This window comes from Panthera tigris, chromosome E2, assembly GCF_018350195.1.
Source record: "Panthera tigris isolate Pti1 chromosome E2, P.tigris_Pti1_mat1.1, whole genome shotgun sequence".
Taxonomy (NCBI): domain Eukaryota; kingdom Metazoa; phylum Chordata; class Mammalia; order Carnivora; family Felidae; genus Panthera; species Panthera tigris.
Genome location: NC_056674.1, coordinates 6308960 through 6438550, shown reverse-complemented (window position 1 = coordinate 6438550; position 129591 = coordinate 6308960). Strand labels below are relative to the sequence as shown.

Below are 129591 nucleotides of genomic sequence, written 5' to 3'. Positions count from 1 at the left end.
GGGAAGTTTTCCTTCCTCTTCTAGTTTAGAAATGTTTGAGAGGAATACATATTAACTCTTTTTTCAGTGATTATTGGAATTCACCCCTGAAACCATCTGGTTTTAGCCTTTTGTTTGTTAGGAGTTTTTTGATGAATGATTCCGTTTCTTTGCTGGTCATCAGTCTGTTCAAATTTTCTATTTCTGTTCCAGTTTTGATAGGTTACAGATTTCTCAGAATTTATCCATTCTTTCTAGGTTGTGCAGTTTGTTGTCCTATAATTTTTTATAATTTCTTATGGTCGTCTATATATCTGTTGTGTCGTTGTTATTTCTTCCTTTCATCTGTGATTTGTTTGTTCTCTCTCTCTCTCTCTTTCTCCTTTTTTTCCCTTTCTCTCTGTTTTCATGCATCTGGTTAGAGGTTTATGAATTTAATGATCTTTCCAAAAAATCAGCTCCCGGTTTCCTAGCTCTCTTTTATGTTTTTATTTTTTTAGTTTCTATTTTGTTTATTTCTGCTCTAGTCTTTATGATTTTTGTGCTTCTGCTGGTTTTAGGTTTTGCTTGTTGTTCTTTCTCTAGGTCCTTCAGGTGTTAAGGTTAGGTAGTTTACTTGAGATTTTTCTTGCTTCGTGAGGTAGGCTTGTATTGCTGTAAATTTCCCTCTGAGGACCTCTATTGCTGCATCCCAAAGGTTTTGGGCCATTGTGTATTTCTTTTTTTTTTTTTTTTTTTTTTTTTTTTTTTTTTTAATTTTTTTTTTTAACGTTTATTTTTGAGACAGAGAGAGACAAAGCATGAACAGGGGAGGGTCAGAGAGAGGGAGACACAGAATCTGAAACAGGCTCCAGGCTCTGAGCTGTCAGCACAGAGCCCGACGCGGGGCTCGAACTCACGACCGCGAGATCATGACCTGAGCCAAAGTCGGCCGCCCAACCGACTGAGCCACCCAGGTGCCCCTGTGTATTTCATTTTAATTTGTTTCCATGTGATTTTCTATTTCCTCTTTGATTTCTTGGTTGACCCATTCGTTGTTTGTGAGCATGTTCTTTAACTTCCATGTATTTGTGGTCTTTCCAGATTGTTCCTTGTGGTTGATTTGTAGTTTGATACCATTGTAGTCAGAAAGATGCATGGTATGACTTTGATCTTTTTGAATTTGTTCTTGATATTTCTTTTGTAGCCTAATATGTGATCAATTCTAGATAATGTTCCATGTGCATTTGAACGGCATGAGTGTTCAGCTATTTTAGGATGGAATTTTCTGAATATATCTGTTAAATCTCTCTGGTGCAGTGTGTCCTTCAAAGCTACCCTTACGTTGTTGATTTTTTTGGATGATCTTTCCATTGATTTAAATGGAGTGCTAAGTGTCATAGTATTGCTCTATCACTATGAATTAGATCTTTTATGTTTGCTATTAAGTGTTTAATATATTTGGGTGCTTTCTTGTTGGGTGCATATATATTTACAATTGGTATATCTTCTTGGGTTGTCCCCTTTATAATTATATGGTGTCCTTCTTTGTTTTTTTGTCATAGTCTTTGTTTTAAAGTTCTATTTTGTCCAAAGAAGTATTGCTGCCCAGGCTTTCTTTGGACATCCATGTGCATCGTAAATGTTTCTCCATCCCCTCACTTTCAATATGCAGGTGTCCTTAGGTCTGAAATGAGTCTCTTGTGGGCAGCATATAGATGAGTCTTGTTTTTTTATCCATTGCATACCGCTTTGTCTTTTGTTTGGAGCATTTAGTCCACTCACATTCTAAGTCATTACTGATAGATATGTATTTATTGTCATTTTGTTACTTATTTTGTTGTTCTTTTTGTAGTTCTTCTCTGATCCTTTCTTCTCTTGCTGTGTTCTCTTAATGGTTTTCTGGCTTTCTTTAGTGATCCAGTTGGATTCTTTCCTCTTTGTCATTTGTGTATCTATTACCCATTTTTGATTTGTAGTTTTCATTAAGTTTGTTGTAACATCTGCATATAGCGGTCTATATTAGGGTGATGGTCACTTATGTTTGACTCATTCTCTACATCTGTTATTCCCCCCCCTCGATTTAGGTATATGGAGTCCTACTTACATCCTTTTTTTTTTTTTCTGTGAGTGCCTTGACTGATTTTTACAGACATACTTCCATTTAGTGCTTTTGTGCTTGCTACTTTTTTTACTCTTACTTATGGTCTTTCCTTTCCACTCACAGAGTCCTTTCCTGCAACATTGGTTTAGAGGTCAGTTACTCTTATCTTTTGCTTGTGTGAGAAAGTACTTCTAAATTTATTTTTATTTTATCTTAATTGCAGTATAGTTAACATACAGTGTTACATTAGTTCAGGTGATTCAACAGTTTCATACATCATCCAGGGCTTTTCATGAGTGCACTCTTTAATCCCCATCACCTATTTCACCCATCCCCCATCCCCTCTCTTGTAACTATCAGTTCTGTAGTTAAGAGTCTCTTTTGTGGTCCATCTCTCTCTCTTTTTTTTTCTTCTCATTTGCTCATAGGTTTTGTTTTTTAAATTCCACATATGAGTGAGATCCTATGGTATTTGTCTTTCTCTGGATGACTTACTTTAGTGAGTACTATACTCTCTATCTCCATTTGTATCTTTGCTAATGGCAAGATTTGATTCTTTTTATGGCTGCATAGTATTCCATTGTATGTGTATAAACACACACACACACACATACACCACATCTTTATCCTTTCATCTATCCATGCACACTTGGGCTTCTTCAGTTATTTGGATAGTGCAGGTAATGCTGTTGCTAAACATAGGGGTGCACGTATCCCATCCCTTGGATGATTACTTTTGTATTTTGGCAGTAAATACCCAGTGGTATGATTACTGGATCGTATATTAGTTCTGTTTTTAACTGAGGAAACTCCATCCTCTTTTCCACAGTGGCTGGGCCACCTGGCATTTGTTTGGGAAACTCTTTGTCACTTCTAAGGAATGAACTTGGTTTTTAATGGAAGAACATCTCAGGAAATCAGGGATGCTGTGAGACACACAGCCTCACTGCCAGTCCCTTAAGTGTCTGACATCAGTATTTACTGCCTCTTCCCTGTGAGACCCTGTCTGCTATCAGGAATCATGAAAAAGTAAGAGCCTCTCCTAAAGCACACAGCAGTCATTTTGGAGATACTCACAAACTTTTAATTGGTTTTGGTAATTAGTACTGGGAGAAAATTTCAGAAATGTTGTCACCATTGAAGCCTGTTCTGTCTTTGCCATCACATGTGAAATGATAATAGCAGTTCTGAGGGGACAGGAGGTCACAGATCACAAACCCTTATCTGTGGTATGGCTGCCTCTGTCCCTCACACGTACTGGCTGCTGTGACCTTCACACTGCGCCCCCATCCTTCAATGTGACGAGTCCAGTGAGCATTCTCTGTTTCAGTCTGAGAGGCAGAGCCTGTAAGGAAGGACATGTAAGTAAATGTTCATGTCTGGAAAGGATTCTGAGGGTGAGTACAGATTGGGGGCAAAGCTAAAGAGGGAGGTGAAATAATGCCTTGGGTATGAGCTGAGCTGTACAGGATCCTCACCTCTCTGGACCCTGCACCCACACCTGATGGTTCCTGATGCAATTTAATGAAGTCCTCCCTGAGGACAATTACCAATGAAAATCCCAGTGACAAGGAAGAGTCATTTTGAAGGTGTGTGAGGACCGTAGATATTAAATCAAACTGCTGTTCAGATTACTTTGCGGGAACCATAGATTGAGTTTTCAGTGTTAGTGGAGGTGTGCTTACAATGCCTTGTGCTTATGATACAGAGAAGGGTAGAGCTCTAATAGTTTCTAATCCTCCACAGGGATCCTGTATATGAATTTGGTTCTAGAATTTTGTTGAAGCTTCTTTTTACCTAACACTCACTAAAGGTATTAATTGTGTCTCCACTGAAACCATTTGAGGTCTCTTGACTATGGCAAAATTCCTTTCTATGTTGAAGTTATACATTCTCTAGGCAGCATTTGATGAAAAGGTTAACAGTATATTTATGGTTTCAGAAAACACCTGTAAGACAAATGTATCATGTCTTATTCTCTCTTGTTCAGTAACATTTTAGCATCAATCTCAAGGTCACAACTCATTTCCCTGTGGTTTCAAGATATACATTACACAGGAGTCCATATTTTCCAGATTCTATTTTACATGTATCATGTATTTTCATATCTTTTACAATTCTCACCATATGGTGAATGGTTTGGTAAATATGTCAACATTTAAACCAAAATTATTAATAACTCTGACTCCATCTTGCAGAATTTTTCACATATTGGTATATCATAAATCATAGTTGAGGGAATTAGGTAATATTGTGCAGTAACTTATGTGATAGATGCCATGTATTTTTGTTCCTGGAATTACAGGAAGTGATTCCTTATACTGCCCAAGTATCATTTAGCAAATCTGTGAGGTTTTTTTTAAATGTCTATTTATTTTTGAGAGAGAGAAACAGAGACAGAGTGCAAGCGGGGGAGGGGCAGAGAGAGAGGGAGACAGAATCCAAAGCAGGCTCCAGGCTCTGAGCTGTCAGCACAGAGCCCAATGCAGGGCTTGAACACACAGACCATGAGATCATCACCTGAGCCAAAGTCGGACGCTTAACCGACTGAGCCACCTAGGCACCCCAGCAAATCTGTGTTTATTACATCTAATGTGGACATGGAAACTTTCCTGTAGGATTAGCTTCTAATTAGTACATCTACACTTCATTAGGATTCTAACGCTTTATTCCTAGATATCAATTGACCTGGAGATAATATCCTTAAAAACAGGAGAACATTGTACAACCAAAATTATAAAATAAAAATGGTATGAGATAAAATGGAAGAGTATGAAAGCAAAACTAAATCTACGTCTGGATTATCAGAAGGCACAGCTTACTTGGTCTGTTAGTGGAGCCCAAGGTTCGCAAAGTGTCATGGCTCCTGCCTGCCAGGTTACAATCACCACATGGGCCCTAAGCAGCCAGCGTGTGAACTTAGGTTGCTTAGCCCTTTGTGCCTAGTTGTCTTTATCTCTACAATGGAATTAATGTCAGTGCCTCATTCATGCAGGTAGGAAAATAAAAAAAGATTTTACACTTATGGCATGATAGCAGTGATTCATGCATTTTAAGTGGTATTTGAAGGCTATTTCCCCCCCCCCCGTGGGAAGCACCTTGACAAAGTCAAAATGAAGTAAATATGTTTCCGAGAGACAACAGGGTTCAGTTGATATGATACATGTTAGATCCTGAAAACCAGTATCAGTCACTGGGATCTGTCAGAATGGACTCCAGGAATTGCCAGTGGAAATGGTTCCCTCATCAGAGATGACGGTTGGAGTCCTGGGCATTTGCTCATTTCTTTACCACTGTTCTTCTTCTACAGGGATTGCAGCTTGAGGTCCGAAGATGTGATCCTTTAGGCACATGATTATGCTTGCTTCTTGGTCATTTCCCTTTACCGGTGTCCCCAAGGCAATGGTAGCTGTTAGTTGAAACATTCTTCAGTGCTTTTTGAGTGCACATCTGTTTTCTGCCCTCACAGAGCTGGCAGGGTGTGTCCATTGGCACCAGCTGCCTCTCCTGTGTCTCCAGCCATCACGAGCAGCCCCAGGACCTCCAGGTGGCTGGACATTGGCTAAAGCCTCCCTGGGATATTGCAATTTCCATTTTCCTCTGCTGGACCCTGTTTGAGCTGGTAAATATCCTTTCTCCTCTGGCAAATAGAGCAAGAAACCATCAGATAGAACACATTTAGGATACTGCTGTGCTGAATTTTTGGCACAATCTCAGACTCACTATAAGCAGCAGTGTTCTTATTCTGTGATATTTCGTTGTTGGGCTCAAATGTAGGCCTTAGGTCCATAAGTCTCTTTTGTACAGATTCAACCAGCAGGTGAAACACATTCACAGGATGAGCCTTCTCAGCTCCCTGCAATTTTTTTTTCTTGGATGATTTGTATTTAAAAAGTTAAAAGACATGGGGGCACCTGGGTGGCTCAGTTAGTTGAGCGTTTCACTCTTGATTTTGGCTCAGGTCATGATCTCATGGTTCATGGGATCGAGCCCTGTGTCATTTCATTTATTTTTTTAATATTTAAAAAATTAAACAAGAAAAAAGTAAACAATAAATCACTGGTATTTCACAAGTGACCACATTGGTGTATGCCGTTCCAAGATGAAGAAACAGAATGTTTCTAGATCCCCGGATATCCTCTTGTGCTCTCTCTCTCAGTCACTGTCCCCATGGGTGTAGTTTTCTTGGCTCTATTTGTAGGATTGTGATGTTTGGGAATAGGTTCATAACTCTCCAACATTTGAAAGATAAGACCACTTCTGCCCATTTTGTACTTGGTATAAATGGAGTCATACTGCCTGAAATGGGTAATGATGACTTCTTTCTCACTCCATATGACGTTTGAAAATTCATCCGTGTTGTTTCGTATTACTGTTGGCATTTTGGCTTTGCCAGATCAGACTCCATCGTGTGAATATGGAAAGATTCACTGATTGCCGGTCCTGTTAATGGGAAGTGGGTATTCCTGAGTTTGGGCAGTTATGAGTAATGAGCAATGCTTGCTTATACACTTTGTAACCAGTCTTGGGGATACCTGACAGATTTGTGTTGAGCATATTCGTGGGAGTATATATGTTGCAGCATAGTAGTATATCCACACCGCTAAAATACATACTACCACACATTTCCAAATGTTAGCACCAGTTTTCACCTCCTGCCAGCAGAGTTTGAGATTGTTGGTGACCCACATCTCTGCCAAGACTTGTTATCCTCAGTTTAGATTTCTGGGTAGTGTTTGATGGCACCAGTTAGTAGTGTCATATTTGAAATTTTTCTGACTACTGCATTGAACATTTTTACACATGTATTATCTATTGAGTAAACCCCTTTTTTGAAGTTTCTGTTGGAACGGTTTGTCCACTGTTTGTTGTGTAGTCTTCAGGAATTCTTTGTGCTGGTTACAAATGGAGTGTGTGGGGCATTTTGATGAGAACCACCTCTTAATATAAAATCATTTTACAATATGATATGCTCATTGCTGTTTAAGAAGTATTTTCTTCTGGGGTGCCTATATGGCTCAGTCGGTTAAGTGTCCGATTTCAGCTGAGGTCATGATCTCACAGTCCGTGAGTTTGAGCCCGCATCGGGCTCTGTGCTGACAGCTCACAGCCTGGAGCCTGCTTCGGATTCTGTGTCTCCCTCTCTTTCTGCCCCTCCCCTGCTCTCTCTCTCAAATAAACATTAAAAACTTTTTTAAAAAAGTAATATTTTCTTAGTATAAGGTATTGGAAATTGTTTTTTTTTTTCTGGAAGAATACATTTATATCTTTGAAAGTCAGATCAGCAAACTAGTCAAAGTTAATTCATTTTAGGAAGTGGTAGTGATCAAGCTTTCCTTTCCCCAGTATGGCTCGCACATTTCAGGTTCTTCTGACAATGTTGCCTTGTGCTTTCTTTCCCTTTGCTCTCACCTGCCCTTGCTTCTCCAGGATAACAGCACTTCATCCTTACTGCTTGACTTTTCAGTTAAATAGACTGCAAATCTCTCCATCTCTTCCCATCACAGGAAGTCATGGCAGTCAAACAGGAGCACTCAATTCATGTTATTCATCATGTGAAAAGGCTTCAGGAAGCCTTTGCCCAGAGAAATGATTGTTGTCATGATAGAAAGGAAAACATGTTTTTTTTTAATGTAATTTATTATCAAATTGGTTTCCATACAACAGCCAGTGCTCATCCCAACAGGTACCCTCCTCAATGCCCATCACCCACTTTGCCCCCTCCCCCACCCCCTCATCAACCCTCAGTTTGTTCTCAGTATTTAAGAGTCCTTTATGGTTTGCCTCCTTCCCTCTCTGTAACTTTTTTACCCCCCTTCCCCTCCCTGCTGGTCTTCTGTTAAGTTTCTCAGGATCCACATATGAATGAAAACATATGGTACCTGTCTTTCTCTGCCTGACTTATTTCACTTAGCATAACACTCTCCAGTTCCATCCACATTGCTACAAAAGGCCAGCTTTTCTTCTTTCTCATTGCCAAGTAGTGTGTTATTCATCTTGTGAAAAGTCTTCAGTGAGCCTTTGCCCAGAGAAATGATTGTTGTCATAATATAAAGGAAAACATGTTGTATGACAGATTGCTTCAGGGCATTTGATAGTAGGAATAATCTTCTTGTCACAGACGACAGTTGGAATTGTGGGCAATTTTGTTCTTTATCATTATGTGTCCGTTTACCGCATTGAACACAGGCTGAGGTTCACCCGTTTGATTCTCATGCACTTGACTGTAGCCAACTCCTTGGTCATTCTCTCTGAAGGAGTCCCCCAGACATTGGCAGCTTTGGGATTGAAATCTTTTTTCACTAATTTGCATGCAAACTTTTTTTGTACATTCAGAGAGTGGGCAGGGGGTTGTCCATTAGCAGCACCTGCCTCTTGAGTGTCTTCCAGACCATCACGATCAGCCCGATGAACTCCTATTGGAAGGATCTTAAAGTCAAAGCCCCAAACTATGTTGGCTTCTCCATTTTCCTCTGCTGGAATCATTACGCATTTATAAATTTAATCAAGCACATAGGATAAGAATTCAGCACCACCTGAAGGGAGAGATGATTCTAGGATTTGGAAAATCAGGATAATTGAGGACAGATGTAGAACTAGGAGCTCCCATTCCAGAGGGAAGTGTTCAGCTGCTTCATTCAAAGAAAAAGGCGAAACGGAACAAAATAATCCATTGGTGCCATGGAAATGGCAAGCTCGTTTAGGATTTAAACCTTAAGAAAGTGTCAGACAGGGGTGCCTAAATGGCTCAGTTGGTTAAGCATATGAATTTGGTTCAGGTCGTGATCTCTAGGTTCATGGGTTCGAGCCCCACATCAGGCTCTGTGCTGACAGCTCAGACCCAGGAGCCTGCTTCAGGTTCTGTGTCTCCCTCTCTCTCTCTGCCCCTCCCCTGCTCATACACACACACACACACACACACACACACACACACACACACACTCACTCACTCTCTCTCTCTCTCTCTCTCTCTCTCTCTCAAATAAACATTGAAAAAAATGTTAAAAAGAAAGGGTCAGGTATATATATCAGTGACTTCCCCCCAAGAAAGCAATGACTGGAATTTCCTTTGCAAAATCAGAGTCAGCCTCTTACAAAGTCCAGATCCACTTAAAGCTAGATCTTTCTTGGTGAACAGTAGAGACACAGAAACTCAGGAGATCCAGACAGTCCTTGGCACAGTCCTAGGGAAGGAATGAGCGCACAGGTGACCTGGAAACATCGGAGGAGGTCAGCTCAGCAGTGGCTTCAGGACAAGGGAGAGACCATGGACCAACTCGTTAGTGAGCAGAAGCCTCCTTACCTCAAGGAAGGGACAGTGATGAGTGCTAATCCAGCATCCAAAAAGACTCCCCAGAAATTTCCCCTCTCTCTAGGATCTGTCTCTGTGTGTCTGTCAACCCAGGGCTTCACTGGGGACCTGGAATTGCACATCCAGTCTGGAAATAGAGATTCAGGAAAGACAGGAAGAAATGAAATTGTTCTGAGAAAGAAACAAGGTCCCACAGTACTTGCTTCCTTTTCTCGGAAATTCTCTATTTGATTGTGTTTTGATTAGACTCTGTAGGTCTGCATTTGAACTCTGGTCATAACAGGGCCTATTGTATTTACTGTATTTACTATATTCTTCAGGCTCTGACATTCGTGACCTTCTTGAGGAGGGAAAGAGTGCCTTTTCCACGAGTAACCAATTCATAAAAATAGAGAAGGGCTTTACATGGCCCATCTTTTCATGTAACCTAACCAGTAGAGAGTCCACTTCCCCAACGGTCTTGTTAACAAGCTCTAGCGCACCAAACCTGGAATTTCCACAGCCCTAAATCGGTCCGCCACCAAGTACCAGATAATTAGGGACAGCCCCTATGCCCCAGGGCAAAGTAGCCAGTACTAAGCTCTACAACATGTCCTGCTGTCCCTTTCCCCAAAAAACCATGATAAGGGCTCTGGCTAGGCTTTCCCCTCTCTCCTGCTTCTGACTCCTGACCAGAACAGGATGCTTCTCCCATGTGCCTGTGTGGGATGCTGTCATCCCCCTGTCAGGAAATGTATGCAGTAAAAAATCTTCTTTCAGTTGACATAAGCCTCTCTGTGTCGCCAGTTAGTGTCCTTTGTAAATAAAAACCCAGGCACTAAGCACTGTCTAAGAGATAGATAATAGGAGCCTGGATTAAATGTGGTCAAAGTACAAGGACAGGAGTGTATAGGAAGGTGACAGGAATACCCATTTGGGTGGAGTCCAGGAACGTTAGGATCTGAGCGCATCCGGAATTAGGGTATGAGGTCAGAAGTTGCATGAACATAACGTGAAGGCTCACACGTCTGCAGTGTTTACGTTGACAAGTGTTTTCACAGCCAGAATCTGTGGTGAGATCACAAGACCCCTGTGAGGAATGCAGACAATGAGCCATCTCACAGGAGGACTCTGCAAATTAAGTACTTTAACACTTATTCCAGGTAACAAAATGGAACATTTGGGGTGGCTTAAACAGCGGGTATTTTTTCCACAGTTGTGGAGGCATGAAGTCCAAGATCAAGGTGTCAGTCTGCAGGTGTAGTTTTTTGTGACATGTCCTCGGCTTCCAGATGGTCACCTTCCCACTCTGTCCTCCCATACTGTGCCCTCTGTGCAGGTAGAAATCCGAACTCTGTGTGTGTCTCCACATTTCCTCCTATAATGACACAACTCAGAGTGGATGAGGACTCATCCTACTGGCCTCAGTTTAACTCCCATCACTTCCTTCAAGGATCTTCCTTCTGAGCTCCTGGGATTTAGGACTTCAGTGTATCAATTCGAGGAGATACGGGTCAGTCTATAACACTCAGCCCTCTGGACTCCCCAAATTCATGTCCTCACTGGCACAATGCACTTACCCCTCCACCCCATTCCAGTAGCCCCAAAATATTAACTCATTTGGTAAACAAGTCCAAGTCCCAAATCTCCTCTAAGTATCATCTAAGTCAAGTGTGATTAAGACATGAGATATGAGGGGCACCTGAGTGGCTCAGGGAGTTAAGCATCTGACTCTTGGTTTCGGCTCAGGTCATAATCTCACGGTCTGTGTGTTTGAGCCCCTCCTCGGGCTCCACACTGGCAGTGTGGAGCCTGCTTGGGATTCTCTCTGTCTCATTCTCTCTCTCAAAATAGATAAATAAATTAAAAAAAAAAAAGACTTGAGACATGATTTATCCTGTGAAAAACCTGCCTTCTCAAGCGATAAGGCTGTGAATGCAGACACATTCTCTGCTTCCAGAAATCAATGGTGGGATGAGTAGAGCGTAGACATTCCCATTCCAAAAAGAGAAACTGGAAAGAAGAAATGTCACCTGTCACCATTAAGTAAAAAATCTAGGAGGGAAAATTCCCTTAGATTTCAAAGCCCAAGGGTGATGTTCTTTGTCTGGAAGTGTCCTCTGAGCCTAGCGGGATGGTGTCCCTGCCGTGCAGCCCCCCTAGAATGCCATTGTCCGGGGGGAGTCCTGTAAGATGAATGATCCTTAATACTCTGCCCCTCCCCTCCCCCCGTATCTCCTGCTGTGTAAGGTGTTCCCTTCCCAGGCGTCCAGGTGTCCCTCCTCCTCTACCTTGGAATGTTCCATGTCATTACCTGTCCTTCCGCTTTCTTGCAGCCATCCCATAGTTTACTCAGATGTTTTGCCTGGAAGAACCAGGCACAAGAGGGCCAGTATCCTATACAAATTGGACCAGAAATGCATTTGACTCACAAGTGCAGATGGTGAGATCCACGTTTGTCACCGTTGGAGAGACAGGAGACAGATGAGCAAGGGCAGGAAGTTAGAATGATCCATGAGGAATGGGTTGGAGTTGGAGACATCAGCCTGAAGTCAGGTTGACTCGGTATGGACACCAATCGCCCCCCACACACGTTTCTACCTATGTGCACACGAGCGGTTCAGCACACACACGTACGTTTTCTTGGTGTTTGAGCTGAGAGGGTGTGAACACAGTGACACCCAGGAGCAGTGAGCATACCTAGTGTCCATGCCTTGGTCCGTGACACAGTTCCCCCACAGCAGCAGCCAGGGGCTGCCTGGAGAGACGGTGCAGCCTGGACTAGGACAGGACGTGTATGAAATCAGCCTGCAGAGCTGCGGTGCCATAAGTCAGGACATGCTAAACAACTCGGTTTCTAAAAATGGGCTATGTCAGAGGGACACGGGAGTCACCCGAAAGAGCTCCTCATGGTCAAGTTGGAACACCTTGATTGTATTTTATTTAAAAAAAATTTTTTTTAACATTTATTTATTTTTTAGAGACCAAGAGACAGAGCATGAGCAGGGGAGGGGCAGAGAGAGAGGGAGCCACAGAATCTGAAGCAGCCTCCAGCTCTGAGTTGTCAGCACAGAGCCTGATGCGGGGCTCAAACCCACAAACCGCAAGATCATGACCTGAGCCAGTGTCGGACACTTAACCGACTGAGCCACCCAGGCACCCCAGAACACCTTGAATTTAAACAAGAGCAGAAGAGGCCGTATTGGTTGTAACTCAGTATCAAACAGATGTGCAGGAGTCTAAACTGATAAGAGGAAATCACTGAATAAATATTTTTTTTAATGTTTATTCATTTTTGAGACACACAGACAGAGCATGAGTGGGTGAGGGGCAGCGAGAAGGAGACACAGAATCCGAAGCAGGCTCCAGGCTCCGAGCTGTCAGCACAGAGCCTGACGTGGGGCTCGAACCCACAACCCGAGATCATGACCTCAGCCAAAGTCAGATGGTCAACCGACTGAGCCACCCAGGCGACCCCTTTTTTTAAAAAATTTTTTTTCAACATTTATTCATTTTTGGGAAATCACTGAATAAATAATAAATTGAGAAAAAGGACCTCTTCAGAAGAATTCCACATAATTTATGTAAGAAACGTTGTCCTTAAGGAGGCAGAGCACAAGATCCCTTTCGTTAATGTCAGCCACACACAATGACTTCCTTGCGACGGGTACAATATGAAAGGGGACACGTAAGTTTCCCGAAGGGTCCTCATACACACAACCTCATCCAGGGGACGTAGGCCGATGTGAACAATGATAAGTCATGTTGCTGGGCTGTAGCCTTGATATGATGTCCTGAGAATGGCGCTTTATACCCTGAGCTCTCTTCTCCAAAATATAGAAGCCCAAGATAATCATGAGGAAAGTACCATATTAATGCTGAGGTCCATTCTACAAGATACCTGACTAGTACTCAAGTCTGTCAAGATGATCAACAATGAGGAAAATCTGGGAAAATGGCCCACAAAGAGGAGTCAGAGGAGACACGATTACAGAATGAGATGTGGTGTCTGGGTGGGTTCTTGAAACAGAAAAAGGACATTAGGTAAAGAATATGTAAATCCGAGTAAATCAAATTGGAGTATCAAGCAAGACATTCAGGATTTCTAAGGGTTAGTTCTGAGGAGAGCTCACTTACAAGCTAATCACTACTTTTCAAAAAAATCACACCTTGTAGTTGTGTTGTAGTGGCCCCACATTCGTACACCGTGTGGCTTCCAGGTGGAGGCCTCCTCCCTTTGCCAGAGGCTGCAATGACAGACTCATCACTCACAGTGATGTGTGCTGTCCCCAATACTCCAGGAGTCCAGGAAGGGCTGGGCTTCCTTTCACGTGCTGGGAATCCAAAGAAACAAGGATTTTTCCATCACTGCTGGATGGAGGGACTGAGCCCTGTGACCCTGCTCTATGGTGCCGGTGACCTTTCCCTGGGAGACCGGACTCTGAATTTGGTGGGTTATGTCAGCCACCCCTACTGGCACAGAGGTGACAGCACGTGAGACAGGGCCTCTGTCTGATTGAGACTGAGGCCTCTAACTCATCAACAGAGAACACATCAGGTATGTGATGACATTTTATATTTGGTGGTCATGTCTCCTCCGGCTCTTCTTTGCTGTGACCATTTATCAGAGTTTCCTCATTTTTGACAATCATAATAAAGGCAAACCATGAAGTATATGTTACCTGGTATGAATATTGCTGTGCCAAGTGTTTTAAATTGTGCCAATTTGTTTTAAATTCCATAAAATGTATTTTTCAGTTTTGTACCTCAATCCTTATTTTTGACTTTATTCTTACATCCTACTTCGATCCTGTAGGTCTTGACAAAACATTTAAAAACATGTATACATTTGACCCCCTTTCTTTGGAAGTGCACACTTAGTATTTGTTAGGTGTCAACCTAGAAATTTCAGCATGATTTGAAAAACTAATCACAGAGTCCTTTTTGTCAATACATTTAAACTCCTTCTTGACCATGTAAAGGCATTATGCATAAATCTGCTCACAACAGCTCATGATTTTATTGGTGATAGGTATTTTAAAATGTTACAGATACAGTAATACAGCACACAGGTCAACGACACGATGCACACCGATCACGTTTCTGTACGCAGCACAGACATCAATGCACAGAAACCCCCGTCTGCTGCAGGCTGCACCTCTCTTGTGAGAGAGAGAAAAACTCATAAAAATTTTTTAGGACTGTGAGGGGGCTGAGTGAATTGGCAACTGTATGTTGTAGAAGAACATACAGTCTACATGTTTTTCTGAAGACAAGGAGATCTTATATTCCTTCTCCAGGCAAACCAGAGCCTGGGTACCTTGGGTACCTTGGAGTTGTGGCTCATGAGCAGAAACGGACTGATAGATGGGAAACACTCAGACACAGCTGCAGCGACACTTATGAAGATGGAGCTGGGATTATCAAAAACACTCAAAACAACTTGAAAAATGGAGGAGAGGGTGTAACAATAGACAAAGGTGCTCACCAGGAGAAGGATGGTTTTGGTGGCTCTGGACTCCGGGGAGGATGCAGAAGAAGCATTGGTTCTTCGAATATGTTGGACCTGCTTCTTGTGCCTGTACAGAAGGAAAACCATGGAGCTGCTGGCCCAGAGCATGAGCCCCAGACATAACACATCGGGGAATGATAACAACAGTCCATACAGTGAGTCACTAGCTTTGTCATGACGAACCGAAGAACAGTATCCAAAATGCTTTTTGTTTGTGATGTTCTTATTGCTCAATGTGCTCGTTAAGTACATAGGGAAAATGATATTCACCAGCATTTGCAGGACCCAACACAGGAAAATCGAGGGGAAAATGTATTTGGGCGCTTTAACTTTAAGCTCTGCCCACCTGGAGTTCCCAGGGCTGATGGTGATGGCCTGGTAGACGCTCAAGATGCTGATGCTACCAATGGACACTCCCCTCCCCACTCTGTGAAGAAAGGAAAGAAGTTTGCATCCAATGTCACTGAGGAAATGTTTCCGCCCAAATGCTGCCACGGTCTGGGGGACTCCTTTGCAGAATAGGGCTAAGAAGTTGGCTACAATCAGGTGCTTATGAATGAAATCTGTGGACCTCCACCTGTACTCAGTGAAGGAAAGGATGATATAATGACAAAGAAGTGAGAAATTGCCCAGGATTCCAACGGTAGTCTGTGTTAAGAAGATCAGACCGATGGCCAGATCCCTTGTGACCATTGTCTCTGGTCCCAGTCACTGACCGTTGCCTCCTGGGCTAGAACTTCCTGCACGGAAATATGAGACATGCGCAACATGTATCACGTCAGCTGAAATCCACTATGTTCTGCTTTCCATTCCTTGCCACTTGGAAACACCTACTTACAGTTTTCTTTCATTAGTTGCTTTCCGAGGGCTGAATGTAGAACTTTTTCAAGAGCCCTTATAATGTAAAATCACTCCTGTGAAGGCACTCACGTGAGAACTTCTTCATGCTCCACACATCTATGAGGTCGGCATTACTGTGGCTGTAATTAAAAGATGAACAGAACAGACACACAGAGAGGTTAAGGATCTGTTCAAATCTGCTCCTTCCGGCTGCGTGGGGACTGGGAACCGGTTGGGCTGGAAACTGTGATAGTGCACTGAGCCCCCACGGTCTGCTAGAGGGCTAGTTAGCTGTGTCCATCCAGGAATCAGATCCATGGTTACTTCTGATTTGACACCTTGTGGTTAACTTCAGAGTAGGGGGTATTGTATAATTTTCATCACAACAAGTTTCCATTCATTTGTAAAACTTTATTCCACAGGATAATATCAGTTATGGGTAAGCCTTGAATACCTTAGTGAACGTGCATGCACTCTGGCAATAGCATAGTGCAGGAACCTGCAGTTATATGTCGTAGATGCAAGATGGCAACAGAAAGACTCGTGTGCTTTTATGTGAGGAACACAAGTGTAATGGCATTACACTGGGTTTGCTGAATTATCACGACAATCCCATAAACTCTGGCACATGAAACACGGATGCATGATCAAATGGTGTAAAGCAGACTCTAAGTTATCATTAATTTCGAGTGATACACTATGTACTTATTAGTGAGTACTTACGTGAATTAAGGAAAACTATTAGCAATGAACTAAGATTTGTGAAATATTAAATGCATCACTGTAAAATGACCTCTGTAAGGCATGTATCTTACACACTTTAGGATTCAAAATACTCGGTTTTTGTATTGATGGTAGAGTAATTTTTAAACACCTGGAAAGAACATGATATGAACCTGAAAGCTGCTGTCTGAAAATCACCGTTTTTATGTCAACTGTCCCTTACCTGTTCATTTCCTAACTTTCAGAATGAGTATAGTTTCACTGTAACCAACAGATGATGATGTCTTCCATGGAGACTCAGTTACTGTCCCCATCATTGTGTGCTACATCCAAGGTTACAGGAAAACTTTCAATTCAAGACATTACCATTTGGATACACGTTCTGCACAGGATCAGAAGATTCCTGTAAATTCTTCATACATTTCACTACAACCATGGAGCTGTGAGAGTTGCACATCTAGTAACCCTGAAAATTTAGCCTATAATTCCTATAATGTAGAACAGGAGATTGATTTTACAATTCATTTCTTAAGGACTTAAAAATCAGTGTATATTATTACTTGCACTGAACACCAGCAATCACATTGAGCGAAGTTTAACTTCACTGAATTAAGAGCCATCAGGGACAGGTGAAGGTCTAGGACCCCACATCCTCTTAACTAGCTCAGCTCAAACCTCAGAAATATTGCACGTTCCTGCATGGCTTTCACAGTGAATTAGGTAATCCACAGAATAGCACCCTTTTCTGATAGGATCACTCACCCAGACTCTTGATACAGACACTGCCTCTTAGACTGAAATGGATCCTCACCAACTCCTTCCTGCTGCCTGAGGGGCTCCCTGTGAAGGGCACAGCAGCCAGTGGGAGGGGCCAGCCAGACCCTGAGATATAGGTTTGTGATTCTGTGAGGTCACCTGTCTCACCACTGCAATTATTTCATTTACAGCTGCACTGGGAATACAGGTTTGGGAGCTGACGATGTTCCTGGAACTTTTCTCTCATTTGTTAATTACGATGAACAATTATGACTTTCTGGTTAGAACCTTGTAGGAGACTATTTGTGGGAGGCTTGTTTTTTTTCTCCCTCGATCCCTGTAGGTAGACGTGTCTCCTGTTAAGCACAGCAGCAAATAGTGTGTTCTGACACGTGAGGGATTAGTGGGGAAGGATGTGTATCTCCCTGGGTTCTTCACTTCCCAGAGAGGTTCCTCTACCCAGAAACTAGTACTTTCCTAATCCTCAGGCCACTGAAAGGAACCATCAGTTAAGGTTATCTGTACAGAAACAGAATGAGACAAAATACTAGGGAAGAATATGCAGAGATACAAGCAAAAGGAAGAACATGATGTAAATAACTCACTATAGGATTCATTTCACACAAAGTTAATATGACATGTTTGAATAATTCAGTGCCAATTAATTTGAAGATTGTGTAGGAAAATTGGTTTTACCATTATTGACCCCACTGATAAGAATTAAAGACTGGACAATACCCAGAGAGGAAAGAGAGAAGTTTCTAAGAGTCTCTTCTCACAGACTAAAGCAGTAGGATCAGATGGCTTAACCAGAAGTCTCTCCCAACCTATAAATATTGGATGAGCCCATCCTCACTTACTTAATTCAAGAGGATCAAAGAGCTCCAACAGTTCTGTACGCTTCCCCCCTCCCTCCCCCCGCCTTGAATTTTCAGTACTGAGCACTTACTGCTTTGGTAAGAAGAAACACAAAGTAGGAGTTGAAACAGATCCTGTGGTTTTCCCTGCAGACAATTCCACTATTGAAGTTCATTGTGCAATTACTAGCCATTTTCAAGTCAGAGCCATAGTGATGGGCAACTCAGACTGCACGCAAACGTTAATGGTTTACACACTTACATACATCCGCAAACACACGTGTATATACACCCAACCTCACATATACTCACATACTATTAGACCCATACGTGGTCATTCGTGTACTCACAGCTGTAATTGAAATTCACAAGTATTCAGGCACATCCTAAACACTTAGAAACTCACCCCCATTGACATTTATATTCACCAGACCTTCACACTAACTCACAGTTCACAATCAGTTTAATAAAATCAACATACGCTTTCATCGTGGGTGTGTGTGTCTTGATGAAATGTTCAAATGCAGAAAAAGAGGAGTACCTCCAGACTTCTGGGCTGTCTGGAGGCCTTCATTATCACTTGTAATGCTTTCAAGCCCTAAACTACCCATACAGAGAATATATACAATATACAGTCTTAAAAATCGCTTTGAGCATCACCACTCTAAGTCGGATGTGTGGTGGGGATGTTGGGGTGTGGGGGGGAGTGGCAGTGCATGGGTGTGTGACAGAGCAGGTGAGAGGGAGGGCATAGGAAAGAAGAACATAGAGACAACATGGTGCAGAGGTCCTGGGGTGAGGGAAGAAAATAGCGCAGGAGAAGAAACAAGGTAGAGGGATAAAAGACAAACGTGTGCTCAATGCCACAGGGGAGTTGCCACGTTTGCTGGTACATGGAGACATAGTGTGCTGGGAAGTGATCGGTATGAGGCATACTGGGATCTTGGGAAAAAGAGGTGCAGAGTTTCATGGGGTGGAAGGGGATAATCGAAACGGACACTTCATAGGGAAGATGTTAATGGTCGGTGTGGGTACGAGACACACAAGACAGTGTCTTGGAGTGGTGAAAATAATGGTGGGAAGGTGAAGGGAAAAATTGTGAGGCGGGTGTGCTTTGGAGGAGGGCAGCGTGGCCCAAGGCAATAGAGAATGTGTGAAGAGGAGAGGAACCCTGGAGGAGACCTTGAACAAGGCAAAAGAGGCAGAGGGCATTCAGGGGGCCAGTGAGGGTAGTGGGCAGTGAGGGAATCCAGGAGAAAGGGTCAGAGGAGATAGGGATGGAGTAATGCATGTGGGTGCGGATTGGATTCCTGCAGGCGTGGAGGCTGGGGCACCGCAAGGTGTGGGTGTAGAGGACCCAGGAAATGGGTGAGATACTGGTATTGGGAGTGGAATTTCGGCAAGACAAAGAAAGGGCGGGACCTCACCGGTCCTGGGGGTGATAGAAGGCGAGGAGGGTGGCACTGGAGTCCCTGGAATAGCGGTCACCTAGAGACAGATGTCAAAAAGGTGACGGGAAGGAGGTTGGAGTGGGATGCAGAAGTCTCATAGGGCTGAGTCCAGGTGAGGGATGTGTGGAGGTTTAGCAGGTGACTGGGGCTCCCGGGGTGGGGGCATGAGGACCCTGGTGGGAGAGGAGCATACGGTGGGGAAGAGGAGCCAGGGAACTGGGAGGGTGCAAGTGGCACAAGGCAGATTGGAGGTCACTGCTTGACACCCATTCGTCAATTCTCGATTTACGGGCAAATATCAAGTGTCATGGATAGTTAGTTCCTAATTTCAGCTCAGGAGGCAAAACTCTTGCTCAATTACAATGTGCCCCCACGTCAGGAACTAGAGCATACAGTACAGGAGGGAAGGTGCAGTTTTGGGTAGCAAATCTCAGCCATTCCTTGGGAAATCAGGTGCAGGATGTGACTGGTCGGTCAGGCTGGAGAGGCTTTTACTGGTATCCAGAGTTGCAAGTGTGGGAAAGAGCTGTCTCATCCCAAACTCTGCATCTCTGTTGAAGAACTGTTATGGGTCAAGGACATTTTATGCCCCAACATTGATCTGATGAAGATTCTTTTATGTATTGTGATATTTCTAAGACCTAACCCTTTGTTTTAACAATATGAGCTTTAAGAACACTTAAGCTTTTAGGGTACCTGAAAATTGGAGAGAAATTCACCCGTGTTTTTTCATTCTAAGAAACCATATGAAAAGGGAACCAGAGGTGAGAGAGTTGTGAATGTAATGATAATTCTAAAAAATTTTTTTTTACAAAATTTCCACTGATTTCATAATAATTACAGGCAGATGTCCAATTGGAGGGTGACTCTCTCGGCTTTGTTATGATACCAAGTAAGATGGATTTGGAGGATTTAAGGTTACTAATGAAATTACCTTTAAGCAGCTATGTTATCCTAGATTATCTGCTGGATCCAGAGTAATTCCAAGATCCTTAAAGAGAGAGAGAATCCAGAGATATTAGATACAAGAGGAAATCAGAGATTTGAAGCATAAAGACTGTTGCTGTCTTTGAGCCTAAGTGTAGGTGGGCACATGTGGAAACCACAAGATGGCAATTAATTGTGCTAACGACCTAAAGACGATAGAAGTGGAATATTACGTAGGATCTGGAGAAGGAAGTCCAAGCTGATTGACACCTTGATGTAGAAGGCGACATTGTAATCAGAGTACCCAGCCAAGACCCAAATGGTTTTCATCTAGGAACTGTTATGAAAATAAATTTGTGCCTTGTTTTTAAACATCTGCTAAGTATTTATAGCAGTGCAAGTGACTAAATGTGTATTCTTCCAACTCCCACCCCCACCCTTAATCCCATGGTGAAACCGAATCCCCAGCATTTGGAGAAGGGGCCTTGTGGTGATGAGGGTGAGCTCTCCTGAATGAGAACATTGACCTTGTAAAAATGACCCCAGAGCTTTCATTGAACCCTTCCACCCAGAGAGTACACAGTGATAGGATGGCTATATACGAGCAGGAAGTGGGCACAGGATATGATAGTTGTTAACACTTCCCAGGTGATCGTCAGGGGAAGCCATCAATGACAACCGCTTTGCCAAACATTGCCTCTCAAAGTATTGTGTGTATGTGAATCTCCTGCATTTCTGTTGAAACAGAGTCTACAGGAGAACCCTATTCTAAGAGATTGAGATACAGCTGCGGTCCGGCCGATGGATTACCATTTTCAACAGTCTCTGGTGGTGCTGCTGCTTCTCTCCCCAGAACTGTTTCCACAGCATCCCCCACCCAATCCCCCTTTCGGTAGCTCTAGAGAGAGCAAGCAGAGCACACCTGACCCTCTTACTCGCTAACGTCCCATCTCAACACAGATGCTGTGGGTTCCTCACATGTAGCAAATGAAGAGGAAGGAACAGAACCAGCACAGGTGATTGCCGTGGGGACGGAGCGGCTGCTAGAGGGAAAGTCTGAGGACCCTCCAGGGAAGCCTGAGCGCGCAGTTGCACGTGGCAGGTCCTAGGTGGGGGTTGGCCTTCTTGGGCGGCCTCTGCGCAGGCGCGAGCTCGGGGATGGGCGTGTGGGCGTGGCTATGGCCCCCCTTGCGCCTGTGCGCATGTCCAGCAGGGTCAGGTGACCGTTGAGCTCCCGCAGAGGCCCTTGGCCCTTCCAGGTGAGGAACTGGCTTAGAGCTGCGGCTTCTCTTCCTGGAAGGTTAGTTCTCGGGGAGTGTGGGCTGGCGGTGGCCTGGGGGTGCTTGCGGGCCCCAGGGAGGGACGGGACCACGTGCTGAGGGCAGCTCGGCTCTGGGCTCACGGCTGCCCGGAGCCTGCCCACGACAAGCGTGTGTGAGGGTCGCGTGAGAGGGACGGATACGCACTAGGGTCTGGTGGCGCTTTTATCCGTGTGTCTTCGGTGACGGGTCCCAGGACCCGGTGCTGCCATCGAGGGTGTCTAGGTTGGAATGGAGGAAGGATTTGGGTTCCCGGGTGGGGGTGAGGTTGAGGGGAGTTGCGATGTTCGCCCTTTGGTGCGCACGCACGAGGTCCTGGGCTGCAAGGGAGTGGAATGAGCGAGTTCCAGGACCCACCTGGAGAGGAGAGAGCGCGTGTTAGTGCCAAGATGGGTTTTGTGCTTCCATTTGTGGCTGCAGGTAGAGCGGACTATGAGCCCTGGTCAGTGAGCTTGGGTTGAAATGATCTTGTGGGGGTGGTCGAGGGGTCCAGATGTTGGGGGATCGGGTGTGGACTGGAGGTCCTGAGCGTGACGGGGGCAGGATGGGCCGGAGACTTGGGCATAATGCGAGGTGGGTGAGGACCAGCATTGTTGGGAGGCCTCGTCAGCTGCGGTCTGGTTGTGTGCGGGGCTGAGCCAGCCCGGTGTCCAGGCGCCGGCGCAAGTGTGGGCCGAGCGCCGAGCACGCCGCTTCTAGCACTCGTGATCCACGTGGCAAGTGCAAGCGCTCAGGCCCAGACGCTGCCGGAGGAGAGCCCAGCTGCCAGCCACGTGCAGAGGCCGGACCTCCAGGGCCTCCCCGCGGCCACGTCGCTTGACTCGTGTCTTCACCTGGACCCGCGTGCTTCTGGAGGAGTGGCGCGATGTCCCGGCATAAGTCTTGAAAATTGCACTCCACGTTGTCCGCCAATTCTTCTCACGGTCGGATTTGTCTCAGAGATTCTCGCAGCGCACACGTGAAGGTATTTTCATCACAGATTTGTTTGAAAACGAACAAGTGGAAACATTTTAAACAGGCAACGATAGATGTTTGGATTATTTGTGTAAGGGACTGAAGCCTTTGGAACTGTCACCTTAAATGTATATTCGATGACATACAAAGATATCTTTAACCCATATAAATAAAAGCGGTTATCACACAGCCTCTAGAGAGTGTCAGCTTATTGTCACCTTTTGAGTGCAATATATGTATCCTAGGGGTGTCAGGTATGGAAAATAACGTGTGAAGGTTATCGTATATTCACATCACAAGTTTGAGCGTGCATTTCACTCTGTTATAGGACCACAGGCTTTTTTTTTTTTAATTTAGTGATAGTTTCTCGTGTTAATAAAGTGTATTGGTTAAGATAAAATTGTACAATAATCATTTCAGTTTTCCCATGTAGTTTTTGAAAGATTTGTTTACTTTTTAAAGTTTGTTTATTTAAGGAATCTCCACACCGAATGTGGAGCTCAGACTCACAACCCAGAGATCAAGAATCACATGATGTATAGGCTGAGCCAGCCAGGAGCCCTATTTTTTTTCCCATATTTTTTAAGAACATTTAATCTGTTCACAATGTTACATGTAGTAATGTGTTTCATTGTGTACAAAGCATCACAATGAAATCATATCTAGAAAAATAAGGCAAGTTGAATATTTAGGTTATAAGATTAACATAATTTAATGCCTCTGTACCAAAAGTTTTCATTAAGTGGTTTTTGTTAGAATTGCTTAACACCTGTCTAACACTGATCCCTAACTAGGGTAATTTTCCTGTGGTTTCCCCCCCATCCCCTGCCCGGCCCAAGATCATGTGGCAGTGTTTAGTGAACTTTACGTTTGGGGAGGAGTGAGGTGTGGGTCGCTTCTGGCACATAGTGGAGTGGGAGATATAGACATATATCCTGCTATGTACAGGACAACTCCCACCACGGAGAGGTATCTAGGTCACAGGTCAGTAGTGCCAAGGTAGGGAACACTGATCCAAAGGGTCTGATGATTTTTCTTCTATAAAATTCTCATTCGTTTGTATATTGGTGGATTTTGCACAGAAGTACATGCATTTCCTTTTTCAGAAATTGCAAAGAGTTCTATCTTTGGGGGAGGAAGCCAGACGTGTGGAACTGTTGGAAGAAGGGATGAAACCTGTGAGGTTGAACTGCAGTTGGAAATTCCAATAGGAGATTCAGTTTTTATTTTTTTAATTAATTAAGTTTTAATTTACATCCAAGTTAGCATATAGTGCAACAATGATTTCAGCAGTAGATTTCTTATTGCGCCTTACCCACTTAGCCCATCCCCCCTCCCACAACCCCTCCAACAACCCTCTGTTTGTTCTCTATATTTAAGAGTCTCGCCCTCCCTGTTTTTATATTATGTTTGCTTTCCTTCCCTTATGTTCATCTGTTTTGTATCCTAAGTTCCTCATATGAGTGAAGCCATATGAACTTTGTCTTTCTCTCACTGACTAATTTCATTTAACATAATACCCTCTAGTTCCATCCATGTAGTTGCAAAAGGCAAGATTTCATTATTTGTGATTGCCAAGTAATACTCCGTTGTATACATAAACACCACATCTTCTTTGTCCATTCATCTGTCAATGGACATCTGGACTCTTCCCATACTTTGGCTCTTGTCGATAGCACTGCTATAAACATAGGGGTGCATGTGCCCCTTTGAAACAGCATACCTGTATCCCTTGGATATATTCCTAGTAGTGCAATTGCACGGTCATAGGGTAGTTCTGTTTTTGATTTTTTGAAGAACCTCCATACTGTTTTCCAGAGTGGCTGCACCAGTTTGCATTCCCACCAGCAGTGCCAAAGAGATCCTCTTTCTCCGCATCCTTGCCGACATCTGGTGTTGCCTGAGTTGTTAATGTTAGCCATTCTGACAGGTGTAAGGTGGTATCTCATTGTGGTTTTGACCTGTATTTCCCTGATGATGAGTGATGTGGAGCATTTTTTCATGTGTCGGTTGGCCATCTGGATGTCTTCCTTGGAGAAGTGTCTATTCATGTGTTTTGCCCATTTCTTCACTGGATTATTTGTTGTTTGGGTGTTGAGTTTGGTAAGTTCTTTTTAGATTTTGGATACTAACCCTTTATCTGATATGTCGTTTGCAAATATCTTCTCCCATTCTGTCAGTTGCCTTTTAGTTTTGCTGATTGTTTCCTTTGCTGTGCAGAAGGTTTTTATTTTGATGAGGTCCCAGTAGTTCATTTTTGCTTTTGCTTCCCTTGCCTCTGGAGACGTGTTGTGTAAGAAGTTGCTGCGGCCAAGATCAAAGAGGTTTTTGCCTGCTTTCTGCTCGAGGATTTTGATGGCTTCCTGTCTTACATTGAGGTCTTTCCTCCATTGTGAGTTTGTTTTTGTGTATGGTGTAAGAAAGTGGTCCAGGTTCATTCTTCTGCATGTCGCTGTCCAGTGTTCCCAGCACCACTTGCTGAAGAGACTGTCTTTATTCCATTGGATATTCTTTCCTGCTGTGTCAAAGATGAGTTGGCCATACGTTTGTGGGTCCATTTCTGGGTTCTCTATTCTGTTCCATTGATCTGAGTGTCTGTTCTTGTGCCAGTACCATACTGTCTTGATGATTACAGCTTTGTAGTGTAGCTTAAAGTCTGGGATTGTGATGCCTCCTGCTTTGGTTTTCTTTTTCAAGATTGCTTTGGCTATTCGGGGTCTTTTCTGGTTCCATACAAATTTTAGGATTATTTGTTCTAGCTCTGTGAAGAATGCTGGTGTTATTTTGATAGGGATTGCATGGAATATATAGATTGCTTTGGGTAGTATTGACATTTTAACAATATTTGTTCTTCCTCTCCAGGAGCATGGAATCTTCTTCCATGTTTTTGTGTCTTCAGTTTCTTTCATAAGCTTTCTATCGTTTTCAGTGTATATATTTTTCACCTCTTTGGTTAGATTTATTCCTAGGTATTTTGTTGTTTTTGGTGCAACCGTAAACGGGGTCGATCCCTTGATTTCTCTTTCTGTTGCCTCATTGTTGGTGTAGAGGAATGCAACCAATTTCTGTGCATTGATTTTATATCCTGCCACTTTGCTGAATTCATGAATCAGTTCTAGCAGTTTTTTTGGTGGAATCTTTAGGTTTTTCCATATAGAGTATCATGTCATCTGTGAAGAGTGAAAATTTGACCTCCTTCTGGCCTATTTGGATGCCTTGTATTTCTTTGTGTTGTCTGATTGTCGAGGCTAAGACTTCCAATACTATGTTGAATAACTGGTGAGAGTGGACATCCCTTTCTTGTTCCTGACCTTAGGGAGAAAGCTCTCAGTTTTTCCCCATTGAGGATGATATTAGCATTGGCTCGTTCATATATGGCTTTTATGATCTCCGGGTATGATCCTTCTATCCCTGCTTTCTTGAGGGTTTTTATCAAGAAAGGGTGCTGCTGTATTTTGTCAACTGCTTTCTCTGCATCTATTGAGAGGATCATATGGTTCTTGTCCTTCCTTTTATTGATGTGATGAATCACATTAATTGTTTTGCAGATATTGAACCAGCCCATCCTCCCAGGTATAAATCCCACTTGGTCATGGTGAATAATTTTTTTAATGTATTGTTGGAGCCAGTTGGCTAATATCTTGTTGAGGATTTTTGCATCCTTGTTCATCAGGGAAATTGGTCTGTCGTTCCTCTTTTTAGTGGGGTTGCTGTCTGGTTTTGGAATCAAGGTAATGCTGGCTTCATAGAATGAGTTTGAAAGTTTTCCTTTCGTTTCTATTTTTTTGGAACAGCTTCAAGAGAATAGGTGTTAACTCTTCTTAAATGTTTGGTAGAATTCCCCTGGAAAGCCATCTGGCCCTGGACTCTTGATTTGGGGAAGGTTTTTTTTTTCTTTAATTAAAAAAAAATTGTTTTAACGTTTATTCATTTTTTTGATATAGAGAGACAGAGCGTGAGCAGGGGAGGGGCAGAGAGAGAGAGAGGAAGACTCAGAATCTGAAGCAGCCTCCAGGCTCTGAACTGACAGCATGGAGCCCAACGCAGGGCTAGAACTCACGGACTGTGAGATCATGACCTGAGCTGAAGTCGGATGCTCAACCGACTGAGCCACCCAGGCACCCCTTGGGGAAGGTTTTTGATTACTAGTTTGATTTCCTTACTGGTTATGGGTTTGTTCAAATTTTCTATTCCTGTTTCAATTTTGGTAGTGTATATGTTTCTAGGAATTTGTCCATTTTTTCCAGATTGCCTATTTTATTGGCATATAATTGCTCATAATATTCTCTTATTGTTTTTATTTCTGTTGTGTTGGTTGTGATCTCTCCTCTTTCATTCTTGATTTTATTTATTTGGGTCCTTTCCTTTTTCTTTTTGATCAAACTGGCTAGTGGTTTTACCAGTTGTGTCAATTCTTTCAAAGAACCAGCTTCTGGTTTCATTGATCTATTCTGATTTTTTTGGTTTCGATCGCACTAATTTCTGCTCTAATCTTTATTGTTTCCTGACTTCTGCTGGTTTTTGGTTTTATTTGCTGTTCTTTTTCCAGCTCTTGAAGGTGTAAGGTTGGGTTGTGTATCTGAGATCTTTCTTCCTTCTTTAGGAAGGCCTGGGTTGCTGTATACTTTCCTCTTATGACCTCCTTTGCTGCATCCCCGAGGTTTTGGGTTGGGGTGTTATCATTTTCATTGACTTCTATATTCTTTTTAATTTCCTCTTTAACTGCTTCCGTAGCCCACTCATTCTTTGGGAGGATGCTCTTTAGTCTCCAAGTATTTGTTACCTTTCCAAATGTTTTCTTGTGGTTGATTTCAAGTTTCATAGCATTGTGGTCTGAAAATGTGCACGGTATGATCTCGATCTTTTTGTACTTGCTGAGGGCTGATTTGTGTCCCAGTATGTGGTCTATTCTGGAGAAAGTTCCATGTGCACTGGAGAAGAATGTATATTCTGCTGCTTTAGGATGAAATGTTCTGAATATAACTGTTAAGTCCATCTGGCCCAGTGTGTCATTCATAGCCATTGTTTCCTCGTTGATTTTGCAATTAGATGATCTGTCCATTGCTGTGAGTGGGGTGTTGAAGTCTCTTAATGTGATGGTATTACTATCAATGAGTTTCTTTATGTTTGTGATTAATTGATTTATATATTTCGGTGCTTTCACGTTTGGTGCATAAATGTTTACAATTGTTAAATCTTCTTGGTGGATAGACCCCTTAATTATGATATAATGCCCTTCTTCGTCTCTTGATACAGTTTCTATTTTAAAGTCTAGATTGTCTGATATAAGTACGCCTGCTCCGGCTTTCTTTTGTTGACCATTAGCATGGTAGATGGTTCTCCATCTCCTTACTTTCAATCTGAAGGTGTCTTTAGGTCTAAAGACACAAAAGGACTTAGGTCTAAAGTGGGTCCCTTGTAAACAGCATATAGATGGATCTTGTTTTCTTATGCATTCTGTTACCCTGTATCTTTTGATTAGAGCATTGAGTCCATTGATATTAGAGTGAGTACCGAAAGATATGAATTTATTGCCATTATGTTGCTTGTAGCGTTGGAGTTTCTGGTGGTGTTCTCTGGTCCTTTCTAGTCTTTGTTGCTTTTGGTATTTAATTAAATTAATTAATTTCATCTTTTTTCCCCATCACAGAGTCCCCCTTAAAATTTCTTGCAGGGCTGGTTTAGTGGTCACAGACTCCTTTCATTTTTGTTTGTCTCGGAACCTTTTTATCTCTCCTTCTATTTGGAATGACAACCTTGCTGGGTAGAGAATTCTTGGCTGCATATTTTTCTGATTCAGCACACTGAATATATCCTGCCACTCCTTTCTGGCCTGCCATGTTTCTGTGGATAGGTGTGCTGCAAACCTGATCTGTCTTCCCTTGTAGGTTAAGGACTTTTTTTCCCTTGCTGCTTTCGTGATTCTCTCCTTGCCTAAGTATTTTGTGAATTTGACTATGATATGCCTTGTCGATGGTCGGTTTTTGTTGAATCTAATGGGAGTCCTCTGTGCTTCCTGGATTTTGATGTCTGTGTCTTTCCCCAGATTAGGAAAGTTTTCAGCTATGGTTTGCTCACATAACCCTTCTACCCGTATTTCTCTCTCTTCTTCTTCTGGGACCCCTGTGATTCTGATGTTGTTCCTTTTTAATGAGACACTGATTTCTCTAATCTTAAATTGTGCTCTTTTGCCTTAATCTCCCTCTTTTTCTCTGCTTCGTTATTCTCCATAAGTTTGTCCTCTGTATCACTGATTCTCTGTTCTGCCTCATCCATCCTTGCCACCACAGCATCCATTCGTGATTGCAGCTCAGTTATAGCATTTTTTATTTCATCCTGACTAGTTTTTACTTTTTTTTTTTTTTATCTCCACAGAAAGGGATTCTAATCTATTTTCGACCGCAGCTAGTATTCTTATTGTCATGATTGTAAATTCTGGTTCAGACATCTTGCTCGTATCTGTGTTGGTTAAGTCTCTGGCTGTCGTTTCTTCCTGCTCTTTATTTTGTGGTGAATTCCTTTGTTTCATCATTTTGAAGGGAGAAGAGGAATTAATGAGGTTAAAAAATTAAAATTAAAAAAATTAAAATTAAAAAAATATTACAATTAAAAAATTAAAAACAAACACACACACACACACACACACACACAAATTGAATGAATGATGCTAGATCCTAGGTGTGTTTTGGTCTGAGTGTTTAAGTTGCTTGATGGGTTAGAGAAAAAAGGGGAAAGAAGAAAAAAGAAATTGTTTGAAAATTTGAAAAAATGATTCCACTGAAGTGGACTAAAATGAAATGATGTAAGTAAACTAGAATTTGAAACAATTTACACAAAAGTGAAAAATATAGTAGAAAAAAATTAAAAATATTTTTAATAAAATTTACAAATGAATTCTGTCTCTTTCTGTATTCAAGAAAAAGAAACAAAAAGAGAAGATACAAAAGGAAATCGTTTGATAATTTGAAGAAATGAATATAGTGAAGTAGAGTAAAATAAAATGATGGAATTAAATAGAATTTGAAAAATTTACACAAAAGTAAAAAATATAGTAAAAGAATAAAGATTTTTTTAATAAAAATTAAAAATAAAAATGAATTGTTTCTCCTATTGTAATCAAGAAAAAGGAAATGAAAAAGAGAAAAAAGAGAAAAGGGGAAAAAAAAGAAAATTGAATAGATTGGCCTCCTAACAGACTGAAATACGATTGAAATTACTTCGTTTTTCCCCTAGAAGTCAGACTATGACGTGCTTTATAGTCCATAAACTAAGCAGGTGTTGAGACTTCTGTTCTTGAAGAGTGAGGTTGGCCCAGTTGGGCGGGGCTTAGTGTAATGGCTCCATTCTCCCCTAGTTGGCGCTGCCAGCCTATTGGGGTGGATTGTTGTGGCACTTGTAGGTGGGTATGCCCATGTGCAGGAGCGGTGAAAATGGCGTCACCCAGCTACCCAGTCTCTAGTATTGGAACTCTCTTCTCCCTGATCAGCAATCGCTCACCTGTCCTTTGTCTTCAGCTTTCATTCACTCCCCACTTTTATGCTGTCCCTGACCAAGCCCCAGGTAGTACCTCTCTCCTGAGTTTTGTCTCAGGTGCGACTGCCTTCCCCGGCCCCCCACTTCTGAGGTACTGAGGCTTTGACTCATTGGAGGGTCTCACCGAGCCATGGCCGGGTGCCAGCCCCACCCAGGAAAGTTTGTGGGACTGTGCTGCTGCTGACGCCCAGAGACTGCAGCCAGATGCCAGCCCGCCCCAGAAAAAGTTCACGAGATAGTGTAGCAGCAGCATTTCAGGGATTATGGAAAATCACAGCACACATCTGGCACCAGGCTTCACCCTTAATGACCTTGTTCAGCACCAGCGAATGTGACCATTGTCTGGGGTCTGCTGGGCCCAGGTGGCCTCACAGCCTCTACCAAGTGTCTTTCCAGCAGTGGAACCGCTTCTCCCTGTGTGGCCCAAGAACCTCCCAGGCCCCACTCTGCTCCTGGGGATTTGCCCTTCCCACCAGAGCACCACCAGGTATCGGGGACGCCAGGAATTGGGGACACCTGTGAGACACACACACTCACTGCCAGTCCCTTAGTTGTCTGACATCAGTATTTACTGCTCCTTCCCTGTGAGCCCCTCTCTGCCATCAGGGATCGTGAAAAGTAAGAGCCCCTCCTAAAGTAGACAACAGTCTCTTCGGAGATACTCACAAACTTGTAATTGGATTTGGTAATTAGTCCTGGGAGAAAGTTTTTCAGAAGTGTTGTCAGCTACCGAAGGCTGTGCTGTCACTGCCACCACGTGTGAAATGATAATTGCAGTTCTGACGGGAGGGGAGGTCACAGATCACAAAGCCTTATCTCTGGTCTGGCTGCCTCCCTCCCTCACACGTACTGGCTGCTGTGACCTTCACGCTGCGCCCCCATCCTTCAACGTGACGAGTCCAGTGAGTTCTTTCTCTGTCAGACTGAGAGGCAGCGCCTGTAAGGAAGGATGTGTGAGTAAGTGTTCGTGTCTGGAAAGGGATCCTGAGGGTCAGGACAGACCAGGGGAAGAGCTAAACAGGGAGGTGGGGTAGTTCCTTGGGTGTGAGCTGAGAGTTTTCAGTGTCAGTAGAGGTGTGCTTACAATGCCTTCTGCTTATAATACAGAGAAGGGTAGAGCAGAAACAGTTTTCTAATCCTTTACAGAGATCGTGTAGATGAATCTGTTTTTAGAATTTTTTTAAAAATACGTTAATTTCTTTATTTTGAGAGAGACAGAGATAGCAGAGTGGGGTAGGGGCAGAGAGAGAGGGAGAGAGAATCCCTATCAGGCTCTGCACTGTCCGTGGGGATCCCAACATGGGGCTCAAACTCACAAAACCATGACATCATACCAGAGCAGGAAGCAAGAGTCAGTTGGGGCAAAGTTCACTGTAATTATGGGACCAGACAAGAGGTACCTGGGGCATGTGAATCTTGGCTCATTCTCTCTGGTTTAATAATATTAATATGAATCCCAGTCTCAGAACTAATATTCTAATGATTTTAAACTTACGTGACACACACAATTCCATATTCTTAGAACCATTTTACGTGTGTCTTGTATTTTACTGTCTTTTCCAATCTTGCCTTAGTGCTAATAGTTTCACTCAATGCACATTTTGTGAAATACCTCAGCATTTAAAACATAATCATCAATAACTGTTTCATCTTATAGTAGGATTTTATAAACCGTTGATTAGAGAACAAGGTACTATGATGTACTATTGTGTGTGTGGAAGCCATGACTTTTGTTCTTACTGTGACAGGAAATGACTCTTCCTACTGCCAAAGTATTGTTAGCAAATACTGCATTTATGAAATCTAATGTGGGCACAGGGGTGTCTCCTGCAGGATTAGCCTGTAATTCATGCCTCTGGACTTTATTATATTAAAACTTTATTTACATATGTTATTCACCTAAATAAAATATCCTTCATGAAAAATGTATGCTTTTTACACCAAACATATAAAATAAAATATAGTGTGAAATAAGATGGAAAGTATAAATGCAAAATTAAACATGCGTCTGGACTATTTGAAGGCACAGCTGACGTGCATTGTTAGTGGAGCACAGAGGTTCAGACACTGTCTTCGCTCCAACGTGCCAGGTTCCAGTCTCCACTCGGCCCCTAACCAATGTGTGAACTGAGATTGCTTCCCCTGTGTGCCTAGCTTGTCTTTATCTCTGCCATAGAAATAATGTTCGTGCCTCCATCATGCCTTTAGGAAAAGAAAAAAGATTCCATATGTATGGTAGTAGGCAGTGATTCATGCATTTTAAGTGGTATTTAAAGGTTATTTTTTTGGGGCGCCTGGGTGGCTCAGTCAGTTAAGTGGCCAACTTCGGCTCAGGTCATGATCTCGCGGTCCGTGAGTTGGAGCCTCGCGTCGGGCTCTGTGCTGACAGCTCAGCCTGGAGCCTGTTTCAGATTCTGTGTCTCCCTCTCTCTGACCCTCCCCTGTTCATGCTCTGTCCCTCCCTGTCTCAAAAATAAATAAAATGTGAAAAAAAAATAAAGGTTATTTTTTTGACTGTGGGAGGCACCTTGACACAGTCAAACTGAAGTAAATATGTTTCTCAGAGATAATGTGTCTCAACTGATATGATACATGCAGTCGAAAAGACATGTTCCAGTGCAGGATACTCGGATTCTGAAGACCAGTATTACTCACTGGGATCTGTCAGAATGGACTCCAGGATTTGGCAATGAGAACAGTTTCCTCTTCATTGATGATGGTTGGAATCCTTGGCATTTTCTCCCTTCTTTACCGTCATCTGTCTCTTCCTCTTCTACAGGGAATCCAGGTTGAGATCCTGAGATGTGATTCTTAGGCACCTGATTATACTTGCTTCTTGGTCATTTCCTTTTACAGGTGTCCCCAAGACATTGGGAGCCATGAGTTGAAACATTCTTCGATGCATTTCTGAGTGCACATCTGTTTTCTGTCCTCACAACGCTGGCAGGGTGTGTTCATTGGCACGAGCTGCCTCTTCGCCCCGAGACCTCCAGGTGGGTGGAGATTAGCTAAAGCCTCCCCAGGATATTGGGATTTCCATTGTCCTTTGCGGACCCTGTATGTGCTGGTAAATATCGTTACTCCTATGGCAGATATAGCAAGAAGGAACAAATATTTAGGATGCTGCTCTCCTGAATTTTTTTAAACCAAATATCAGACTCATTGTAAGCACCATTATTATTCTGTGATGTTTCATCGTTGACCTCCAATCTGGACCTTTTGGTCCATAAGTTTTCTTTCTGTACGGACTCATTGAGCAAGCCAGACACAAGCACAGAGTCTTCTCAGCTCCCTGAAAGTTTATTTTGATGGTTTGTATTTAAAAAACTAGAAGATCTACACGTTTTAATGATGCAACTCACTGGTATTTCACAAGTGACCACACCGGTGTATGCAATTCCAAGATGAAGAAACAGGTGGTTGTCAGAATTCTGGGTATCTTCTTGTATTCTCTCTAAGTCACTGTCCCCACGGGTATAGTTTTCTTGGCTATATTTGTAGGATTGTGATGTTTGGGAATAGGTTCATAACTCTCCAAGATTGGAAAGATTAGATCACTTTTCCCATTTTGTACTTGATATAAATGGAGTCATACTGCCTGAATGTGTAATGATGACTTATTTCTCATGCCATATGACTTTTGAAAATTGATTTGTATTCTTGCGTAGTCTTGTTAGCATTTTAGATCTGCTGTAGAAGACTCCATGGTATGACTATGAAAACCTTCACCGATGGCTGGTCCTTTTTATGGGAAGTGGGTATTCCTGAGTTTGGACTACTATGAGTAACGAGTAGTGCTGGTATATAATTCTGTAACCAGTCTTTTAGGGATACCAGACACACTTTGTTGAGTATATTCATAGCTGTATATTTGTTGGGACATAGTATATCCAAGACAGCTAAAGTTTATACTACCACACAGTTTCCAAATTTTAATGTTTGCCAGTAGTTTCAAGATTCTTGGTTGATCCACAAGTTTGCAAAGACTTGTTGTTTCTCTCATTCTCCTTTTATTCTTTTTTTTAAAGTTTGTTTATTTTAGTAATCTCTGTACCCAATGATGTGTCTGAACTCACAACCCTGAGATCAAGAGTCTCATGGTCTTCCACCTGAGCCAACAAGGCACCCCTGTCCTCCTTGTTTTAGATTTTTATGTCGTGTTTGATGGCACCAGGCGGTAGTGTTATATTTGAAATTTTTGTGACTACTGTAGACATAGAACATTTTTACACCTGTATTATCTATTGAGTAACCTCTTATTTGAAGTTTTTGTTGGAACGGTTTGTCCATTGTTTATTCTCTTGTGTGGTCTTCAGGAATTCTTTCTGCTGGTTACAAATTGTGTGTGTGTGGTGGGGATGTTTCACAGCTTTTAGGTTGAAGCATTTCCACAATGACTTTGGATGCAAATTTGTTTTATTCCCCCACAGAGTTGGCACAGTAGGCCACTGACATCATCACCTTCCTGCATGTCTCCACCATCACGATCAGCATCAACTCCAGGTGGGCAGAATAAAAAAAGCTCCCAAATATATTGAGGTTTCTGTTTTCCTCTGCTGGATCCTGTATATGCTGTATAAAATTCTTCGTATTTATATAAGGTCAAACACAGCACCAAAGACATAACAAAACTCCAAAGATTTCAGATACCGTTCTGCTGAATTTCGTGACAAAATCACAGGTACTCCCTATGTAGCATTGTTATTAGTCCTTTATGTTTCTTGTTTGGGCTCGTGATCTAGGCCTGTGGCTCTAAGTTTCATCCTGCACAGACACAATCAGCAGGTCACACATATTCACAAGAACAACCTTTCCCCAGCTACTTCCAGTTTTTTTTTTGGGGGGGGGGTTGGTGTTGTAGATTTTTTAAAAAATTGGGGCGCCTGGGTGGCTCAGTCGGTTAAGCATCCGACTTCAGCTCAGGTCATGATCTCACAGTCCATGAGTTCAAGACCCATGTCAGGCTCTGTGCTGACAGCTCAGAGCCTGGAGCCTGCTTCAGATTCTGTGTCTCCCTCTCTACCCCTCCCCTGCTCATGCTGTGTCTCTCCCTGTCTCAAAAGTAAATAAAAACATTTAAAAAAAATTTTTTTAATAAAAAAATTACACAGGATATAAGTGCACAGCTCAGTGGAATTTCACAAACAGAATGTGACCCTGTACACAATGCCAACATCAAGAAACAGAATTCTGTCATTCCTTCAGAAACTCTTGTGCCCCCTTTAAAGTACTATCCCCAAGGGGCGCCTGGGTGGCTCAGTCGGTTAAGCATTCGACTTCGGCTCAGGTCATGATCTTGCAGTTTATGAGTTTGACCCCTGCATCAGGCTCTGTGCTGATAGCTCAGAGCCTGGAGCCTGCTTCGGATTCTGTGTCTCCCTCTCTCTCTGCCCCTCCTCTGCTCATGCTCTGTTTCTCTCTGTCTCAAAAATAAATAAAACATTAAAAAAAAATTAAAGTACTGTCCCCAAGGGTATACTTCTGCTGCATATATTCATAGATTTGGAGTTCTTGGGAATAAGTTTACAGCCATTCGAACATTTAAGAGATTAGATCACTGTTGCCTGTATTGCACTTTCTATAAATGGAATCCTATAGAATGAACTCTCTCATATTGGCCTTTTTTTCCTCAGTCTATCTGATTTTGTGAATTTATCCATATAGTTGCATACAACCGGTTACTAGCAGTCATTAGCATTGCTGTATAGGACTCCATTATGTGAATATCACTTGATTGACTCATTCTACTGTTAATGGGCAGGTGGGTAGTTTTGAGATGGGAGCTACTATGAGTAATGGAGTAGTGCTGGCATATAAACCCTAAAAGGTCTTTTGGTAATACCTGTACACATTTCTGTTCAGTAAATTTGTAAAGGTGGAATTGTTGAGACATAGGATTACATCTGGTCAGCTAAAGTAGAGACTACCACACAGTTTTCTAAAATGTTTGTAGCAATTTTAACACCCACCAGCAGTGTATGAAAATCTTGGCTGACCCACAACCTTGCCAAAACGTGGTATTAACTCACTTCATTTTAGCTTTCTGGTCAGTGTATGGTGGTACCAAGTGGTGGTTTAATTTTAATTTTCCCAATTACTAAGGACATTGAACATGTTTTGGACATGCATTACCCATTGAGTAACCTCTTTTGAAGTTTCTGTCGGGAAGTTTTGTCCACTGTTTTCTATTGTGAGCCTGTAAGCGTTCTTTGTACTATACTCAATCTCTCCTCTCTCCTCTCTCTTCTCTCTCTCTCTCTGTCTCTGTCTCTGTCTCTGTGTCTCTTTCTCTCCCATGTGTGTGTGTCTTTTGAGGAGAACCGGCTCTTAATTTTTATAATTTACTTTGTCATGTCACATATACAGTTAATATGCTTTGTGCTGTTTAAGAAATATGTTTTTATCTCAAGGCCACAGAATATTCTCTTTTTGTTTTTCTATAAATGTCATTATTTATCTCTAAAATTTGGATGAGCAATCTATTCAGAATTGATTTGTTGTATGATATGGGTAGTTACTGCGGTTTTCTCTTACCTAATATGGCTAGCAAATTTCAGTTTATTCTGAAAATGTTGTATTACGCTCTCTTTATATGCTTTTGCTTATCGTAGCTTCACCCAGTTATGATCACCTCGTTCCTAGTGCTGACTTTTCCATGGAGTATACCGGAAAGTTTCTCCATTTACTCCTGTCTCTTGGAGTCTTTGGCAGTCTCACAGGACCACGGAAGTTACTCTTGGTGTCAGATTCTTCAATGAGTCTCTTTGCTCAGAAGAATGATTGTTACTACTATTTAGAGGAAAATGTGCTAAATGACAGAATGGCCCCCAGGGATTTGGCAATAGCAGTCATCTTCTTATCACAGACGATAGTTGGAATCCTGGGCAATTTCTCCCTTCTTCACCATTATGTCTTCCATTACCACACCGAAGGGAGTTTGAGACCCACAGAGTTGATCCTCATGCACCTGCTTATAGCCAACTCCTTGACGATGCTCTCAAAAGGTGTCCCCCAGACACTGGCAGCTTTTGGGCTGCAATATTTCCTCAATGAGTTTGGATGCAAACTTCTTTTGTATGTTCAGAGGGTGGGCAGGGGAATGTCCATTGGCAGCACCTGCCTCTTGAGTGTCTTCCAGACCGTCACGATCAGCCCCATGAACTCCTGTTGGAAGGACCTTAAAACCAAAGCCCCAAAGTACATTGGCCTCTCCATTTCCCTCTGTTGGATCCAGTTCATGTTTGTAAATTTAATTTTTCCTATGTATGTGTTATATGCATCTAACAACTGGCACATGAAAAACATCACAAAGAAACGAGATTTGGGGTATTGTCTTTCTGTAGATACTGAGACAATCACAGTTTCTGTATATGCAGCATTGATAGTATTTCCTGAAGTTTCACTTTCTGGGCTCACGATCTGGACCAGCGGCTCCATGGTCTTCCTCCTGTACAGACACAAGCAGCGGGTCCAGCACATTCACAGCACTAATGTCACCCCCAGATCCTCTGCTGAGTCCAGAGCCACGCAGAGCATCCTCGTCCTCATGAGCACCTTTGTGTCTTTCCACTTCCTCTCCTCCATCTTTCATGCTTGTATTGCTCTTAGTTATAATCCCAGCTGGTGGCTGGTGAAGACCACTGCAGTAATTTCCGTGGGCTTTCCAGCCATCAGCCCATTTCTGCTCATGAGACAAGACTCCACAGTACGTAGGCTCTGCTTTTCCTGGATAAGGAACACAAAATCCCCTAATCTTACCAGAAGAAATGTGAATTGTATGTGTCTGAGCAATGCCCAGTTGTTTATTTACTCCTCCTGCTGGAAAAGTCAATACAGAACCTAGGAAGTAACCACATGACTCTCCAGCGTGGACACTAATGGGCATTGGTGGTTGCATCCCCTGGTTGAAATGGGCCACACACTGGCAGACTGGAAGTGGACAAAGCTGTTTGGCCTCATTCTGATGCCCAGTATTCTGAATACAGCTGTCTTAATGAAATGCTATTGAGGGAAATTGAGTGGATTTGATTCTAGCTTCTTATCTGTTGATTGGAGTGCTTCACTCAGGGATGTACTCATAGAAAAATCTGCCAGAGTTTAATACTGTGAAAAAATGGGTTATCAATATTGTTGGAAGTCAATTCTCCATGGGTTTCTCATGTATGTGCATGTCTTGTGGGCAGAGGCACGGGGAACTTTTGTTCTGGACTGTTTTTCATAGATGTTTGTTTAAAGAAGTACCTTTGAAGATAATAGATGAGTGTCATCCTTTGGAGCAGTGGACAGATGAATTTGTTGTACAGGAAAATAAGAAACTTTAGCCGAGAAATGGCAGTGACAAAGGTGACAAGAATTTTGGAGATCTGAGGAGAAAGTTAAGCCTGAGAAGTCTGCTTGAACATCCAGTGGAGTCCTGAGACATAGTGAGTTAGAAAATCCTCAGAAGTTGAAAGGATATCTGAGTCCTCATCTAAGAGCTTCAGGAACCACACCATCTCCCCTCCACAATAAGTGCTGGTTGCCACCATTCTAGGAAAGTCATTCCTTGAAAACATCTTCCTGGTGAGTTTAAACTAAAATTGGAAGTATATGCCCAGAGCCAGCTTCAAATATGTCCCACTATAATAACCTTGCTTGAGATACGTATCAGCTTTTAGTGTCGCATGGCTTCATTCTCAGACTGTGCTCAGAAAAAAGGTGATAGCCTCTCAGGTGCTATATGTCTGTGTGGAGGACAGAGGATGCAGGTTTATTTGGAATCCTATGCCCCAAAGCTGCAGGTTCCAAAGGATGAGAATTTAGCCCCAATTGAATGATGATGATCCTAGAAGAATCCTAGGATGAATGGTGATTCTAGGAGACTGAAATCAGTAGGGCATTAAGGGGAGAATGTGAAATGATATGTCCCATTCAAGAGGGAAATCCTCCTGCCCCAGACAAAAGTGTGGTTCAAAACCTTGTGAGCGAGACAACCCATTCCTGCCACAGAAAGGGCACACTCTCCCAAAACTTGAAGTCAAAAAGAAGATGAAACATATGTATCAGTTACTGCACCCCAGAAAACAAAGAATTTGACCTTTTTTTTTGTTGTAATAAATCCAAGTCAAAGTCAGCTTCTGACAGAGGTGAAATCCACTTGAAATCAGATCTTTCTTTGTGAACAGTAGAGACTCTGAAATTTGGGAAAGTGAGACAGTCATTGGCCCAATCCCAGGGGAGAAGCTGTGCTTTTCATATGGACCGAAAATCTGGGAGGAGAGTCAGTTCAAGGAGTGATTCCTGTCCAGACAGTGCCCATGGATGGACACTTGAGTGACTGCAGGGATTCTTCCTAACTTGAACAAAGGACAGTGATGAGTGTTACATTCAGCGTCCAAAAACCCACCTCTGGGAGCCGGAGATCTCTCCTCTTTCCTCTTTACAGGTTCTCTCTCTCTCCCTCCCCCTCCCCCTCCCCCTCCCCCTCTCTCTCTCTCTCCCTCTCTCTCCCCCTCTCTCTCCCTCTGTCTCCCCCTCTCTCTCCCCCTCTCTCTCCCCCTCTCTCTCCCCCTCTCTCTCCCCCTCTCTCTCCCCCTCTCTCTCCCCCTCTCTCTCCCCCTCTCTCTCCCCCTCTCTCCCCCTCTCTCCCCCTCTCTCCCTCTCTCTCCCTCTCTCTCCCTCTCTCTCCCTCTCTCTCCCCCTCTCTCCCCCTCTCTCCCTCTCTCTCCCCGTCTCTCTCCCTCCCTCCCCCTCCCCCTCTCCCATCAACCCAGAACTTCACTGGGGATGTGAGATTGCACAAGCCTGGAATTGCAGTGCAGATGCAGGAAAGAAAGAAGAGAAGGGTGAACTACTTTTCAAAAAAAAATAGGAAGCTCCAGTGGTACCTTTATCTAACTCTCAAAGCTGGAAACTAGGAGCCTTGTCTAGAGGTGGTAAAATAAAGGGTAAAGAGATTTTTTTTTAACGTCTATTATTGACAGAAAGACAGACACAGAGCCTGAGCAGAATCTGGAGCAGGCTACAGGCTCTGAGCTGTCAGCACAGAGCCCGACGCGGGGCTCCAGCTCACGAACTGTGAGATCATGACCTGAGCCAAAGTCGGTCATCCAACCAACTGAGCCACCCAGGTGCCCCAAGGGTAAAGAGATTTTATAGGAAGGTGAAAAGAATGCCCTTTTGGGTGGAGTCCAGTACCTTCAGGATCTGACAGCATCAGGAACTGGGGTGCAAGGACAGAAGTTCTATGAGCATAACATGAAGGCTCACACAGGTGCTTTCACAGGGAGAATCCCCTGTGGGACTCACAGGATCCCTGTGAGGAATGCAGGCAACATGCCATCTCCCAGGAGGCATCTGACAAGCAGGGAAGTTAACATTTGTCCAAAGTCGGGACTGAAAGTTCCGCTTCCAAACCCAACCAGCAGTCCCCCCACCCTCCACTGAACCTCACCCTCCCCCAGTGGAAAATAGCCTGTGCTGACTCCCTTCTCCTGATTCCCGTGGATGGGCAGGCATAGTACGGGAGACATGTCCCAGCCTCTGTTTCCCTGCTGTGGCCTCCCTGTAAGGGCTCTGCTCCCGGAGAGAGTCAGGCCACAGCAGCTGACATCTCAGAGGCTGGGGACCTGGGATCCCATTGAAAGAGATTAGGGGTGCTCCTTGGAGGTCCCAGGATTGATCAGGCAGACCCTTAACTTTGTGTCAGTTTTCCTGGGCTGCCATAACAAAATGCAATGTTCAGCGTGGCTTTAAAAAAAAAAAAAAGCCAGGTATTTTTTTCCACAGTTCAGGAGGCTGGAGGTCCAAGACACATCAGAAGGTGTATTTTCTTGTGACATCTCCTTGGCTTACAAATGGCCACCCTTTCATTGTGTCCTCCCTTAGTGTGTCTTCTGTGCATGCAGAGGTCTGGAGCCTCTCTGTGTCTCAGATTGCCTCTTATAATGACACCACTGAGAGTGGATCAGGGCTCACCCTCATGTACTCATTTTAACTCCGAGAGCCTTCAAGGTTCTAACTCCAAATAGAGTCACCTTCTGATACTGGGATTGAGGACTTCAGCCTATCAATTTGAAAAGATCCAGTTTGGTCATTAACACTCAGCCTGCTGGACCCCTCAAACTCATGTCCTCCAGGAAAATCCACTTCCCTCCCCATACCAACAGCCCCAAAGTCTAAACCACTGTATAATCCACTCCAAGTCCCAAATCTCAGCTACTATCATCTAAGTCAAGAGTAATTGAGATTTGAGACATGATTCCTCTTGAGGAAAACCTGTTTTCTTCCAGCTATAAACCTGTGAATGCAGACACATTCCCTGCTTCCAGAATACAATGGCATGGGGAGAGTTTAGATATTCCCATTCCAAAAGAAGAAATTGAAAAAAGGAAATGGGTCACCTGTCCGCAATAGGTAAAAAATCTAGGAGGGAAAATTCCCTTAGATTTCAAAGGCTTGAGGGTTATGCTCTTTGACCGGATGCATTGTCTTCTGGGCCTAGCGGGGTGGTGTCCCTGCCATGCAGCTTCCCCTGGAATGCCATTGTCAGGTGGGAATCCTGTAATACAGATAATCCTTGATATCCTTAATAGTCTGCCCCTCCCCTCCCACCCCCCCCCTCCAGTATCTCCTGCTGTGTAAGGTGTTCCCTTCCCAGGTATCCAGGTGTTCCTCCTCCTCTACCTCAGAATGTTCCATGTCATTACCTGTCCTTCCGCTTTCTTGCAGCCCTCCCATAGTTTACTCAGATGTTTTGCCTGGAAGAACCAGGCACAAGAGGGCCGGTATCCTATACAAATTGGGCCAGAAATGCATTTGGCTCACAACTGCAGATGGTGAGATCCACGTTTGTCACCGTTGGAGAGACAGGTGACAGATGAGCAAGGGCAGGAAGTTAGAATGATCCATGAGGAATGGGTTGGAGTTGGAGACATCAGCCTGAAGTCATGTTGGCTGTGTATGGACACCAATCGCCGCCCACACACGTTTCTACCTATGTGCACGAGCGTTTCAGCACACACACATACGTTTTCTTGGTGTTTGAGCTGAGAGGGTGTGAACACAGTGACACCCAGGAGCAGTGAGTATACCTAGTGTCCATGCCTTGGTCCATGACACAGTTCCCCCACAGCAGCAGCCAGGGGCTTCCTGGAGAGACGGTGCAGCCTGGACTAGGACAGGACGTGTATGAAATCAGCCTGCAGAGCTGCGGTGCCGTAAGTCAGGACATGCTAAACAACTCGGTTTCTAAAAATGGGCTATGTCAGAGGGACACGGGAGTCACCCGAAAGAGCTCCTCATGGTCAAGTTGGAACACCTTGATTGTATTTTATTTAAAAAAAATTTTTTTTAACATTTATTTATTTTTTAGAGACCAAGAGACAGAGCATGAGCAGGGGAGGGGCAGAGAGAGAGGGAGCCACAGAATCTGAAGCAGCCTCCAGCTCTGAGTTGTCAGCACAGAGCCTGATGCGGGGCTCAAACCCACAAACCGCAAGATCATGACCTGAGCCAGTGTCGGACACTTAACCGACTGAGCCACCCAGGCACCCCAGAACACCTTGAATTTAAACAAGAGCAGAAGAGGCCGTATTGGTTGTAACTCAGTATCAAACAGATGTGCAGGAGTCTAAACTGATAAGAGGAAATCACTGAATAAATATTTTTTTTAATGTTTATTCATTTTTGAGATACACAGACAGAGCATGAGTGGGTGAGGGGCAGCGAGAAGGAGACACAGAATCCGAAGCAGGCTCCAGGCTCCGAGCTGTCAGCACAGAGCCTGACGTGGGGCTCGAACCCACAACCCGAGATCATGACCTCAGCCAAAGTCAGATGGTCAACCGACTGAGCCACCCAGGCGACCCCTTTTTTTAAAAAATTTTTTTTCAACATTTATTCATTTTTGGGAAATCACTGAATAAATAATAAATTGAGAAAAAGGACCTCTTCAGAAGAATTCCACATAATTTATGTAAGAAACGTTGTCCTTAAGGAGGCAGAGCACAAGATCCCTTTCGTTAATGTCAGCCACACACAATGACTTCCTTGCGACGGGTACAATATGAAAGGGGACACGTAAGTTTCCCGAAGGGTCCTCATACACACAACCTCATCCAGGGGACGTAGGCCGATGTGAACAATGATAAGTCATGTTGCTGGGCTGTAGCCTTGATATGATGTCCTGAGAATGGCGCTTTATACCCTGAGCTCTCTTCTCCAAAATATAGAAGCCCAAGATAATCATGAGGAAAGTACCATATTAATGCTGAGGTCCATTCTACAAGATACCTGACTAGTACTCAAGTCTGTCAAGATGATCAACAATGAGGAAAGTCTGGGAAAATGGCCCACAAAGAGGAGTCAGAGGAGACACGATTACAGAATGAGATGTGGTGTCTGGGTGGGTTCTTGAAACAGAAAAAGGACATTAGGTAAAGAATATGTAAATCCGAGTAAATCAAATTGGAGTATCAAGCAAGACATTCAGGATTTCTAAGGGTTAGTTCTGAGGAGAGCTCACTTACAAGCTAATCACTACTTTTCAAAAAAATCACACCTTGTAGTTGTGTTGTAGTGGCCCCACATTCGTACACCGTGTGGCTTCCAGGTGGAGGCCTCCTCCCTTTGCCAGAGGCTGCAATGACAGACTCATCACTCACAGTGATGTGTGCTGTCCCCAATACTCCAGGAGTCCAGGAAGGGCTGGGCTTCCTTTTACGTGCTGGGAAGCCAAAGAAACAAGGATTTTTCCATCACTGCTGGATGGAGGGACTGAGCCCTGTGACCCTGCCCTATGGTGCCGGTGACCTTTCCCTGGGAGACCGGACTCTGAATTTGGTGGGTTATGTCAGCCACCCCTACTGGCACAGAGGTGACAGCACGTGAGACAGGGCCTCTGTCTGATTGAGACTGAGGCCTCTAACTCATCAACAGAGAACACATCAGGTATGTGATGACATTTTATATTTGGTGGTCATGTCTCCTCCGGCTCTTCTTTGCTGTGACCATTTATCAGAGTTTCCTCATTTTTGACAATCATAATAAAGGCAAACCATGAAGTATATGTTACCTGGTATGAATATTGCTGTGCCAAGTGGTTTTGTTTTAAATTCCATAAAATGTATTTTTCAGTTTTGTACCTCAATCCTTATTTTTGACTTTATTCTTACATCCTACTTCGATCCTGTAGGTCTTGACAAAACATTTAAAAACACGTATACATTTGACCCCCTTTCTTTGGAAGTGCACACTTAGTATTTGTTAGGTGTCAACCTAGAAATTTCAGCATGATTTGAAAAACTAATCACAGAGTCCTTTTTGTCAATACATTTAAACTCCTTCTTGACCATGTAAAGGCATTATGCATAAATCTGCTCACAACAGCTCATGATTTTATTGGTGATATGTATTTTAAAATGTTACAGATACAGTAATACGGTACACAGGTCAACGACACGATGCACACCGATCACGTTTCTGTATGCAGCACAGACATCAATGCACAGAAACCCCCGTCTGCTGCAGGCTGCACCTCTCTTGTGAGAGAGAGAAAAACTCATAAAAATTTTTTAGGACTGTGAGGGGGCTGAGTGAATTGGCAACTGTATGTTGTAGAAGTACATACAGTCTACATGTTTTTCTGAAGACAAGGAGATCTTATATTCCTTCTCCAGGCAAACCAGAGCCTGGGTACCTTGGGTACCTTGGAGTTGTGGCTCATGAGCAGAAACGGACTGATAGATGGGAAACACTCAGACACAGCTGCAGCGACACTTATGAAGATGGAGCTGGGATTATCAAAAACACTCAAAACAACTTGAAAAATGGAGGAGAGGGTGTAACAATAGACAAAGGTGCTCACCAGGAGAAGGATGGTTTTGGTGGCTCTGGACTCCGGGGAGGATGCAGAAGAAGCATTGGTTCTTCGAATATGTTGGACCTGCTTCTTGTGCCTGTACAGAAGGAAAACCATGGAGCTGCTGGCCCAGAGCATGAGCCCCAGACATAACACATCGGGGAATGATAACAACAGTCCATACAGTGAGTCACTAGCTTTGTCATGACGAACCGAAGAACAGTATCCAAAATGCTTTTTGTTTGTGATGTTCTTATCGCTCAATGTGCTCGTTAAGTACATAGGGAAAATGATATTCACCAGCATTTGCAGGACCCAACACAGGAAAATCGAGGGGAAAATGTATTTGGGCGCTTTAACTTTAAGCTCTGCCCACCTGGAGTTCCCAGGGCTGATGGTGATGGCCTGGTAGACGCTCAAGATGCAGATGCTACCAATGGACACTCCCCTCCCCACTCTGTGAAGAAAGGAAAGAAGTTTGCATCCAATGTCACTGAGGAAATGTTTCCGCCCAAATGCTGCCACGGTCTGGGGGACTCCTTTGCAGAATAGGGCTAAGAAGTTGGCTACAATCAGGTGCTTATGAATGAAATCTGTGGACCTCCACCTGTACTCAGTGAAAGAAAGGATGATATAATGACAAAGAAGTGAGAAATTGCCCAGGATTCCAATGGTAGTCTGTGTTAAGAAGATCAGACCGATGGCCAGATCCCTTGTGACCATTGTCTCTGGTCCCAGTCACTGACCGTTGCCTCCTGGGCTAGAACTTCCTGCACGGAAATATGAGACATGCGCAACATGTATCACGTCAGCTGAAATCCACTATGTTCTGCTTTCCATTCCTTGCCACTTGGAAACACCTACTTACAGTTTTCTTTCCATAGTTGCTTTCCGAGGGCTGAATGTAGAACTTTTTCAAGAGCCCTTATAATGTAAAATCACTCCTGTGAAGGCACTCACGTGAGAACTTCTTCATGCTCCACACATCTATGAGGTCGGCATTACTGTGGCTGTAATTAAAAGATGAACAGAACAGACACACAGAGAGGTTAAGGATCTGTTCAAATCTGCTCCTTCCGGCTGCGTGGGGACTGGGAACCGGTTGGGCTGGAAACCGTGATAGTGCACTGAGCCCCCACGGTCTGCTAGACGGCTAGTTAGCTGTGTCCATCCAGGAATCAGATCCATGGTTACTTCTGATTTGACACCTTGTGGTTAACTTCAGAGTAGGGGGTATTGTATAATTTTCATCACAACAAGTTTCCATTCATTTGTAAAACTTTATTCCACAGGATAGTATCAGTTATGGGTAAGCCTTAAATACCTTAGTGAACGTGCATGCGCTCTGGCAATAGCATACTGCAGGAACCTGCAGTTATATGTCGTAGATGCAAGATGGCAACAGAAAGACTCGTGTGCTTTTATGTGAGGAACACAAGTGTAATGGCATTACACTGGGTTTGCTGAATTATCACAACAATCCCATAAACTCTGGCACATGAAACACGGATGCATGATCAAATGGTGTAAAGCAGACTCTAAGTTATCATTAATTTTGAGTGATACACTATGTACTTATTAGTGAGTACTTATGTGAATTAAGGAAAACTATTAGCAATGAACTAAGATTTGTGAAATATTAAATGCATCACTGTAAAATGACCTCTGTAAGGCATGTATCTTACACACTTTAGGATTCAAAATACTCGGTTTTTGTATTGATGGTAGAGTAATTTTTAAACACCTGGAAAGAACATGATATGAACCTGAAAGCTGCTGTCTGAAAATCACCGTTTTTATGTCAACTGTCCCTTACCTGTTCATTTCCTAACTTTCAGAATGAGTATAGTTTCACTGTAACCAACAGATGATGATGTCTTCCATGGAGACTCAGTTACTGTCCCCATCATTGTGTGCTACATCCAAGGTTACAGGAAAACTTTCAATTCAAGACATTACCATTTGGATACACGTTCTGCACAGGATCAGAAGATTCCTGTAAATTCTTCATACATTTCACTACAACCATGGAGCTGTGAGAGTTGCACATCTAGTAACCCTGAAAATTTAGCCTATAATTCCTATAATGTAGAACAGGAGATTGATTTTACAATTCATTTCTTAAGGACTTAAAAATCAGTGTATATTATTACTTGCACTGAACACCAGCAATCACATTGAGCGAAGTTTAACTTCACTGAATTAAGAGCCATCAGGGACAGGTGAAGGTCTAGGACCCCACATCCTCTTAACTAGCTCAGCTCAAACCTCAGAAATATTGCACGTTCCTGCATGGCTTTCACAGTGAATTAGGTAATCCACAGAATAGCACCCTTTTCTGATAGGATCACTCACCCAGAGTCTTGATACAGACACTGCCTCTTAGACTGAAATGGATCCTCACCAAGTCCTTCCTGCTGCCTGAGGGGCTCCCTGTGAAGGGCACAGCAGCCAGTGGGAGGGGCCAGCCAGACCCTGAGATATAGGTTTGTGATTCTGTGAGGTCACCTGTCTCACCACTGCAATTATTTCATTTACAGCTGCACTGGGAATACAGGTTTGGGAGCTGACGATGTTCCTGGAACTTTTCTCTCATTTGTTAATTATGATGAACAATTATGACTTTCTGGTTAGAACCTTGTAGGAGACTATTTGTGGGAGGCTTGTATTTTTCTCCCTCGATCCCTGTAGGTAGACGTGTCTCCTGTTAAGCACAGCAGCAAATAGTGTGTTCTGACACGTGAGGGATTAGTGGGGAAGGATGTGTATCTCCCTGGGTTCTTCACTTCCCAGAGAGGTTCCTCTACCCAGAAACTAGTACTTTCCTAATCCTCAGGCCACTGAAAGGAACCATCAGTTAAGGTTATCTGTACAGAAACAGAATGAGACAAAATACTAGGGAAGAATATGCAGAGATACAAGCAAAAGGAAGAACATGATGTAAATAACTCACTATAGGATTCATTTCACACAAAGTTAATATGACATGTTTGAATAATTCAGTGCCAATTAATTTGAAGATTGTGTAGGAAAATTGGTTTTACCATTATTGACCCCACTGATAAGAATTAAAGACTGCACAATACCCAGAGAGGAAAGAGAGAAGTTTCTAAGAGTCTCTTCTCACAGACTAAAGCAGTAGGATCAGATGGCTTAACCAGAAGTCTCTCCCAACCTATAAATGTTGGATGAGCCCATCCTCACTTACTTAATTCAAGAGGATCAAAGAGCTCCAACAGTTCTGTACGCTTCCCCCCCCCCCCCCCCCGCCTTGAATTTTCAGTACTGAGCATTTACTGCTTTGGTAAGAAGAAACACAAAGTAGGAGTTGAAACAGATCCTGTGGTTTTCCCTGCAGACAATTCCACTATTGAAGTTCATTGTGCAATTACTAGCCATTTTCAAGTCAGAGCCATAGTGATGGGCAACTCAGACTGCATGCAAACGTTAATGGTTTACACACTTACATACATCCGCAAACACACGTGTATATACACCCAACCTCACATATACTCACATACTATTAGACCCATACGTGGTCATTCGTGTACTCACAACTGTAATTGAAATTCACAAGTATTCAGGCACATCCTAAACACTTAGAAACTCACCCCCATTGACATTTATATTCACCACACCTTCACACTAACTCACAGTTCACAATCAGTTTAATAAAATCAACATACGCTTTCATCGTGGGTGTGTGTGTCTTGATGAAATGTTCAAATGCAGAAAAAGAGGAGTACCTCCAGACTTCTGGGCTGTCTGGAGGCCTTCATTATCACTTGTAATGCTTTCAAGCCCTAAACTACCCATACAGAGAATATATACAATATACAGTCTTAAAAATCGCTTTGAGCATCACCACTCTAAGTCGGATGTGTGGTGGGGATGTTGGGGTGTGGGGGGGAGTGGCAGTGCATGGGTGTGTGACAGAGCAGGTGAGAGGGAGGGCATAGGAAAGAAGAACATAGAGACAACATGGTGCAGAGGTCCTGGGTGAGGGAAGAAAATAGCGCAGGAGAAGAAACAAGGTAGAGGGATAAAAGACAAACGTGTGCTCAATGCCACAGGGGAGTTGCCACGTTTGCTGGTACATGGAGACATAGTGTGCTGGGAAGTGACCGGTATGAGGCATACTGGCATCTTGGGAAAAAGAGGTGCAGAGTTTCATGGGGTGGAAGGGGATAATCGAAACGGACACTTCATAGGGAAGATGTTAATGGTCGGTGTGGGTACGAGACACACAAGACAGTGTCTTGGAGTGGTGAAAATAATGGTGGGAAGGTGAAGGGAAAAAGTGTGAGGCGGATGTGCTTTGGAGGAGGGCAGCGTGGCCCAAGGCAATAGAGAATGTGTGAAGAGGAGAGGAACCCTGGAGGAGACCTTGAACAAGGCAAAAGAGGCAGAGGGCATTCAGGGGGCCAGTGAGGGTAGTGGGCAGTGAGGGAATCCAGGAGAAAGGGTCAGAGGAGATAGGGATGGAGTAATGCATGTGGGTGCGGATTGGATTCCTGCAGGCGTGGAGGCTGGGGCACCGCAAGGTGTGGGTGTAGAGGACCCAGGAAATGGGTGAGATACTGGTATTGGGAGTGGAATTTCGGCAAGACAAAGAAAGGGCGGGACCTCACCGGTCCTGGGGGTGATAGAAGGCGAGGAGGGTGGCACTGGAGTCCCTGGAATAGCGGTCACCTAGAGACAGATGTCAAAAAGGTGACGGGAAGGAGGTTGGAGTGGGATGCAGAAGTCTCATAGGGCTGAGTCCAGGTGAGGGATGTGTGGAGGTTTAGCAGGTGACTGGGGCTCCCGGGGTGGGGGCATGAGGACCCTGGTGGGAGAGGAGCATACGGTGGGGAAGAGGAGCCAGGGAACTGGGAGGGTGCAAGTGGCACAAGGCAGATTGGAGGTCACTGCTTGACACCCATTCGTCAATTCTCGATTTACGGGCAAATATCAAGTGTCATGGATAGTTAGTTCCTAATTTCAGCTCAGGAGGCAAAACTCTTGCTCAATTACAATGTGCCCCCACGTCAGGAACTAGAGCATACAGTACAGGAGGGAAGGTGCAGTTTTGGGTAGCAAATCTCAGCCATTCCTTGGGAAATCAGGTGCAGGATGTGACTGGTCGGTCAGGCTGGAGAGGCTTTTACTGGTATCCAGAGTTGCAAGTGTGGGAAAGAGCTGTCTCATCCCAAACTCTGCATCTCTGTTGAAGAACTGTTAGGGGTCAAGGACATTTTATGCCCCAACATTGATCTGATGAAGATTCTTTTATGTATTGTGATATTTCTAAGACCTAACCCTTTGTTTTAACAATATGAGCTTTAAGAACACTTAAGCTTTTAGGGTACCTGAAAATTGGAGAGAAATTCACCCATGTTTTTTCATTCTAAGAAACCATATGAAAAGGGAACCAGAGGTGAGAGAGTTGTGAATGTAATGATAATTCTAAAAAAATTTTTTTACAAAATTTCCACTGATTTCATAATAATTACAGGCAGATGTCCAATTGGAGGGTGACTCTCTCGGCTTTGTTATGATACCAAGTAAGATGGATTTGGAGGATTTAAGGTTACTAATGAAATTACCTTTAAGCAGCTATGTTATCCTAGATTATCTGCTGGATCCAGAGTAATTCCAAGATCCTTAAAGAGAGAGAGAATCCAGAGATATTAGATACAAGAGGAAATCAGAGATTTGAAGCATAAAGACTGTTGCTGTCTTTGAGCCTAAGTGTAGGTGGGCACATGTGGAAACCACAAGATGGCAATTAATTGTGCTAACGACCTAAAGATGATAGAAGTGGAATATTACGTAGGATCTGGAGAAGGAAGTCTAAGCTGATTGACACCTTGATTTAGAAGGCGACATTGTGATCAGAGTACCCAGCCAAGACTCAAATGGTTTTCATCTAGGAACTGTTATGGAAATAAATTTGTGCCTTGTTTTTAAATATCAGCTAAGTATTTATAGCAGTGCAAGTGACTAAATGTGTATTCTTCCAACTCCCACCCCCACCCTTAATCCCATGGTGAAACCGAATCCCCAGCATTTGCAGAAGGGGCCTTGTGGTGATGAGGGTGAGCTCTCCTGAATGAGAACATTGACCTTGTAAAAAGGACCCCAGAGCTTTCATTGAGCCCTTCCACCAAGAGAGTACACAGTGATAGGATGGCTATATACGAGCAGGAAGTGGGCACAGGATATGATAGTTGTTAACACTTCCCAGGTGATCGTCAGGGGAAGCCAACAATGACAACCGCTTTGCCAAACATTGCCTCTCAAAGTATTGTGTGTATGTGAATCTCCTGCATTTCTGTTGAAACAGAGTCTACAGGAGAACCCTACTCTAAGAGATTGAGATACAGCTGCAGTCCGGCCGATGGATTACCATTTTCAACAGTCTCTGGTGGAGCTGCTGCTTCTCTCCCCAGAACTGTTTCCACAGCATCCCCCACCCAATCCCCCTTTCGGTAGCTCTAGAGGGAGCAAGCATGTTTTTGTGTCTTCAGTTTCTTTCATAAGCTTTCTATCGTTTTCAGTGTATATATTTTTCACCTCTTTGGTTAGATTTATTCCTAGGTATTTTATTGTTTTTGGTGCAACCGTAAATGGGGTCGATTCCTTGATTTCTCTTTCTGTTGCTTCATTGTTGGCGTAGAGGAATGCAACCAATTTCTGTGCATTGATTTTATATGCTGCCACTTTGCTGAATTCATGAATCAGTTCTAGCAGTGTTTTTTGGTGGAATCTTTAGGGTTTTCCATATAGAGTATCATGTCATCTGCAAAGAGTGAAAGTTTGACCTCCTCCTGGCCTATTTGGATGCCTTGTATTTCTTTGTGTTGTCTGATTGTAGAGGCTAAGACTTCCAATACTATGTTGAATAACAGTGGTGAGAGTGGACATCCCTTTCTTGTTCCTGACCTTAGGGAGAAAGCTCTCAGTTTTTCCCCATTGAGGATGATATTAGCATTGGCTCGTTCATATATGGCTTTTATGATCTTGATTTATGATCCTTCTATCCCTGCTTTCTTGAGGGTTTTTATCAAGAAAGGGTGCTGTATTTTGTCAAATGCTTTCTCTGCATCTATTGAGAGGATCATACGGTTCTTGTCCTTTCTTTTATTGATGTGATGAATCACATTAATTGTTTTCCAGATATTGAACCAGCCCTTCCTCCCAGGTATAAATCCCACTTGGTCATGGTGAATAATTTTTTTAATGTATTGTTGGAGCCAGTTGGCTAATATCTTGTTGAGGATTTTTGCATCCTTGTTCATCAGGGAAATTGGTCTGTCATTCCTCTTTTTAGTGGGGTTGCTGTCTGGTTTTGGAATCAAGGTAATGCTGGCTTCATAGAATGAGTTTGAAAGTTTTCCTTTCGTTTCTATTTTTTTGGAACAGCTTCAAGAAAATAGGTGTTAACTCTTCTTAAATGTTTGGTAGAATTCCCCTGGAAAGCCATCTGGCCCTGGACTCTTGATTTGGGGAAGGTTTTTTTTTTTTTCTTTAATTAAAAAAAATTGTTTTAACGTTTATTCATTTTTTTGATATAGAGAGACAGAGCGTGAGCAGGGGAGGGGCAGAGAGAGAGAGAGGAAGACTCAGAATCTGAAGCAGCCTCCAGGCTCTGAACTGACAGCATGGAGCCCAACGCAGGGCTAGAACTCACGGACTGTGAGATCATGACCTGAGCTGAAGTCGGATGCTCAACCGACTGAGCCACCCAGGCACCCCTTGGGGAAGGTTTTTGATTACTAGTTTGATTTCCTTACTGGTTATGGGTTTGTTCAAATTTTCTATTCCTGTTTCAATTTTGGTAGTGTATATGTTTCTAGGAATTTGTCCATTTTTTCCAGATTGCCTATTTTATTGGCATATAATTGCTCATAATATTCTCTTCTTGTTTTTATTTCTGTTGTGTTGGTTGTGATCTCTCCTCTTTCATTCTTGATTTTATTTATTTGGGTCCTTTCCTTTTTCTTTTTGATCAAACTGGCTAGTGGTTTATCAGTTGTGTCAATTCTTTCAAAGAACCAGCTTCTGGTTTCATTGATCTATTCTGGTTTTTTTGGTTTCGATCGCATTAATTTCTGCTCTAATCTTTATTGTTTCCTGACTTCTGCTGGTTTTTGGTTTTATTTGCTGTTCTTTTTCCAGCTCTTGAAGGTGTAAGGTTGGGTTGTGTATCTGAGATCTTTCTTCCTTCTTTAGGAAGGCCTGGGTTGCTGTATACTTTCCTCTTATGACCTCCTTTGCTGCATCCCCGAGGTTTTGGGTTGGGGTGTTATCATTTTCATTGACTTCTGTATTCTTTTTAATTTCCTCTTTAACTGCTTCCGTAGCCCACTCATTCTTTAGGAGGATGTTCTTTAGTCTCCAAGTATTTGTTACCTTTCCAAATGTTTTCTTGTGGTTGATTTCAAGTTTCATAGCATTGTGGTCTGAAAATGTGCACGGTATGATCTCGATCTTTTTGTACTTGCTGAGGGCTGATTTGTGTCCCAGTATGTGGTCTATTCTGGAGAAAGTTCCATGTGCACTGGAGAAGAATGTATATTCTGCTGCTTTAGGATGAAATGTTCTGAATATAACTGTTAAGTCCATCTGGCCCAGTGTGTCATTCATAGCCATTGTTTCCTCGTTGATTTTGCAATTAGATGATCTGTCCATTGCTGTGAGTGGGGTGTTGAAGTCTCTTAATGTGATGGTATTACTATCAATGAGTTTCTTTATGTTTGTGATTAATTGATTTATATATTTCGGTGCTTTCACGTTTGGTGCATAAATGTTTACAATTGTTAAATCTTCTTGGTGGATAGACCCCTTAATTATGATATAATGCCCTTCTTCGTCTCTTGATACAGTTTCTATTTTAAAGTCTAGATTGTCTGATATAAGTACGCCTGCTCCGGCTTTCTTTTGTTGACCATTAGCATGGTAGATGGTTCTCCATCTCCTTACTTTCAATCTGAAGGTGTCTTTAGGTCTAAAGACACAAAAGGACTTAGGTCTAAAGTGGGTCCCTTGTAAACAGCATATAGATGGATCTTGTTTTCTTATGCATTCTGTTACCCTGTATCTTTTGATTAGAGCATTGAGTCCATTGATATTAGAGTGAGTACCGAAAGATATGAATTTATTGCCATTATGTTGCTTGTAGCATTGGAGTTTCTGGTGGTGTTCTCTGGTCCTTTCTAGTCTTTGTTGCTTTTGGTATTTAATTAAATTAATTAATTTCATCTTTTTTCCCCATCACAGAGTCCCCCTTAAAATTTCTTGCAGGGCTGGTTTAGTGGTCACAGACTCCTTTCATTTTTGTTTGTCTCGGAAACTTTTTATCTCTCCTTCTATTTGGAATGACAACCTTGCTGGGTAGAAAATTCTTGGCTGCATATTTTTCTGATTCAGCACACTGAATATATCCTGCCACTCCTTTCTGGCCTGCCATGTTTCTGTGGATAGGTGTGCTGCAAACCTGATCTGTCTTCCCTTGTAGGTTAAGGACTTTTTTTCCCTTGTTGCTTTCATGATTCTCTCCTTGCCTAAGTATTTTGTGAATTTGACTATGATATGCCTTGTTGATGGTCGGTTTTTGTTGAATCTAATGGGAGTCCTCTGTGCTTCCTGGATTTTGATGTCTGTGTCTTTCCCCAGATTAGGAAAGTTTTCAGCTATGGTTTGCTCACATAACCCTTCTACCCGTATTTCTCTCTCTTCTTCTTCTGGGACCCCTGTGATTCTGATGTTGTTCCTTTTTAATGAGACACTGATTTCTCTAATCTTAAATTGTGCTCTTTTGCCTTAATCTCCCTCTTTTTCTCTGCTTCGTTATTCTCCATAAGTTTGTCCTCTGTATCACTGATTCTCTGTTCTGCCTCATCCATCCTTGCCACCACAGCATCCATTCGTGATTGCAGCTCAGTTATAGCATTTTTTATTTCATCCTGACTAGTTTTTACTTTTTTTTTTACCTCCACAGAAAGGGATTCTAATCTATTTTCGACCGCAGCTAGTATTCTTATTGTCATGATTGTAAATTCTGGTTCAGACATCTTGCTCGTATCTGTGTTGGTTAAGTCTCTGGCTGTCGTTTCTTCCTGCTCTTTATTTTGTGGTGAATTCCTTTGTTTCATCATTTTGAAGGGAGAAGAGGAATTAATGAGGTTAAAAAATTAAAATTAAAAAAATTAAAATTAAAAAAATATTACAATTAAAAAATTAAAAACAAACACACACACAAATTGAATGAATGATGCTAGATCCTAGGTGTGTTTTGGTCTGGGTGTTTAAGTTGCTTGATGGGTTAGAGAAAAAAGGGGAAAGAAGAAAAAAGAAATTGTTTGAAAATTTGAAAAAATGATTCCACTGAAGTGGACTAAAATGAAATGATGTAAGTAAACTAGAATTTGAAACAATTTACACAAAAGTGAAAAATATAGTAGAAAAAATTAAAAATATTTTTAATAAAATTTACAAATGAATTCTCTTTCTGTATTCAAGAAAAAAGAAACAAAAAAGAGAAGATACAAAAGGAAATCGTTTGATAATTTGAAGAAATGAATATAGTGAAGTAGAGTAAAATAAAATGATGGAATTAAATAGAATTTGAAAAATTTACACAAAAGTAAAAAATATAGTAAAAGAATAAAGATTTTTTTAATAAAAATTAAAAATAAAAATGAATTGTTTCTCCTATTGTAATCAAGAAAAAGGAAGTGAAAAAGAGAAAAAAGAGAAAAGGGGAAAAAAAAGAAAATTGAATAGATTGGCCTCCTAACAGACTGAAATACGATTGAAATTACTTCGTTTTTCCCCTAGAAGTCAGACTATGACGTGCTTTACAGTCCATAAACTAAGCAGGTGTTGAGACTTCTGTTCTTGAAGAGTGAGGTTGGCCCAGTTGGGCGGGGCTTAGTGTAATGGCTCCATTCTCCCCTAATTGGCGCTGCCAGCCTATTGGGGTGGATTGTTGTGGCGCTTGTAGGTGGGTATGCCCATGTGCAGGAGCGGTGAAAATGGCGTCACCCAGCTACCCAGTCTCTAGTATTGGAACTCTCTTCTCCCTGATCAGCAATCGCTCACCTGTCCTTTGTCTTCAGCTTTCATTCACTCCCCACTTTTATGCTGTCCCTGACCAAGCCCCAGGTAGTACCTCTCTCCTGAGTTTTGTCTCAGATGCGACTGCCTTCCCCGGCCCCCCACTTCTGAGGTACTGCGGCTTTGACTCATTGGAGGGTCTCACCGAGCCATGGCCGGGTGCCAGCCCCACCCAGGAATGTTTGTGGGACTGTGCTGCTGCTGACGCCCAGAGACTGCAGCCAGATGCCAGCCCGCCCCAGAAAAAGTTCACGAGATAGTGTAGCAGCAGCATTTCAGGGATTATGGAAAATCACAGCACACATCTGGCACCAGGCTTCACCCTTAATGACCTTGTTCAGCACCAGCGAATGCGACCATTGTCTGGGGTCTGCTGGGCCCAGGTGGCCTCACAGCCTCTACCAAGTGTCTTTCCAGCAGTGGAACCGCTTCTCCCTGTGTGGCCCAAGAACCTCCCGGGCCCCACTCTGCTCCTGGGGATTTGCCCTTCCCACCAGAGCACCACCAGGTATCGGGGACGCCAGGAATTGGGGACACCTGTGAGACACACACACTCACTGCCAGTCCCTTAGTTGTCTGACATCAGTATTTACTGCTCCTTCCCTGTGAGCCCCTCTCTGCCATCAGGGATCGTGAAAAGTAAGAGCCCCTCCTAAAGCAGACAACAGTCTCTTCGGAGATACTCACAAACTTGTAATTGGATTTGGTAATTAGTCCTGGGAGAAAGTTTTTCAGAAGTGTTGTCAGCTACCGAAGGCTGTGCTGTCACTGCCACCACGTGTGAAATGATAATTGCAGTTCTGACGGGAGGGGAGGTCACAGATCACAAAGCCTTATCTCTGGTCTGGCTGCCTCCCTCCCTCACACGTACTGGCTGCTGTGACCTTCACGCTGCGCCCCCATCCTTCAACATGATGAGTCCAGTGAGTTCTTTCTCTGTCAGACGGAGAGGCAGCGCCTGTAAGGAAGGACGTGTGAGTAAGTGTTCGTGTCTGGAAAGGGATCCTGAGGGTCAGGACAGACCAGGGGAAGAGCTAAAGAGGGAGGTGGACTAGTTCCTTGGGTGTGAGCTGAGAGTTTTCAGTGTCAGTAGAGGTGTGCTTACAATGCCTTCTGCTTATAATACAGAGAAGGGTAGAGCAGAAACAGTTTTCTAATCCTTTACAGAGATCGTGTAAATGAATCTGTTTTTAGAATTTTTTTAAAAATACGTTAATTTCTTTATTTTGAGAGAGACAGAGATAGCAGAGTGGGGTAGGGGCAGAGAGAGAGGGAGAGAGAATCCCTATCAGGCTCTGCACTGTCCGTGGGGATCCCAACATGGGGCTCAAACTCACAAAACCATGACATCATACCAGAGCAGGAAGCAAGAGTCAGTTGGGGCAAAGTTCACTGTAATTATGGGACCAGACAAGAGGTGCCTGGGGCATGTGAATCTTGGCTCATTCTCTCTGGTTTAATAATATTCTAATATGAATCCCAGTCTCAGAACTAATATTCTAATGATTTTAAACTTACGTGACACACACAATCCATATTCTTAGAACCATTTTACGTGTGTCTTGTATTTTACTGTCTTTTCCAATCTTGCCTTAGTGCTAATAGTTTCACTCAATGCACATTTTGTGAAATACCTCAGCATTTAAAACATAATCATCAATAACTGTTTCATCTTATAGTAGGATTTTATAAACCGTTGATTAGAGAACAAGGTACTATGATGTAATATTGTGTGTGTGGAAGCCATGACTTTTGTTCTTACTGTGACAGGAAATGACTCTTTCTACTGCCAAAGTATTGTTAGCAAATACTACATTTATGAAATCTAATGTGGGCACAGGGGTGTCTCCTGCAGGATTAGCCTGTAATTCATGCCTCTGGACTTTATTATATTAAAACTTTATTTACATATGTTATTCACCTAAATAAAATATCCTTCATGAAAAATGTATGCTTTTTACACCAAACCTATAAAATAAAATATAGTGTGAAATAAGATGGAAAGTATAAATGCAAAATTAAATATGCGTCTGGACTATTTGAAGGCACAGCTGACGTGCATTGTTAGTGGAGCACAGAGGTTCAGACACTGTCTTCGCTCCAATGTGCCAGGTTCCAGTCTCCACTCGGCCCCTAACCAATGTGTGAACTGAGATTGCTTCCCCTGTGTGCCTAGCTTGTTTTTATCTCTGCCATGGAAATAATGTTCGTGCCTCCATCATGCCTTTAGGAAAAGAAAAAAGATTCCATATGTATGGTAGTAGGCAGTGATTCATGCATTTTAAGTGGTATTTAAAGGTTATTTTTTGGGGGCGCCTGGGTGGCTCAGTCGGTTAAGTGGCCGACTTCGGCTCAGGTCACGATCTCGCGGTCCGTGAGTTGGAGCCTCGCGTCGGGCTCTGTGCTGACAGCTCAGCCTGGAGCCTGTTTCAGATTCTGTGTCTTCCTCTCTCTGACCCTCCCCTGTTCATGATCTGTCTCTCCCTGTCTCAAAAATAAATAAAATGTGAAAAAAAAATAAAGGTTATTTTTTCGACTGTGGGAGGCACCTTGACACAGTCAAACTGAAGTAAATATGTTTCCCAGAGATAATGTGTCTCAACTGATATGATACCTGCAGTCGAAAAGACATGTTCCAGTGCAGGATACTCGGATTCTGAAGACCAGTATTACTCACTGAGATCTGTCAGAATGGACTCCAGGATTTGGCAATGAGAACAGTTTCCTCTTCATTGATGATGGTTGGAATCCTTGGCATTTTCTCCCTTCTTTACCATCGTCTGTCTCTTCCTCTTCTACAGGGAATCCAGGTTGAGATCCTGAGATGTGATTCTTAGGCACCTGATTATACTTGCTTCTTGGTCATTTCCTTTTACAGGTGTCCCCAAGACATTGGCAGCCATGAGTTGAAACATTCTTCAATGCATTTCTGAGTGCACATCTGTTTTCTGTCCTCACAACACTGGGAGGGTGTGTTCATTGGCACCAGCTGCGTCTTCGCCCCGAGACCTCCAGGTGGGTGGAGATTAGCTAAAGCCTCCCCAGGATATTGGGATTTCCATTGTCCTTTGCGGACCCTGTATGTGCTGGTAAATATCGTTACTCCTATGGCATATATAGCAAGAAGGAACAAATATTTAGGATGCTGCTCTCCTGAATTTTTTTAAACCAAATCTCAGACTCATTGTAAGCACCATTATTATTCTGTGATGTTTCATCGTTGACCTCCAATCTGGACCTTTTGGTCCATAAGTTTTCTTTCTGTACGGACTCATTGAGCAAGCCAGACACAAGCACAGAGTCTTCTCAGCTCCCTGAAATTTTATTTTGATGGTTTGTATTTAAAAAACTAGAAGATGTACACGTTTTAATGATGCAACTCACTGGTATTTCACAAGTGACCACACCGGTGTGTGCAATTCCAAGATGAAGAAACAGGTGTTTGTCAGAATTCCGGGTATCTTCTTGTGTTCTCTCTAAGTCACTGTCCCCACAGGTATAGCTTTCTTGGCTATCTTTGTAGGATTGTGATGTTTGGGATGTTTTTTTTTTTTTTGGCGGGGGGGTTTGGTGTTGTAGATTTTTTAAAAAATTGGGGCGCCTGGGTGGCTCAGTCGGTTAAGCGTCCGACTTTGGCTCAGGTCATGATCTCACAGTCCATGAGTTCAAGACCCATGTCAGGCTCTGTGCTGACAGCTCAGAACCTGGACCTGCTTCAGATTCTGTGTCTCCCTCTCTACCCCTCCCCTGCTCATGCTGTGTCTCTCCCTGTCTCAAAAGTAAATAAAAACATTAAAAAAAATTTTTTTAAATAAAAAAATTAAACACACAGGATATAAGTGCACAGCTCAGTGGAATTTCACAAACAGAATGTGACCCTGTACACAATGCCAACATCAAGAAACAGAATTCTGTCATTCCTTCAGAAACTCTTGTGCCCCCTTTAAAGTACTATCCCCAAGGGGCGCCTGGGTGGCTCAGTCGGTTAAGCATTCGACTTCGGCTCAGGTCATGATCTTGCGGTTTATGAGTTTGACCCCTGCATCAGGCTCTGTGCTGATAGCTCAGAGCCTGGAGCCTGCTTCGGATTCTGTGTCTCCCTCTCTCTCTGCCCCTCCTCTGCTCGTGCTCTGTTTCTCTCTGTCTCAAAAATAAACAAAACATTAAAAAAAAAATTAAAGTACTGTCCCCAAGGGTATACTTCTGCTGCGTATATTCATAGATTTGGAGTTCTTGGGAATAAGGTTACAGCCATTCTAACATTTAAGAGATTAGATCACTGTTGCCTGTATTGCACTTTCTATAAATGGAATCCTATAGAATGAACTCTCTCATATTGGCCTTTTTTTCCTCAGTGTATCTGATTTTGTGAATTTATCCATATAGTTGCATACAACCGGTTACTAGCAGTCATTAGCATTGCTGTATAGGACTCCATTATGTGAATATCACTTGATTGACTCATTCTACTGTTAATGGGCAGGTGGGTAGTTTTGAGATGGGAGCTACTATGAGTAATGGAGTAGTGCTGGCATATAAACCCTAAAAGGTCTTTTGGTAATACCTGTACACATTTCTGTTCAGTAAATTTGTAAAGGTGGAATTGTTGAGACATAGGATTACATCTGGTCAGCTAAAGTAGAGACTACCACACAGTTTTCTAAAATGTTTGTAGCAATTTTAACACCCACCAGCAGTGTATGAAAATCTTGGCTGACCCACACCCTTGCCAAAACGTGGTATTAACTCACTTCATTTTAGCTTTCTGGTCAGTGTATGGTGGTACCAAGTGGTGGTTTAATTTTAATTTTCCCAATTACCAAGGACATTGAACATGTTTTGGACATGTATTACCCATTGAGTAACCTCTTTTGAAGTTTCTGTCGGGAAGTTTTGTCCACTGTTTTCTATTGTGAGCCTGTAAGCGTTCTTTGTACTATACTCAATCTCTTCTCTCTCTCTCTCTCTCTGTCTCTCTTTCTCTCCCATGTGTGTGTGTGTGTCTTTTGAGGAGAACCGGCTCTTAATTTTTATAATTTACTTTGTCATGTCACATATACAGTTAATATGCTTTGTGCTGTTTAAGAAATATGTTTTTATCTCAAGGCCACAGAATATTCTCTTTTTGTTTTTCTATAAATGTCATTATTTATCTCTAAAATTTAGATGAGCAATCCATTCAGAATTGATTTGTTGTATGATATGGGTAGTTACTGCGGTTTTCTCTTACCTAATATGGCTAGCAAATTTCAGTTTATTCTGAAAATGTTGTATTACGCTCTCTTTATATGCTTTTGCTTATCGTAGCTTCACCCAGTTATGATCACCTCGTTCTTAGTGCTGACTTTTCCATGGAGTATACTGGAAAGTTTCTCCATTTACTCCTGTCTCTTGGAGTCTTTGGCAATCTCACAGGACCACGGAAGTTACTCTTGGTGTCAGATTCTTCAATGAGTCTCTTTGCTCAGAAGAATGATTGTTACTACTATTTAGAGGAAAATGTGCTAAATGACAGAATGGCCCCCAGGGATTTGGCAATAGCAGTCATCTTCTTATCACAGACGATAGTTGGAATCCTGGGCAATTTCTCTCTTCTTCACCATTATGTCTTCCATTACCACACCGAAGGGAGTTTGAGACCCACAGAGTTGATCCACATGCAACTGCTTATAGCCAACTCGTTGACGATGCTCTCAAAAGGTGTCCCCCAGACACTGGCAGCTTTTGGGCTGCAATATTTCTTCAATGAGTTTGGATGCAAACTTCTTTTGTATGTTCAGAGGGTGGGCAGGGGAATGTCCATTGGCAGCACCTGCCTCTTGAGTGTCTTCCAGACCGTCACGATCAGCCCCATGAACTCCTGTTGGAAGGATCTTAAAACCAAAGCCCCAAAGTACATTGGCCTCTCCATTTCCCTCTGTTGGATCCAGTTCATGTTTGTAAATTTAATTTTTCCTATGTATGTGTTATATGCATCTAACAACTGGCACATGAAAAACATCACAAAGAAACGAGATTTGGGGTATTGTCTTTCTGTAGATACTGAGACAATCACAGTTTCTGTATATGCAGCATTGATAGTATTTCCTGAAGTTTCACTTTCTGGGCTCACGATCTGGACCAGCGGCTCCATGGTCTTCCTCCTGCACAGACACAAGCAGCGGGTCCAGCACATTCACAGCACTAATGTCGTCCCCAGATCCTCTGCTGAGTCCAGAGCCACCCAGAGCATCCTCGTCCTCGTGAGCACCTTTGTGTCTTTCTACTTCCTCTCCTCCATCTTTCATGCTTGTATTGCTCTTAGTTATAATCCCAGCTGGTGGCTGGTGAGGACCAATGCAGTAATTTCCGTGTGCTTTCCAGCCATCAGCCCATTTCTGCTCATGAGACAAGACTCCACAGTACGTAGGCTCTGCTTTTCCTGGATAAGGAACACAAAATCCCCTAATCTTACCAGAAGAAATGTGAATTGTATGTGTCTGAGCAATGCCCAGTTGTTTATTTACTCCTCCTGCTGGAAAAGTCAATACAGAACCTAGGAAGTAACCACATGACTCTCCAGCGTGGACACTAATGGGCATTGGTGGTTGCATCCCCTGGTTGAAATGGGCCATACACTGGCAGACTGGAAGTGGACAAAGCTGTTTGGCCTCATTCTGATGCCTAGTATTCTGAATATAGCTGTCTTAATGAAATGCTATTGAGGGGAATTGAGTGGATTTGATTCTAGCTTCTTATCTGTTGATTGGAGTGCTTCACTCAGGGATGTACTCATAGAAAAATCTGCCAGAGTTTAATACTGTGAAAAAATGGGTTATCAATATTGTTGGAAGTCAATTCTCCATGGGTTTCTCATGTATGTGCATGTCTTGTGGGCAGAGGCACGGGGAACTTTTGTTCTGGACTGTTTTTCATAGATGTTTGTATAAAGAAGTACCTTTGAAGATAATAGATGAGTGTCATCCTTTGGAGCAGTGGACAGATGAATTTGTTGTACAGGAAAATAAGAAACTTTAGCCGAGAAATGGCAGTGACAAAGGTGACAAGAATTTTGGAGATCTGAGGAGAAAGTTAAGCCTGAGAAGTCTGCTTGAACATCCAGTGGAGTCCTGAGACATAGTGAGTTAGAAAATCCTCAGAAGTTGAAAGGATATCTGAGTCCTCATCTAAGAGCTTCAGGAACCACACCATCTCCCCTCCACAATAAGTGCTGGTTGCCACCATTCTAGGAAAGTCATTCCTTGAAAACATCTTCCTGGTGAGTTTAAACTAAAACTGGAATTAGATGCCCAGAGCCAGCTTCAAATATGTCCCACTATAATAGCCTTGCTTGAGATACGTATCAGCTTTTAATGTCGCATGGCTTCATTCTCAGACTGTGCTCAGAAAAAAGGTGATAGCCTCTCAGGTGCTATATGTCTGTGTGGAGGACAGAGGATGCAGGTTTATTTGGAATCCTATGTCCCAAAGCTGCAGGTTCCAAAGGATGAGAATTTAGCCCCAATTGAATGATGATGGTCCTAGAAGAATCCTAGGATGAATGGTGATTCTAGGAGACTGAAATCAGTAGGGCATTAAGGGGAGAATGTGAAATGATATGTCCCATTCAAGAGGGAAATCCTCCTGCCCCAGACAAAAGTGTGGTTCAAAACCTTGTGAGCGAGACAACCCATTCCTGCCACAGAAAGGGCACACTCTCCGAAAACTTGAAGTCAAAAAGAAGATGAAACATGTATCAGTTACTGCACCCCAGAAAGCAAAGAATTTGACCTTTTTTTTGTTGTAATAAATCCAAGTCAAAGCCAGCTTCTGACAGAGGTGAAATCCACTTGAAATCAGATCTTTCTTTGTGAACAGTAGAGACTCTGAAATTTGGGAAAGTGAGACAGTCATTGGCCCAATCCCAGGGGAGAAGCTGTGCTTTACATATGGACCGCAAATCTGGGAGGAGAGTCAGTTCAAGGAGTGATTCCTGCCCAGACAGTGCCCATGGATGGACACTTGAGTGACTGCAGGGATTCTTCCTAACTTGAACAAAGGACAGTGATGAGTGTTACATTCAGCGTCCAAAAACCCACCTCTGGGAGCCGGAGATCTCTCCTCTTTCCTCTTTACAGGTTCTCCCCCTCCCCCTCCCCCTCCCCCTCCCCCTCCCCCTCCCCCTCCCCCTCTCTCCCTCTCTCTCCCCCTCTCTCTCCCTCTCTCTCCCCCTCTCTCCCCCTCTCTCCCTCTCTCTCCCCGTCTCTCTCCCTCCCTCCCCCTCCCCCTCCCCCTCTCCCATCAACCCAGAACTTCACTGGGGATGTGAGATTGCACAAGCCTGGAATTGCAGTGCAGATGCAGGAAAGAAAGAAGAGAAGGGTGAACTACTTTTCAAAAAAAAATAGGAAGCTCCAGTGGTACCTTTATCTAACTCTCCAAGCTGGAAACTAGGAGCCTTGTCTAGAGGTGGTAAAATAAAGGGTAAAGAGATTTTTTTTTAACGTCTATTATTGACAGACAGACAGACACAGAGCGTGAGCAGAATCTGGAGCAGGCTACAGGCTCTGAGCTGTCAGCACAGAGCCCGACGCGGGGCTCCAGCTCACGAACTGTGAGATCATGACCTGAGCCAAAGTCGGTCATCCAACCAACTGAGCCACCCAGGTGCCCCAAGGGTAAAGAGATTTTATAGGAAGGTGAAAAGAATGCCCTTTTGGGTGGAGTCCAGTACCTTCAGGATCTGACAGCATCAGGAACTGGGGTGCAAGGACAGAAGTTCTATGAGCATAACATGAAGGCTCACACAGGTGCTTTCACAGGGAGAATCCCCTGTGGGACTCACAGGATCCCTGTGAAGAATGCAGGCAACATGCCATCTCCCAGGAGGCATCTGACAAGCAGGGAAGTTAACATTTGTCCAAAGTCGGGACTGAAAGTTCCGCTTCCAAACCCAACCAGCAGTCCCCCCACCCTCCACTGAACCTCATCCTCCCCCAGTGGAAAATAGCCTGTGCTGACTCCCTTCTCCTGATTCCCGTGGATGGGCAGGCATAGTACGGGAGACATGTCCCAGCCTCTGTTTCCCTGCTGTGGCCTCCCTGTAAGGGCTCTGCTCCCGGAGAGAGTCAGGCCACAGCAGCTGACATCTCAGAGGCTGGGGACCTGGGATCCCATTGAAAGAGATTAGGGGTGCTCCTTGGAGGTCCCAGGATTGATCAGGCAGACCCTTAACTTTGTGTCAGTTTTCCTGGGCTGCCATAACAAAATGCAATGTTCAGCGTGGCTTTAAAAAAAAAAAAAGCCAGGTATTTTTTTCCACAGTTCAGGAGGCTGGAGGTCCAAGACACATCAGAAGCTGTATTTTCTTGTGACATCTCCTTGGCTTACAAATGGCCACCCTTTCATTGTGTCCTCCCTTAGTGTGTCTTCTGTGCATGCAGAGGTCTGGAGCCTCTCTGTGTCTCAGATTGCCTCTTATAATGACACCACTGAGAGTGGATCAGGGCTCACCCTCATGTACTCATTTTAACTCCGAGAGCCTTCAAGGTTCTAACTCCAAATAGAGTCACCTTCTGATACTGGGATTGAGGACTTCAGCCTATCAATTTGAAAAGATCCAGTTTGGTCATTAACACTCAGCCTGCTGGACCCCTCAAACTCATGTCCTCCAGGAAAATCCACTTCCCTCCCCATACCAACAGCCCCAAAGTCTAAACCACTGTATAATCCACTCCAAGTCCCAAATCTCAGCTACTATCATCTAAGTCAAGAGTAATTGAGATTTGAGACATGATTCCTCTTGAGGAAAACCTGTTTTCTTCCAGCTATAAACCTGTGAATGCAGACACATTCCCTGCTTCCAGAATACAATGGCATGGGGAGAGTTTAGATATTCCCATTCCAAAAGAAGGAATTGAAAAAAGGAAATGGGTCACCTGTCCGCAATAGGTAAAAAATCTAGGAGGGAAAATTCCCTTAGATTTCAAAGGCTTGAGGGTTATGCTCTTTGACCGGATGCATTGTCTTCTGGGCCTAGCGGGGTGGTGTCCCTGCCATGCAGCTTCCCCTGGAATGCCATTGTCAGGTGGGAATCCTGTAATACAGATAATCCTTGATATCCTTAATAGTCTGCCCCTCCCCTCCCACCCCCCCCCCCCAGTATCTCCTGCTGTGTAAGGTGTTCCCTTCCCAGGCGTCCAGGTGTTCCTCCTCCTCTACCTCAGAACGTTCCATGTCATTACCTGTACTTCCGCTTTCTTGCAGCCCTCCCATAGTTTACTCAGATGTTTTGCCTGGAAGAACCAGGCACAAGAGGGCCGGTATCCTATACAAATTGGACCAGAAATGCATTTGACTCACAACTGCAGATGGTGAGATCCACGTTTGTCACCGTTGGAGAGACAGGTGACAGATGAGCAAGGGCAGGAAGTTAGAATGATCCATGAGGAATGGGTTGGAGTTGGAGACATCAGCCTGAAGTCATGTTGGCTGTGTATGGACACCAATCGCCGCCCACACACGTTTCTACCTATGTGCACGAGCGGTTCAGCACACACACATACGTTTTCTTGGTGTTTGAGCTGAGAGGGCGTGAACACAGTGACACCCAGGAGCAGTGAGTATACCTAGTGTCCATGCCTTGGTCCATGACACAGTTCCCCCACAGCAGCAGCCAGGGGCTTCCTGGAGAGACGGTGCAGCCTGGACTAGGACAGGACGTGTATGAAATCAGCCTGCAGAGCTCCAGTGCCATAAGTCAGGACATGCTAAGCAACTCGGTTTCTAAAAATGGGCTATGGCAGAGGGACACAGGACTCACCCGAAAGAGCGGGTGAAAAAAAAATTTTTTTTTAACATGTATTTATTTTTTAGAGACCGAGAGAGAGCATGAGCAGGGGAGGGGCAGAGGGAGTGGGAGACACAGAATCCAAAGCAGGTTCCAGGCTCCAAGGCATCGGCACAGAGCCTGTCCTGGGGCTCAAACTCACGAACTGCGAGATCATGACCTGATCGGAAGTCGGTCGCTCAACCGACTGAGCCACCCAGGCGCCCCATGAAGTCGGATGTTTAACCGACTGAGCTACCCAGGTGCCCCTATATTTATTTATTTTTGAGAGGGAGAGAGAGAGAGACAGAGTGCAAGCAGGGGAGGGGCAGAGAGAGAGGGAGACACAGAATCTGAAGCAGCCTCCAGCTCTGAGTTGTCCGCACAGAGCCTGATGCGGGGCTCGAACCCACAAACCACGAGATCATGACCTGAGCCGAAGTCGGACACTTAACCGACTGAGCCACCCAGGCGCCCCGGAACACCTTGAATTTAAACAAGAGCAGAAGAGGCGGTATTGGTTGTAACTCAGTATCAAACAGATGTGCAGGAATCAAAACTGATAAGAGGAAATCACTGAATAAATATTTTTTTTAATGTTTATTCATTTTTGAGAGACAGAGACAGAGCATGAGTGGGTGAGGGACAGCGAGAAGGAGACACAGAATCCGAAGCAGGCTCCAGGCTCCAGGCTCTGAGCTGTCAGCACAGAGCCTGACGTGGGGCTCGAACCCACAACCCGAGATCATGACCTCAGCCAAAGTCAGATGGTCAACCGACTGAGCCACTCAGGCGACCCCTTTTTTAAAAAAATTTTTTTTCAACGTTTATTCATTTTTGGGAAATCACTGAATAAATAATAAATTGAGAAAAAGGACCTCTTCAGAAGAATTCCACATAATTTATGTAAGAAACATTGTCCTTAAGGAGGCAGAGCACAAGATCCCTTTCGTTAATGTCAGCCACACACAATGACTTCCTTGCGACGGGTATAATATGAAAGGGGACACGTAAGTTTCCCGAAGGGTCCTCATACACACAACCTCATCCAGGGGACGTAGGCCGATGTGAACAATGATAAGTCATGTTGCTAGGCTGTAGCCTTGATATGATGTCCTGAGAATGGCGCTTTATACCCTGAGCTCTCTTCTCCAAAATATAGAAGCCCAAGATAATCATGAGGAAAGTACCATATTAATGCTGAGGTCCATTCTACAAGATACCTGACTAGTACTCAAGTCTGTCAAGATGATCAACAATGAGGAAAATCTGGGAAAATGGCCCACAAAGAGGAGTCAGAGGAGACACGATTACAGAATGAGATGTGGTGTCTGGGTGGGTTCTTGAAACAGAAAAAGGACATTAGGTAAAGAATATGTAAATCCGAGTAAATCAAATTGGAGTATCAAGCAAGACATTCAGGATTTCTAAGGGTTAGTTCTGAGGAGAGCTCACTTACAAGCTAATCACTACTTTTCAAAAAAATCACACCTTGTAGTTGTGTTGTAGTGGCCCCACATTCGTACACCGTGTGGCTTCCAGGTGGAGGCCTCCTCCCTTTGCCAGAGGCTGCAATGACAGACTCATCACTCACAGTGATGTGTGCTGTCCCCAATACTCCAGGAGTCCAGGAAGGGCTGGGCTTCCTTTCACGTGCTGGGAAGCCAAAGAAACAAGGATTTTTCCATCACTGCTGGATGGAGGGACTGAGCCCTGTGACCCTGCCCTATGGTGCCGGTGACCTTTCCCTGGGAGACCGGACTCTGAATTTGGTGGGTTATGTCAGCCACCCCTACTGGCACAGAGGTGACAGCACGTGAGACAGGGCCTCTGTCTGATTGAGACGGAGGCCTCTAACTCATCAACAGAGAACACATCAGGTATGTGATGACATTTTATATTTGGTGGTCATGTCTCCTCCGGCTCTTCTTTGCTGTGACCATTTATCAGAGTTTCCTCATTTTTGACAATCATAATAAAGGCAAACCATGAAGTATATGTTACCTGGTATGAATATTGCTGTGCCAAGTGGTTTTGTTTTAAATTCCATAAAATGTATTTTTCAGTTTTGTACCTCAATCCTTATTTTTGACTTTATTCTTACATCCTACTTCGATCCTGTAGGTCTTGACAAAACATTTAAAAACATGTATACATTTGACCCCCTTTCTTTGGAAGTGCACACTTAGTATTTGTTAGGTGTCAACCTAGAAATTTCAGCATGATTTGAAAAACTAATCACAGAGTCCTTTTTGTCAATACATTTAAACTCCTTCTTGACCATGTAAAGGCATTATGCATAAATCTGCTCACAACAGCTCATGATTTTATTGGTGATAGGTATTTTAAAATGTTACAGATACAGTAATACAGTACACAGGTCAACGACACGATGCACACCGATCACGTTTCTGTACGCAGCACAGACATCAATGCACAGAAACCCCCGTCTGCTGCAGGCTGCACCTCTCTTGTGAGAGAGAGAAAAACTCATAAAAATTTTTTAGGACTGTGAGGGGGCTGAGTGAATTGGCAACTGTATGTTGTAGAAGTACATACAGTCTACATGTTTTTCTGAAGACAAGGAGATCTTATATTCCTTCTCCAGGCAAACCAGAGCCTGGGTACCTTGGGTACCTTGGAGTTGTGGCTCATGAGCAGAAACGGACTGATAGATGGGAAACACTCAGACACAGCTGCAGCGACACTTATGAAGATGGAGCTGGGATTATCAAAAACACTCAAAACAACTTGAAAAATGGAGGAGAGGGTGTAACAATAGACAAAGGTGCTCACCAGGAGAAGGATGGTTTTGGTGGCTCTGGACTCCGGGGAGGATGCAGAAGAAGCATTGGTTCTTCGAATATGTTGGACCTGCTTCTTGTGCCTGTACAGAAGGAAAACCATGGAGCTGCTGGCCCAGAGCATGAGCCCCAGACATAACACATCGGGGAATGATAACAACAGTCCATACAGTGAGTCACTAGCTTTGTCATGACGAACCGAAGAACAGTATCCAAAATGCTTTTTGTTTGTGATGTTCTTATCGCTCAATGTGCTCGTTAAGTACATAGGGAAAATGATATTCACCAGCATTTGCAGGACCCAACACAGGAAAATCGAGGGGAAAATGTATTTGGGCGCTTTAACTTTAAGCTCTGCCCACCTGGAGTTCCCAGGGCTGATGGTGATGGCCTGGTAGACGCTCAAGATGCTGATGCTACCAATGGACACTCCCCTCCCCACTCTGTGAAGAAAGGAGAGAAGTTTGCATCCAATGTCACTGAGGAAATGTTTCCGCCCAAATGCTGCCACGGTCTGGGGGACTCCTTTGCAGAATAGGGCTAAGAAGTTGGCTACAATCAGGTGCTTATGAATGAAATCTGTGGACCTCCACCTGTACTCAGTGAAAGAAAGGATGATATAATGACAAAGAAGTGAGAAATTGCCCAGGATTCCAATGGTAGTCTGTGTGAAGAAGATCAGACCGATGGCCAGATCCCTTGTGACCATTGTCTCTGGTCCCAGTCACTGACCGTTGCCTCCTGGGCTAGAACTTCCTGCACGGAAATATGAGACATGCGCAACATGTATCACGTCAGCTGAAATCCACTATGTTCTGCTTTCCATTCCTTGCCACTTGGAAACACCTACTTACAGTTTTCTTTCCATAGTTGCTTTCCGAGGGCTGAATGTAGAACTTTTTCAAGAGCCCTTATAATGTAAAATCACTCCTGTGAAGGCACTCACGTGAGAACTTCTTCATGCTCCACACATCTATGAGGTCGGCATTACTGTGGCTGTAATTAAAAGATGAACAGAACAGACACACAGAGAAGTTAAGGATCTGTTCAAATCTGCTCCTTCCGGCTGCGTGGGGACTGGGAACCGGTTGGGCTGGAAACCGTGATAGTGCACTGAGCCCCCACGGTCTGCTAGACGGCTAGTTAGCTGTGTCCATCCAGGAATCAGATCCATGGTTACTTCTGATTTGACACCTTGTGGTTAACTTCAGAGTAGGGGGTATTGTATAATTTTCATCACAACAAGTTTCCATTCATTTGTAAAACTTTATTCCACAGGATAGTATCAGTTATGGGTAAGCCTTAAATACCTTAGTGAACGTGCATGCGCTCTGGCAATAGCATACTGCAGGAACCTGCAGTTATATGTCGTAGATGCAAGATGGCAACAGAAAGACTCGTGTGCTTTTATGTGAGGAACACAAGTGTAATGGCATTACACTGGGTTTGCTGAATTATCACAACAATCCCATAAACTCTGGCACATGAAACACGGATGCATGATCAAATGGTGTAAAGCAGACTCTAAGTTATCATTAATTTTGAGTGATACACTATGTACTTATTAGTGAGTACTTACGTGAATTAAGGAAAACTATTAGCAATGAACTAAGATTTGTGAAATATTAAATGCATCACTGTAAAATGACCTCTGTAAGGCATGTATCTTACACACTTTAGGATTCAAAATACTCGGTTTTTGTATTGATGGTAGAGTAATTTTTAAACACCTGGAAAGAACATGACATGAACCTGAAAGCTGCTGTCTGAAAATCACCGTTTTTATGTCAACTGTCCCTTACCTGTTCATTTCCTAACTTTCAGAATGAGTATAGTTTCACTGTAACCAACAGATGATGATGTCTTCCATGGAGACTCAGTTACTGTCCCCATCATTGTGTGCTACATCCAAGGTTACAGGAAAACTTTCAATTCAAGACATTACCATTTGGATACACGTTCTGCGCAGGATCAGAAGATTCCTGTAAATTCTTCATACATTTCACTACAACCATGGAGCTGTGAGAGTTGCACATCTAGTAACCCTGAAAATTTAGCCTATAATTCCTATAATGTAGAACAGGAGATTGATTTTACAATTCATTTCTTAAGGACTTAAAAATCAGTGTATATTATTACTTGCACTGAACACCAGCAATCACATTGAGCGAAGTTTAACTTCACTGAATTAAGAGCCATCAGGGACAGGTGAAGGTCTAGGACCCCACATCCTCTTAACTAGCTCAGCTCAAACCTCAGAAATATTGCACGTTCCTGCATGGCTTTCACAGTGAATTAGGTAATCCACAGAATAGCACCCTTTTCTGATAGGATCACCTCACCCAGAGTCTTGATACAGACACTGCCTCTTAGACTGAAATGGATCCTCACCAAGTCCTTCCTGCTGCCTGAGGGGCTCCCTGTGAAGGGCACAGCAGCCAGTGGGAGGGGCCAGCCAGACGCTGAGATATAGGTTTGTGATTCTGTGAGGTCACCTGTCTCACCACTGCAATTATTTCATTTACAGCTGCACTGGGAATACAGGTTTGGGAGCTGACGATGTTCCTGGAACTTTTCTCTCATTTGTTAATTATGATGAACAATTATGACTTTCTGGTTAGAACCTTGTAGGAGACTATTTGTGGGAGGCTTGTATTTTTCTCCCTCGATCCCTGTAGGTAGACGTGTCTCCTGTTAAGCACAGCAGCAAATAGTGTGTTCTGACACGTGAGGGATTAGTGGGGAAGGATGTGTATCTCCCTGGGTTCTTCACTTCCCAGAGAGGTTCCTCTACCCAGAAACTAGTACTTTCCTAATCCTCAGGCCACTGAAAGGAACCATCAGTTAAGGTTATCTGTACAGAAACAGAATGAGACAAAATACTAGGGAAGAATATGCAGAGATACAAGCAAAAGGAAGAACATGATGTAAATAACTCACTATAGGATTCATTTCACACAAAGTTAATATGACATGTTTGAATAATTCAGTGCCAATTAATTTGAAGATTGTGTAGGAAAATTGGTTTTACCATTATTGACCCCACTGATAAGAATTAAAGACTGGACAATACCCAGAGAGGAAAGAGAGAAGTTTCTAAGAGTCTCTTCTCACAGACTAAAGCAGTAGGATCAGATGGCTTAACCAGAAGTCTCTCCCAACCTATAAATGTTGGATGAGCCCATCCTCACTTACTTAATTCAAGAGGATCAAAGAGCTCCAACAGTTCTGTACGCTTCCCCCCCGCCTCCCCGCCTTGAATTTTCAGTACTGAGCACTTACTGCTTTGGTAAGAAGAAACACAAAGTAGGAGTTGAAACAGATCCTGTGGTTTTCCCTGCAGACAATTCCACTATTGAAGTTCATTGTGCAATTACTAGCCATTTTCAAGTCAGAGCCATAGTGATGGGCAACTCAGACTGCACGCAAACGTTAATGGTTTACACACTTACATACATCCGCAAACACACGTGTATATACACCCAACCTCACATATACTCACATACTATTAGACCCATACGTGGTCATTCGTGTACTCACAACTGTCATTGAAATTCACAAGTATTCAGGCACATCCTAAACACTTAGAAACTCACCCCCATTGACATTTATATTCACCACACCTTCACACTAACTCACAGTTCACAATCAGTTTAATAAAATCAACATACGCTTTCATCGTGGGTGTGTGTGTCTTGATGAAATGTTCAAATGCAGAAAAAGAGGAGTACCTCCAGACTTCTGGGCTGTCTGGAGGCCTTCATTATCACTTGTAATGCTTTCAAGCCCTAAACTACCCATACAGAGAATATATACAATATACAGTCTTAAAAATCGCTTTGAGCATCACCACTCTAAGTCGGATGTGTGGTGGGGATGTTGGGGTGTGGGGGGGAGTGGCAGTGCATGGGTGTGTGACAGAGCAGGTGAGAGGGAGGGCATAGGAAAGAAGAACATAGAGACAACATGGTGCAGAGGTCCTGGGTGAGGGAAGAAAATAGCGCAGGAGAAGAAACAAGGTAGAGGGATAAAAGACAAACGTGTGCTCAATGCCACAGGGGAGTTGCCACGTTTGCTGGTACATGGAGACATAGTGTGCTGGGAAGTGATCGGTATGAGGCATACTGGCATCTTGGGAAAAAGTGCAGAGTTTCATGGGGTGGAAGGGGATAATCGAAACGGACACTTCATAGGGAAGATGTTAATGGTCGGTGTGGGTACGAGACACACAAGACAGTGTCTTGGAGTGGTGAAAATAATGGTGGGAAGATGAAGGGAAAAAGTGTGAGGCGGGTGTGCTTTGGAGGAGGGCAGCGTGGCCCAAGGCAATAGAGAATGTGTGAAGAGGAGAGGAACCCTGGAGGAGACCTTGAACAAGGCAAAAGAGGCAGAGGGCATTCAGGGGGCCAGTGAGGGTAGTGGGCAGTGAGGGAATCCAGGAGAAAGGGTCAGAGGAGATAGGGATGGAGTAATGCATGTGGGTGCGGATTGGATTCCTGCAGGCGTGGAGGCTGGGGCACCGCAAGGTGTGGGTGTAGAGGACCCAGGAAATGGGTGAGATACTGGTATTGGGAGTGGAATTTCGGCAAGACAAAGAAAGGGCGGGACCTCACCGGTCCTGGGGGTGATAGAAGGCGAGGAGGGTGGCACTGGAGTCCCTGGAATAGCGGTCACCTAGAGACAGATGTCAAAAAGGTGACGGGAAGGAGGTTGGAGTGGGATGCAGAAGTCTCATAGGGCTGAGTCCAGGTGAGGGATGTGTGGAGGTTTAGCAGGTGACTGGGGCTCCCGGGGTGGGGGCATGAGGACCCTGGTGGGAGAGGAGCATACGGTGGGGAAGAGGAGCCAGGGAACTGGGAGGGTGCAAGTGGCACAAGGCAGATTGGAGGTCACTGCTTGACACCCATTCGTCAATTCTCGATTTACGGGCAAATATCAAGTGTCATGGATAGTTAGTTCCTAATTTCAGCTCAGGAGGCAAAACTCTTGCTCAATTACAATGTGCCCCCACGTCAGGAACTAGAGCATACAGTACAGGAGGGAAGGTGCAGTTTTGGGTAGCAAATCTCAGCCATTCCTTGGGAAATCAGGTGCAGGATGTGACTGGTCGGTCAGGCTGGAGAGGCTTTTACTGGTATCCAGAGTTGCAAGTGTGGGAAAGAGCTGTCTCATCCCAAACTCTGCATCTCTGTTGAAGAACTGTTATGGGTCAAGGACATTTTATGCCCCAACATTGATCCGATGAAGATTCTTTTATGTATTGTGATATTTCTAAGACCTAACCCTTTGTTTTAACAATATGAGCTTTAAGAACACTTAAGCTTTTAGGGTACCTGAAAATTGGAGAGAAATTCACCCGTGTTTTTTCATTCTAAGAAACCATATGAAAAGGGAACCAGAGGTGAGAGAGTTGTGAATGTAATGATAATTCTAAAAATTTTTTTTTTACAAAATTTCCACTGATTTCATAATAATTACAGGCAGATGTCCAATTGGAGGGTGACTCTCTCGGCTTTGTTATGATACCAAGTAAGATGGATTTGGAGGATTTAAGGTTACTAATGAAATTACCTTTAAGCAGCTATGTTATCCTAGATTATCTGCTGGATCCAGAGTAATTCCAAGATCCTTAAAGAGAGAGAGAATCCAGAGATATTAGATACAAGAGGAAATCAGAGATTTGAAGCATAAAGACTGTTGCTGTCTTTGAGCCTAAGTGTAGGTGGGCACATGTGGAAACCACAAGATGGCAATTAATTGTGCTAATGACCTAAAGACGATAGAAGTGGAATATTACGTAGGATCTGGAGAAGGAAGTCCAAGCTGATTGACACCTTGATGTAGAAGGTGACATTGTAATCAGAGTACCCAGCCAAGACCCAAATGGTTTTCATCTAGGAACTGTTATGAAAATAAATTTGTGCCTTGTTTTTAAACATCTGCTAAGTATTTATAGCAGTGCAAGTGACTAAATGTGTATTCTTCCAACTCCCACCCCCACCCTTAATCCCATGGTGAAACCGAATCCCCAGCATTTGGAGAAGGGGCCTTGTGGTGATGAGGGTGAGCTCTCCTGAATGAGAACATTGACCTTGTAAAAATGACCCCAGAGCTTTCATTGAACCCTTCCACCCAGAGAGTACACAGTGATAGGATGGCTATATACGAGCAGGAAGTGGGCACAGGATATGATAGTTGTTAACACTTCCCAGGTGATCGTCAGGGGAAGCCAACAATGACAACCGCTTTGCCAAACATTGCCTCTCAAAGTATTGTGTGTATGTGAATCTCCTGCATTTCTGTTGAAACAGAGTCTACAGGAGAACCCTACTCTAAGAGATTGAGATACAGCTGCGGTCCGGCCAATGGATTACCATTTTCAACAGTCTCTGGTGGTGCTGCTGCTTCTCTCCCCAGAACTGTTTCCACAGCATCCCCCACCCAATCCCCCTTTCGGTAGCTCTAGAGAGAGCAAGCAGAGCACACCTGACCGTCTTACTCGCTAACGTCCCATCTCAACACAGATGCTGTGGGTTCCTCACATGTAGCAAATGAAGAGGAAGGAACAGAACCAGCACAGCTGATTGCCGTGGGGACGGAGCGGCTGCTAGAGGGAAAGTCTGAGGACCCTCCAGGGAAGCCTGAGCGCGCAGTGGCACGTGGCAGGTCCTAAGAGGGGGTTGGCCTTCTTGGGCGGCCTCTGCGCAGGCGCGAGCTCCGGGATGGGCGTGTGGGCGTGGCTACGGCCTCGTTGCACATGCGCACATGTCCGGCAGGGTCAGGTGACCGTTGAGCTCCCGCAGAGGCCCTTGGCCCTTCCAGGTGAGGAACTGGCTTAGAGCTGCGGCTTCTCTTCCTGGAAGGTTAGTTCTCGGGGAGTGTGGGCTGGCGGTGGCCTGGGGGTGCTTGCGGGCCCCAGGGAGGGACGGGACCACGTGCTGAGGGCAGCTCGGCTCTGGGCTCACGGCTGCCCGGAGCCTGCCCGCGACAAGCGTGTGTGAGGGTCGCGTGAGAGGGACGGATACGCACTAGAGTCTGGTGGCGCTTTTATCCGTGTGTCTTCGGTGACGGGTCCCAGGACCCGGTGCTGCCCTCGAGGGCGTCTAGGTTGGAATGGAGGAAGGATTTGGGTTCCCGGGTGGGCGTGGGGTTGAGGGGAGTTGCGATGTTCGCCCTTCGGTGCGCACGCACGAGGTCCTGGGCTGCAAGGGAGTGGAATGAGCGAGTTCCAGGACCCACCTGGAGAGGAGAGAGCGCGTGTTAGTGCCAAGATGGGTTTTGTGCTTCCATTTGTGGCTGCAGGTAGAGCGGACTATGGGCCTTGGTCAGTGAGCTTGGGTTGAAATGATCTTGTGGGGGTGGTCGAGGGGTCCAGATGTTGGGGGATCGGGTGTGGACTGGAGGTCCTGAGCGTGACGGGGGCAGGATGGGCCGGAGACTTGGGCATAATGCCAGGTGGGTGAGGACCAGCATTGTTGGGAGGCCTCATCAGCTGCGGTCTGGTTGTGTGCGGGGCTGAGCCAGCCCGGTGTCCAGGCGCCGGCGCAAGTGTGGGCCGAGCGCCGAGCACGCCGCTTCTAGCACTCGTGATCCACGTGGCAAGTGCAAGCGCTCAGGCCCAGACGCTGCCGGAGGAGAGCCGAGCTGCCAGCCACGTGCAGAGGCCGGACCTCCAGGGCCTCCACGCGGCCACGTCGCTTGACTCGTGTCTTCACCTGGACCCGCGTGCTTCTGGAGGAGTGGCGCGATGTCCCGGCATAAGTCTTGAAAATTGCACTCCACGTTGCCCGCCGATTCTTCTCACGGTCGGATTTGTCTCAGAGATTCTCGCAGCGCACACGTGAAGGTATTTTCATCACAGATTTGTTTGAAAACGAACAAGTGGAAGTATTTTAAACGGGCAACGATAGATGTTTGAATTATGTGTGTAAGGGACTGAAGCCTTTGGAACTGTCACCTTAATTTTATATTCGATGACATACAAAGATATCTTTAACCCATATAAATAAAAGCGGTTATCACACAGCCTCTAGAGAGTGTCAGCTTGTTGTCACCTTTTGAGTGCAACATATGTATCCTAAGCTGTTAAATATTCACAACAAACGGTTAAGCGTTGATTTCACTGGGCTATTAGACCACAGGCGGTTTTTTCCTCATTTAGTGATACTTTCTGGTTTTAATAAAGTGTATCGGTTAAGATCAAGTTTAAAAGTATAATCATTTTTGTTCTCAGATACTTTTAATTACATTCTACCTCTTTCAAATGTTATATATGGTAATGTGTTCATTCTCTACAAAGCATTGTAGTTAAATCATCACTCTAAGAATAAGGTAGGTTGAATATTTAGATTGTCAGAATAGCACAATTTAATGGTCCTTGTCCAAAAGTTTTCATTAAGTGATTTATAGAAACGTTTAGCATTATACAACATTGATTCTTGACTAGGGACAATTTGGCCCCCTCCTCCTCTGTCTGTGATCATTTGGCAATATTCAGTGATCTTTATTTCTTGGCATGAGTGAGGCGTAGATTGCTTTGCCACATAGGGAGTGCAATTAGAGATACTGGTAAACATCCTACTATGCGCAGGCCAGCTCCACCACAGAGAAGTATCTGGGTCAAAGGTCGGTAGTGCCAGGGTTGAGAAACAATGGTCCAAAAGTGTGATGATTTTTCTTCTATAAACTGCTCATTCTCGGTGGGGGAGGAAGATAGAAGCATGGAATTTGTGGAAGAAAGGGTGAAACCTGTGAGGTTGAATTGCAGCTGGAAATTCCAGTGTGAAATTGTTTTGTTTTGTTTTTAATATAATTTGTCAAGTTGACTAACAGGCAATGTTCTACAGTGTGCTCTTGGTTTTCGGGTAGATTCCCATGGTTCATCGCTTACATACAACACCCAGTGCTCATCCCAACAAATGCTCTGCTCAATTCCCATCACCCATTTTCCCCTCTCCCCTACCCCCCATCCACCCTCAGTTTGTTCTCTGTATTTAAGAGTCTCTTATGGGTTCCCTCCCTCTCCATTTGAAACTGTTTTTTCCCCTTCCCTTCTCCCATGGTCTTCTGTTAAGTTTCTCACATTTCATATATGAGTGAAAACATATGACATATGTTTTTCTCTAAATGACTTATTTCACTTAGCATAATACCCTCCAGTTCCATCCACATTGCTGCAAATGGCAGGGTTTCGTTCTTTCTCTTTGCCAAGTAGTATTCCATTGTACGTATAAACCACATCTTCTTTATCCATTCATCAGTTGATGGACGTTTAGGCTCTTTCCATAATTTGACTACTGTTGAAAGCACTGCTATAAACATTGGGGTACATGTGTCCCTACGAATCAGCACTCCTGTATCCTTTGGATAAATTCCTAGTAGTGCTATTGCTGGCTTGTAGGGTAGTTGTAGTTTTAATTTTTTGACGAACCTCCACACTGTTTTCCAGAGTGGCTGCACCAGTTTGCATTTCCACCAACAGTGCAAGAGGGTTCCCATTTCTTCACATCCTCTCCAGTATCTATAGTCTCCTGATTTGTTCATTTTAGCCACTCTGACTGGCGTGAGGTGGTATCTCAGTATGGTTTTGATTTGTATTTCCCTGATGATGAGTGATGTTGAGCATCTTTTCATGTGTCTGTTGGCCATCTGGATGTCTTCTTTGGAAAAGTGTCGTCTATTCATGTCTCCTGCCCATTTCTTCACTGGCTTTTTAGTTTTTTGGGTGTTGAATTTGGTACGTTCTTTATAGATTTTGGATACTAACCCTTTATCCAATATGTCATTTGCAAATATCTTTTCCCATTCTGTTGGTTGCCTTCTGGCTTTGTTGATTATTTCCTCTGCAGTGCAGAAGCTTTTTATCTTGATGAGGTCCCAATAGTTCATTTTTGCTTTTAATTTCCTTGCCTTTGGAGATGTGTTGAGCAAGAAATTGCTGCGGCTGAGGTCAAAGAGGTTGTTGCCTGTTTTCTCCTCTAAGGTTTTTGATGGTTTCCTGTCTCACATTTAGGTCTTCCATCCATTTTGAGTTTATTTTTGTATATGGTGTAAGAAAGTGGTCTAGTTTCATTCTTCTGCATGTTGCTGTCCAGTTCTCCCAGCACTATTTGCTAAACAGACTGTCTTTTTTCCATTGGATCCTCTTTCCTGCTTTGTCAAAAATTAGTTGGCTATACATTTGTGGGTCCAATTCTGGGTTCTCTGTTTTATTCCATTGGTCTTTGTGTCTGTTTTTGTGCCAATACCATACTGTCTTGATGATTACAGCTTTGTAATCGAGGTTAAAGTCTGGCATTGTGGTGCCTCCTGCTTTGGTTTTCTTTTTCAACATTACTTTGGCTCTTCGAGTCTTTTTTGGATCCATACAAATTTTAGGATTGTTTGTTGTATCTTTGTGAAGAATGGCGGTGCAATTTTTATTGGGATTGCATTGAATGTGTAGATTGCTTTGGATAGTATTAACATTTTAACAATACTTATTCTTGCAATCCATGAGCATGGAATGTTTTTCCATTTCTTTGTGTCTTCTTCAAATAACTTTGTGAGTTTTCTGTAGTTTTCAGCATACAGATCTTTTACATCTTTGGCTAGTTTTATTCCTATGTATTTTAGGTTCTTGGTGCAATTATAAATGGGATCTATTTCTTGATTTCTCTTTCTGTTGCTTCATTATTGGTGTATAGAAATGCAACCAGTTTCTCTACATTGATTTTGTACCCTTCAACTTTGTTGAATTCATGTATCAGTTCTAGCAGCTTTATGGTTAGAGTCTTTCAGGTTTTCTATGTAGAGTATCATGTCATGCAAAAAGTGAAAGTTTGACTTCTTTGCCAATTTTGGTGCCTTTTATTTTATTTTGTTGTCTGACTGCTGAGGCTGGGACTTCCAATACTATGTTAAACAACAGTGGTGAGAGTGGACATCCCTCTCATGTTCCTGATCTCATGGGGAAAGCTGTCAGTTTTTCCCCATTGACGATGATATTAGCTTTGGGCTTTTCATATGCGGTTTTTATGATGTCTAGGGTAGTTCCTTCTATTCCTACTTTCTTGAGGGCTTTTATTAAGAAAGGATGCTGTATTTTGTCAAATGCTTTTTCTGCATCGATTAACAGGATTATATGGTTCTTATCCTTTCTTTCATTAATGCAGTGTATCACATTGATTTGCAAATATTGAGCCAGCCCTGCAGCCCAGGAATGAATTCCCCTTGATCATGGTGAATAATTCTTTTTATATGCTTTTGATTTTGATTTGCTAGTATCTTGTTGAGAATTTTTGCATCCGTCTTCATCAAGGATATTGGCCTGTAATTCCCCTTTTTTGTGGGGTCTCTGTCTGGTTTGGAAATCAAAGTAATTCTGGCTTAGTAGAATGAGTCTGGAAGCTTTCCTTCTGTTTTTATTTTTTGGAACAGTTTGAGAAGAATAAGAATTAACTCTGCTTTAAATTTTTGGTAGAATTTCCCTGGGAAGCCATCTGGCCCAGGACTCTTATTTGATGGGAGATGTTTGATAACTGATTCAGTTTCTTCACTGGTTATGGGTCTGTTCAAATTTTCTGTTTCTTCCCGTTTGCGTTTTGGTAGTGTGTGGGTATCTAGGAATTTATCCATTTCTTCCAGGTTGTCCAATTTGTTGGCATATAATTTTTTATAGTATTCCTTGATGATTGCTTGTATTTCTGAGGGGTTGGTTGTGATAAGTCCAATGTCATTCATGGTTTTATCTATTTCGGTCCTGTCTCTTTTCTTTTTGAGAAGTCTGGCTAGGGGTCTATCAAGTTTGTTTTTTCAAAAAGCCTGCTCTTAGTTTCATTGATCTGTTCTACTGTTGTTTGGGGTTCTATATTGTTTATTTCTGCTCTAATCTCTATTATTTCTCTTCTTCTGCTGGCCTTGGGGTTTCTTAGCTGTTCTGCTTCTAGTTCCTTTAGGTGTGTTGTTAAATTTTGTATTTGGGATTTTTCTTGTTTCTTGAGATAGGCCTGGATTGCAGCGTATTTTCCTCCCAGGACTGCCTTTGCTGCATCCCAGAGGGTTTGGACAGTTGTGTTCATTTTCATTTCTGTATATTTTTTCATTTCTTCTTTAATTGCCTGGTTGACTCATTCATTCTTCAGTAGAATGTTCTTTAACCTCCATGCATTTGGAGGTTTTCCAAACTTTTTCCTGTGGTTGATTTCAAGTGTCATAGCATTGTGATCTGAAAATGCATGGTATGACCTCAATTCTTTTATATTTATTGAGGGATATTTTATGATCCAGTATGTGATCTGTCTTGGAAAATGTTCCATGTGCACTTGAGAGGAATGTGTATTCTGCTGCTTTTGGATGAACAGTTCTGAATATATCTGTCAAGTCCATCTGGTCCAGTGTATCATTCAGGGCCATTGTTTCCTTATTGATTTTCTGCCTAGATGATCTGTCCATTGCCGCAAGTGGAGTATTAAGTCACCTGCAATTACTGTATTCTTATCAATAAGATTGCTTATGTTTGTGATTGTTTTATATTTTTGGGTACTGCCGAATTAGGTGCATAAACATTTATAATTGTTAGCTCTTGATTGATAGGCCCCGTAATTATGATATGATGCCCTTCTTCATCTATTGTTACAGCCTTTAGTTTAAAATCTAAGTAAATATGTCTGATACAAGTATGACTATTCCAGCTTCCTTTTGACTTCCAGTAGAATGATAGATGGTTCTCTATCCCCTCATTTTCAATCTGAAGGTGTCCTCAGTTCTAAAATGGATCTCTTGTAGACAGCAAATAGATGGATCTTGGTTTTTTTTTATTGATTCTGATACCCTGTGTCTTTTGATTGGAGCATTTAGTCCATTTACATTCAGCATTCTTATTGAAAGATATGGATTTAGTGTCATTGTGTTATCTGTAGGTTTCATGGTTGTAGTGATGTCTCTGTTCTTTATGGTCTTTGCAGTGTTCCACTCACAGAGGCCCCCTTAGGATCTCTCACAGGGCTGGTTTAGTGGTCATGAACTCCTTCAGTATTTGTCTGGGAAGGCCTTTAACTCTCATTTTATTCTGAATGACAGCCTTGCTGAATAAAGGATTCTTGACTGCATATTTTTTTGTATTCAATACACTGAATATTTCCTGCCACTCCCTTCTGGTCTGCCAAGTTTCAGTAGATAGGTTTGCTACTACCTTTATGTATCTACCCTTGTAGGTTAAGTCCCATTTGTCCCTAGCTCCTTTCAGAATTCTCTCCTTATCTTTGTATTTTGCCAGTTTCACTATGATATGTCATGGAGAAGATCGATTCCTGTTATGTCTGAAGGGAGTTCTCTGTGCCTCCTGGACTTCAATGTTTGTTTCCTTCCCCAGATTGGAGAAGTTCTCAGCTATGATTTATTCCAGTAAACCTTCTGCTCCTTTCTGTCTCTTCTTCTTCTTCTGGAACTCCTATGGTATAGGTATTATTACATTTCATTGAATCACTTAGATCTCTAATTCTCTCCTCGTGGTCTAGAATTTTTTTAATCTCTTTTTCACAGCCTCATCTTTTTCTATAAGCTTATCTTCTATTTCACTTATTCGCCCCTCTGTCTCTTCATTCCTTGCTGTCACCATATGTAGTTTATTTTTCACCTCACTTACAACATTTCTTAATTAATCATAACTATTTTTTATTTTTTTGAATTTTTAAATATTTATTTTTGAGAGATAGAGACAGAGCATGAATGGGGGAGAGGCAGAGAGAGAGAGAGGGAGACTAGAATCTGAAACAGGCTCCAGGCTCTGAGCTGTCAGCACAGAGCCCAATGCGGGGCTCAAACTTGGGAACAGGGAGATCATGACCTAGGCCGAATTGGACACTTAACCAACTGAATCTCCCAGATGCCCCATCATGACGATTTTTTAGTTCCTTAATCTCTGCAGTAGTAGATTCTCTGCTGTATTTTATGCTTCTTTCAAGCCCAGCGATTAATCTTATGACTATTATTCTAAATTCTTGATCAGATATATTGTTTATATCTAGTTTTGAGAAGTTCTTCAGCTGTCATTTCTTCCTGGAATTTCTTTTGAGGAGAATTCTTCTGTTTCTTCATTTGGCTAGTTTTCTGTTCCTTATGTGCTTTAAAAGCTTGTTATGTGTCCTGCACCTGCAAGCACTACTGTATTGAAAACAGGTCGTACACTGTCCAGGGCCTGGCCCTTCAGGAGGTGTTTTTTTTGGAGAGTGTTACTTGCTCCCTGTTGTTGTGACTGTGGTTGCCTTATCTCCCTACTTGTAGTGATGTTGTGGACCCTCCACCAGGTGTGCTTTGATTTGTTCATTGAAGTAACCTTGGGTAAAACAATTTTTTGAAGGAAAAAAAAGGGGGGTGGTGGTGGTAGAAGAGGCCTTATACCGTGCAAAGAGAGAAATGACAGGGATGGGGAAAACGAAAAGAAAATTGGGCAGAGAAATTATATGGCTTAATCCAAAGAGAGAGAGAAAGAGAGAGAGAAATAAAGGAGGTATAGAACAGGTGTAAAGAGAATGGATTAAATATGTCTGCTTAAACAAACCAACAACCAGAATAACCAGACTAGAGAAGGGATGAAATAAGAAGGAGAAAAGGAAGGAAAAAAAAATGTATATGTGTACATATATGTACGTATACATATACATATATACGTGCATATATACGTATATATGTATACATATATATATATTTATATTTGTGTGTGTATATAATAAAAATTGCCCAAGAATTAAATCAGAAAATGCAAAACCATTGGGTGCCTTGGAAATGGTGGCAGCACGAGTCTGGAGGAGGGGCTGTCTGGTTGGGCCCCGTCAGTCCGGCTCCAGTAGATGCCCAGTTACCAGATGCGGAGGGGCGTGGCTTGGTGTGGGCGGGTCCTGCCGCCACTGTGGGTCCGCTGTCCCTTCCCTGAGGCCCCTCCTTGTTGGTGAGGGGGAGAAAAATGGCGGCACCCAGTGCCTCCTCCACAGACCGGGTGTCCCAAAGCACCCTGTTCAGACCGTCCTTACTGTGAGGCGGCGCGAATGAGGCGGTTTGTCCTGCTCCACCGACTCCCACTCCTGCCTGGCACTTGACTGGCATTCAGACCCCGATGTCTTAAGGGGTCCCGCTCCGTGTACCCCAGTTCTGGAGAATTGCCACTCTGCGCTGCAGATACATGGCCTCTGGCTGGTGGGCGCAGGCAGTCTTTGTCCTTTGAGCGGCTATATGCCTTCTTCCCACAACACTCTAGGGAGGGGATCGCTTTCTCCCACTGCAGACTGTGCCTCTGAACTGGTTAACCCATCGCGGGGGCTGGCTGCCCTCCTCCCCAGGTGTGTGATCCAGGCAGCCGGCCCCAGTCCGGAGGAAGCCCTGCAGTTAGAGATTGGATCCTTTTCTGGGTTTTTTGGTTGTTTTTTTTTTTTTTTTGATTCCCAGTCTGTGGTTTTTCTCTTGTCCAAATACAATCCTACCCTTTCGCAGCCTCTCTTTCTCTTCCCTTTGTCTCTTCGCAGAAGGGGATCCTCCCCTTTGTGCCCATGCCACCCTTTTTGTCTCTCCCAGTTCACAATCGTGCACCTATGGCTCCGCAGGTTGTCCCCATGCGCCCCTGGAGATGTCTCTGTCACTCTGCAGCCGGACTCTTGGAATTCAAAGTCCTTTGGTCTCAACACTGATGTGTTTGAGGGACGAAGGAACTTCAGGTTTCCCTGCTTCTCCACTACTTTGGATTCTCTCCCAAGATTGTTTTTTTAAATATGTCTTTATTTAAAGAAATTAGAGGACTCTTTGAAAAAGTGACTTAATACGGGCTAAGGAAGGGAGAGTATGAGGTGAGTGTTCAATGTGTTGTTGATTCAGAAAGTAAAGAAATGCAGTATATGCTAGATTATGGGGGCAGGAGGAAATAGAAATTACAGCTGCCTGTAGTGCAAGTCGGGGTGCCCATCCCTTGTGCAGTCACAATCTGCATGTAAGTTTTGATTCCCCAAATATTTAATTCCTAATGCCTAGTGTTGACCAGAAGTGTTACAGATAATAAACAACCGGTTAATGCATATTGTATATTCTATACATTATATAGTATAGTCTTATGATACAGTAAGCTAGGCAAAAGAAAATGGTATTAGAAAAATCCTAAGGGAAAATACATGTGCAATACTCTTGTGTAAAAATTCCACGCATAAGAGGACCCACACACTTCAGACCAGAGTTATTCAGGGGTCAGCTGTACTCCTTAATGGGTGCTAGGTTTCCCTGCAGGAGGATGAAGTAGGTAGTGGCGATGGTTACACAACATTGTGAATGTGTAAAATTCTGCAAAGGGTGCCCTCTCAAATCATGGTGCATTTACATTCTGTATGTTTTATCTCAATGATAACAAACAAAGCCTGATGGGATGTAGCCATGGTAAAGAACATCTCAGTGGACAAATGTGGAATAATTTGAGCCTGGAAAAATATATATTAATATATGAGTGCAAATGGGAAGGAATTCTTGAATCTATTGTAATAACAACAATGGGGAAAGGTAAAAGGAAAGCCTTTCTTTACACAGAAATGCTAATTAATGCACATATAAAAGATGTTAGAATGACTGACTTGCAACCATTATCTGATAATTAATTCAGACAGAAAAAGTTAGTTGATGCTAAAATATTTAGACGAAAAGGTAAGTTGTTCAAGCAATCTTAAAGTATCACTCCAGCAATTACTTAATGAACAGGGAAAAAGCACCGCTAAAATGATCAGGTCTGGGGGCGTCTGGATGGCTCATTCAGCTAAGCATCTGACTTCAGCTCAGGTTATGATCTCACAATTTAGGAGTTCAAGCCCCACATCCGGCATAGTGCTGACAGCTCACAGCCTGCAGTCTGCTTCGGACCCTGAGTCTCCCTCCCTCTCTGCCCTTCCCCCACTCGCACTCTGTCTCTCTCTCTCTCTCAAAAATAAGCATTAAAAAATTAAAAAAATGAAATGATCAGGTCTTGTAGATGGTGTTATAACTACATAGTCAAACTTAATCAGCAGTAATAGAAAATCCTCCTAGCCTTTGCCTCTGAGGTGATGGCCTCTGAAGCTCCCACTGTCCTCTGTGTGTAGAAGTTCCACTCCAGTGTTGTACCTGAGGCTGAAGTTGAGGCACACAATCAGAGAAATCCACACTTAAGGACATTCCACAATCAATGGGTGTGCATTCTTCAAAACTGTCAGAATCACTGAAGACAGAAAAGTGGTAACTGATCTATATTTAAGAACTGAGAAAGTCAAAACAGCAAATGTAGTATTTGTACCGTGACTGAATCCCAGATTTCTGAGATTCATTCATTCATTGTATTCTCAGATTTATTCATTGTATCACTGGGGGAAATATGTATATGGCTCCTGTATTAAATGATGGTATAACAGCAGTGTGAATTTGTTAATTGTGACAGTTTGTTGGGGATAGATAAAATAACCTTGACCTTAGGGATCAGATGTTCAGATATTAGAGGCAGAGTGTCAAGATATTCATGAAATAATTCTTACTTCACCCTGCAGAATCTCAGTCAAGTGAAGAAGAACATGTGATGAAATAGTAATGTTTGTTGAATCTCAAGAATAGTAGATCGAATTTTTGTAGATCTAAATTTTTCAGAAAGAAAACTAACCATTCAATGAAAGGTGGGGGCATCCACATACCCTACTTGCTGGGATATGACATTTTCCAGGCATTTGCAGGAGCAGTTTATGAATTGTGTACCCACAGTGAGAAGGTGCAGTCATGGTGGTGAAGCAATCCCCTGTCCCAAAACCGTGGGATAATCCATATGTGCAGAAATCAGTGTGACCAACTGCCCCCATGTCACGATGTGTGCTGTAGTGGACACTGAACTTTTTAAAATTATGTAAAACAAAGCTCCAAAAAAGATGATTCGGTAATACTCCTTGTAGAATAAATTGTGGTTTTTCAAGTAACATGATAAATCTGTTTGTATTGGCGCATAATAACTGCTTCCTAGAGCCCTGGTTGAGGAGCAGTTTGATTGGAAAGTAAGTCCAGTGTGATGATATATATGAAACATTGAACCAGAAGAGAATACTATGGTGTGTGCATATGTCTCACATTTATGCAATTTCAGACGCTACCCAGTGTGCTCTGAAATTACATAAAGGGAGAATAAGCATAAATCTGAAAAAGAAATGTTACACCCAGAGATCGAAATACTATCAGTTGTGGGGTAATTCCCGAGAATGTATTTTACTATTATATATGTATAGTAGATTTCTGTTTTGAATTTAGCAGCTTTGAGCAACACCCGTTTATTTTCTTACATTGTCAGCAGGTCATAAGATCAAGAGCCAGGCTGTTAACTGGAGCCTCTGGGGTTAAATTTCTTCTTCTTCTTTTTTTTTTTTTTTCAGTGTTCCTTTATTTTGAGAGAGAGAGAGAGAGAGATCACATACTCGAGTGGGGAAGGGACAGAGACAGAGGGAGCGAGAGAGTTCTAAGCAGGCTCCAAAATGTCAGATCAGATCCTGATGCTTGACATCATGATCTGAGCTGAAATCAAGTATTGGATGCTTAACTGATGGGGCCACCCAGGTGCCCCTGGGGTTAAGTTTCTTTGAGGGTGATTTATGTTAGCAGAATTTATTTTTTTCCAGAAATCATTTTTAAAAATGATTTCCAGGGTGCCTGTGTTGCTTAGCCAGTTGAACGTCCTGGGATCAAGCCCTGTGTTGGGCTCCACGTTGAGTGTGGATCCTGCTTAGGATTCTCTCTCTCTCTCTCTCTCTCTCTCTCTCTCTCTCTCTCTGTCTCTCTCTCTGTGTGTGTGTCCCCTTTCTCTCTCTAAAATTAAAAAGAACTAAAATGAAAATAAGTAAAAAAATAATAAAAATGATTTACATGTAGCCCCTCCACCTTGAAAGCCAGAATCAGCATGCTGCCTCCCTCCCTGTTCTCCCTCTCTTTCCCCGTCTCTATCTCTTGACTGCTTTTGTTCTTGAAGGTCCATATGATTTTTTGGATCCACATAGATGATCCAGGATAGTCCACCTCATTTAAAGTGCAGTGATTGGGGCGCCTGGGTGGCTCAGTCAGTTGAGCGTCCGACTTCGGCTCAGGTCGTGATCTCGTGGTCCGTGAGTTCAAGTCCTGCGTCGGGCTCTGTGCTGACAGTGCAGAGCCTGGAGCCTGTTTCAGATTTTGTGTCTCCCTCTCTCTCTCTGACCCTCCCCCATTCATGCTCTGTCTCTCTCTGTCTCAAAAATAAATAAACGTTAAAAAAAAAAATAAAGTCCAGTGATTATAGTGCTTGCTTTGGCAACACATATACTAAAATGGGGGTGACTCAGAAAAGATTAGCACGGACCCCATGCACAGAATGGCATGCACATTCGTGAAGCATTCCATCTATTTGTTTATTCCTTAAACGTCAAATCATTGTGGACAAATAATTTTGAATAAAGACCTGACTAAAGGAAATAAAATAAAGTTGGATGATTGTGAACCATAATTACATCTGCAAAGTCTTTTACCATGTGATGCAAGATAACCAAGGGTATATCACCTGCGTGTGGAGCTCTTCTTACCTCTGTGTGATCCCAGTGATTACACATGGGATGATTTCATGCAAGGAACAGAGTGCTTAATATTTTTCCATTCTCCTTCGTTAGATTCATTTCATATGTAAAGCATGTATGTCAGTTTAGAAATACAATACGGAAAGAGTCTTTTTTTTTTTAATTTTTTTTTCAACGTTTATTTTATTTTTGGGACAGAGAGAGACAGAGCATGAACGGGGGAGGGACAGAGAGAGAGGGAGACACAGAATCGGAAACAGGCTCCAGGCTCCGAGCCATCAGCCCAGAGCCCGACGCGGGGCTCGAACTCACGGACCGTGAGATCGTGACCTGGCTGAAGTCGGACGCTTAACCGACTGCGCCACCCAGGCGCCCCCGGAAAGAGTCTTTGATCACATCGTCTTGAGTCAGAAAAGTTGTAGCAGACATGAGTATTAGGAAGGGACCGAGCATGGCAACCGTTTCCAACGCTGAGTGCTCAGTAGCAGGAAACAGGCAGTCCCAACAGTCTCTCGTGGTCGTTCCCTCTAAGAACTGGATTTCAGTGATGAGACTGACATGGTGGAGTGTTCACACAGCATCCTACCTGTGGTCCTACTGTGCGTTAACGATTTTACAGGGAAATTTTGCATAGGTCCCTATACCAACAGGTCCATGAGAAACGGAGTCCCTTGTCAATGAGGTTGTAAAGGAATGCAGCGAATGCATGTAATTTCCCACCTGCCCTTGTGACCTCCACGCCCACAATTTCCATACTGCCCATCTTTCTACCACTATAGCCTCTTGTCCTCTACCCCTCCCCCCCTACAGGTCCTTCTCCATCCCAGTACTTTAGCCTGTCCCTCCAACCCCTGGGCCTGTGCGTGCTCCCACGCACTTCCACCTGAACCTTCAAGACTTCCTTCCCCAGCTCTATTGTGCACCCATTTTTAATTCCATTTCTCGTGTCTATCCCCTGCACTATTCCAGGGACCTCTGTCCTATCATCACCTGCACATCGTCCATCCCTGTTGACCTGTATTGAATTTCATCCGGGGCAGAAGCCAATGACTGCAGCCCAGTGCCCATATCCTCCATGGCCCATCTTCGCCCTAAGTTCTTGGGTGCTGTCCGCTCCCTGTGTACCCCATACACACCCCAACATTACCCCTTTTCCTGAGTCCCTTTAAAACAATTTTTTAGTGTTTATTTTTGAGGAAGAGAGAGAGAGGGGGAGGGAGGGAGAGGGGTAGAGAGAGGGAGACACAGAATCCAAAGCAGGCGGCTCCAGGCTCTGCGGCATCAGCACAGAGCCCAACGTGGGGCTGGAACTCACGGACAGCGAGATCATGACCTGAGGCTGAAGTCTGATGCTTAACTGACTGAGCCAACCAGGCGCCCTTCCTGAGTCCCTTAATCTTTTCATTCCCCTTCTCTTCCCAGCTGACTTCATCACCCACACCCGTTTTGTGTCCTTGAGACCATTATCTCCCCACAAAGGTTTCAGCTCCCTTTCCACCCTCTGTCTCTGTCTTGGGCCACTAACCACATCCAGTGCATCCGTACTTCATTAATACAGTGTGTCATATTTGTGTGTGTGTGTCTTTTATACTCTCTTGACCCTATTACCAGGTTCCAGCTACAGGGCAGTCACTTCCCCCAGCTGAGCAGCTGACCACGTCCATGTCTCAGTCCCTTCTGTCACTGGGCTCTCACACACTCTGGCCACTTTGCAGCAGCTGTGACCACCCTGTGGCAGGTACTAGACAACCAGGGACAGCCTTTCTGCTCTGGAACTTGTGATATTAGCCAATCAGCCAGTCCACTGGGAAGCCTTGAAAAGTGGCTCACTTCATTCCGCTTCCTCACATAAGCTGCTCTTCCAGCTTTAGCTTGTCACCCCGTCCCCATGGGCATCCCGTAGCGTGGCCCCACCTGGCAGCCTTCGACCCTGTGCAGCTGCTGGTCATAAAAGAGTTCTGCCTTTTGCACTCTCAACAATAGCCAAATTGTGGAAAGAGCCTAAATGTCCATCAACTGATGAATGGATAAAGAAATTGTGGTTTATATACACAATGGAGTACTACGTGGCAATGAGAAAGAATGAAATACGGCCTTTTGTAGCAACGTGGATGGAACTGGAGAGTGTGATGCTAAGTGAAATAAGCCATACAGAGAAAGACAGATACCATATGGTTTCACTCTTATGTGGATCCTGAGAAACTTAACAGAAACCCATGGGGGAGGGGAAGGAAAAAAAAAAAAAAGAGGTTAGAGTGGGAGAGAGCAAAAGCATAAGAGACTCTTAAAAACTGAGAACAAACTGAGGGTTGATGGGGGGTGAGAGAGAGGGAAGGGTGGGTGATGGGTATTGAGGAGGTCACCTTTTGGGATGAGCACTGGGTGTTGTATGGAAACCAGTTTGACAATAAATTTCATATATTGAAAAAAAGAGTTCTGCCTTTCATCGCTGCAAGAGTCACAGTGGTTTGTGTCCCCCATCAAATGGCTTTCATCCCACAAAATGTTCCCTTCCTACCGTGTGTTTCTTTAGCCCCATGTGCTCGTGAATTGTCGGGGCCTTTACCCAGCCCCACCCTTTGCTCACTTTTGCTGATTATGCCCTCTCCACCAATTCCACTTTATTCTTATGACTGTCATACCCCCAGACTGATGTGTGTTACACCCTGAACATCTCACACACTCTGTCCCCTCGTGCCCTTAAGTCGTGCAGTGCTCTTGAAGCATACTGCACCCTTTAACCCCTGTGTGCCTTTTATTCTCTGTCCTCACTCACCTCTCACTTTGTGTACTCTTGTTAGGAATGGAATTGTGTGCACCTGAATTCTTATGTTGACGCTGTAATCCCTTGAACTTGGAGGTGGGGGCTTCAAAGAGATAATGAGGTTAAGTGAGGCTATTAAAGTGGAAATAGTACAGTGTGACTGGTGTCCTTACAAGAAGGACCTCCGGACACACAGACCCCAGGGAAGCAGATGCGCATGGGCAGAACAAGGCCATGTGAGCACACGGAGATGGGGGGCACCCGGAAGCCAAGGAGAGAGGCCTCAGAAGAAGCCAACCCTGCTGACACCTCTGTCTTGGGTTCGTGGCTTGAGGAACTCTGAGGAAATAGGTTTCTGTGGTTCACACCACCAGCCTTGGATATTTTGTCATGGCAGCTTTAGCGGAGTAAACCCCCACCCACGTCACCGTGCTGTGTGCATCACCCCTGTTTTATATCTTTGCGCTCTTCCCCCCCAGCCCTTCTTAATGCTGCTGTTACACCCTCATGAACTGCCCCTCAGCACGCCCTGCATTTCCACAACCAGAGCTCACAGAACTATTGAAATGCTGGTCATTTAAGACGTCCTGGTGGGGTCTGCAGTTGGAGGCATGCAGGGGCAGACATGGGGCCCCATTCTTGCATTTTCAGACTTGGACACATGTCTTTGATAAACATATTTATACAAACATGTTTTTGAGGAGCATACACCTGGTAATTGTGTGAGGGGCTTTGTGAAAGTGAGTAGGCCAGTGGTGTGAGGGTGTGCATTGTGTGTGTGAATATGAGTGTGAATGTGTATGTAGTCTCTGTGCACATGAGTGTCTGTGGGCCTGAGACTAAATATGCCAGAATGAGAAAGACTGTATGCACGTGTGTTTTTTCCATGTGTTTGAGTCGATGAGTGTGCATAGTGTATGCGTGTGTGTGTGCCTGAGTGTGCAAATGTGCCTGTGTGTGAGCCCGTGTGCTTGCAGAATGGGCTGGCAGCCATCTGGCTCTATTCCTGCACTGGGAAATTGGGGAGTAGGGGATACAGTGAACATTTAATATCACCAAAATGGTGGTTCGGCTTCGCCCTCACCTCCTGGGAGGGGATCTTCACCCCTTGGAATGTCTTGCTCATATATTTTCTTTGTCTGGGGTGGGACCGTGAGACGGTCTCACAGTGGGATTTATGATGGGGCCTCGGTCCATGGAGGAGACGCTGAACACTGAAGGTGTCCACCAGACGGTGCAAGAACAGGAGGCTAAACGCCGGCCACCCTGACGGTATGTGGCCGAGCTCCAGGAGAAAGTGTGCGCACGTAGGCTTGAGTGAGCGTCCCTGGTGGCCGTACGCTCTGAATATTGTCAGGTTTCAGTGCTCGGAGAGCAACCCATCCATCACTTCACAGAGAGAGGACCCTGGAGCTTTCCATTTGGTACTTTCACTGAACTTTGCCCCGAGCATTTCTTCCCTGTTTGAGAGTCACCTGTATCCTTTCCCTGTAACAAACTATAACAGTGAGTGCAACAGCTCTCAGTGAGTCTGGGCGTCCTTAGGGGGAATTCTGTCAGCTAAGCGTAGTTTGGGGAACCCCAAGCTTCCTTCCACTTGATATCAGAAGTAGGTGTGCTGCTAGGTGGACCGTGGTTCCCCACCTTTCCACATGGATGAAGAACCCTCACAGGGGAATGGACAGTGGACCTTGTTGAGACTGTGTATTTGTCTGTTGGTAAATCCGTAGAAGTGACTTTTGGCTCGTAAATTTTGTGTCTTCGTTAGTTGCATGAGCCCTAAGTGCTCCCTCATGAAAAGCATGAGCCCCAAGTGCTCCCTTAATAAAAGAGAAGTGTAGAGACCTCTGGTAAGAGCTCAGTGCTGTTGAATTAACAGAGAGCAGCATTGACTTCTCTGATAGAACAGTGGTAGAACCTGCTTGTGAAATCCTGGAATCCCGGTACCTGTATTTCTGAGGGTCACTTTGATAAACATCTGTTTTTCTTAGAGGGGTAGATTTTTAGACTTCCTTTGATTGCCAGGGTCAATATTATTATAATGTCGTTTTGATAATATTTGCATATCGCAAATCTCAGTATAATTTGTATTTAGTTATAAAAATGAGACCTGGGACACCTGATGGCTCAGTCGGTGGAGCATCCAACTCTTGGTTTCAGCTCAGGTCAGGTTCATGGGTTCAGGCCCCATGTCTGCCTCTGTGCTGGCAGTGTGGAGCCTGCTTGGGAGTCTCTTTCTCTCCCTCTCTCTCTGCCCCTCCCACCCTCTGTCTGTCTGTCTGTCTCTCTCTCTCAAAATAAAATAAACTTGAAAAAATGAGTCCCATGATTTCTTCTTTTTACTCAAAAAACATGGGACTCACCCATGTTTTCTAATATGAATTGTTGGCATGTTCTCTTTTATATCTCTTTAGATATTCTTGCTGGATTCTGATTCCGTGTATTTCCTCAATTCTCAAATAATGATGCAGCTTAGAAGACAGAAGACTAAGAATGCTCTAGATTTTTGGTGGAAGAACTTCTGAGGGAATCGGGGATGCCTGTGAGACACACACACTCGCTGCCAGTCCCTTAGTTGTCTGACATCAGTATTTACTGCTCCTTCCCTGTGAGCCCCTCTCTGCCATCAGGGATCATGAAAAGTAAGAGCCCCTCCTAAAGCAGACAACAGTCTCTTCGGAGATACTCACAAACTCGTAATTGGATTTGGTAATTAGTCCTGGGAGAAAGTTTTTCAGAAGTGTTGTCAGCTACCGAAGGCTGTGCTGTCACTGCCACCACGTGTGAAATGATAATTGCAGTTCTGACGGGAGGTGAGGTCACAGATCACAAAGCCTTATCTCTGGTCTGGCTGCCTCCCTCCCTCACACGTACTGGCTGCTGTGACCTTCACGCTGCGCCCCCATCCTTCAACGTGACGAGTCCAGTGAGTTCTTTCTCTGTCAGACTGAGAGGCAGCGCCTGTAAGGAAGGACGTGTGAGTAAGTGTTCGTGTCTGGAAAGGGATCCTGAGCGTCGGGACAGACCAGGGGAAGAGCTAAAGAGGGAGGTGGGGTAGTTCCTTGGGTGTGAGCTGAACTTGTCGATAGAGGTGAGGACCCCGGACCCTGCACCCACACCCACGCCTGGTGGTTCCTGGTGCCGTTTAATGAAGTCCTCCCGCAGACTGTTACTGATGAAAATGCCAGTGACAAGGAAGGGTCATTTTGAAGGTGCGTAAGGACCGTAGTTATGAAAGCCCTCTGCTGTTGACATTACTTTGCAGGAATCACAGGTTGAGTTTTCAGTGTCAGTAGAGGTGTGCCTACAATGCCTTTAGACCTCTAACAGTTTCCAGTTGTCTACAGAAATAGTATATATGAATTAGTTTCTAGAATTTTTGTTAGTTTCTTTTTTTGTAACTCAAGTATATGATGCCCTTACTGGAGATAGTAATTGTGCCTGTACTGAAACCATCTGAGGCCTCCTGGCTATGGGAAGATTCCTTTACTTCTTGAAGTTAGAGAAGCAACATTTAAGGAAATGGTAACTATAATTATGGGTTCCAGAAAACAGCTGTCATGAGTACATGTATCTTGTCTTATTATCTGTGGTTTAATAATATTCTGACATCATCCCCAAGCTCACAACTCATTTCCTTATGATTTCAACATAAACGATACACAAGATTCTGTATTCCCAGATATTCTCTTCTGTCTTTTGTCTTTCACATATGTTGCCTAATATCCAATAGTTTCGCTTATTGTGGGATTTAATGCTTAATCATTTGAACCAAAATTACTAATAACTTAGTTTCTACCTCACACTGTTTAATTACATATCATATATATTTTTTTGCTTCACAGCTCTGGGAACAGGGTAATATTGTCAGATGGTTTATTGGATTGAGTCCACTGTGTTTTCCTTCCTGGAATGACAGCCAGTGAGTCTTTCTGCTGAACTCACATTGAGCAAACCCTTCATTCACCAAACCCAGCTAAGACCTTGCAAAGTTTCTTGTAGGATTAGCCTAGAGAATAAATTATTAAAGAATATGGAAACTTTATGAGCAGGTTTGTCAAGGAGAAGAAAAGTAGCATGAAATGAAATGGAAAAGTGTTTTTCAAAACTAAATACAGGTCTTATTGGAAGATACAGCTGACCTGGATTGTCCGTGGAGCACAGAGTTTCGGGCACTGTTGGCTCCAGCCTGCCATGTTCCAGTCTCCATTCGGCCCCTGACCAGTATGTGAATTTAGATACGTCCCTTAACTTCTCTGTCTCTGAGTTCTTCTTATCTTTGCAGTGCCTCTGTCATGCAGTGAGGAAAATTTTTAAAATGATTCATATTTACGGCTGTACAGCAGTGACTTGCGCGTTTTAAGTGCCATGTAAGAGTTATTCATTCCATTCTTGGAAGCCCCTTAACAAAACTAAATTGAAGAAATGTATCTCAGAGAGCATATTGGATTTCAGTTGATATGATCAATCTAGTCCACACGACATGATCTGGTGCAGGATCCTCTGAGTCTGAAGACAAATACCAGTCACTGGCAACTGGCCCTAGATTTTTGACAATAGGAGTGGTCTCCTTATCTGAGACTTGTTGGAATCCTGGGCATTTTCTCTTCACTGCTCTCATCTCTCATTTTGTTATATAAGATGCAGGTTGTGCTGCACAGATTTGGTTCTAAAACATCTGGTTACAGTTTTTTCTTGGTCATGCCTTTTATAGGTGTCCCCAAGCCAATGGCAGCCTTTAGGCGAAGGATTTCTTCAGTGACTTTTTTTTTTTAATATTTACTTATTTTTGAGAGAGAGAGTGAGACAGAGTGTGAGCAGGGGAGGGCCAGAGAGAGGGAGACACAGAATCAGAAGCAGGCTCCAGGCTCTGAGCTGTTAGCACAGAGCCCGACGCGGGGCTCGAACTCACGGACCACAAGATCATGACCTGAGCTGAAGTCGGATGCCCAACCGACTGAGCCACCCAGGCGCCCCTCTTCAGTGACTTTTGAATGTAGATTTGTTTTCTGTCCTCACAGAGCTGGCAGGTTGTGTCCATTGGCACCAGCTGCTCCTTCTGTGTCTCCAGCCATCACAAGCAGCCCCAGGACCTCCAGGTGGGTGGAAATTAAAGTACAGCCTTCCCAGGATTTGGGGGTTTCCATTTTCCTCTGCTGGTTTCTTTTTTTTTTCTTTCTTTTTTTTTCTGTAATTTTTTTAAGGTTTATTCATTTTTTAGAAACAGAGCACGAGTTGGGGAGGGGTAGAGAGAGGGAGACACAGAATCCAAAGTGAGCTCCAGGCTCTGAGCTGTCAGCACAGAGGCCGATACAGGGCTCGAACCCATAAACTGTGAGATCATGACCTGAGCTGAAGTCGGACACTCAACCAGCTGAGCCACCCAGGCGCCCCTGGTTTCTTTATATGCTGGTAAATATCCCTTTCCTGTAGGATTTCCAAATGGGGCAACAAACCCATCACAGAGAACAGAAATTTAGGATTCTGCTCTACTGAATTTTGTGACAAATTTGCAGACTCAATATTGTTACTGTTCCCTGAGGCTTCATGTGGGCTCAGATCTGGACCTGTAGATCTGTAAGTTTCTTCCGCATGGACTCCATCAGCAGGTCACACACGATCACAGGACAGCCTTTTGCAGCCACTCACAGATTTGTGTGTGTGTGTGTGTGTTAGGCATTTTCAAAAATGACAGACACTACACAGGTTGTAAGCACAGAGGTCAGTGGAATTCATGACTGAACACACCTCTGTACACAACACCTAGATCAAGAAAAGAATGCTGTAGCTCTTCAGAAACCCTCTTGTACCTGTCACTACCTCCAAGAATATAATTCTTTTGCACGGATTTATGGGAGTGGAATCTTAGGACATAGGTTTATATCTGCTCTAACATTTAAGAGAGTAGTTCACTTTGCCTGTTTTGTACTTTACATAAATGGAACATATGGCATGATCTCTTTCATATTGTCATTTTTTCCCCATTCTATCTGATGTTGTGAATTTATCTGTATTGCTGTATATTACTCCCCCCATTCATGGTATAGGACACCATTGTGTAAATATGAGTCAGTTAATTGATTCATTCTGTTAATGAGCTGGTGGGTAGTTTTTAGTTTGGGGCTGTTATGAGTAATGAGTAGTGCTGGCATATAAACCCTGTGATTGGTCTTTCTGATGATAAATGCACAGATTTCTGTTACATGCATTTGCAGGAGTAGAATTGTTGGGACACAGGGTTGTATTTGGACAGCTAAAGTGGATACTGCATCATTTTCCAAATGTGTGTACCAGTTTTAACACCTGCCAGCAGTATCTGAGATTCTTCATTAATCTATATCTTTGCCAGAGCCTCGTTATTTCTGTCATTTCCAGTTTATATTTTTCAGTGCTGTTTGGCGTTATATTTAGGTAGTGGTTATATTTTGATTTTCCTGTTTACTAAGGATATTAAATACTTCTACACACGGGGTGCCTGCGTGGCTCAGTTGGTTGAGCATCTGACTTCGGCTCAGGTCGTGATCTCACGGCTTGTGAGTTTGAGCCTTGTGTTGGGCTCTGTGCTGACAGCTCAGAGCCTGGAGCCTGCCTTGGATTCTGTGTCTCCTTCTCTCTCTCTGCCCTTCCCCTGCATGTTCTCTCTCTCTCTCTCTCAAAAATGAGTAAACATTTAAAAATCTTTAAATACTTTTACATATGTATTATCCACTGAATAACTTCTTTTTAAAATTTCTGTTGGAATGCTTTGCCTATTTATTTTGTTGTGTGGTTTGTAGTAGTTCTTTGTGCTGGTTACAGGTTATATCTGTCTGTGTGTGTGTGTGTGTGTGTGTGTGTGTGTGTGTGTGTGTTGATGAGAACTACCCTTAATTTTGTCATTTCACCCATATGATTAATGTGTTCTGTGCTATTTAAGAAATATCTTCTTTAAAGTAAGTATTTTCTTATTCTAAGACCATAGAAATATCTTGTTTGGTTTTCTAAAAAAAAAAAAAAAGTACACTATTTTTCTTTAAAATTCAGATGAGCAATCCATTGAGAGTTTATCTGTTTTATGACATGGGGAGTGATTGAGGGTCCCTCCATCCTCAGGTACAGCTAGTGAATTTTAGCTTTTTCTGAAAATGTTGTATTTGCATTCATTCCCTTTGCCGTCACTTGTCATTGCTTCCCCCAGGCTAACCACGTCATCTTTCATGCTGACTTTTCAGTGAAATATACCAGACATCTATTATTCCCATCTCATGAAGTCTTGGCCATCAAACAGAAGCACATAATGAAAGTCCCTTTTGGTGTCAGAAATCTTCAGTGAGCCTTTTTGCTCAGAAGAATGATTGTTGCCATAATTTAAAAGTAAGGGTGTTGAATGACAGAATGTCCTACAGGGATTTGATAGTGGGAATAATCTTCTTGTCACAGACTGTAGTTGGAATTGTGGGCAATTTCTCTCTTCTCTACCATTACCTGTTCCTTTACCACACTGAGTGCAGGGTGAGGTCCACCCATTTGATTCTCAGGCACCTGACGATAGCCAACTCCTTGGTCATTGTCTCCAAAGGAGTCCCCCACACTGTGGCATCTTTTGGGTTGAAACATTTTTTCAATGAGTTTGGATGCAAACTTCTTTTCTGTGTTCAGAGGGTGGGCAGGGGAATGTCCATTGGCAGCACCTGCCTCTTGACTGTGTTCCAGACCATTATGATCAGCCCCATGAACTCCTGTTTGAAGGAGTTTAAAGTCAAAGCCCCAAAGTACATTGGCTTCTCCATTTCCCTCTGTTGGATCCAGTTCATGTTTGTAAATTTAGTTTTTCCTCTGTTATATGTGTTTAGCAACCGGAGCATGAAAAACTTCACAAAGAAAGGAGATTTGGGCTACTGTCTTGCTGTAGATCACGAGACAGTCACAGTTTCCGTATATGCAGTGTTGATAGTATTTCCTGAAGCTTCCTTGTGTGGTCTCACAATCGGGGCCAGCAGCTCCATGGTCTTCCTCCTGCACAGACACAAGCAGCGGGTCCAGCACATTCACAGCACTAATGTCGCCCCCAGATCCTCTGCTGAGTCCAGAGCCACCCAGAGCATCCTCGTCCTCGTGAGCACCTTTGTGTCTTTCTACTTCCTCTCCTCCGTCTTTCATGTTTGTGTTGCTCTTCTTTGTAATTCCAGCTGGTGGCTGGTGAACACCGCTGCCATGATTTCTGTGTGTTTTCCAACTGTCTGCCCCTTTCTGCTTATGGGCCGGAATTCTGTTATATCCAGACTCTGCTTTGCATGGATAACAAATATAACATTTCCTAATCTTATCAGAAATATGTGAAGTGAATGTTTTTTGCACCATATTTAGTTCTTGATGCATCACCATCAAAAACTGTGTTCAGGAAGTAAAGGAGAAATGCCATGTCTTTCTACATTACACACTAATGCGCACTGGGCTTTCTTCAGCTGGTTGAACTAGGAACCTGCATTTCTGTAGCGGAGGTGAATAAAGCAGCTTGACCTCATAAACTTAATCAAATGGTGTTTACACAAAATTTAATAGACTGGGTCCTAGCTCCTGTGTCAGATTCATAGAGTGGTTGACCAACTGGTTTACATGGGGAAATGTTTTGCCTGGCCATAGTTTTGCCTGGCCATATGTTTTACATGTCCATACTATTGCCTTCTCCAGAATATCGTGTAGTTAAAACAATGCAATATGTAGCCTTTGCAGATTGGATTCTTTCATTTGGCAAGGTGCTTTTAAGGTTCTCCCATGTCTTTTCCTGGCTTGATAGTCCATTTATTTTTAGTGATGAATAATGTGCCATTGTCTAGATATATCACAGCTTTTTTTTTTTTTTTTTAACCATTCACCTACTTGGTTACTTCCAAGTTTGGACAGTTAAGCAGAAGTTCTATAAACATTCATGTGCCGGGTTTTTACATGGAAATAAGTTTTCAGCTCATTTGTATAAATACCAAGGAATGTGATTGCTAGAATGTGATAAGAGTATGTTTAGTTTTGTAAGAAAACATTAAACTGCCTTCCAAAGTGGCTATAATCTTCCCACAAGCAGTGAATGATGGTATTTGTTGTTCGGCATCTTTACTGGCATCCACTGGTGTCAGGATTTTGGATTTTGGCCATTGTATTAGATGTGTGGTGGTAACTCATTGTTTCTCTTTTCAGGTGTCTAATGACATAAGATGCGGAGTGTATTTTCATATGCTTCATTTTCCATCCAGTGTATCTTCTTTGATGAGGGTGTTTATTGCTGTCTTTTTCCCATTTTTAAATGATGTTTTTTGCATTCTTACTGGGCTTTGCGAGTGTTCTTTGTGTGTTCCAATACCGGACCTTTTAGAAATGTGCTTTGCGAGTACTTTACCCCAGTCTGTGGCTTTTTTCTCATTCTCTTGACCGTGTTTTTTGCACAACAGAAGTTATTAATTTTAACAAAATCCAAATTATTATTACCTCCGTGGATTGTGCCTTTGGTATTGTATCAAAAAAGTGATGAAACCTAGGTCCTCTAGATTTTTTCCTGTGTCATCTTCTAAGAATTTTATAGTTACACATTTCACATTTACATCTATGATTAATTATGAGTTGAATTTTGTGAAAGGAATAAGGTTTGTGTCTAGATGAATTTTTTTTTGTACATTGATGTCCATTTGCTCCAACACATCTGTTGAAAAGACTACCTTTTCTCCATTGTATTGCTTTTGCTTCTTTGTCAAAGATCAGTTGACCATGTTTGTATGGGTCCATTTTTGAGCTCTCCATTATGTTCCTTTGATCTGTTTGTGTGTCTTGATTACTGTATATTTTTTTAAAAATTTAATGTTTGTTTATTTTTTGAGGGAGACAGAGCACAAGCCGGGGTAGGGGCAGAGAGACGGGGAGACACAGAATCCAAAGCAGGCTCCAGGCTCTGAGCTGCCAACACAGAGCCGGATGCAGGGCTCAGACTCCTGAACTGTGAGATCATGACCTGAGCCGAAGTTGAGCGCTTAACGGTCTGAGCCACCCAGGCACCCCATTGATTACTGTATATCTATAGTAAGCCTTGAAATCAAGTAATATTAGTCCTCTGACTTTGTTCAGCTCCTTCAATATTTTGTTTCCTACTGTGTGTCTTTTGACTATCAATATAAACTTTAGAATCAATTTGTTGATATTCACCAAATAACTTGCTATTTAGTTTGGGATTGCATTGAATCTGTAAGTCAAGTTGGGAAGAATGACACTTTGACCCTATTGAGTCTTTCTGTCCGTGTACATGAAATCTCTCTCCATTTATTTAGTTCTTTGATTTTGTTTATCAGCTACCTAGCTTTCTTCCTGTAGATCCTGTACATACTATGTTAGACTTATACCTAAGTATAACTTCCTTTTCTGGTAGTGTAAAGTTACTGTGTTTTTAAATGCAAATTCCACTTGTTCATTGCTGACTTGTGTACTGTCTTAGTCTGAACTGTTATAACAAAGCAACATAGACCAGATGGTACATAAGCAACAGATGCTTCTCACTGTTCTAGAGGCTGGGAAGCCCAAGATCACTGTGATGGCTAATTAGGTGTCTAAGTGAGGGCCCTATTCTTGGCTGCAAAAGACTGTTTTCTTGTTGGATTCTCATATTGTGGAGATTAAGAGCTCTCTGAGGTCCCTTGTATAAGGTCACTTATCTCCTTCATGAGGGTTCCCCTCTAACGCAGTCATTGACTTCCCAGGGGCACCACCTCCACATACCATCCCTGTGGGTTAGAATTGCACCATATGGGATTTAGGTGGATAACACAGCACATTGTATTAACCTTGTGTCCTTCAGTCTTGCTATAATCATTTCTTAGTTCCAAAAGTTTTTTCGTTTTGACTCTGTGGAGTTTCTACATAGACCGTGTGGTCTGCAAATAAGACAGTTTTATTTCTTGCTTCATAATGTCTGTCCTACTTCTTTTTCTTACTGCATTATCTAGGACTTCCAGTACAGTGCTGAACAAGAATGGTGAGAAAAGACATCCTTGCCACTGAATTGTACATTTTAAGAGTGGGTTTCATGGGGGCGCCTGGGTGGCTCAGTCAGTTAAGCATCCAACTCTTGATTTGAGCTCAAATCATGATCTCATGATTGTGAGATCAAGCCCTGCTTTGGGCTACATGCTGGGTGTGGAGCCTGCTTAAGATTCTCTCTCTCTCTCTCTCTCTCTCTCTCTCTCTCTCTCTCTATCTATCTATCTATCTATCTATCTCTGCCCCCTCCTTCAAACATGTGAGTCTCCACCCCCCACCCCCAAAAAAGTGGATTTTATGGTAGGACATATGTTATTGAAACAATCAAGTAAAAACATCAAATAGCTTCACGTTGAACTTAGGGGGAAAAAGTCTGATATCCTGACACTATACTATAAGGACTTGAGATGTAAGTTCCAGAGGGTTGCTGGAGGGGTTGTGGGTGGGGGGGATGGGCTAGATGGGCAAGGGGTATTGAGGAAGACACTTGTTAGAATGAGCACTGGGTGTTATATGTAGGAGATGAATCACTGGATTCTACTCCTGAAATCATTATTGCACTATATGTTAGCTAACATGGATATAAATTAAAAAAATAAAAATAAAAAAAATAAGTTCCAGTATCCATTGCAATAATGTAGGACAGAGAGGATTAGTTTTATGGCAATAATAGAAGAATTGGAAATGATTATAAGGTAAAATGAACATATTGTGTTCTCCAAATCCTGGTTATTAGTTTTGTAGGGTATCAACAGGTCTCTTAGCTCCACCTTACTAGATTCTAGTTCACAATTTCATACTGTTCTACTTCTTCCACTGAACTAAAAGGTATAAAAGAACTCCTACTCGGGGCACCTAGGTGGCTCAGTTGGTTGAGCGTCCGACTTCGGCTCAGGTCATGATCTCACGGTTCATGGGTTCGAGCCCCGCATCGGGCTCTGTGCTGACAGCTCAGAGCCTGGAGCCTGTTTCGGATTCTGTGTCTCCCTCTCTCTGACCCTCCCCCATTCATGCTCTGTCTCCCTCTGTCTCAAAAAAAATAAACGTTAAGAAAAATTAAAAGAACTCTTAATCTTCATATCTATAAAGCACTTACTTTGTATCTCTTATTGTCCTGGATACATTATTGTGTTACACACCTCTTAAAAGAATCTTTAACTCATGCATTTTTTCAAATTTTTCAATGTAGTAACACAGAGAAAACATGTAAACTAAATATATATAAAATGGGTTAAGGAAAAATTTCTAAATAAAAAGGAATTTTACCAGAGTTGAAAGACTCATATAATGCTTAATAGTATAATCACAAATTGAGATTTTTATAACCTTTGAAAAACTCTTCTGGTAAGATTATTGAATCATATTAACCGTCTGATAAATACTTGCACACATTAATGATCAAACTAGTGTAAAAGCGACTTGGGCAATTTATCTAAACAGTATTTCAGTATTTCACTTTCAGCAGTTATACTGGGTAAAGGGTCCTATGTGTGTAGCAGGAAAGGATGCATAAGAAGTTATTATTAGTGTGAAGAAAATGGGTCTCTCCTAACCAAGCAGTCAGGTTTGAGAGTAAACATTCTGTGTTGTATTCTAATCTCACTCCAGTTTTTTGCTTTTTGGTTTTTGGTATTTGACCATGGACAGACAGCTTTTAAGCCTCAGCCCTCTCTCAGTTGCCTTCCCTGTTTTTGGTACAGCTTGAGGTATAATTGATACACACACACACACACACACACACACATTTACTTACTGCACATATTCAATGTATCTCCCTCTTCCCGTCTACTCTACAAGTGGCCAAATTTAGAAGCCCAGGTGCTCCTTTGGTGCCCACAAAAGGTCAAACCACACGCAGGACCCACCGTCTAGTATAAACTCCATAGAAACCTGAAGTGAGTCTCCTCTTGTCTCTCAAGCCATTTTTGTGGCAACTTTGGAAACCTGTCCTGCTCTCCCCAGAAAGTCTCACTGTGCTTTAAATTTCAGATAGGGGTTCATCCCATGTCTGTGGAATATCTAAAAGTGCAAATTAACTATTTTCAAGGGGATCGATATGTGAAATTCCTAGTTGGCCTACAAACAAAGCAAGACTAATGTATCTTCAAGTGTATATGTTCATTCTTAAGGGGAAACTCATGATCAGTGAGCTTTCCAAATTACTCCAGTGAAAGCTCCAAGTAGCGGTTGGAGGGAAACTTTGCGCATATCATATCTCTACTCCTGAAATTTTCTTTTATTTCCTGACACTTCTTACATGCTTAATATATTTTGCCCCAGGGCTGAGCCTGGCTGGCTCAGTCAGTAGAGCATGTGACCCTTGATTTCAGGTTGTTTTGAGTTTGAGCCCCATGTTGGGTGTAGAGATTGTGTGTGTGTGTGTGTGTGTGTGTGTGTATTATCTATTATCCCTATACAGATATATATGTATGTGTGTGTGTGTGTGTATATATATGTATATATATATGTATATATATATATAGCTTCATGTAAATCAAGGCCAGTACAAGTCGTGAGTCTCGTGTAGGCACAAACAAGGGCATATGGAAACATCAGGTGCACACTGATGAATTGCACTTCAAATGTTTGGAGTCTAAGGTTGCACTGCTGTGCTGTTTTCATCATAGCCACATAAATATCCAAGAGGCAGAGGGTGGAGGGAGTAACTCAAGTAAATTATGAGTATATATTCATAAAGTTTTATGTTCTTTGATTCCATCAGGGAAGAAAATTGTTGCAGATGCTTTTCAGCCTTGACAGCCTGAAGATGTATTGTTAGTGTTTGTGTTGAAGTACTATAATGAGACAGGATAGACTTGATCTGATAGGGGGAAGAAAATAATTCATTTAGAGCTTTGAAAAAATGATTACATTTTATTAACGAAAACATAACTATGATAGAATTCTGAGTAAAACGGCATCAGTGTAGTGGTTAAACACAAATCCAGTACCTCTACACTGTATTCTGGTTGTTTTGATGAAGTTCTTCTCTCTGATAATTGCTTTTAGCTCCCCAAAATAAGACTAAATTTTCACTTATCTTTGATATACAACCACTATTTTCATTACAGGGAGAGGATGACTATCATTTCTTCTCCATTATTTCTAGCACATAAGCAGTCCCTGCTAACCTATCATGAAAATCTAAGTCTCTCAATCTTAAAGCCTGCTTTTTCATGCTGTCTGGCACAACAGTGGTTTCTGATAATCCAGTGGCCCTCTGTTGTACTGACAAATCTGTAGAAGGGATCCTGAACATACTATTTACATCACTGTTTGACATATATTCTCTGCCCAACCCATTTTCTCATTCAATACCACACAACATTGTATGTTAAAATTCAGTGTTCCTTCAGGATACATGGATGAGAATGATTCTCATTTAATAAAGTAGGCCCTTTTATCATATTGATCTGCTCCCAGAAACCATCATGGTAACACACAAAAAAAACATGTAATGAAAGTAGAACACCAAACTTCAGGTTGAAAGACATCAATAGTAATGTAGGCTTTTTAAGAAACCTCAAATTAAAAACAAAAAAAAGTAGTTTTAAAAGAAATGGTACAGGGGCACCTGGGTGGCTCAGTGGGTTAAGCATTGACTCATGGTTTCAGCTCAGGTCCTGATCTCATGGTTTATGAATTTGAAACCCACACTGGGCTCTGTGCTGACAGCACAGAGACTGCTTGGGATTCTCTCTCCCTCTCTCTCTCAAAATAATAAAAAAAGATGGCACTTAAAAAAAATTTTTTTAATAAATGGTACATCACTACTAAAGATCACCTTGTTCCATTGACACTCATCTCATGAGTCTTAAATGATTTTGACTTTTAATTACTGTGAAGAATTTAACATCTGAGGTTGATTAATCTTGGACTAGACTTAATTCTCCCTAGTATAAATCCTCTGATACATAGTGTATTGTGGAAAATGGTTAAATGATTCTCATTCATTATGTTGCTTTTTTACTCACATTTTTAAAAAGTTTATTTATTTTGAGAGAGAGTGGAGAAGGGGCAGACAGAAGGAGAAAGACAGAGAGAGACAGAATCCCAAATAGGTTCTGCACCACCAGCATGGAGCCCAATGCAGGGCTCAAACTCATGAACAAGATCATGACCTGAGCTGAAGTCGGTCACTTAACTGACTGAGCCACCCAAGCACCCCACCATTCATTACATTTCTAAGGTTCCTTTTCAGTATGAATTCTTTGGTGAATCCTGAGGTCAGACCATTGTCGAAAGGCCTTGCCACATTCAATACATTTGTATGGTTTCTCTCCAGTATGCATTCTCTCATGACCCCAGAGGTGCGAACGTTTGATAAAAGCCTTCCCACACACAATACATTTGTGTGGTTTCTCTCCAGGATGTATATTCTGATGTCTTATGAGGCTTGAATACTGCTTAAAGGCTTTGTCACATTCATTACATTTGTAAGGTTTCTCCCCAGTATGAATTCTCTGATGAATTGTAAGGTTTGAATTTTGACTAAAAGCCTTGCCACACACATTACATTTATATGGTTTCTCTCCAGTATGGATTCTTTGATGTCGAGTAAGGCGTGAACACCAGTTAAAGGATTTGCCACACTCATTACATTTGTAAGGTTTCTCTCTTCCATGAATTCTCTGATGATCCCCCAGGCTTGAGCTTTGAATAAAAGCATTACCATGTATACCTGATTCATCATGTTTCTTTTCAGTATGTATTTTCTGATGTCTAGTAAGGTGTACAAGCTGTGTATATGCTTTATCACATTCATTACATTTATAAGGTTTCTCACCAGTATGGTTTTTTTTATGTTTAGTTAGGCTTGAACGCACAGTAAAGGCTTTGCCACATTCATTACATTTGTGAGGTTTCTCACCAGTATGAATTCTCTGATGATCCACAAGACTTGAACTTTGGATAAAAGCCTTACCACATTCATTACATTTGTATGGTTTTTCTCCAGAATGAATTTTCTGATGTTTCACAAGACTTGAAATGTGGATAAAAGCCTTGGCACACACAGTACATTTGTGTGGCTTCTCTCCAGGATGTACATTCTGATGCTTAGTGAGGTGTGAGCACTGCTTAAAAGCCTTGCCACACTCATTACATTTATAAGGTTTCTCGCCAGTATGGATTCTTCGATGAATCCTGAGGGTAGACCACTGCCTAAAAACCTTGCCACATTCAATACATTTGTATGGTTTCTCTCCAGTATGAATTCTCTTGTGATCCCAAAGATATGAACGTTTGGTAAAACCCTTACCACATTCATTACATTTGTAAGGTTTCTCTCCTGTATGAATTCTCTCATGACGCCAGAGGTCTGAACACTTGATAAAAGCCTTACCACATTCATGACATTTGTGTGGTTTTTCTCCAGTATGAATTCTCCAATGGTTTGTAAGGTGGGAATTTTGATTAAAGACCTTGTCACATATATTACATTTATATGGTTTCTCTCCGGTATGGATTCTCTGATGTCTTGTGAGGTTTGAGAACTGCTTAAAGGCTTTACCACACTCATTACATTTGTATGGTCTCTGCTCAGAATGAATTCTCTGGTGACTAGTAAGGACTGAATGATGGCTAAAAGTCTTTCCACATTCGTTACATTTGTATGGTTTTTCTCTAACTTTTGTTTTCTGGTGCTGTGTAAGCAATGAAGGACACATAAAAACCTTTCCATATTTATTACAAATGTTGGTTTTGACACTAGGAGGCAATCGCTGAAGTGGCAAAATGGAACAAGTTTTGACAGACTTCTCAACTTGATTACATCCACTAATTTTCTCCTCAGTTTGAAATAATTCAGCCAGATGCGACTGGGAGCTTAATGCAATTCTATTTTCAAAACATTTTGTATACTTGTTTCCTGCATAGATTATATTGGTTTTTATTTTTAACAAATTCTTTATTAATGATTTCCCTTGTTTAAAATATTGATATGTACTTTTTCTTAAAGAAACACTGTGCTTTAAAGGTAAATTAATCCAGGATTTGCTGTCTTGTTTATCTCTTCGACCACTGAGATTTAGGTTATCTGTCACAAGCATTCCTTTTGAATTTCTTTCTTCATATTCGCACTTGCTCTCAAATTCATACGTATTTCCCCAGACTTCCCTGAAGTCAAAATCCTCAAGGCCATGGCTTTCAGGTCTTCCCAAGAGCACTGACTGGTATAATTCTCCATTATTAATGTCTTTCTTTGGTAATAATTCCTTGATCACGAATGTAGCAGAGCTATCTGAAAGATATATAAAAAAAAGTCTTCATATTAACTAGAGTTGCAAGATGGTTGTTAGACTAAAAGTAAAACTTACATTGAAGAAATAAAAACTTCTCAACCAAAGTCTGTAAATGTTTAAGAAGGCAAAGTGAATAGAATCTTTTAATAAAAGATAACATGTATTTCGAATTATATTAAGAGAAACCTACTTTGAAACACCCTATGACCAAATCATTCACATTATGTAAACTTATATAAGTTCTGAAAGAAAGTGTATTCTTTGCCCACCACATCAAAACACACACCAAATGCCAGTAGACAAATAGGTGTGTTGTACTGAAAACATATTATACAAATGCATATTTACAGTATAATTACTATATGCAAATAAATGATGAGGCACAGTTCTACATGAAGTAATGACAATCCATAAAAATATGAATTAGGGACGCCTAGCTGGCTCAGTCGGTAGAGCATGTGACTCATGATCTCGGGGTCATGAGTTTGAGCCCGATGTTGGGTATAGAGATTCCTTAAAAATAAAGTCTTTCAAAAAAAAATGAATAAGATAAATACCTGGAAGTTACAAACTATAAAAGTAAAAATAAAAGTAATAAGTCAAGAATAATTTAATACATCATTGGAATAAGAAAATATTCTTAATATCTACTCTAAAACTGTCTATGCTGTATGCAGAATAGGCATTTTAGAACATTTAACAATTGGTGAATTGCAGTCATATTCCATACTAGATACTGAAACTCCTAATCTGTAGATGACAAGTTAATAAATGAAATTTTTAAATTAAACCAAGATAAATCCAACAGGTAAATAATAAGTAACCACACTTACACACAATTATAGACTGGAATTCTAATGATTTCTCTCTTAATAACAAGGGAAAGGACTTATATTCCAGAAAGAGCACACAATATGAGAATTGGAAAACATGTTGAGAAAAGCTTCCACATATTCATAGCAGTCTAAGTTACACACATGCCCAGTGGCTTCTGAAATATCAGTTTTCAGATAAATAGTATTGTAAATAACTGGGTAAATAGTATTGTAAAGAACTGGGTAAAAGTAACAGCATGAAAATCGTGGAATATTCTAAGTCCATCTCTCTACAAAAACAGCAAGTAAGTTGGCAAAAACTGTCAGAATCAACTTTATCAAAATTCTGGAAACCAAACAAAGATTTATAGCAATCACGTAGGTACTTAAGAAAAAGGCAGCTGATCTCAGTTGGAGAGATTTTAACATTTTAACTTCCCCTGGCCCAATCCCATTCTCTACAGCATAGAGGCAGCCCATGTTCCTGCTATAGGTCCCATGTACTGGGAGTGGCAGAACAGACTTGATTCTCTAAGAATTGTGGGTTTTACTTTGATCTGCTTGGTGGCTCACTGAAAAACTGGCTCAAAAAGTTTTGCCTTTGCCGAATTCAAGAGGTGCTATGCCAGGTGGGGTGGGAGTGGTGTCCATTTGACAAGCATATTTAAAGGCAAGTATACTAGCAGACGGCACACTTGGGGCCAAGAGAAGACACTGTGAAGCCAGGGATGAAGGGCTGGGGAGTAAAATGCTTTGGGGAATAAGGGCTTTGAAAAACAGCTACACGTTCCTAGGAATCTAAGTCGTGCACATTCCCAGGGTGGGGCCAGTGCTCAGAAAACACATGAGGTGACCCTGTGCCTCACCTCCTGCTAACCTTCAGGTCGGCAGAAGCAGGAGGTAAAGGCTAAGACCCCACTGTAAACCGCCAAGCTGAGTTTTGGGTATTCCCAAACAAACGTACAAAGTCTATTTCCAAAGACTAGGAGTTTCTTGCTTTTTGGTTTTTTTGGTTCCAGGTGTTTGATAAGTTATGCGTTTAATCACTAGCTCACCACTAAGCAAACCAGATGTGACAAAGAATACAGACTTTACAAAACTGACTCAGAAAAATGACTAAACAGACAACAGCAACTGCAGTAAACAACAATAAGCAATGCTGAGGTGTGGGTATGGGTGGGGGAGAATGTGACTTCCAGAGTTGTCATAATACTCAAAATGTTTAACTTAACATAATTATAAGGCAGGCAAACCAACAATAATGTATAGCCCATACATAGGAAAAGAAGCAATTTAACAAAGATTGTCCCTGAGGAAGCCCAGACATCAGACTTTGCTAGACAAAGAATTTATGTCACTATTTTGAAAGAACTATGCTTAAATAACTATGAAGAGACCATATGCAAATAACCAAAGGACCCAATGACAGCAATATTTCTCAAAACTGAGAACATCAAGAAAGAGGCAGAAATTATAAAAAGGAACCAGAATCGACATTCTGGAGCTGAAAAGTACAGAAACTAAAATGGAAAAAGCCCTAAGGGAGTTTAACACCAAATTGAACAGGCAAATTGAACAAATTAAGTCCACTGAGATTACTCAGTCTCAGCAGAAGAAAAAAGCATGAAGAAAAATGAATGGAACAAGAGACTTGTGGGGCACTTTCAAGTGTACCAACATAGATCATGGGAATCCCAGAAGGAGAGGACAGAATGAAATGGGCAGAAAAAATATTTGAAGTAATAAGGCAGAAAAATTCCCAAATTTGGTGAAGTACATAAACCTACAAACATATCCAAGGACTTCAGCAAGGCCCGAGTGAGATAAACTGAAAGATGCCCACAGTGAAACACTTCATAATCAAGTTGTCAAAAGCCAAAGACACAGAACCCTGAAAGCGGCAAAGGGTAGTTCCTCTGGTAAAAGAGATCGTCAGTAAAATTACCCAATGATTTCACACCAGAAACCGTATGGACCAGAAGGCAACGGGATGACATTTTCACAGTGCTAAAGAGAAATAAAGGTCTATTAAGAATTCTACACACTTCAAACTATCCTTCAAAAATAGAAGAAAACTTAAAACGTTGCCAGAAAAACAAAACAAAACTGGGGAGTCCCTTGCTGGAAGACCAGTCTAACAAAAAATTAGTAAAGGGAATGCTTGAGGCTAATATGAATGAAGAAACAAAAACGCGAATCCACATCAAGAAATAAGAAACAGTAATAAAGACAGTAGACTGGTGAGTATAAGGTTAGTATTGTGTTTTCAATTTGTCACTCTTTTTCCCTATTGATTAAAACAACAACATCAAACAGTATTTAAAATCTGTGATTTAAATGTGAACCACTGATGGTCACACAATATATATACAGAATTTGTGACAGCAGCAGAGGAGAGAAGGACAGGATTTATAGAAGCAAAGTTTTTAGGGGCGCCTGGGTGGCTCAGTCGGTTAGGCATCTGACTTCAGCTCAGGTCATGATCTTATAGTCTGTGAGTTTGAGCCCTGCATTGGGCTCTGTGGTGACAGTGCAGAGCCTGGAGCCTGCTTCAGATTCTGTGTCTCCCTCTCTCTCTGCCCCTCCCCTGCTCGCGCTCTGTCTCTCTCATAAATAAACACTAAAAAAAAATAAGAAGAAAGTTTTTAGATACAGGCATACCTTGGAGATACTGTGGGCTCAGAGAGCAATGCGAATCTAATGATTTGTTTGTTTTCCTAGTGTCTGGAGTATCAGAAAAAACAGACTTTAAGTAAAAATTGTTACGAGACAAAGGACAATATATATTTTAAAAAGTATAACTCATTAAGGAATTACAGCAAATACGAACATATACACAAGAGAACCCCAAGATATATGAAACAAATATTTATCGAATTGAAGGGAGAAATAAAAATAGTTGTAGAAGAGTATTTGGAGACTTCCAGATCTCACTTTCAATGATGGAGAGTACAGCCAGACAGAAATTCAGGAAGGACACAGACAATTTTAGCCGAGTATAAACCAGCAAGCACTGACAGACGTATATGGAGCACCCCGCCCATAAGAGCAAAATACATTCTTCCCCACTTGCACGTGGGACATTCTCCAGGACAGACCATATATCAGTCTATGAAGTAAGTCTCAACAAATTGAAAAAGAGTGAAATCATACAAAGTATTTTCTCCAACCACAGAAGAATGAAACTTGACATTAGTAACTGAAGGAAAACTGGAAAGGACGTAAATACATGAAGATCTTTAAACACTTAAAAAATCCCATGGGTCAAAGAAGGTATCACACAGCAAAGTAGAAAATACTTTGAGAGAAAAGTAACAAAAACACATAACATAGCGAAACTTACAGTATAGTGTGGTGTGGACGTGCTTATACTGCTGCTGAGTCAAAGCAGTTTCAGGGCTGGATTGAGAGACCCACCCACCCCCGTGACACACACTCTGACGTGGGGCAAAAGCAAAACTGAAGAAAGGGCCTGAAGAGGCAGACAGCTCTGGGCCCACAGATGCTGATGTTTTCCAACACCAGGAGCAGGTCTCCTAAGCACACAGATTGAGGATGATCCTAGAGAAGTCCTGATGCCAGGATTGGGGAGGCTTCAGCTCTGACCCGTGTGGACTGGGAACAAGAATGGAATGAGAAAAGAAAGAAAGAGAATGAGAATGAGAAAAGAATGAGAAAGAGAGAACCCCTTAAAACCAGCCCCCTAGTGCCCTTCATGGTCAAGGAACAAAAGAGGTCACAGGGGCATGGACGCCTGGCTGGCTCAGCAAGAGGGCGTGCAACTCTTGATCTTGAGTTTGTAAGATCGAGCCCCACGTTAGGTGGAGAGATTACTTAAAAATAAAATCTTAACATTTATTTATTTTTGAGAGCATGAGCTGGAGAGGGGCAGAGAGAGAGGGGGATACATAATCCGAAGCGGCTCTAGTCTCTGAGCTGTCCGCACGGAGCCCTACGTGGGGCTGGAACCCACAAACCAGGAGATCGCGACCTAGGCCGAAGTCCGACACTTAACCAACTGAACCACTCAGGTGCCCCAAAAATAAAATCTTAAAAAAAAAAAAAAAAAAAAAAGAAGAGGTCATGGGGCACTTAATAGAGTGCTACAGGTCATGGCCAAGGTTTTGCCTTGGTCTTTGCATGAGCTGGGGGCTAGGAGGATGCATTTCTACACGTCTGAAGAAGGGAGTGATGAGGGGAAGGGAAGCAAACTTTACCTCTGAGAGCTCACAAGAAAGACACATTTGTTTTCCCACAGAACTCCCCCACTGGCGGAGAGTTCCCCAAACACCATTAATGGTGCGGCCTCCTCTCTGCCCTTCTGAGCTCTTGCCTATGTTCCCACCCGTTTGGTTTTTTCACTGTTTTCACCTTGCTCTCCAGTCTGGGGCTCTTTCCCTTGCTCCAAAATAGAGATATCATTCAAGACAGAAAGAGAGATTCCTGCTCATAAAAAGCAAGGAATGAAAAAAAGGAATGTGATGTGCTGTATCTTTTCCAGAATCCAATTCCAGCCCTTTGTTCAGCTGAGGAGAGAGGATGTTACAGATGTCTAGAAAAACATTCCACAGGCCTCTTCACTCTCTCCTGAATGCTTATGGAATATTTTTAAAACATAGATATCCGGCTCTCTTCCAAGAACTACTGAGTCCGAAGTACACGGATCTAAGTGGATCCAGAATGAGACATTTTTTAAAGTTTGCCATAAGGTTTTGTTCTTCCTCAACTTCTGGAGGCACCACTAATCTAGGGGGGGGTGGGCAGACCATCTGACAAAAGAGGGAGTGGAAGGGGATGCCGCCTCATAAAAGTTCTCATTTCAAAATGAACCCAGCCTCAATCTCCATCAAGCAGAGCAAGGGCTCCCAAGAGACTCACTGGGGCAGATCCCGACTTCTGGAGGGACATTTTCCTCGCCCAGGGAGACCAGGTTCCTGTAGTTCTCCAGCATCACGTCCCTGTACAAGGCCCTCTGAGCGGGGTCCAGGCACACCCATTCCTCCTGAGAGAATTCTATGGCCACGTCCCTGAAGGTCAACTGTTCCTGAAATGAAAAACACATTTCACCACGGATCCTTGGGGGTGAGTTCTCCTGTTCACACAAAATATGAGCGGGAGAGCAGTGTAAGGACCGATTCAACCAAAGTGAATGTTCTGACATATCATTTTGGGCAAGAACAGGTAACTGTGAGCAATTCTTAGGTCCCTAATTTTGTTTCATTATATTTTTCCATCAGAGGATATCGAATCCACTACATCACTGTAGATTTCCCATTTTTGTGGACAATAAAAAGAACGATATAAATGAAAAATATCCAACACATGGTTGATTATATGGATGCCGTACACCTGACGTTCTCCTAAGTGACAGTTCTACACACCTAGTGGATCTAGAGCACAAGAGGTAACTTCAGGTGTGACAAACTATATGCAAAAATATAAATACATGTTTTCATTTAAAGTCAGACATTTAGCCATTATGGAATGTATACATCAAATGGAGTTTATTCCACTAAAAACAAAAAAAGGATTCGGGTTGATGAACTTTACTAATGTACATTAATTGAACTAAATAGAACACAGGTTGGTCACAGCAGATCTTTGAAGAAATATTGGATGATTAAAAATAAAAAAAAAACCAAAAACAAAAGGGGCGGGGGGCGCCTGGGTGGCTCAGGCAGTTAAGCATCTGACTTCGGCTCAGATCACGGGTCATGATCTCTCGGTTCCTGAGTTCAAGCCCGGCATCTGGTTCTGTGCTGACAGCTCAGAGCCTAGAGCCTGCTTAAGAATCTGGAACTCCCCTCTCTCTGCCCCTCCCCATCTCATGCTCTGTCTCTCTCAAAATATAAATGTTAAAAAAAAAATTTTTTTTAAATCATACCAAACAGGACATCTGAAACGTTTTTATTGAGGAAGAACTTTCCACCAAGCATCACAATCCACAGTAAGCACTGGAAGCATTTCCACCAAAGGTGAGGCTGAGGTATGAGGGCCAGCCAGGCTCCTGCCATTCACCGCTGCTCTGGATGCCTAAGCTGGGCCCAGCTGGGGGGAAACACTCATTCCCATTAGAAGTTGCACTGAGGAACCTATTTGCAAGACATTTCCCAACCTATGTGAAGGACATAACAAAGACATGACCAAAAACTGACAAACCTAATTCTTTTTGTTTTTTAATGTTTTTTTTATTTTTGAGAGAGAGAGAACACGAGCAGTGGAGGGGCAGAGAGAGAGGGAGACATGGAATCTGAGGCAGCCTCCAGGCTCCGAGCTGTCAGCAAAGAGCCCAACGCGGGGCTCGAACTCATGAACCACAAGATCATGACCTGAGCCAAAGGCAGATGCTCAGCTGACTGAGCCACCCAGGCACTCCCAAACCTAATTCTTACTGGAGGTGTGGTCACATAAAGACCTCAGTGATTTAGAAACTCAGAGCAATTCAAATGCAGAAGAAATGTGGGATTTAAAAAAATGAAACAGTGGCCATTGTGCTGAGGAAAAATAATTTTGAAAAGAAAAATTAAATGGAGAGATTTGCCAAAGAACACATGAACCTATTAATGTGTGTGTTACATGAAACTTTACAATCAATGAAATAACTACAAGATATATACAAAAAGCCAATTTAAGGAGATAATTTTAAGAAAAGAGTACTAAATGGAACATAATACCTTGAGATCATGCTAGCTCAGATCTGCCTAAGAAAGATCAGAAAGTAGAAGGCAAGAAGGAAAGATTTACATTTCACTGCAAAACACTGATGAAGACACAAGGCTGTGTGTAAAGAATTAAGCCATAAAACAGCCCTTAAAAATATATCAAAGGAGAACAGCAAAGTATGAAAATCCAGGTTTTATTCCCACAAAACTAATGAAAGTTACAAGTAGGTGGAAAATGGAAATACAACGGATTGTCAATTTCTCCCCAATTTTCAAACACAAAGAGATTACCAATTTTGCTTACATCAGGGGGGAAATCTCACGTGTTGTTGTGGGATGGGGTACTTCGTAGCTTTAGGAGACCATATCGGACAGAATCTATCCTAATGTGAAATGCACTGTCCTTAACCCAGTAATCACACGTTGAGTTGTCCGACCCAGAGAAATCCTGAGACATCTGCAGAGAGGCCGGCCTACTCCTGCACAGCCACCGTGGCATTCTTTACATCAGCGAAAAATGGCAAAGGTCCCCGTGTGTCCCCATTAAGAAAATGATCCAATGAGGCTCTAAATGAGCAAGCTGTGTCTGATTGTGTTGATTAACATGAAAAGAGTGTCTAGACGTGCTATGTAAATTTTAATAATTTGCATAATAAAATGTTACGACAAACTTCATCGAGATTTCCTAAAATTTTATACCAGTGTTAAATGCATTTGTATCAGGTTTGAACTGACTCCTGCCACAGAACTGACAACATCGGTTCCCTGTGGAGACATGAAGGGTGGGGATGTGACAGGGAAGGGCATCCCCTTCTGACTACATCTTTGTGCCTAAGTTGCTTCTTGGTCTGGAGCTTATTCAATCAACCAATCAATACATGTCACTCACTCATGTGATGTCTAAGGTCAATGAGATATAATACTTAAAAATAATGGTGGAACCAGATGGCTACAGCCCCTCTGATGGTGAAGATAAAGCTCTATGCTCCAGATCTGGGCTAAATTAACACCATTTTCATCTAAAACATCCGCCTCACGAGAGCTGCTGTAGGAACGCCATGGTCTCTGTGGGACAGATGTGCTGAGAATGATTTTTTTAAAACCTTTACCATTGATTAGGTTGACTCCACACTGTAAAACCAACTATGGAATAAAACATCCACTATCACGGATGCTGATTTCTGAACTTGATTCTAAATTAGTAGTTTGGAACCATAAACACCATGGTGCACTTGTTTAGCTCTGAATGCATTACAAGGTCAGGCAGAGCTGCTTTCTTCTTACCACTCTTCTTTTCCAGAATCTTCCAACTCTTCCTACACATGAATCCAGGACTTCCACACACGGCTTCTTTCATCCTGGTCAACAGAGAGCCTACTATGTGTCCAGAGGCAGCCCCTAAACACCCCCTGCAGCCCAGCCACACTGACACCACCCGTCTCCACTCGCCTGCTGCGAAGCCCCTCAGGATGTGCCCAGTGCAGCCCCCTCACAGGCTCCGATCCCTGGGTCACTACGAGCTGGAATCTAAGTGCAGAGGAGAGGGACCGGGGGAAGGCCTGGGGGAGTGTGGACAAACACTGCAGACTCAGACAAGGTTAGCAAGTCCAAGAAGGGCCTTGCAGGAATGAGAGACAGGAAATCGACCCAGGATATGACTTCACCTGATAGACGGCCATTCCCGACTCCTTTCCTTTGCTCTTCCTCCCTTTCCAGGATTCTTCCTCAGGCATGATCAGGCTTGGGAATTCAATCCTAAGTGTCAAGAAAACGCGGCTTAACACTTTGAGTCAGTCTGGGTCCTTCCCGTCCTGCATCCCCACACGGGAAGGCCTCTCCGTGTGAAAACACGGGCGGTGCCCCGGGACAGTGGACTCCTCCAGAGGCCAGCAAGTGACCTTCCCACCCTTCTTCTTCAGAACCGGCTCCCGCCCTGGTGAAGCCCCCCGCACACCGCATCAGTGGGGACCTGGGCGGGACCTGACCCTCCCCTGCAGGTCACAGGCCTGCCCCGATCATACCCCATGCAGAGCGGGGCCCCCTCACCTCTCCCTGGGTCAGGGGCTGATGTCAGCCTCGGACATGCAGCACCACAGCCTTGGTGCTCAGTGCTGGAGACACATCAGAAACCCCCGAGGCACTTTAACTAGGACTGAGATCAGGCCCTGTCTCCCCTTGGCCATTTGAAGGGAATCTTTGGGAGGAACACAAGAGCTGTATCTGCAGACAGCCTCAGATTTACAGCGTGAAGCTGGGTGGAGCACACTCAGGAGGCCCACCCAGCACATCCCCCTTCTGGCTCTGGATCCCCAGGGGCCTTGCTGTCATGAATATCCAGCCAGTGGAAGGGGAAGGAGCAGGAGAGAGATGCCAAGGAGGCACTATGGACCAGAATTGGGGGTGGGGGCGTGGCTGGAATGTTAAAGGGAGCGGGGGCGAGAAGGCGCCACTGAGAGGTGATATCAGAACAAAGACCAGAGGAAAGAAGAGATTTTACCACCCGCACGTGAGGGGTCAGAGACTTCGAGGCAGAAGGACACCCATGTGAAGACCCTAAGGTGGTGGTGTTCTGAGCTCCAGGAAGGACAGAGAAGCCTGTGCAGCTGGAGCAGGGTGAGTAGAGGAGACAAGGAGGTAAGATCAGAAAGTATTAAAGGAAGCAAATCAGAAGGGACCGCATTCTTCAAAATGTCCCCCATACCTCATGTATTCCCTTGTCCATTTTGAGTAAACATCTGATTTTTATTTATGTTGTCCTAAGTTAAAACACTAACAAGTAGTGTCTGTTTTGCAAACATGTCAAGATGCCCATCTAAGCCCAGGAAATACAGGGTCCCCCTATATGCAGAGGCAGACTGCAAGGGACAGGTTTGGAGGAGTTTGGGGGGGGGGGGTCACTGTTGGACATATTAGGGTGAAGATACCAGGCTGTTGTCCCAGCAGAGACATCGAAGAGACAGCTGGGTAAAGGCCCCTGGTTTCAGGGGAGAAGTCTGGTGGAACAGTGAAAGGAGACATCAGTGTTGAAAGTCATGAGATGGGGCGAGGGGGAAAGGCAGGAAGTGAGAAGGGTTTCAAGGCCTAAGCCCAGGGGTGCTCCTGCAGTCAGAGACCAAGGAGTTAGGAGAAACAGGCACCGGGAACGGACGCATGAACATGGAGAAGAACGTTAAAACAGGTAAGTGGTAGTTTTACTTGTAAAAAACTAGTGTGATGTGGAAGCCAAGAGAAGAGTGCTTCAGAAAGAGGAGCCTGGTGTGCTGTTGCTGGGACCAGCGTGAAGAGAAGGGGAAGCCAGTTCCTGGACTGAGAAGTGGGGAGGTCCCTGGTGACTCGGACATGGAGAGTCTCAGCGGCGCAGTGGATACGAAACAGAACTGGAACCAAGATCTGAAGCAGAGTATAAACAAGTGTTTAGTGTATTCTCTAAAATGGAGCACACCCCAGGGCACTTACCACCACGGGGAATGCAGCTGATGGAAGGTTCTTTGTTTTAGAGATGCGAGAAAAGGGGCGCCTGGGTGGCTCAGGCGGTTCAGGTCATGACCTTACCGCTTGTGAGTTCGAGCCCCGCGTCGGGCTCTGTGCTGGCAGCTCAGAGCCTGGAGCCTGCCTCGGATTCTGTGTCTCTGTCTCTCTCTGCCCCTCCCCCACTCTCTCTCTGTCTCTCATAAATAAACACTAAAAATTTTTGTAAATAAAAATAAAGATGGGAGAATGTAGTAAAAGCCTCTTTTTTGTGTGTTTTTTTTTTAAAGATGGGACGATATCGCCATATGTATATGCTGAACCAAATAAATGCCTGGAGGTAAAAACTGATGAGCAGGGTCCAAAGGATCCTGAGGCTGTCGTACTGTTGGACCTCACAGCCGTTCTGCAGCTGTTCCCAGAGACCCACCTCCAGCAAGCCTGCCTCAGTGAAAGCACCCACCTCCTGGGCCCCAGTCCCCCACTGTTTCCCTTCTTGACTCAGACACTCCTGCGGGTTCCCATGCTGTTTGTGCTACACTCCCAGCGGACACCCCACACACAATATTACACGACAGAACCTCCTAATCAGCTACGCACTTTGCCCAAAGATCCTACGCCATGTTCCTAACACCAGTCTTTTATTTTGGCAGGAAGACACCCACCAACCCAGGATTCGACACGTTCCCTCTTGGAGACCATACCCCAACGTCAGGCACCTCCATGACGCCATAATACAAGAGCAATGTCTGCAATGATCCACATACTCCCAACTAGACTCCAGTACCTTCTGGAACACCCCCAACTGTCATCTGTATCCCACAAAACACATGTGATGCCTTCAGGAATGCTTTGCCTGAAATAATGAGATTTTCCCCACCAAAACCACCACAGATTACCCCCCAAATGGTGACATTTTCCCGTTAAACCCTTATGGGTCCTAAGAGACCCCACAAGTCAACCACGGAAACACTAGCTGCACTTCCTGAATCCACCCCTCAGGATTCAGGCACAAACTGCCCCACAGCTGTCAGTCTGGCTGCTATTGCTGGACAGCTCACTCCCACCTTGTAAACGGCCTCTTCACCACAGCACCTGGCTGACCAGCCAGTGTCCAATGTCCGGTCGATGCAGGAAAGAGAAGGCTTTTCCTTCCCTCACATTGGACCAACTCTGGAAGGTCACCCCACCTGCAGAGCTCTAGGCTGTCGCCATACAGTGGAGTCTGGATTTTTGTCCCGAGGACAACCAGAAGCCAATGAAAGGATTAAAAGCCAGGGAATTCCCTCCCTGCTCTGTTTGTCCCTCTGCTGTCTCTGTCACTGTTGCCCCTCTTTCTGTCCCAGCACCACCTCTATCTGCCACGGCCCCAATGAGCTGTCTGAGCCTTTATTCCTTCCCCACTCTCATTCTGATGTGCCTGCTCCTTGCTGCCCCACTCCCATCACCGGTTAAGATCTCTCTCGTCCAGTGTGCTACCCTTCACCTCTCTGGAGATACCTTTTAATCTAGATTTCTCTTTCTTTTCTCCCTCTACTTTTCTGTGGTTCACTCCACTCTTACTCTCTCTCCACATCCACCTGCTCTTCCCTGTTTTACTCTCTTTCTTTCTTCCTTTCTCTCACACGTAGTTTTACTCATTCTCCCTCAGACTGTCCCTGCTTCGCCCCCAACCCTGACACTCACAACTGGAAAAAAAAAAACCCTGACACTCACAACTCTGCCCGCGAAGAACACTTTCCAGGGCGGCTTCAATAGTGGAAACACACCACGGCAAACACAGCCGGTGGATGCGAATCGTGCGGAAGAAGCTCCCAAGGCTGTGAGTACAAAGTGAAGTACTAACGCGGGAGGGGCCCGGCTCCGGAGGTGGCGTAGGTGGAGGGGGTGTCCGGAGAGGGGTGGTGCCTGCAGAACCGCAAGGCCAAGGAGACGTGGCTTCTGGGTCTGCACTAGCGCCTGGGGGAGACGAGAGAGGAGCAGCCTGGGGGCCAGAGAGGGAGGACGCGAAGGGGAAAGGGCCAGAGCGCGCGGAGCCCCGGGAGGGTTTTCAGCAGGAAAAAGACGCGGCAGGAGCGGTCTACCTGGACCGAAGGCGGACGGCCGGGGGCGGGGACGCGCCTCAGAGACTTTAACTCGAAATAGTCGTCGACCCCCGAACCCGCGGTGGGGCTCCCAGGCCTGGAATATCTGACGGTCCTGCCGAGAATCATCGGGCGCAGCACAAGCGCCTGAAGGGGGTTTTATCGTACGTGGTGACCCCCGAACTGCGGGTGTTGCGGATCGGAGGCCGGGGACGGGCAGGTGTATCGCAAACACCAGTGTTGAATCAGAAAAGCTGACACGGACCCACCGGAGGGTGTCCTTAGCTCCGTTTCCGGGTCTGCGGGAAACTGCGCGTGCGCAGCGTGCGGCGGGGAGGGGCCGCCCAGGGACGGGCCTTGGACAGTGGCCTGGACTGGACAGAAAGTGAGCGGCCGAAGGGGCGTGGCCGAAGTAGGCGTAGGGTCTGGGCCTCCGTCCCGCCCCTGGACGTTTCTCCGCACTTTCAGCCCTAAAGTGCCTTACTCCCTGCTTTTGAGTTTGTTTGAATCTCTTTGGTATCTCGTGGACCGAGCGGCCTCCTGGCTATTTGAAGTTAATATTTCAAACAACTTGAAGTAAAAGATTAGAGTTGTGAGAGCCACTTATATTAGAAGCCGAAATGTTTTCCTTTTTTAAGTTGGAAATGGTGTAAGTCAAAGCTCTTTTTGCTGGCGGGAGGTATTGGGGAATACAATTAAAAATAAAATCATCTCCCAACCCAGCAATCCTCTCCACAAAGGTAGTAGGAAAGAAAACTTTTCATTAGTGAGTAAGCTTTAAACCAGAATGTGACATGCATCACAGGCAATCTGTTGAGAGGTTGCAAAAATAAATCTTACCCTGTCATAGAAGACAAGCAAGCGGATACGACCGATTACATACATGTTCTCAAGAAAGATAATAAGTTGTCCTCAAGAAGACATGACCACACCATTCGTCACACAGCTCATCCTAACATTATCAGGTAAGCAGAGTGGCCATTTGTTTTAGCTAATTGGCTTTATCCAGAGAGAAAACAAACTTCTCATATTAATGACTGGAGGGAGTTTTGAAACTGGGAGCAAGGCACCTGCTGAGTTAGGCACCTATCTTCCCGCAGGAATTGGGAGGAGATAAATGTATTATCTCCTTTGCTATTTACATTTCAAAGAGTTGACTCCCAGATCCTTGAGCAAACATTCCTGAGTTACAATGTTGGCAAGAGTCTTATTTAGCTTTTAAAAGACATTCCAAACAGGCAGAGAAAACTTACAAGTTTCCTAAGAGAAATGCTCTAGGAAAAAGGAGGAAGAGAAGTCTCTTTTCCTCCCCCACCTTTTTAAGAGAGAATTAAATCTGTTTTCTCTCTCTCATTTTTAGTTTATATTTTTCCTGACAGAAACAGCATGCATTCACTAATATATAAATATTAATATATAAGCATATATTAATATATAAATATAAATCTATAAAATATATATATGTTTTAACAGCAGCAATGTGCTCACAAAAATGGTAGTGTGCACTATGTTTCAGGAACCACACACAAATTATGTGAGTTAATTCCTGTAATACCCTGGGAGTTGGGTTTTATATATCCATCTTCCTCAGGAGGATTTAGGTGCTGGGCTTTGCCTTGCTGGGGGTAGAGATTCTGTGTCTCTTTTGTCTCCCTATGACTGATCATTAAAATGGTCTTCATGTGACGGTAGCTCAATATACATGAAAGAAAAAAAGGCAAAGCAGTGGTGGGATTAGTGGTTCTGAGGGATTTTCTGATGGTGTGCTCATTTGTGTTCATGTATTTTGTTTTTAACATGTGGAACCATCAGTGGGCCCCCCAGGAGTTGGAGACATGGTGCTATGAGGAATTCCCTACACTTAGGTTATAACCAAAAAAGCAAATTTTCACTTATCAGATTTTAAGACCTTTGCTCCCCTTCACGTGCATCTGAGTGTCTTGAAAACCTGAGTGTCCTGGATGGGCAGCCAGAGGAGCTGCTCTGAGCTAAATTCTTCTCTAAGCAGTTCTCAAGACGTAGGACCTCGGGGTAGAAGTGGGTGGGAGGAGTGCAAGAGGCAAACTCCATATCTAAGAGGTTATTTGAGAGGGTACCTGGTCTGGCAGTTCTGTTAGGCCCTGGAGACCCCAGCTAGGCAGAAGAGATGGCCTTCCAAGGTGCAGATTCTGGAGGCAGCTGAACTCTGTGTGCCCGTTGTGCAAGGCCAGAAGTGTGCCATAGAAATCTAGGCATCTAGATTTCTAGAAAGCTAGAAATCTAGTTTGGGGAAGAGCAACTTTAGCCAAGACCTGTGAGCGCTCTATATGTCTATAAAGCACGGGGTAGTCGTGGGCTGTCAGCGCCAGCCTCTGTGCGGTCCTGTGGACACATGGAGGGTGAGAAACACTGCGTTCAGGCCCGGAGGGGCTGCCGGCTTCGCTGTGTGTGCTTGTTGGAGGGTTTGGGCAGGAAGGAAGAGGCAGAAAGGGCGAGAGTAGGAGAGATCAAGTACCCCAGGGACACCGCAGGATGGTGGGAGGACTGTTGGTGCCACATACTCATGGCCAGTCAGGGGTGAGCACTGTAGCTCCTTCCTGTGGGCTTGGGGTCAGACTGATTTCTGGCTGAGTGATCAGAGCCCCAAATCGGTAGAGGGACCAACTTGTTGCTGCATGTTTGGATCCTGAGTAAGGAATACACAAGACAGTCTTTTGAGCAGAGGCGCTCCGCTTGGGCGAGCACCTTAACAGCAGTGCAAGCTCCCGGGGCAAGGACTCCGGGAGGCGGAGTCTGGTCTACCAGGGGTGGAGCCACACCTAGGTCCCCTTCCAATCGAATTGCGGGTGTAGGCATAATATGTCCCGTGGCTTCTCGGCCGGCCAACTTGGTGCCCAAGGATCCTAAATTCTCTGGAGAAGCCTGAGTCCCACCGACGTGATCAGGTGAGGTCCTGCCTTCTCCCAGTGACCCTGAGTTTTAAATACTGCTTGTACTGTCTAATCATGACTATAAAATTCATGATGTGTCTGCAGATTTGTTTCTATGATTAATGAAAAAATAGCAAAATATTTTTCTTAATATAGCCTCCAGGTTCTCGTTCAGTTTAACAGTCACAGAGACCTCTGACTTTGGTGGTTTAGAGCAACATCTTCCAACAGTTAATAATGTCTCAGGTAGGGACACCTGGGTGGCTCAGCTGGTTAAGCATCGGACTCTTGGTTTCAGCTCAGGTTTTGATCTCATGATTTTGTGAGTTCGAGCCCCACATGTGCTGACAGCAGGGAGCCTGCTTGGGATTCATTCTCTCTCTCTCTCTCTCTCTCTCTCTCTCTCCCTCTCCCTCTCCCTCTCCCTCTCCCTCCCCCTCTGCCTCCCCCTCTGCCTCTCCCTCTCTGTCTCTCTCTCTGCCCCTCCCCCACTCACACTGTCTCTGTCTCTCTCAAAATAAATAAGTAAACTTAAAAAAAATAATGTCTCAGGTAGGACAGTGTGTAATAGAAAATATATTGGTCTCTGCCTCTGTTTCCTGGCACAAAGCCCCTAAGACCCTTGTAATTTCTGAAGTTATAAGAGCAATAGGGGCGTATTTTGTTCTAATACTTGGTCTTGGACCCTGATTCCTGACACACAGGTAGAAAACCCTTTGGAATTTTTTCTGATACGAGTGTCTTTTGTTCTAAAGAGGCAGACCTTGGTGAGCTCCTGAATGGGAGCTGGTCACCAGAAAGACCTTGACCAATCCGTTCTTCCACCCGGCTATACCTGAGTTATATTCTTTTACAATAAACCAGTAATGTAGTAAGTAAACTGTTTACCTGAGTTCTGTGGACTGTTCTAGCAAATGTATCGAACCAGAGTAGGAAGTCTCATAATGAGATGGGGAAACTGAAGGGACCCCCATTAAAAAAAGCTGTTTCCCCCCTCGTTGCTTCTTTTCCAGCTTCCATTTTTGCTAGGGCCTGCACCCCCACCCCACTCTACACATGCCTTGTAATGCAAATAGCATGTGTCCTCCTTGTGAGGGACAAAGAGACAATGATATCTTTGGAACTTTCCAGCACAATAGCTAACATCTAAGGAGTGATTGGGTGGGGTCGCCTCCAAGACTACTGACTCCAAACACCTTGATGCCAAGACCCCCTGGCTTCAGGGAATGAGTGACTTATGAAGGACACCTGGATCCTGTCTTTGCTCTGACCAGTTCCCTGATCCCTAAGAGGACATGTGCACAAGACCACAATTGCCAATAAAAACCACAGACCCTAAGCAAAGAGGAGACTCACACTCTTTTCCTTTCCGAGTCTCCTGGACACTCTGTATATATACATCTATATATATCTTCAGTAAATTCTGCTTTCACTCCCCGCTGGCTCACATTTGATTTCCATCCTGCATGAAGCCAAGAACCCTCTCAACTAGTCCTGTGGGGCCCCCTCTCTGGGTCCTCGGACCCAGCTGCCTGCATCAATAAGAACCTCCAGGGGCGCCTGGGTGGCGCAGTCGGTTAAGCGTCCGACTTCAGCCAGGTCGCGATCTCGCGGTCCGTGAGTTCGAGCCCCGCATCAGGCTCTGGGCTGATAGCTCGGAGCCTGGAGCCTGTTTCCGATTCTGTGTCTCCCTCTCTCTCTGCCCCTCCCCCGTTCATGCTCTGTCTCTCTCTGTCCCAAAAATAAATAAAAAACGTTGAAAAAAAAAATTAAAAAAAAATAAGAACCTCCAATTTATAGCCAGTTGGTCAGAAGCACAGGTGACAACCTGGACTTGTGATTGCCTCTGAAGTGGGGGAGGGGACGGGCTTATAGGACTGAGTCCTTAACCTGTGGGATCTGACAGTGTCTCCAGGTAGACAGTGTCAAAATCGAGTTGAATTATAGGACACCCAGCTGCTGTCACAGAGAATTGCTGGTAGAGGAAACACTATCACACATTTGGCAACCAGACATGTCAGAAGTATTGTGTGAATAAAAGAACAACATAGGGGGGCGCCTGGGTGGCTCAGTCAGTTGGACGTCCGACTTCGGCTCAGGTCATGATCTCGCAGTCTGTGAGTTCGAGCCCCGCGTCGGGCTCTGTGCTGACAGCTCGGAGCCTGGAGCCTGTTTCGGATTCTGTGTCTCCCTCTCTCTGACCCTCCCCTGTTCATGCTCTGTCTCTCTCTGTCTCAAAAATAAATAAACGTTAAAAAAAATTAAAAAAAAAAAGAACAACATAGGAATGTGTTTTTCCAACTCAGTGACACAACAGAGCATAATGAAGATACGGAGTTTTCCAGGGCCATTCAAAGGGCACATATGCCAAAGTTCTTGGGAAAATTTGTTATTAGCATTAAAGTTTATAATGTTCCACTGTTCAAATATAACATGTATTTATTTTTTTTAATTTTGCTTGGTGTCATATCTGGTGACCGTGTTGGGCTTTACTCTGACCCTGTAAGTCTGGAAAAATAGCACTGCTCACTGCAAAGAACCACCTTTCCACACATGACCTCAGTGAGACGAAACAGGACTTCCGCCACCTCCATTTGGACCTCAGTCTGTCTAAGTATTGATTAAGTTCTTCTTTCCAGTTTACCTTAACTCAGGCAAAAAAAGACCCTGCTGGATCCAAAATTACCCTCAAGCAATAACGACTGTCCTGAGCCAGCAAGACCCCATGTAATTGACCCCAGGACAATGGTCAACCCGATCTTTGCTGCCCAGCTGCACGTCCCCACAGATCTTTGTCCCACGTTTCCTTATATAAACCTAGAAGTATTTTCAGCACTTTGGAGACAGGCTTTCAGCCGTTAGTCCCTGGTCTTCCGGGTGTTGACCTCCCTGAAATAAATTCCTTTCTTGTTCCACCACCGCTTGTGTCTCTGCCTTTGGATTTTGTCAGTGGAAAGTGGCCAAACCTGGTGTGTTTGGGGACCCCTGAGCCAGGTGCTCTTGCACCCCTGTGCCCCATTTATCTAGAAGCAAGGCAGATACAGACCCTCCAAATCCCCATCCTTTCTCCCATCAATGATTACTGAATTGTTTGTACCCACTGATCAATAGGAACTGAAGGAAACCAGCATCTGTCAGTCCAAAATATGCCACTTTGGCATACTGATTATTTTGAATTAAGAACACTTGAACAGCTAATATAAGAAACACTCTGACCTTTCATTGTTTTCCTGAAAGTAGACCACCCTCCCATGTGAACGTCACCCTCCCTGTACCAGGAGGAAGACATTCCTATTACCAGAGATAGAGAGTTGGGGTCCAAGATATCTATACGGACAAATCTTGTTAAACTGATCCTTATCTTCCTAGTTACTTCTTTACCAACTAGCCCAAATCTCTGTGTCTTGCCAATTCTTTACAAATTTACTGAATTTTGTCTAAAAGGTATAAAATCTTCCCACTCTACTTTTTTGGGTCTTCATTCTCTTGTGCAGGCTCCAGGGTACATGTATAAATTCAACAAAATGTGTATGCTTTTCTCCTGTGAATTTGTCTTAGGTCAGTTTAATTCTTAAGTCAAGCCAGAGACCCAAGAGGAAAGAGAATTTTCCCCTCCTACAGAACAATGCTTGTTAATATGACCTAACCAAACTTTACTTAAGCGTCTCTCCTTCCCTTGAGGTGCCTGGCTGACTCAGTCAGAAGAGATGTGACTCTTGATCTTGGGGTCATAAGTTTGAGCCCCATATGGGGTGTAGAGATTGCTTAAATAAATAAAACTTTAAGAGGGGTGCCTGGGTGGCTCAGTTGGTTGAGCATCCAGTTTTGGCTCAGGTCATGATCTCGCGGTTTGTGAGTTCGGGCCCCGCGTCGGGCTCTGTGCTGACAGCTCAGAGCCTGTAGCCTGCTTCGGATTCTGTGTCTCCCTCTCTCTCTGCCCCTCCCCTGCTCATACTCTGTCTCTCTCTGTCTCTCAAAAATAAATAAATGTTTTTTAAAAATTAAAAAATAAAATAAAACTTTAAGAAAAGCTTCTCTCCTTCCCCAAAACTCAGAATTTAGACCTCTCTTGAGCATTATAATTCATAATAACCCCACCATTACAACAGACCCTCCTAAGAGTAGGGAACTTCAAGGTAAAACATTCTCTGATCATTTATAGGTCTTGCCACATGCTCATCCATTCTCCTATACCTGTTTGTGTGTGTGTGTGTGTGTGTGTGTGTGTTTCCTAGACCTGCTTCCGCCTTGAAATAAAATCTCTTCTCTGTCTGGCTTTAGAGACATTTGCAGATCATGTGGTTGGAACATTCTAATATAATAA

General features: G+C 43.4%; 7 protein-coding genes, 1 long non-coding RNA gene and 1 other non-coding gene across 22 annotated transcripts; 5 read left to right on the top strand and 4 right to left on the bottom strand.

Annotated features, from left to right (window-relative positions):
* Positions 1-14607: 14607 nt before the first annotated feature.
* On the bottom strand, positions 14608-15692 carry LOC122234318 (vomeronasal type-1 receptor 4-like). Its single transcript, XM_042970260.1, has one exon. It carries the CDS (start codon positions 15556-15558, stop codon positions 14608-14610), a length of 951 nt encoding a protein of 316 aa, XP_042826194.1. The 5' UTR covers positions 15559-15692.
* Positions 15693-21632: 5940 nt separating this feature from the next.
* Positions 21633-117454, top strand: LOC122234326. The gene is made up of 8 exons (XR_006212088.1): positions 21633-21719; positions 33082-33218; positions 34656-34728; positions 94507-94734; positions 97114-97191; positions 115382-115548; positions 116036-116119; positions 117220-117454. It is a non-coding gene; the product is annotated as an uncharacterized LOC122234326 (long non-coding RNA).
* LOC122234310 (vomeronasal type-1 receptor 4-like) lies at positions 36761-38411 on the top strand. Its single transcript, XM_042970239.1, has one exon. The coding sequence runs from the start codon at positions 36818-36820 to the stop codon at positions 38066-38068; it is 1251 nt and encodes a 416-aa protein (XP_042826173.1). The 5' UTR covers positions 36761-36817; the 3' UTR covers positions 38069-38411.
* Positions 41935-50711, bottom strand: LOC122234315 (vomeronasal type-1 receptor 4-like). 4 transcript variants are annotated; one of them, XM_042970247.1, is made up of 4 exons: positions 50653-50711; positions 45933-46074; positions 45071-45521; positions 41935-41995 (listed from the first exon to the last, which is right to left on the bottom strand). In XM_042970247.1, the coding sequence occupies exons 2-4, from the start codon at positions 45944-45946 to the stop codon at positions 41951-41953; spliced, it is 510 nt and encodes a 169-aa protein (XP_042826181.1). In that variant the 5' UTR covers positions 45947-46074; positions 50653-50711; the 3' UTR covers positions 41935-41950. The 4 variants fall into 4 exon arrangements, with proteins under 4 accessions (XP_042826181.1, XP_042826182.1, XP_042826178.1 ...); XM_042970248.1 differs by having other exon boundaries at positions 41981-42060; XM_042970244.1 differs by lacking the exon at positions 41935-41995 and having other exon boundaries at positions 44804-46074.
* On the bottom strand, positions 56719-77199 carry LOC122234317 (vomeronasal type-1 receptor 4-like). 11 transcript variants are annotated; one of them, XM_042970259.1, is made up of 5 exons: positions 77018-77199; positions 70633-70774; positions 70141-70221; positions 69771-69861; positions 69209-69444 (listed from the first exon to the last, which is right to left on the bottom strand). In XM_042970259.1, exons 2-5 carry the CDS (start codon positions 70644-70646, stop codon positions 69328-69330), a joined length of 303 nt encoding a protein of 100 aa, XP_042826193.1. In that variant the 5' UTR covers positions 70647-70774; positions 77018-77199; the 3' UTR covers positions 69209-69327. The 11 variants fall into 11 exon arrangements, with proteins under 11 accessions (XP_042826192.1, XP_042826193.1, XP_042826191.1 ...); XM_042970258.1 differs by lacking the exon at positions 69209-69444 and adding an exon at positions 56719-57125 and having other exon boundaries at positions 69771-70221; XM_042970257.1 differs by having other exon boundaries at positions 69771-70221.
* On the top strand, positions 61177-63602 carry LOC122234309 (vomeronasal type-1 receptor 4-like). The gene has a single exon (XM_042970238.1). The coding sequence runs from the start codon at positions 61456-61458 to the stop codon at positions 62704-62706; it is 1251 nt and encodes a 416-aa protein (XP_042826172.1). The 5' UTR covers positions 61177-61455; the 3' UTR covers positions 62707-63602.
* Positions 89057-89164, top strand: LOC122234461. The gene has a single exon (XR_006212244.1). It is a non-coding gene; the product is annotated as a U6 spliceosomal RNA (small nuclear RNA).
* Positions 99356-100753, top strand: LOC122234324 (vomeronasal type-1 receptor 4-like). Its single transcript, XM_042970267.1, has one exon. It carries the CDS (start codon positions 99467-99469, stop codon positions 100409-100411), a length of 945 nt encoding a protein of 314 aa, XP_042826201.1. The 5' UTR covers positions 99356-99466; the 3' UTR covers positions 100412-100753.
* On the bottom strand, positions 107208-122689 carry LOC102964955 (zinc finger protein 677-like). Its single transcript, XM_042970220.1, has 4 exons — positions 122359-122689; positions 118471-118561; positions 115023-115188; positions 107208-109328 (listed from the first exon to the last, which is right to left on the bottom strand). Exons 2-4 carry the CDS (start codon positions 118537-118539, stop codon positions 107272-107274), a joined length of 2292 nt encoding a protein of 763 aa, XP_042826154.1. The 5' UTR covers positions 118540-118561; positions 122359-122689; the 3' UTR covers positions 107208-107271.
* Between the last annotated feature and the right edge of the window lie 6902 nt (positions 122690-129591).

Coding starts and splice junctions, on each gene's coding strand:
- LOC122234310 (XM_042970239.1), top strand. CDS start 36,818: ATGCTTTTGCTTATCGTAGCTTCACCCAGTTATGATCACCTCGTTCCT.
- LOC122234315 (XM_042970244.1), bottom strand. CDS start 45,787: ATGGTCACAAGGGATCTGGCCATCGGTCTGATCTTCTTAACACAGACT.
- LOC122234324 (XM_042970267.1), top strand. CDS start 99,467: ATGTCCTACAGGGATTTGATAGTGGGAATAATCTTCTTGTCACAGACT.
- LOC122234318 (XM_042970260.1), bottom strand. CDS start 15,558: ATGGTCACAAGGGATCTGGCCATCGGTCTGATCTTCTTAACACAGACT.
- LOC102964955 (XM_042970220.1), bottom strand. CDS start 118,539: ATGCCTGAGGAAGAATCCTGGAAAGGGAGGAAGAGCAAAGGAAAGGAG. Junction 115,189..118,470: donor CGGGAATGGCCGTCTATCAG/GTGAAGTCATAT, acceptor TTTTCATTTCAG/GAACAGTTGACCTTCAGGGA. Junction 109,329..115,022: donor AGAAGTCGGGATCTGCCCCA/GTGAGTCTCTTG, acceptor TATATCTTTCAG/ATAGCTCTGCTACATTCGTG.
- LOC122234317 (XM_042970251.1), bottom strand. CDS start 70,487: ATGGTCACAAGGGATCTGGCCATCGGTCTGATCTTCTTCACACAGACT.
- LOC122234309 (XM_042970238.1), top strand. CDS start 61,456: ATGCTTTTGCTTATCGTAGCTTCACCCAGTTATGATCACCTCGTTCTT.